At 45.0% G+C, this 144,179-nt stretch overlaps 1 pseudogene; it reads right to left on the bottom strand.

Annotated features, from left to right (window-relative positions):
* Positions 1-69,499: 69,499 nt before the first annotated feature.
* Positions 69,500-72,870, bottom strand: LOC137371605 (putative nuclease HARBI1; annotated as a pseudogene).
* Between the last annotated feature and the right edge of the window lie 71,309 nt (positions 72,871-144,179).

The raw sequence follows: 144,179 nt of genomic DNA, 5'->3' as shown, positions 1-144,179 counted from the left end.
GGGCAGAATTTTAACTTCCAAAGGAGGGAAGATTTGGGTGCAGATAGGGGGTTAAAACCCCAAAAATGCCAGCATGGCAGAAACACGACTTGGTGCCACTTACTTCCGCCTTTTATCAGGGCATTTTTAAAATTATTTCATGAGAGGTGGGCGTCGCTGGCAAGGCCAGCGTTGTTGTCCATCCCTAATTGCCCTTGAGAAGGTGGTGGTGAGCTGCCTTCTTGAACCGCTGCAGTCCATCTGGTGCAGGTACGCCAACAGTGCTGTTAGAAAAGGAATTCCAGGATTTTGATCCAGCAACAGTGAAGGAACGGCGATAAAGTTCCAAGTCAGGATGGTGTGTGGCTTGGAGGGGAACTTGCAGGTGGTGGTGTTCCCATGTGTTTGGTGCCCTTGTTCTTATAGGTAGAAGAGGTCGTGGGTTTGGAAAGTGCTATCAAAGGAGGCGTTGTGAGTTGCTGCTATGCATCTTTGTGGAAGGTACACACTGCTGCTCCTGTGCATCGGTGGTGGAGGGATTGAATGGTTAAGGTGGTGGATGGGATGCTGATCAAGGGGATTGCTGGAGCTGCACTCATCCATGCAAGTGGAGAGTAGGAAAGTATTCCATCACACTCCTGATGAATGCCTTGTAAATGGTGGACGGGCTTTGGGGAGTCAGGAGGTGCGTTACTTGCTGCAGAATTCCCTGCTTCTGACCTGCTCTTTTAGCCACAGTATTTATGTGGCTGCTCCCATTCAATTTCTGATCAATGATAACCCCCCAGGATGTTGTGAGATTCAGCGATGGTAATGCCATTGAACATCAAGGGGAGATGTTCAGATTCTCTCTTGTTGGAGATCGCCATTGCCTGGCACTTGGGTGGCATGAATGTCATTTTTCAGCCCATACTTTAATGTTGTCCAGGTCTTGCTGCATATGGACACTGACTGCTTCAGCATCTGAAGAATTGCGGATGGTACTGAGCGTCATACAATCATCAGCGAACATCCCCACTTCTGACCTTATGATGGCGGGAAGGTCTTTGATGAAGCAGATGAAGATGGTTGGGCATGGGACATTACCCTGAGGAACTCGTGCAGTATTGTCCTGGGGCTGAAATGATTGGCCTCCAACAAGCACAATCATCTTCCTTTGTGCTAGGTATGACTTCAACCAGCGCAGGGTTTCCCGTCTGATTCCTATTAATTTCAATTTGGCTAGGGCTCCTTGATACCACACTCGGTCAAATGCTGCCTTGGGCAATCTCTCTCACCTCACATCTTGTGTTCAGCTTTTTTGTCCGTGCTTGGACCAAGGTTGCAATGAGGTCAGGAGCTGAGTGGCCCTGGCAGAAAATCATCGGTGAGCAGGTTATTTCTGTTTAAATGATGCTTAATAGCACTGTCAATGACACCTTCCATTACTTTACTGATCATTGAAAGTAGCTTGATGGGGCAGTAATTGGCGAGATTGGATTTGTCCATTTTGTGGATAGGATATACCTGGGCAATTTTCCTCATTGTCAGGTAGATGCCAGTGTTGTAGCTGTACTGGAACAGCTTAGTTGGGGGCGTGGCCAGTTCTGCAGCATAAGTCTTCAGTACTACAGCTGGGATGTTGTCAGCACCCATAGCCTTTGCAGTATCCATTGTCTTCAGCCATTTCTTGATATCACGTGGAGCAAATTGGATTGGCTGAAGACTGGCATCTGGAGACCTCAGGAGGAGGCCGAGATGGATCATCCACTTGACATATCTGGCTGAAGATGGATGCAAATGCTTCAGTCTTGTCTTCTGCACTGATGTGTTGGTCTCCCTGATCATTGAGGATGGGTACATTTGTGGAGCCTCCTCCTCCTGTTCTTTGTTTAATTGTCCACCACCATTCACAACTGGATGTGGGAGGAATGCAGAGTTTAGATCTGATCTGTTGGTTGTGGGAGGAGTGCTCATGAAGCTGGCCAGTCTGTATTTTAAATTAGTAAAGAGCCAATTAATGCAGACTTTAACCCAGCATTCAGGCTTTGAAAACCAATGCACGGGTTTCCCAAGCTTTGTGAAACTTGCCAGGGTCAACAATATTGAGAGCACAGCTGGGATTCATTGCTCAGTGAAACTAACAGGCTGGAAAGCCTTTAAAGAATGAAACTGCAAAGCTGCTTCCCCACCTAAATTGTCCTCCTCTGAGAGAGTGCTTTCACTACTTTACAGGTGATTTCCAGCATCTTAAACATCATTTCACCTGTTTGGACTTCACTCACCTTGATCTGCACACCCCTGCAGTCAGCTTTCACTGCAGCATAGGAGCATTTTCTGCAATTGTACTTCGGACCTCTGGTGCAGAACAAGAGAAGCAGCAACACCAACACCAGAAGTATCAGGAGCAACATCAGAAACAGTAGCAGTCACCTTCTCCTCAGCCACATGCCGTTCCCCAGTACAGAGGGAATGGAAACAGCTCCAGCTCCTGTCTCACAACTGATGGGCCTGTATGAGATGAAAGACATGAATTAGAACTAACGTGGGGAATGGGGAAAATGCCACCCTTGGACAGTTTGTGGTAACAGCAAATCAGCATTAATCATTGTTTGTTGCCTTGTCGCAGTGTGATTTCTCATTCTGTCACCAGGGGCTGGATTTTTATTATGGAGGCAGGAAACAAGAGCTGGATCTGGTGCTGGGTCAGAAACCTACCTCCGGTGGAAAACAGATTCAGATTGAGATTTCCAAATGGTGAGCCCTTAATTGGTACGGAGACGGGTTTCTTGTCCACTGGGGGCCAGGATTGGAGGTGAGTCAGATCATGTGTGGAACATATGGGTTGGGATTTTACTTCAATGCTTTTTCATTGCAGCAGCTTTTTCGGGAGCAGAGAGTGCGAGCGAGTGAGCAGCTGGGAAGGTCAGTTCAAAGTAAACTTAATTTCCTTTTGTTTTCGGCGGAGACCAGGGGGCTGCTGGGTAAGTAAAACCCTATATATTTGGGCCGTTTAAAATAACTTGCCTTTCATTGCAGCAGCTTTTTCGGGAGCAGAGAGTGCGAGCGAGTGAGCAGCTGGGAAGGTCAGTTTAAAGTAAACTTAATTTCCTTTTGTTTTCGGCGGAGACCAGGGGGCTGCTGGGTAAGTAAAACCCTATATATTTGGGCCGTTTCTGAACCCGAGACACTACACCTGTAGTGTCTCCCACCCGCCCTCCTCCTCTAACCAAAAAAAAAGGACTTGGTGGTGTGTAGATAAGGTAAGGCTTTTTCTATTTCTCTTTTTTTTTATTGTGTGATTGTTTAAAAACTTTTCGTTCCTTTTTCATTTAACTAAGTTTAAGCTTAAGATTAAAAATGGCAGGAGATCTCAGACCCGTGACATGCTCCTCTTGCTCAATGTGGGAGCTCAGGGACATGGCTGATGTCTCTGACTCCTTCACGTGCAGGAAATGTGTCCAGCTGCAGCTCTTGTTAGACCGCATGACGGCTCTGGAGCTGCGGATGGACTCACTTTGGAGCATCCGCGATGCTGAGGAGATTGTGGATAGCACGTTTAGCGAATTGGTCACACCGCAGATTAGGATTGCTGAGGGAGAAAGGGAATGGGTGACCAAAAGGCAGAGAAAGAGCAGGAAGGCAGCGCAGGTGTCCCCTGTGGTCATCTCCCTCCACAACAGGTATACCGTTTTGGATACTGTTGAGGGAGATGGCTCACCAGGGGAAGGCAGCAGTAGCCAGGTTCATGGCACCGTGGCTGGCTCTGCTGTTCAGAAGGGTGGGAAAAAGAGTGGAAGGGCTATAGTCATAGGGGATTTGATTGTAAGGGGAGTAGATAGGCGGTTCTGTGGTCGAAAACGAGACTCCCGAATGGTATGTAGCCTCCCAGGTGCATGGGTCAGGGATGTCTCAGATCGGCTGCAGAACATTCTGAAGGGGGAGGGTGAACAGCCAGTCAGGGATGTCTCAGATCGGCTGCAGAACATTCTGAAGGGGAAGGGTGAACAGCCAGTTGTCGTTGTGCACATAGGCACCAATGATATAGGTAAAAAACGGGATGAGGTCCTACAAGCAGAATTTAGGGAGTTAGGAGCCAAGTTAAAAAGTAGGACCTCAGAGGTAGTAATCTCAGGATTGCTAGCAGTGCCACGTGATAGAGTAGAAATGAAAGAATAGTCAGGATGAATGCATGGCTTGAGAGATGGTGCAGGAGGGAGGGGTTCAGATTTTTGGGACATTGGGACCGGTTCTGGGGGAGGTGGGACTATTACAAATTGGACGGTCTACACCTGGGCCGGACTGGAACCAATGTCCTTGGGGGTGCTTTTGCTAACGCTGTTGGGGAGGGTTTAAACTAATGTGGCAGGGGGATGGGAACCAAATGAGGTCAGTGGAGAGTAAGGATGTAGTAACAAAAGCCTGTAAGGAACTAGATAATGAAGTCAGCGTGACTAAGGGAAAGAGTAGGCAGGGAGCAGATGATGAAAGCAAAGGGACTGGTGGTCTGAGGTGTATTTGTTTTAATGCAAGAAGTGTAGTAGGTAAGGCAGATGAACTTAGGGCTTGGATTAGTACCTGGGAGTATGATGTTATTGCTATTACTGAGACTTGGTTAAGGGAAGGGCATGATTGGCAACTAAATATCCCAGGATACTGATGCTTCAGGCGGGATAGAGAGGGAGGTAAAAGGGGTGGAGGAGTTGCATTACTGGTCAAAGAGGATATCACAGCTGTGCTGAAGGAAGGCACTATGGAGGACTCGAGCTGTGAGGCAATATGGGCAGAACTCAGAAATAGGAAGGGTGCGGAACAATGTTGGGGCTGCACTACAGGCCTCCCAACAGCGAGTGTGAGATAGAGGTACAAATATGTAAACAGATCATGGAAAGCTGTAGGAGCAACAGGGTGGTGGTGATAGGAGATTTTAATTTTCCCAACATTGACTGGGATTCACTTAGTGTTAGAGGTCTAGATGGAGCAGAATTTGTAAGGAGCATCCAGGAGGGTTTTCTAGAGCAGTATGTAAATAGTCCAACTCGGGAAGGGGCCATACTGGACCTGGTGTTGGGGAATGAGCCGGGCCAGGTGGTTGACGTTTCAGTAGGGGACTACTTTGGGAATAGTGATCACAATTCCGTAAGTTTTAGAATACTCATGGACAAAGACGAGAGTGGTCCTAAAGGAAGAGTGCTAAATTGGTGGAAGGCCAACTATACCAAAATTCGGCAGGAGCTGTGGAATGTAGATTGGGAGCAGCTGTTTGAAGGTAAATCCACATTTGATATGTGGGAGGCTTTTAAAGAGAGGTTGATTAGCGTGCAGGAGAGACATGTTCCTGTGAAAATGAGGGATAGGAATGGCAAGATTAGGGAACCATGGATGACAGGTGAAATTGTGAGACTAGCTAAGAGGAAAAAGGAAGCATACATAAGGTCTAGGCGGCTGAAGAAAGACGAAGCTTTGAAAGAATATCGGGATTGTAGGCGCAATCTGAAACGAGGAATTAAGAAGGCTAAAAGGGGTCATGAAATATCTTTAGCAAACAGGGTTAAGGAAAATCCCAAAGCCTTTTATTCATATATAAGGAGCAAGAGGGTAACTAGAGAAAGGATTGGCCCACTCAAGGACAAAGGAGGAAAGTTATGCGTGGAGTCAGAGAAAATGGGTGAGATTCTAAACGAGTACTTTGCATCGGTATTCACCGAGGAGAGGGACATGACGGATGTTGAGGTTAGGGACAGATGTTTGATTACTCTAGGTCAAGTCGGCATAAGGAGGGAGGATGTGTTGGGTATTCTAAAAGGCATTAAGGTGGACAGGTCCCCAGGTCCGGATGGGATCTATCCCAGGTTACTGTGGGAAGCGAGAGAGGAAATAGTTGGGGCCTTAACAGATATCTTTGCAACATCCTTAAACACAGGTGAGGTCCCGGAGGACTGGAGAATTGCTATTGTTGTCCCCTTGTTTAAGAAGGGTAGCAGGGATAATCCAGGTAATTATAGACCGATGAGCCTGACGTCAGTGGTAGGGAAGCTGCTGGAGAAGATACTGAGGGATAGGATCTATTCCCATCTGGAAGAAAATGGGCTTAACAGTGATAGGCAACATGGTTTTGTGCAGGGAAGGTCATGTCTTACCAACTTAATAGAATTCTTTGAGGAAGTGACAAAGTTGATTGATGAGGGAAGGGCTGTAGATGTCGTATACATGGACTTCAGTAAGGTGTTTGATAAGGTTCCCCACGGTAGGCTGATGGAGAAAGTGAAGGCGCATGGGGTCCAAGGTGTACTAGCTAGATGGATAAAGAACTGGCTGGGCAACAGGAGACAGAGAGTAGCAGTGGAAGGGAGTTTCTCAAAATGGAGACGTGTAACCAGTGGTGTTCCACAGGGATCCGTGCTGGGACCACTGTTGTTTGTGATATACATAAATGATTTGGAGGAAAGTATAGGAGGTCTGATTAGCAAGTTTGCACATGACACTAAAATTGGTGGAGTAGCAGATAGTGAAGGGGACTGTCAGAGAATACAGCAGAATATAGATAGACTGGAGAGTTGGGCAGAGAAATGGCAGATGGAGTTCAATCAGGGCAAATGCGAGGTGATGCATTTTGGAAGATCCAATTCAAGAATGAACTATACAGTAAATGGAAAAGCCCTGGGGAAAATTGATGTACAGAGAGATTTGGGTGTTCAGGTCCATTGTTCCCTGAAGGTGGCAACGCAGGTCAATAGAGTGGTCAAGAAGGCATACGGCATGCTTTCCTTCATCGGACGGGGTATTGAGTACAAGAGTTGGCAGGTCATGTTACAGTTGTATAGGACTTTGGTTCGGCCACATTTGGAATACTGCGTGCAGTTCTGGTCGCCACATTACCAAAAGGATGTGGATGCTTTGGAGAGGGTGCAGAGTAGGTTCACCAGGATGTTGCCTGGTATGGAGGGCGCTAGCTATGAAGAGAGGTTGAGTAGATTAGGATTATTTTCATTAGAAAGACGGAGGTTGAGGGGGGACCTGATTGAGGTGTACAAAATCATGAGAGGTATAGACAGGGTGGATAGCAAGAAGCTTTTTCCCAGAGTGGGGGATTCAATTACAAGGGGACATGAGTTCAAAGTGAAAGGGGAAAAGTTTAGGGGGGATATGCGTGGAAAGTTCTTTACGCAGAGGGTGTTGGGTGCATGGAACGCATTGCCAGCGGAGGTGGTAGACGCGGGCAAGATAGCGTCTTTTAAGATGTATCTAGACAGATACATGAATGGGCAGGAAGTAAAGAGATACAGACCCTTAGAAAATAGGCGACAGGTTTAGATAGAGGATTTGGATCGGCGTAGGCTTGGAGGGCCGAAGGGCCTGTTCCTGCGCTGTAATTTTCTTTGTTCTTTGTTGAGGGTGGAGGCCCCACCTACCATCTTATAAGTTGGGGCTCAGTCTGCATCCAGTGGGCTGGAGAGGCAAGCAAATATTTTACATTACCCTGGCCCTTAATTAGCCTTGGGCAGGACTTCCACCCCTCTGAGGCAGGACGTCCTATCCCCAGGAGCTACCAGCCAATCAGGGGGCCAGGAGCTCCTCAGTTCCAGCAGCACCACCAGGAGCCGTGGCCAGTGCTGAGCCTGTACCTTGCTTCAGGAGGATCGTTGACACGGGCTCCGATAAAAGGTAAGTGGTGTTTTGGGCCTTGCAGGGGACAATCAGCTGGTCCCTGGCGAGGGGAATAGCAGTAAATTAGAAGGGCAGTGGGAGGTGCACTAGCAGGGGTGGCAGGAGCTACTGAGGGTGCCATTGCTGGGGCACAGGGTGCCCAATTAGGAGGGCCCCCCCTCGGATCTGCAAGCAGGCCGCCTGGTATTTCTGGGTGGCCTCCACAGGTGGCAAAGTGCCCTCCCTTCACTGGTAATATACCAGTGGTGGTAGGAGAAGGCCCTTAAGTGGCAATTAATTGACCTGGGGGGACAGGCCATTTGTCACCTCTCCCTCCGCTCGTAAAATTGCAACGGGGGTGAGTAGGTGACAGGAACAGCACTCCTCCTGTCTCCCACACAATTTTATGCACCCACCCCCCCCCACCCCCACCACCACCTGCCTCCAGCCTGCTCCAATGGGGGAATGAAATTTCATCCATGTAGACTCCCATAGCAGCCATCACTGAGACTGCTGGTTGTCCTGAGGGAGCGATCTGCCTTCCACAGTACCAGAGGGAAGTGAGATGTCACAGGAGAGTTGGAGGCCCGGCACTAGGGCAGGGCAGATAGTTGCTTTATCTATGCCCACCTGGATCTAATGCTGGAGGCTGTGAGGAAGAGGAGGGAGATCATCTTCCCAGAGGACGGCAGGAAGAGGCCACCTCATTGTGCAGCAGGGCTACCTCACTGTTCAGTGTTATCTCCCTCCTCCTCCTCCTCTTTTACCTCCTGCTCCTCCCCTGAGGAGCTGTCTCCTTTCAGGACTTCACTGTTCTCAAAGTTCATGCCTCTCTGGAGGGCCATGTTATGGAGAGCGTAGCAGACCATCACAATGACCGAAACTATTCCGGGGGGTATTGAAGGGCACCACCTAACTAGGCACCTGAATTGCATCTTCAGAAACCCAATGGCCTGCTCAATGGTTGGCTTGCTGAGCAGGTGGCATTGGTTGCATTGCTTTGGCGCCTCAGTCTGGGCCTTCTGTAGACGGATCAGTTGCCATCTCTTCAAGGGATTTCCACATCTCCTTGGATCCATCCACGCACTTTGGGGGATGTAGTCAAGATCCAAGGCAGCCTGGACTGATGGAGAATGAAGGCGTCATGGCAGCTGCCAGGAAAGTGAGCGCACAGATGGGGAAGATCTTGTCATGGTCGCAGACCAGTTGGATGTTGAGGGAGTGGCAGCCCTTGCTGTTGATGAGTCTCACTGACCAGTCACTGGGTTCCTTGATGGGTGCAACTGATGATGCCCTGCACTTGGGGGAATCCAGCGATGGAGGCTGAACCCACTGCCTTCTATGCCTGCGCAGGCCCATCTGTGTCAAAGTGGGTGTAGTCCCCTACCCTTCGAATATGGCATCCGTAGTCTTCCTTGTTGGCACGATGAGCTGCAGACTGTAAGATGACATCCAGGTCTGCAGATGATCCCTGAAACAACACTGTTGCATAAAAATTCAGCGTGACAGAAATCTTGACAGCTGCAGTTAAGGGACTACCATTGGGGCTGTGTGGCATCAGATCAGAGTGGATCAGAGCACAAAGGTCTGAGCCCATATGCATGGATAGGTGCAGCCTCCTATGGCACTGGCACTCCGTCATGTGCAGGTGGCTTACTCTTGGGCGATATCTTGGGTAGCGCCTTCCTCTCCTTGCAGCCCCCCGCTGTGCTCCTCTGGCTTCCTGCTGACAAGGAGGCTGCATCTTGTGAAGCCCATCCTGGCTGCTTTGTTTACTGTTTTGTCAGTGTAGCCTGTTTCCATCTGAACTCCCTTAGCTAGGCTTTGTGCCAGGCCTTCCTATATCAACCGCAGGTGCCAAGTAATGCCAGCAGGCTCATGTCTCTCTGCGATTGCACTCACCACTGAGGAAAGCAAATCCTCCAGATCCAGCAACAACTACACTGTGGCTCTTTTGGTGCAGCTGCACTTTATTTTGTGTCTCTGCATTACTTTAGTCAGCCTTTCTCATAACCCTCATGTTCCCCTGCAGTGTTCATATCTTGTACACCCTGCAGTGTTCCTCAGATGGCATTCTCCCCATTCCCTACCTTAAAAATTCCAAATGGCTGCTAACAAGCTTGTTAATGAGTTCCATAATGCACTTAACAGACAATTAATTAGAGCTGCTGTTCCCTGCCTCCTGGTGTCCTTTAAAAATTGCTTTGTGTTCTGGAGGCGGCAGGACCGAGTGCCGACCTCCAAGAATGCGATCTTGAAATCAAGCTCGCCCCCGCACCTACCCTTAGCAGGCTTTAAATATCCAGCCCAGAGAGTTTAGAATTAAACAGAAAAAGGAGGATTATGATAAATGTCAGGTTCAGAATTCATTGGGGAAACAAGTTGGATTCAAAAAGAATTGGGGTCTACTGAAGAAAGGAAATAGGAGAGGCAAAGAGAGTGTATGGGAATAAGTTAGCAGTAACACACAAGGGAACCCAAAAGTTTTTTTTACATAAACATATAAATAGTAAAAGGGCAGAGAAAGGAAGGATGGGACCAATTAGAGACCTGAAATAAGATCTGCTTGTGGAGTCAGAGGGCATAGCTGTGGTACTAAATGAATACTTTGTATCTGTCTTCATAAAGAAGAGAATGCTGCAAATGTCACGGTAAAAGAGGAAGTAGTAGAGAAATTGGATAGAACAAAATAGATAAAACTTAAAAGGGTGCAGCATTTAGAGTCCAGTCCAGAGGGGATGCATCCTAGGTTGCTAAAGGGAAGTAAGGGTGGAAATTGCAGAGGCTCTGGCCAGAACTCTCCAATCTTCCTTGGATGCTGAAGGACTGGAGCATTGCAAAATATTACATCACTGTTCAAAAAAGGGGAGAGGAATAAACTCAGCAATTACAAACCAGTCAGCCCAAAGTCAGTGGTAAGGAAATGTTTGGAGATATTAATCTGGGATAAAATTGGGTGGCACTTGGAAAAATATGATTTAACGAATGAAAGCCAGCATGGATTTATAAAAGGCAAATCATGTTTGACTAACTTGATTGGTCAAAATTTTACGGCTCACCCAAAGGAGCGGGCAGGTGGCAGGGGTGCCATAAAAATGAGAGGGAGGAGGGGCGGCCGTTCCTGACACAGCCCCCGCTACAATTTTACAAGGGACGGCAGTGGCGAGAAACGGCTCGCCCATCCTAGGCCCATCAAGGCTCTTAAGTGGCCAATTGTAAGGACATCTTCCCAGTGGTGCTGCTGGGATTGAGAACTGCCAGCCCGCTGATTGGTCAGCAGCTCCATTAGGTGGGACTTCCTGGTTCAGAGAGGTGGAAGTCCTGCCCAAGGTCAATTAAGGGCCTGGGGAGTGTAAAATCCTGGCATGACTCTCCAGGCCTGGCGGAGGTGGGCTCATGCTTGACGTTTTGGCCGGTGGGCGGGGCCTCCTGTCCAATGTAAAATTCCGGCCATTGAGTACTTTGATGAAGTAACAGAAGAGTGAATGAGGGTCACAAATGAGGAACAAGTTGGGAAGGCTGTTAAAAAATCATATGAAATCCTTGGCTTTATAAATAGAAGCATAATATCCAAGGATGCTCTGCTAAATATTTACAAAAACAAGGCAGCACATTTTAGGAAGGATGTCCAAGCCTTAGAGAGTTTGCAGAGGAGGTTTACTGAAATGATGCCAGTGAAAAAAGACTTCTGTTACACAGAGAGACTGGAGAAACTGGGGTTGTTCTCTTTAGGGCAGAGCATGTGAAACAGAGATTTGATAGAGGTATTCAAAATCTTGAGAAGATTTGATTGAGTAAATAAAGAGAAACTATTCCAACAGCAGAAGAATCAGTAACCAGAGGATATAGCTTTAAGGTAATTGGTAAAAGAACCAAGGTGACACAAGGTAAACAATGGTTATACATTGATTTGTTATGATCTGCAATGCACTGTTGGAAAGGGTGATGGAAGCAGATTCAAGAATAACTTTCAAAATGGAATAAAATAAATACTTGAAAAGGAAAAAAGTTGCAGGGCACCGGGGAAAGAGCAGGGCAATGGATAGCTCTTTCAAAGCGGCAGGGGATCAAACGACCAAATTGCCTCCTTCTGTACTGTATCATGCTACAAAACTATGATTTCTGGGGCAATCTTAGAAAAGGAGACAATCAGTGAGGAGCACTCTGCTGTGCACACATATAAGGGATGATGTGTGTGCATTGAAGAAAATTACCTGGCTTCCTGGAGTAAACTGCTGGCATAGGTCAAACAGTACAAAAAGTATTGATTTTTAAAAATTCTTTCATGGGATATGGGTGTCGTTGGCCAGGCCAACATTTGTTGTTTATCCCTAACTGACAATGAGAAGGTGGTGGTGAGCCACCTTCTTGAACCACTGCAATCTATCTGGTGTAGGGTCACCCACAGTGATGTTAGGAAGGGAGTTCCATCTTTTTGACCCAGCAACAGTGAAGGAATGGCAATATAATTCCAAGTCAGAGTGGTGTGTGGCTTGGAGGGGAACTTGCAGGTGGTGGTGCTCCCCTGCTGCCCTTGTCTTTCGAGCTGGTAGAGGTCGCCGCTTTGGAAGATGCTGTCGAAGGAGGCTGGAGAGTTGCCACAGTGCACCAGTGGACAGAATGAATGTTTAAGTGATGGGTGGAGTGCTGATCAAGCGGACTTTTTTGTCTTGGATGGTGCAAACTTCTTGAGTGTTGTTAGAGCTGCACTCATCCATGCAAGTGGAGGGTATTCCATTACACTTCTAACATGTGCCTTGTAGATGATGGACAGGCTTTAGAGAGTCAGGAGATAGGTCACTTGCCACAGAGTTCCTAGCCTCTTACCTGTTCTTGTAGTCACAGTACTAACATGGCTGGTCCAGTTCAGTTTCTGGTCAATGGTGACCTCCAGGATGTTGATAGTGGGGGATTCAGCAATGATAATGTCATTGAATGTCAAGGGGAAATGGTTAGATTCTCTCTTGTTGGAGATGGTCATTATCTGGCATATGTGTGGCATAAATGTTACTTGCTACTTATCAGCCCAAGCCTGGATGTTGTCCAGGTCTTGCTGCATATGGACGCGGACTGCTTCAGGATCTGAGGAGTTTCAAATGGTACTGAAAACTGCAACATCAGCAAACATCTCCAATTCTGACCTAATGATGGAGGGAAGGTCATTGGTGAAGCAGTTGAAGTTAGTTAGGCCTAGGACACTATCCTGAAGAACTCCTGCAGCAATGTTCCGGGGCTGAGATGACTGGCTTCCAACAACCACAACCATCTTCCTTTGTGCTAGGTATGACTCCAATGAGCGGAGAGTTTTCCCCCCGATTCCCATTAACTCCAATTTTGCTGTGGGTCCTTGATGCCACACTCGGTCAAATGTTGAGTTGATGTCAAGGGCAAGCACTCTCACCTCACCTTATTTAATAAACAAAGCCTCGTAGACATAACTCTGCGAACACAAACTATCAGCTTGCATGTAGATTGTTCACATATTCTTTAGATAGCCTGTACTTATTCGGAGTCTTTCTATTGACCTATCTCTCATTTGTTCTATGAAAAATATAAACATGGGTCACTCAAGCTTTGGCCATCTCACCAGTGTGATGCAACCAGCTTGACTGTCAATATTAATATTTTTCTTGGGATTTGCAAGAACTATTAGTATACAAGTATTGGCAAACTATTTTGGAGAAGTGTACAGCCCCTACACCAAAATTCATACACAGGTGACTTGCCTGCAACATAAATACCACCTTTTCCTTTACATCCAACTCAGACCGAAGAGGGATGTATTCTACTCTGTCTGCGGTTGCCAGATTTTACCTGAATATTTTTTGGGAATATCAGTGTCTAAAAAAATGGGAAGACCTTCCTAGTTTTAGTATAATTGTTGCAGTAAATACTCCATCAGGTACAGATTTTAGCAGTTGCAAAATAAAACTCCTTTTAGTCTGGCCAATAATGTGCCTTAACTATCAAATAAACTCTCTCCCTATTGTACCAGCATAGATTTTTCACAGGCTGCCTACAATCTTCATGTATGAATTAAGGAAATCAAGACACAAAGGATAAAGCACAGCAACAAGTGCTGAAACTCTCCAGAAATACGAGGGGCAGTGTTGTCGAAGTGGGTGGGGTGGAGGGGGGGAGGTGGGGGGGCAGGTTCAGGTGCAGAAAGCCACCATGATCCCACATTTCCAGATTTTATCAGAGCACCTTCCTTGGCAAGCGGGAAACACCCATGGAGCTGTCGGGTCAGTGAGTTAAATATGTAAACAAGGAATTAATTCTGGCTTTGATTCAGGATTCAGGATTTAATAGCCAGCTCATGGGGTTCCAGACCTATGAGGGCCTTGCTAGGGTCAACAAAGTGAAAGCATAAAGGGGAGTGCTTTGTCAATGAAACTGACAGGCTTGAAAGCCTCTAAACAATGAAACTGCATAGATGCGGACCTGCCTATGTAAAAGGCCTGTGCTCACAGCACTTGTGCTGAGAGCCTGATTTCACTGCTTCACAGGTGATTTCCAACTTTTTGGAAGTCATTTCACTTACCTTGGACTTTACTCACCTTGATCTGATCTGCTGTCAACCTTCACTGAAATATGGGAGAAGCTTTCTAGCTCTACTTTGGACTTTTGATGAGGAACAAGAGGAGCAGCAGCAGGTACACCAACAGCACCAGGAGCAGCAGGAACAACACCATCATCTACCTTCTCCCCAACCACATGCCACTCCACAGGGCAGAGGGGATGGACACAGAGATCAAACTTGAAGGAGTGAGACCTTCAACATAGGGTCTACAGGCAGAAGACAGCTTGCTTGGTGTGTCTGAACACCTATGCCTCATAGGTCTCAGGCTTTCACAGCAGGTCATTGTTGACATCTGCAGCCTCCTGGATCAAGTCTGCTTTCACAGTGGACCAGGTGGACATGCACTTTCAGTGGCAATCAACATGGCGATTGTAATATTACTTGTTCCTGTGATATCTGAGCGATTGTAAAACTCACAGGACTCCAAGTAATATCCAAAGAAAACATGTGTTTTATTATAACTTAATGAGAACATATTTATACAAAGAGTTACTGCACAAGCCACATCTAAACACATCTCACTCTGTCGTGCTACACCCCCAACTCCCTGGTCATGTGTGACATGACACCACTTCCTCTGGTGATCTTCACTTACAGTTTCTTAAAGTGGTGCTCTCTTTAGGCCGTCCCACAACAGCTATGTCAAGGGGATCCATTTCGGGCCAGTTGCTTCACCAGGCTACAGGACAGAATGCAGTGAGTTGTGGTGAATCATTGATTCTCACTGCAGGAAAGTGAGCAGTCATGTCCCTCAAGGCTCAGTGTCATGACCACTCATCTTTTTTGAGATATTTTGGGTAAACAGGGCATAATTTCTAAATATGCAGACGGCACACAATTCAGAAGCGTATTAAACAGTGAGGAGGATAGTATCAGGAGGACATAGGCTGATTAAATGGACTACACATGGAAGATGGAATTTAAAATAGAGAAGTGTGAAATAATTAATTGTAATAGGAAGAAAGAGGAGAGGCAATATAAACTAAATGGTACAATTTTAAGGGGGGTGTAGGAACAGAGGCGCTTGGCGGTGTATGTACACAAGTCTTTGGAAATGTGAAAACAAGTTGAGAATGCTATTTAAAAATAGCATTTGGGATTATTGGCTTTATAAATAGAGGCATAGAGTATAAAAGCAAGAAAATTATGCTAAAGCATTATAAAACACTGGTTAGACTCCAGCTGAAGAATTGTGGTCAATTCTTAGCACCACACTTTAGGAAGACAGTCAAGGACTTGGAGAGTGTGCAGAGGTGATTTACTGATATGGTACCAGGGATGAAAGACTTCAGTTATGTGGAGAGATTAGAGAAAATGGGGTTGTTCTCCTTAGGGCAGAGAAGGTTAAGTGTCAATAATCAGAAGGTACAGATTTCAATTAATTGGCAAAAGAACCGGAGGTAACATGAGGAAAAAAATATGCAGCAAGTTTTTATGATCTGGAATGCACTGCCTAAAGGGTAGTGAAAGTAGGTTCAGTAATAATTTTCAAAAAGGAAATGGATAAATACTTGAAAAGGAAAAACAAAATTACAGGGCTATGGGCAAAGAGCAGGGGAATAGAAATAATTGGATAGCTTCTTCAAATAGCCAGCACAGGCACAATAGCGAAATGCCTCCATCTGTGCTGGATCATTATATCATTCTATCATTCTACCCTATTAAATCCTTTTGTCATTTTTAGCACAACAATCATCAATCATGAATTATTTGGTGGCATTATTGCCTCAGAGTTAGAAAGTTGGGTTCATGCTGCACTCCAGAGACTCGATCCAGGCTGACATTCCAGTGCAGTAGTGAGGGAGTGCTGCATTCTTAGCTGTGCTGCCTTTTCAGAGGAAATGTTAAACCGAGGCCCTGTCCACTCTCTAAGGTGGATGCAAAAAATCCTGTGGCATTATTCTGAAGAAGAGCAGAAGAGTTATACCTGTTGTTATAAGAGTTCTTATCAATATTTAACCCTCAATTAACATCACACCAACAGATCATCTGTTCATTAGTACATTGCTGTTTGTGGGAGCTTGCTGTGTGCAAATTGGCTGCTGTATTTCCTACATTACAGCAGTGACTACGTTTCAGGAAAAAATAACACTTTATTGGCGAAAAAGCACTTTGGGGCATTCTGAGGTTGTGAAAGGGGTTATATAAATGCAATGTTTTTTTTTTCAATCTTCTTACTCAAGGGATCAAAGGTCAGGTTTATGTGACCTGTCTTCATAATTTAATCCTTTAACCCTGGTATTATTCTGTTGAATCTACGTTATTCCCTCACCAAGGCGACTTTATCCTTCCAGAGGTTTGATGCGCATAAATGAATGCGATAGTGCAGATGGGGTCTGACCCAGGCTCAATACAATTGAAAAATAACTTTCTCTTGAGAGTAAAACCAAACATTCCATTAGCCTTTTTGATAACTGATCACACCTTTTCACTAGCTTTCTGTGATTTGTGTACAGAGATACTCTAATCTATTCATTCCTCCACAGTTCCTAGTTTGTCACCATTGAGACAGTATTTTTCTTTCTTGAATCCAAAGTGGATGACTTCACACTTCCCCACATTGAACTCCATTTTATCACCATTTTGCCCCCTCACTCAATTTGCTCCTATCCCTTTGTGACTTCTTGCTCCCATCTGCCTTCCAACTTCGCAAATGTCAACCCAAAATGCAAATACATGAACCTGCTTCCCAGCATTTACTCTGCTGGACCAAGTGCTCTTTATTCAATGATACACTTTTTGGGCGAATGAAGCCTTTGGGTTCCTTGCAATTTTATTGAGGAGTGCAGTCAACAACAGGAGAATTGCTCTTCTGCAGTTAGCTGCATTCCTGTAACAGAAAAGTACCTTTGCAGCAAAATGGAGATGGTGGTGTGATGTTGTATTAAGTTATACTATAGGTACTGCATCATGTTCTGGGAAGGTAAGCAAAGTTCATTGCATGTATCTGCACGTCTCTTCATACATATGTAGATCACTGCAGCATACAAATGCTATTTCAGTTTTTTTATGTTAGTAAAGACCAGTGTATGATTTTTGGTAAAATTATGCTAAAAGCTCATTTTGCATTTATTGCAGCTGGTGTGAAACCAAAGTGATGTGGGACTATGACCTGAAGTGGTCACCCATTAGTGTGAAAATGAGATGCTCTGACAGTGTGGGAACTTCATTCCCTAGGCATATTAATGCTTTTGCACAAATGTATACAACATGTTTTTATGAGAGGAAGTTATTGACTCAACTGTGACCATATAGCATCAATAATAACTACAATAACTTGCATTTATATAGCACCTTTAACATAGAATAGTTCTATGAACAGACCAGTTCTATGAACAACTCCATAACATCATTAGCAGCATCCCCAACACCGAACACCTATTCCTGCTGGGGGACTTTAATGCCAGGGTTGGGGCCGACCATGACTCATGGCCCTCCTGCCTTGGGCGCTATGGCGTTGGAAGGATGAATGAGAACGGGCAGAGACTGCTTGAGTTGTGTACCTATCATAACCTCTGCATCACCAACTCGTTCTTTCACACTAAACCCTGTCACCAGGTTTCATGGAGGCACCCAAGATCACGTCGTTGGCACCAGCTAGACCTCATTGTCACAAGGCGAGCCGCCTTAAACAGTGTTCAAATCACACGCAGCTTCCACAGTGCGGACTGCGACACCGACCACTCCCTGGTGTGCAGCAAGGTTAGACTCAGACCAAAGAAGTTGCATCATTCCAAGCAGAAGGGCCACCCGCGCATCAACACGAGCAGAATTTCTCACCCACAGCTGTTACAAAAATTTCTAAATTCACTTGTAACAGCCCTTCAAAACACTCCCACAGGGGATGCTGAGACCAAGTGGGCCCACATCAGAGACGCCATCTATGAGTCAGCTTTGACCACCTACGGCAAAAGTGCGAAGAGAAATGCAGACTGGTTTCAATCTCATAATGAAGAGCTGGAACCTGTCATAGCCGCTAAGCGCATTGCACTTTTGAACTACAAGAAAGCCCCCAGCGATTTAACATCCGCAGCACTTAAAGCAGCCAGAAGTACTGCACAAAGAACAGCTAGGCGTTGCGCAAACGACTACTGGCAACACCTATGCAGTCATATTCAGCTGGCCTCAGACACCGGAAACATCAGAGGAATGTATGATGGCATGAAGAGAGCTCTTGGGCCAACCATCAAGAAGATCACCCCCCTCAAATCTAAATCGGGGGACATAATCACTGACCAACGCAAACAGATGGACCGCTGGGTTGAGCACTACCTAGAACTGTACTCCAGGGAGAATGCTGTCACTGAGACTGCCCTCAATGCAGCCCAGCCTCTACCAGTCATGGATGAGCTGGACATACAGCCAACCAAATCGGAACTCAGTGATGCCATTGATTCCCTAGCCAGCGGAAAAGCCCCTGGAAAGGACAGCATTACCCCTGAAATAATCAAGAGTGCCAAGCCTGCTATACTCTCAGCACTACATGAACTGCTATGCCTGTGCTGGGACGAGGGAGCAGTACCCCAGGACATGCGCGATGCCAACATCATCACCCTCTATAAAAACAAAGGTGACCGCGGTGACTGCAACAACTACCGTGGAATCTCCCTGCTCAGCATAGTGGGGAAAGTCTTTGCTCGAGTCGCTCTGAACAGGCTCCAGAAGCTGGCCGAGCGCGTCTACCCTGAGGCACAGTGTGGCTTTCGTGCAGAGAGATCGACTATTGACATGCTGTTCTCCCTTCGTCAGATACAGGAGAAATGCCGTGAACAACAGATGCCCCTCTACATTGCTTTCATTGATCTCACCAAAGCCTTTGACCTCGTCAGCAGACGTGGTCTCTTCAGACTACTAGAAAAGATCGGATGTCCACCAAAGCTACTAAGTATCATCACCTCATTCCATGACAATATGAAAGGCACAATTCAACATGGTGGCTCCTCATCAGAGCCCTTTCCTATCCTGAGTGGTGTGAAACAGGGCTGTGTTCTCGCACCCACACTTTTTGGGATTTTCTTCTCCCTGCTGCTTTCACATGCGTTCAAATCCTCTGAAGAAGGAATTTTCCTCCACACAAGATCAGGGGGCAGGTTGTTCAACCTTGCCCGTCTAAGAGCGAAGTCCAAAGTACGGAAAGTCCTCATCAGAGAACTCCTCTTTGCTGACGATGCTGCTTTAACATCTCACACTGAAGAATGCCTGCAGAGTCTCATCGACAGGTTTGCGTCTGCCTGCAATGAATTTGGCCTAACCATCAGCCTCAAGAAAACGAACATCATGGGGCAGGATGTCAGAAATGCTCCATCCATCAATATTGGCGACCACGCTCTGGAAGTGGTTCAAGAGTTCACCTACCTAGGCTCAACTATCACCAGTAACCTGTCTCTAGATGCAGAAATCAACAAGCGCATGGGTAAGGCTTCCACTGCTATGTTCAGACTGGCCAAGAGAGTGTGGGAAAATGGCGCACTGACACGGAACACAAAAGTCCGAGTGTATCAGGCCTGTGTCCTCAGTACCTTGCTCTACGGCAGCGAGGCCTGGACAACGTATGCCAGCCAAGAGCGACGTCTCAATTCATTCCATCTTCGCTGCCTTCGGAGAATACTTGGCATCAGGTGGCAGGACTATATCTCCAACACAGAAGTCCTTGAAGCGGCCAACATCCCCAGCTTATACACACTACTGAGTCAGCGGCGCTTGAGATGGCTTGGCCATGTGAGCCGCATGGAAGATGGCAGGATCCCCAAAGACACATTGTACAGCGAGCTCGCCACTGGTATCAGACCCACCGGCCGTCCATGTCTCCGTTATAAAGACGTCTGCAAACGCGACATGAAATCATGTGACATTGATCACAAGTCGTGGGAGTCAGTTGCCAGCATTCGCCAGAGCTGGCGGGCAGCCATAAAGACAGGGCTAAATTGCGGCGAGTCGAAGAGACTTAGTAGTTGGCAGGAAAAAAGACAGAGGCGCAAGGGGAGAGCCAACTGTGCAACAGCCCCAACAAACAAATTTCTCTGCAGCACCTGTGGAAGAGCCTGTCACTCCAGAATTGGCCTTTATAGCCACTCCAGGCGCTGCTTCACAAACCACTGACCACCTCCAGGCGCGTATCCATTGTCTCTCGAGATAAGGAGGCCCAAAAGAAAGAAGTATCCAAGGCACTTCACAAAAACACACTCAGACAAAAAGCAATGTTGAGACAAAGAATTATGATGGGTGTCGAAAAGTGTTGAAAATGGTCAGGCAATGACCATCTCCAACAAGACAGAATCTAACCATGTACCCTTGACATTCAATGGCATTACCATCGCTGAATCCCCCACTATCAACATCCTAGAGACTATCATTGACCAGAATCTGAACTGGAGTAGCCATATAAATACCATGGCTACAAGAGCAGGTCAGAGGCTAGGAATCCTGCGGTGAGTAACTCATCTCCTGACTCCCCAAAGCCTGTCCATCATCTACAAGGCACAAGTCAGGAGTGTGATGGAATACTCTCCACTTGCCTGGATGGGTGCAGCTCCAACAACACTCAAGAAGCTCGACACCATCCAGGACAAAGCAGCCTGCTTGATTGCCACCCCATTCACAAACATTCACTCCCTCCACCACCGACGCACAGTGCCAGCAGTGTGTACCATCTACATGATGCACTGCAGCAATGCACCAAGTCTCTTTAGACAGCACCTTCCAAATTCGCGACCTCTACCAACTGGAAGGACAAAGGCAGCAAATGCTGCCTCAGGAGGTAAAAGTCCCACCCAAGACCAATTAAGGGCCTGGGGAGTGAAAAATCCCAGCCTGGCTCCCCAGGCCCAGCAGAGGTGGGCTCGCTCCCAACTTTTCAGCCGGTGGGTGGGGCCTCCGGCCCAAAGTAAAATTCAGGCCAATTTTTTTACTTTACCTTTAAAACTAATGGGCCACATTTCTCATGTCAAAATATATATACATTTTCTTAGGCCACACATATCTAATCTTCCTAACCAAAATGTAGATGATGATGATTTAAGCTGGTTCTTGACCTCAGAGGGATTAATTGTTTTTATTCAGTTATCATGTTTTTTGTTCTTGTGCATTCATTTAAGAGTAAAATTACTTGCTGGTCCAGAATAACTTTTAAAAATGCTATATTTTGAAGAGAGAAAACAGAAGGTGTACTGTATTAGGTATCTATCCATCTACATTATACAATTATTGATTATAGTTGAGGGCTACAGTGGTAATTTACTATCCTGAGGATTTCAGCAATGAACAAGACTGCATTGCATTGTATTGTTCAAACCTGAAGCCTGAAGTTATTACTGTGCATTCAATGGCACATCTGTAGACCAAAGGACAATAGTTTGCCTTGTAGCTTGGAAAACCTTAGTCAATATTTATTTTATTGTACCCTTGGACTTAAATTTATTTTTTTATTATTAATGAAACGGAAAACAAGAACTGACAAGGGTGGAGATGACATTGACATTTTGTAGCTCCTGACTCCTGCACACAATACAGTCCAAAAAGGAACAATTACAGCATCAGTATCTCTCCCACGTTCACTACTTCCAATGTTTTTTTAAATTAAAGCTTGGACTGGAACTGATCTATATACAGTAAAACTTATTTTTTGTCCTTTGTCATCACCAGTCTATTTAAATAATGCCTCTTTAAGGAAGAAAAACTGTTTGAATGGCCAACTTTCAAACCAGAAACACTACCTTTTTTACAAAGAGACTGAATTGTAAACTACTTTTAGTGAATCAGAGCTGTCGGTGCCAGCATTACATTTGCATTTGCATTTATATAACGTCATCATGACCTCATGTCCCAAAGCACTTGCCAGCTAATGAAGTACTTTTGAAGTCTAATGACTGCTGTCAGAAACACAGGCAGCTAATTTTCACACATCAAGATCCCACAAACAGCAATGTGATAATAACCATAAAATGTGTTGTTCCTGATGTTGGCTGAAGGATAATTGCTGACTGAAACACTAAGAAGAACTCCATTGTTCTTCATAAAAATAATGCCATGGACATTAAGCATCCACTTGAGAAGGCATATAGGGCCTCAATTTAATGCCTTTTCTGAAAGACAACAGTCTAGCATCACCTGGTGAGTCGCACTTCACAAGTGAGCAACAGCAGATGGTGGAGACAGGGACAGCAGGGGAGAATCCATACTGGTAGGCCTTCTCCAAGCTCTGTTCAACTGAACACAGATGCTGCATCCCAGGGGCCATCAATGAAGAGGAGAATCATTGAGCAGCAGTATACACTAACAGACTTTAAAGTAGACTCACCACGATTGTACAGAGATTTAAACAGCCCACCTCAAGCATGAGGGAATTAATGCCGCAGGCCACTGAGATGATGTCTTCTTCCATGGATAGAGTGACCAGCATCATGGAATATCAAACATTCCAATCAAATGAAGCCATGCAAGCCTTGAACACCACCATGCAGACCCTGGATGCCACCATGTCTGCCACCTTAAATAGGTTGATACTTTAAACTTGGCATTACAGAGCCCCACTGATCTGCAACAAAATGTTTTTTAGCACACAATGATAACACTGAAATGTGGCTTGGCAATCAGGGGGATGATGCTGAAATGGGTCATGGAAGTGGGAACTCCACTCAATGCGCTTTCACTTCTTACCCATAGCCCACCTCTTGGTCAGTAGCCCAAACGTTGCTTCATCTCCAGATAGCGGAGTCTGCCCCTGCACAGCCTTTGGCAGAGTTCACATGGGCGCCAAAACACAAAGATCTTCAGTCAAGAGTACCTCAGCAGTCAGAGCAGGCATCCAAGCAGCCTGCCTCTACATCTGAAGCCACACAGGTTGTGCAACATAAGAGTAGCAAAAAAGGAAGAGTAGAACTTTGTACTTGTATAATGGCATGCACATCGGTCTCTGAAAAAAATGTTCTTTTGATACGTTTTTAGTCTTCATTTAGCTCAAGTACATATTTTTTCTTTTTCACCACTTTCCCATCTAGTGCATTATTGTACACTAGGTGATAAGTGCCTTCTAACTTGTTTAATGATGAATTGATGAAGACATGAATTGATGAGGTTCAATAGAAGAATGTTCAAGGGATCCTTGGTTGGTTGCAGAAGATTTTTGTGTTAATGAAATTAGTGGGTGGGGAGGAGGAAGAGTAACTATTGTATTTTCTGATGACATGAGTGCAACCTAAGTGCAACTTGCATTAATAGGGGCATCCCTGGCAGCAATGTGAACAGCTGAGGTGCATCACCCTCCTCTCCCCTCCAAATCATCCAAGGAGGAACTGAGCTGTTTTTCTTGGCCCTTCGGCAGGTCCAAGCTTTTCAGTTGTGCAATGTTATGTAGCACACAGCAAGCTATGACCATTGTGGAGACCATGGCTGGTGAGTATTGAAGGGTGTGGTCAGATCTATAACATCTGAAGCACAGCTTCATCGTACTAATGGCCTGTTCAATCACACATTCAGTGATAAAATGCTAGCGCTAATGGTTTCGGTTGTTGGGTTTCTGACTGGTGTTATGAACAAAGTTTGCAGTGGGTATCCTTTGTCTCCTAGCAGCCACCCCTTAAATCTGCTTCCAGGTCCAAAGAGACCAGGAGCTTGGACTGCCACAGATCAAATCATCGTAGCAACTGCTTGGGAATCTGGCCCATGCCTGTACTTTTTGTGGTTGAGTACCAGCTGTACATTGATGAAGTGGAAGAGCTTATGGTTGGCAAATACTCCTAGTTGTTCTGGTGTGCCTGGACTGCCACGTGTGTGCAGTCAATGACACCCTGCAGCTTTGGCAATCCAGCCAGAGCCACAAAGCTTAGCGTCCGCTCATTCTGACTGGTATCATCGCCAGCCCTGGTGAACAACCCATCAGTGACCTGTCTTATGCAGCTAGCTGGGGAATTCTGGATATGTCTGTGGCAGAGCCCTGGAAAGATCCAGTGGCAAAAAAGTTAAAGGCTGTGGTGACTTTGCCAGCCACTGGCAACACGTAGCCATGAGGTCTGGCAGGCCGCAGGCCTTCTTCTAGGAGGCTGCCAATATCTGCCACCACCTGACATGACATCCCAAGCCTCCTGAGACACAGGTGTTCAGATATATTAAGGAAACTGAGCCTCTGCCTGTAAACCTTGTTTCATGAAAAGAGTTTTGTGTGAGCTGCTAATCGCCTCTCTCCTGTGGAGCTAAATGTCTGTGAGGAGCAGGTTGCTGTGGGTGCTGTTGCAGGTCATTTAGGTCTTCATTTGAAGTCCAATCCAAGGCAGTGTAAACAGCACCCATCTGATGTGATAGAGTAAACTGTCAGCAAAAGTATTCTGAACAAACACTTGCCCAGGTAAGAAACCAGCTGTGAGCATTAAATTCTAATTGGCATATTTCTGTGAGATTGCTTCAGCCCCTCAATTAGCTTCCTTTCATTGGCGAGATTCAGGAACCCCTGGGCTGGAAAGGAAACTCAAGAGTGTGTGTCAATATTGCTCTAATTGAATGATTAACATATGTTAATTGGTAACCCACCTCTCCTGATTTTTTTTTCTCTTTGTTCATTCTTGGCATGTGTGTGTCACTGGCAATGCCAGCATTTCTTGCCTGGCCCTAATTGCCCTCAAGGAGTGTTGCATGCATGCAGACTAACTCACTGAACTGAAATGCAGAAGTCAGCGAGTTAGAACCGGCTTCGCGAAGTGCTGTCAATTTTGTCAGTTTTGATCACCCACCCACGACCAAACCCACATGCTTCTGCAGATTAAAAATCAGCTCAAAATAGTCTCTGTTGGACTGAAGAGGAGGTGCACTAGACTGGCTGCAGATCTGCTCACAGCCCCAATATGGAATTTCCTGGCCTATCCAAAGGGCAAAATCTCATGCCCAGCAGCAGTGCTTGGTGTATGCCCAGCTCACAGGTGGAACTTCTGGCCTAGAGTTGCACCATGCTAATGTCTAATCTCCCAAAAAAATCAATTGACTTTTGAAGCTAGCTAATCATCTTTCTTATATTTTTACTATTGGTAAGAAAAGATCACTGTCTTCATTACTGTTTGAGAGAGGGAGAGCGAGAGAGAGACATGGATGAAAAGTGGAATAGAATCAGAGACAAAGGTTGAACTTTCATTTCTGGGATCAGGACCCCGAAATTGCGTTCATTTCCGGGTCCCGATCCCACATCGCATGAGCAACGAGCAAGCACTGCGATTTCAATTGAAAAATCACTTAATTGGTCCAGAGTCGCATTCGCCGTCCAATAAGTGGTGGCACAGGTGGGAAGTAGGTGGGACACAGGAAGATGTGGGCCTGATTTAAAGGTTAGCAGCAGCTATTACTGTGGTTGCCATTCACCTTAATAATGGAAGGAGGAGCTGAGCAGAGGAAAGTGGGTAGTGAAGGCCTCCATGCCAGGGTAACACCCCGTTTCTCTGACGCCTCATTTGAGGTGCTGCTGGAGGCGGTGATAGCATGGAGACATATCCTATTCCCTGCCAGCAGCACAAGAAAGCATGCAAGGCAGACCAAGAAGGCATGGGTGGAGGTGGCTCATGAGGTCAGCAGCAGAGAAATGGTGATAACGAACTGGATGCAGTGCAGGTAACGTTTCAATTTCTTGCTTTGGTTTGGAAAAGTGAGTCCAAAGATGGACCGGGGTGGTATGTCTCCTGGTGAGCAGTCACCAGAATGCAAAAGAGAGGAGCATCCTGAGGGGACATAGAGTTCTCCTGACTATAGGAGAGATGTGTGCTCAGAAACATTGATGACCCATAAGCATAGCAAATATCCCTAGTTTTTTTTATTCATTCATGGGATGTGAGCATCCCTAATTTATTGCCCATCCCTAATTGCCCTTGAGAAGGTGGTGGGGAGCTGCCTTCTTGAACCACTGCAGTCCATGTGAGGTAGGTACACCCACAGTGCTGTTAAGAAGGGAATTCCAGGATTTTGACCCAGCGACAGTGAAGGAACGGTGATATAGTTCCAAGTCAGGATGGTGTGTGACTTGGATGGGAGCTTGCAGGTGGTGATGCATCTGCTGTCCTTGTCCTTTGAGGTGGTAGAGGTTGCGGGTTTGGAAGGTGCTGTCTAAGGAGCCTTGGTGCGTTGCTAGTGTTAGTGGACAGTAGGCTACAGTGAAGACTGCAATATCTTAGGTGAATGAAAGGCTGAAAATGGTGAGGGAGAGAGGCATTGTCTTTATGGCATCTTTCTTCACCTCACAGGCCAAATGGGAGAACAATGTCAGGGAGAGCGAGAGGGTATTTTTTGGCAGTGGGGTTCCCCAGCTCACGTCACTGATGCATTTCGAGGAGCTGGCCCTTGATGTGGCCAGCGTGACAAGCTGCCGGGACGTTGGAAATGGATTAAACAGGAGACCAACGTAGACAGGGTGAAAGATCTCAGCATATCCAGGTTCAGGGGATGCATGACAATCCTCCCAGTGCAATGAGCTGTCATTGTATATGCTGTCATCTCATTATTTTAAGCAGCAGAAGTATATGTTGATCATGCCGAATTCTCATAACCATCTTCTCTTCTATCTCTCACAGGGCCAGCTGCAGAGGGGAAGGAGTTGAAAAACCAGCAACATATTCTAGAGGAGTCAGAGGAGAAAAACACATTGGAGCCAGCACTGTCACATCTTTCTTGTGCAAGCTCCACCAGTGCAGACACTCACACCTCAATGAGACATCGCACAGTATTAGAAATGGCACGGGGTGAAGCGCATATCATTTCACAGAAGAAGAGACTGTGGTGAGGGGGAGGGTGGGGGGGGGTGGGTGCAGCAGAGTCAGCTTTGGGCAGTCCCCCTTGGAGGATGGAGGACTGGCACAACCCTGCTCAGCAGGGTGGAGATGCAGAACCTCAGGAGTCACAAAACAGGTGACTCTACCTGAAGAACCAGCATGAGATGTGTGCTCACATATCGGTGTTAGCTGAGACACTGTGGAGTCATGCGATGAGAATATCTCATGGCTTTGAACGCATGAGCTCCTCCATTGAGAGAGTGGCCAACCTCATGGGGTGCCATATGCGGCATCACTCAGGGTAGCATACTGACATGCACGGAATGCATGCCACAATCTGTAGCAGTGACCTGTCAGTGGCACAAATGGGGCAAAGAAGTATGGAGTGGATTGCCAGCTGGTGGTTCTCTCTAGTGATCAAGGATGCCATGAAAGGGCTGAGGAAGTGACAGATGGTGATGAGGCGGCCACCCTTCACATGGGTCTGTCATCGTCATCATCAACCTCCATGGCCTCTCTGATGGACAAAGCATCTGTAGAGTTATGCCCTGTGACGGAGGCTGCCCCTTCGGTAATGCTGGTGCAGCAGCCTTTGGAGGCAAAGCAAATCATAGGAGTGGTCGTGAGCAGAGGCCACTGCATTGGTGATGTCTCTATGTGGGTCACTTGGGTGCTTCAGTTGTAAATGATAAAAAAAGTTATGTGACAAAGCACTGGGCATGTTGTTGCAGTAAGGCAGACTTGTGTGTTTCCATTTCATCACGGCAATAGGCAGGAGGATGGAAAATAAGGGTTAGCAAAACAAAGGAGTGTGTTGGGGAAGAGTGTATCAGATAGAGAATCTGGAGTCTTGCAGTGTTTGTGCCATTGGAAGTTTGCTGACTTTTCCTCCTAGTGGATGCCTATTCTCACTCATCTCCAAATGTCCTGCAACTTTAGTCTCACTCAGGTCAAACATGTTTGGATCAGAGTGGCCCTAGCATCCTTGTCATCCTGATAGGCGTTCTGCCTCCTGAGCCTATCATGGCATCATCCCTGCAAGCGTAGGAACCGTTCTCCCTCAGCCTCTTCCTCCTCTTCTTCCTCCTCTGAGGAGTTGTGCCATTCCAGCGCTTCTCCCTTTTCAAGCTCCACATTTCTCTGACTGTCCATGTTATGGAGAGTGCAGCAGACCACCACAATGCGCGAGACCCTTGAGGGAATGTACTGAAGGGCGTCAAGGGACCTGAACCTCACCATCAGGAGGTTGATGGCCTGCTCAATGATAATCCTTATGCACTCAGGTGGCATCAGTTGTAGCACTTCTCATCCGCTGTGGCAGGGTTATGCATCGGTGTCATCAGCCATCTCTTCAAGGGATAAGCCTCATCCGTTAACAGCCATCTATGGATTTCAGATGGCTCCATGAACAGTTACTGCACCTGTGATTGCTGGAGAATGAAGGCATCAATGCAGCTTCCAGGACATTGTGCACACACCTGCATAAAGCACTTTCTGTGGTCGCATACAAGCTGAACGTTTAGAGAGTGGAATCCCTTCCTATTGAGGAATCTCCTTGGCTGGTCAGTCAGTGCCTTGATGGTCCCCTGCACCTGAAGAAATCCAGCGAAGAAGGCACATCCCACTTCCCTTTGATCTTCAGTGCTGCTATCCACCTGGAATTCAAAGTAATCACCTGCCCTCTCGAATAGAGCATCCATTACCACTGTGATGCAATGATGTGCTGCTGCTTATGAGATGCCACCAACGTTTGCTGCCGCATCTTGGAAGGAACCGGTTGCAAAACAGTGCAAGGCCACTGTGACTTTAAGAGCCATGGGAAGGCCATGGCAATGGTTCCTGCTAACCCTCGGATGACCCTCTCATCACTATTCGATTCAATCTCAGAGTAGCTTAATCCCATTTCCTGTGATGTCCTGCCTTCCTTTCAATTGGAATGTGGAGTCTTCCTGAAAACCCCTCTCATGAATGCGTAAGGCCTGTATGCTGAAGGACCTGTCCATTCCCCAAAGTCATCCCCCCCCAAATGCCCTTGTCCAGAGTAAAGAGATATTACAGATAATTCTCCTGATGATGTACAGCTGGTTGCCTGTGAATAGGGCCTTCTCTGAGCTTTCCCTCCTTAAGGTGTCTTTTGCCACTGTGCTGTCATCCTGACTCGCTCCCCGCTGTGTTATCGCCTCCTCCTTGTCATGATTGTGACCCTGCGCAGATCGCCTGCTGTTTCTTAACAATCTGTTAACAACTTTGACCAGGCTTTTATCATTTTGGGCGGGTTGCCTCTTCCTGCTCTCCTCAGAGCCTTTTAAACTTTCAGCAATTCGGTTTCACGTCAGGAAACCAGCACGCTGACCCGAGGGGTGACTTTAAATGACTGCTCGCTTCCGTTCCCACCCTCGCATTTAAATAAAATTCCATGCCAGAGAAAGAGAGAGAGACACATATAAAAAGACAGGAGTTTGAAATTTGCCTGGGGCGTTTCTGCAAAATGGATGGCATTGCATCAGTTTCCCATTATACACTTAACTGATATTCTGTTCCCTTGACTTTAATATCAAGTGGGCATATAACAAATGGCTGATGTGATACCACCCAGTTTACACGAACAGCCAAGATGAAACTTTCTACATCAGGTAGTCTTTCCTGATTATAATTTGATTTTTCTAAAGTGAATTTTGAAAACAAACAAAGCATTTTTGAAGGGTGAGCAGAGGTGTCGGCTGAGGGTAAAGGAGCCGCCCTCCAAACACTCTTTTAGGATTTGTGCAAGAGTATGGGGAGTGGATAGAAGGTTCATGATAAGGTTAATGATAGTACAGCAAAGGGAGGAGCAAGTGCAAGGGTTGAGCAAGTAGTTCAAATGAAAAGAGCTCTGCATGGTATTTGGAATGAAGGGGTGTTAACAGAGCAGTAGCGAGAAGGTATAGGTTAGAGGATGTTATTGAAGCAATGGTGTGGGAGAAAGCATGAGCAATGGGGAGAAGTGAAGGGAAGGGAGTTTCTGCGGGCCATAATTTCCCCGCAGCCTCCTCCCAAATATAGCTTGCAGTCATCCGTGGCTGCTTACCCACTGTACCCCATCTCACATAACCACACCTCACCTCACCATATCTCACCCCATATCATCCCATGAACCATTATTTCCCATCTAAAAGAAGTAAAAAGAAATAAGACGAAGAAGTGAAAAATAGAGTTCGGGAGACAAAGAGAATAAAACACGTAGGATAAATCATATTCACTGAGTGGCCATGTCCAACACCATGGGAATCAACTTCCTGTTATTTTGTTTGACTTCTCAAAATGAATGTTTTTTAAATGTGTTTTTTTGGGTTGGGCATGAAGTTCAAATTCTATAAATAAGAAGAAATCGGTTTTGAATCCAGTGTAAAATTAGGTGAAGCCTTCGAATGCAATACTAAAAGCAGTTATCAATTTTCTTGTCAGGAGTAAGTACTACCCAATTTTCAACTGCAGCCAACAGAGGCCAGTAATTGATAACTAAATCAAATGCAATGATGCAGGGCTATGAAATTACAATCATCAGTTGATATACTTTTGTTTCAAGACCTTGCTGCTAAGGACAACTAGATATTTTCCAAACACTGGGCTGACAAGTTCTTTTTTTAAAAATGGCCCATATACTCTTTCATGAACCTTTGAAAGAACAAAATTAAGCCAACAACAACAGTAAGAGGAGAAGCATTAGAAACTGGATGGTTATAGGGGTAAATTTTGACTTTTGCGTAGCTGATAGGTGGAGTGCACTGAATATCTACTACCAAGCATGAAATTTTGCTCTGTGGATAGAAAGTCTGGAAATTCCATAGTGGGGGGCTGTGGGTAGATTTAGAACAAGTCCTTTCCACAGGACATTCACTGAAATGTAATTCATAATTTCTATTAAGAAAAGGTCAGGATAGGATGTCAAATACAGGACCCATTATTGATTGGTTCCAGCAATGATGTCAGCCAGAAATATTAAAGTCACATAGCCTGTTTTTGAAGTTGCTCAGAATCAAATTTGATTAGGTTGTAAATAAGGTAACCAAGAACCGATCGCTCTTATTGCTGTGCTGACTGGCAGTCTCTTCAGAATTGCTTTATCAATCATTGAATAAGCTTGCATTTATAATCAATATCATGACTCAGTTTTCTGAGCTGCAAAACTAGGACTAACATCAATGGCATTTTAATAAATAAAATTATTAGTTATCAATCCAAGCCGAGAGAAAAAAACTAAATAAGCAGACAAAATTGTGTACCCCATTAAATTCAGTTCAGGTCAACACACCTAGCCCATAAAGAAAATTATTTTACTATCACTCTTCAAAATAAAGTTAAAAAATACAGTGTTTGTATGCATATTTCAACCAATATTATTTAATCACGTCACTTTGTAAATGTTACAGCTTAGTGTAATTTTCTATACAACATTTGCATGAATTTTTGACATTGCCATCATCTAGCAAAGTCTTAAGGCAGGTTTATCTTAGGAAGACCTGTTCATAGATTTTACTCGCAATGTATTTTATATATATATTTTAATCTGCACTTTAAAAGTATGAAATATAACATTGTAGCAATAAGCATAACATTTCTAAGAGTATTAACAGTACAAAAGAAATGTCAACAATATTGCTCTACACCTTCTGCACCCTCTGTTGCAGTGGTGCAACATTTTGCCTCTTTAATGTTTAATTAACTGTAAACAAGAATGAAGGCAAGGATAAATTTTCCAATATAATCCAATATCTTCCTCTAAAATGTGGAATCATTTAGCTGATTGAATTTAATGCTCAGATTATCTGCTCTTTCAGACTACTGGTCAAACTAATTAGCTGTGATAAAGCAACGGCATTATTTAAATGTCAGCCTTGAAGTTAAAAGATCCCATGACACAATTTAAACAATGACAGAGGAATTTTCTCAGTATTATGGACAATATTTATCAACCAAACAAAATTATTAAAAACAGAAACTGGTCATTAATCTCATTCTGTTTATAGGACCTTGCTGCGTGCAAAGTGGCTGCGACTTTTCCTTAGAAGAGTGATTACATTTTCAATGCACTTAATTGGCTGTGAAGCACTTTGGGATAGGCTGAAGTCATGAAAGACGCTATATAAAAGTAAGTTATTTCTTTATATCATCAAGTTTAGAGGTGCTCAGCATGCCAAACTGGTCAGCACATCGAGCAGTGGAAGCCTTTGCGTAAATCTCATTTACACCTCAAAATATTAAAATTGAGGCTCTCACTATTATGCTCCTGGAGCTCCTAAGCAGCATCTGGTGCCTCTTGCACCACATTCCACTTCCTCTTCTGTCCCTTCTGTACCCCAGGAAAAATGTTCAATGTACAGCAAATGATCCTTTCATAGTTGCCTGTATCCAAATTCCAGTCCCTGCCTCCCTTTTCCTTCCCAAGCACTCTCAGTGCGCTTTGAGCTGGATAGTCAGAAAATTACTTAAAGGGACTGACCTTGCAGTATCGCACAAGGCGAGCACTTTGAAACAGCTAGCACAGGCACAATGGGCCAAGTAGCCTCCTTCTGTGTTCTATGATTCTATGATTCAATGATTCTTCAGTTGTGTATTCAATAAGTAGAGAATGAGCTGAGTTATAATCCTGGAATTGACACTCTGCAATATCGTATAAGCACTTATCATGCTTATATTACATTTCATTATCTATTATTTTAATGAGGTACTAAAATAAATGAATGAGTTACCATCTCTGTTCATATCAGGTGAAATTTCATATGAATGTGCTAAATGTTTGTACAATAATACTGCACACCGTAATTTACAGTTTCTAGCCATTGGAGGGTCGGATTAACCTTTCTGACAAAATAACATGATTTCCTCCCTTCACATTTTGAAAGTTTCTACATTCATCCTGTACTCTGGTTCAACCTGTGCCTAAGGAGCACATGTTTCCAACATGACTATTTGGGTTAAGACACAGGAGAGAATAGAAAGATACATAACATGAAACTATATGTATTTCATGCAATCCCTTTTCGGCTTGTAAATTGCGTCCTACACATTTATTTTGTATGAGGAGCATTCCATTATACATACAGTGTCTTGCAATACAAAATGGCACAAATTTAATTGGATATATATTTATTAACATTACTTTTGTGCTGAGGCACACAAATATTTGTGAATTGAAAAGCTAGAATATAGAATTTAAAATGTAAAATATTCAACTGAAATGTAACTTTTGGATTTTATAAAGTAATAATTATGTTGTAAAATGTAAGTCAAGAGTAACAAGATCCACAACAATAATTGGCATAAAGAAAAGCATTCATCAGAATTCCTTACAAGAAAAGGAAATTACAGTGGTAATACTCTCCCACTGACTATTCAAAAGATATACTTTGATAAACATATAGGCCACATTTATTACTGGAGGTGGCGACCCAACCCATCGGCTGGAAAGCCAGCCCTGGAAGTCACGACCGTACTTTACAGTCCTCAGGCAATTAATTGCCTGCAGTCATGGGTTCCCCCTCACCAAGGCAGGATGTTCCACCTCCAAGAGCCACCAGCCAATCAGAGGGCCGGCAGCTCTTTAATCCCAGCAGCTCAACTGGGAGCAGTGGTTACTGCTGGGACTTCAGCAGTCCCCGGAGCAGCAGCCACTGAGGAGGCCCAGAGTGCAGCTGAGTGAGGTTAGGGATTGCCGGGACCAAACCAGCAGGCCCTAGCGAGAGGGGAGGAGTCAATCGTGAGGGCAGTGGAGGTCTTCCAGTGGGAGCCCAATCACGAGTGACTTCCCCACAAGGCCGCATGGAGGCTGCCAAGTTTCACTGGACGGCCTCCCCAGGTGGCAAAGTGCCCATCTGCCGCTGGTTAATTAATGCCCACTTAAGGACAGCAGGCCATTTGCCACCTCCTCCGCCACCGGTAATTTGGCGACGGTCACGGCACCCTCCTCCATCCCACCTGATTTTACATTCCCCCCTCACCCCCCCATGTCCCAGCCCACTCTTGGCGGGGTAGTGGCGCCGGGGGCGGGTGCGGGTGCGTGTAAGATCCCGACCATGGCTTCACAATTTTTAGCACATTTTTTATCCTCACAAAGAACTACTATTACGTCATAGTGTAAACACATTTGGCTAAAAATGCGAGTGGGGATAATGATGTGCAATTCACCCATGCCCATTCAATGTTATGCAGGCAGCATGCAAACTTCATGTTGTCTGCTAATTTAAATGATAGTGGTGTGCAGCCCAGTGCTAAATTTTCTGTAGATTGGCTGCTTGCTTCAGCAGGGGGCCCAAGTTCATGTGAAGCTAGCACTACTTAAAGCTAACCTGCACTAAAAAGACAAGGCCCATTCTGGCTGCAGCAGGTACTGGAAGTCACTGTGGAAGTGTGTTGGAGCTACAGGAAGACTGAAGATGGCGCAACATGGCAGAGTGCAGGCTCCCAGATTTTTTGATGTAACAGTTGAGGCCCTGGTGGAGGAGGTGAACAAGAGAAAAGATGTCATTTTCCCACAGGGGGACAGGAGGACCTCCATACAAGCACTTAGAAGGGACTGGGAGCAGATTGTCATGGAGGGCAATGCAAACAGTGGTGACCTGAGGACTTAGATGTAGTGCCGCAAGAAGTTCAATGACCTGACACGAGTGGTCCAGGTCTGTGAATTCATTTTCAAATACCATATCCTTACAACTGAACCACTAGCCTCACACATTGCTCAATTCACCACACCCCCATCATTCAACTATCAACTTTCTCTGTTAAGCACATCCCATAACTCACATTCATAATATAATGCTGTACAACTTGTGTTGTGTTTTTGAGATGGTCCCTGATTAGGGGCTGGGGGTTTCCAGGTTGGAAGTCAAACCCAGGTTTGAAAAACAAACAGTGCTGTGATTGAAAACAAACAGCTTGCTGTTCTTTTTTTTTAACAAGGACATGTGACTGTAAGTTTTTAATTTTAGTTTCAGTTTGTCAAGAAAAGAGTGTTAGGCCAGCTAAAATAGATGAGTGTGTTTTTAGAAGAAGGCTTTCAGCGTTGTGAATTTCTGTTCAGAGTTGAAGTAGACTACAATGCAACAGTTTGGCAACAGGTAAAGAAGCCTTTACTGAGGGCTGACCATTGATTATCTGGGGTACCACGCCATCAGGATGGTAGTGTGAAGGCTGAGGTGTTTCGAGAGGTGACAAGACAGAATCATTAAAGGTAAGATTGCATCACATGCTATTGATGGGGCATCATTCCTTCCATATCTGCATTCTGGAGGACAAACTTGAAAAAACTAACTGAGGAAGATCTTGATTTTGTTGTGCTGTGAGACTGTGCAACACCATCTTGCTGACAAGCCAGTTCAGAAGACTAGTAATGACTACCTTTGCTGCATCTGATTATTAACATGTAACATTTAAGATCGACTGTGATTTAACCATTAGTTCATGTTTAATTTATGTTGGTTTTGGTTTGAGTGCTAAAGTAAAATTTATAAAAGTGAAATCTTGCCCATTGTTTTTTAGTTTCCTAAAATGGGTTCAGTTGGTGGATTTGATTATTTTTGTTTGTTGGTGGTCTCCATGGGGATCATAACAAAATCTTCACCTCACCATCACACAATTAGCACTGCTACAAGCCTCAAACCCACATCTTACAGTTTGCAAACTTTGCCAACTATTCAACATCACAGTCACATCACTCAACCACACTGCCCACACTCACTGGCATATTTCCCCCTCTCTTGCAGGATAAGGTGGAGCAAAATGGGAGGCAGCAGCAGCTAACTGGTAGGGTACAGGCATGGCTGCATGTTCTCACCCTTATAGAGATGTTAGTCACCACTAATTGGACCAGCAGTCACTGAGGACGTGGCCAGCGGTGGAGCTGAGACTATAGAAGATGACGGCATTCAGAGTTGCATGGAAAATTCTTGTGGAGCTGTTGAGTTTCCACTTTAAATATGCTAAGAGGAAATTAATTCAGACATTATTGCTGCATTCTGACTTTATCAGCCAGTGCATGGGTTTCCCAAGCTGTCTGAAACGCAACAGGGTCAACAAGACAAGAGCACAGTGGGGATTCATTGCTCAGAGAAATTAACAAGCTGGAAAGCCTTGAAACTGCATAGCTACTTCCCTGTTATGGGAAAGGCTTGTGCTCACAGCACTTATTCTGAGAATGCACTTTCACTGCTTTACAAGTGATTTCCAACATTTTGGACATAATTTCTGCTATCTCAGAGTTTACTCACCTTGATCTGCACTTTCCTTCTGTCAGCTTTCACTGCAGCATGGGAGCTAAAGGCCTGCTCAAGTCTGCAAATGAGACTCAACCCGAGCTCGACAGAAGCCCATCCGACCCGACCCAACTCCACCATCAGTTAACCTACCTTCCGTTTTTCACTTTGTTCCTCACCTGCACAAGCTTAAAATAACTGTAGCAAAACCACCTTTAAAGTCCAAAAAGTAAATTAACATTAAAGTCACTTACCCGAGGTGGTGATAGAGCATGTCCGATCCGGCCCGCCTTGAACCAAGCCCGAATGCCTGACCCGGAGACGGAAGTGCGACCCGGACCCGACCCGAACCCGACACCTGTCATTGGGTCCCGTTGGGTTTGGGTTGGGTAACAGGCCTTTAATGGGAGCAGCTTATGCCTCCAATGAGGAACACGAGAAACAGCAGGAGCAACACCAACAGCACCAGCAGCTGCCTTCTTCTCAGCCATATGCTGCTCTACAAGACAGAAGGGATGGACAGAGAGTTCCAGCTCAAAGGAGGTGATACCCCCAGCACAGGGTATACAGACAGAGGATCAATTTTCTCAACATGACTGAGAAACATTGCCTCAGGAGGTTCAGAGCTTCATGACCGAATTCTCCTCATCTCTGTCTTAAATGGGCGGCCCCTTATTTTTAAACAGTGACGCCTAGTTCTAGATTCTCCAACAAGAGGAAACATTCTTTCCACATCCACCCTGTCAAGACTCCTCTGAATCTTATATGTTTCAATCAAGTTGCCTCTTACTCTTCTAAACTCCAGCGGAACAAGCCTAGCCTGCCCAATCTTTCCTCATCAGCCAACCTCCCCATTCCAGGTATTAGTCTAGTAAACCTTCCCTGAATTGCTTCCAACACATTTACATCCTTTCTTAAATAAGGAGACCAATACTGAACGCAGTAGTCCAGATGTGGTCTCACCAATGCCCTGTATAGATGAAGCATAACCTCCCTACTTTTGTATTCAATTCCCCTTGCAATAAATGATAACATACTATAAGCTTTCCTAATTACTTGCTGTACTTGCATACTAACCTTTAGCAATTCATGCACTAGGACACCCAGATCCCTCTGCATCTCAGAGCTCTGCAATCTCTCACCATTTAGATTAATATACTTCTTTTTTATTCTTCCTGCCAAAATGGACAATTTTACATTTTCCCACAATATACTCCATTTGCCAGGTCTTTGCCCACTCACTTAACCCATTTGTAAGCTCCTTATGTCCTCTTCACAACTTACTTTCTTACCTATCTTTGTGTCATCAGCAAATTTAGCAACCATATCTTCGGTCCCTTCATCCAGGTCATTTATGTAAGTTGTAAAAAGTTGAGGTCCCAGCACAGATCCTTGTGGCACATCACTCGTTACATCTTGCCAACCAGAAAATGACCCATTTATGCCTACTCTCTATTTCCTGTTAGCTAGCCAATCTTCTATCCATGCCAAAATGTTCCTGTAAGCTTGTATTTTCTGCAATAACCTTTGATGTGGCACCTTATCAAATGCCTTTTGGAAACCGAAATAGTACATGCACCAGTTCCCCTTTATCCACAGCACATGTTACTTCTTCAAAGAGCTTCAATAAATTGGTTAAACATGATTTCCTTTTCACAAAACTATGTTGACTCTGCCTGATTACCTTGAATTTTATAATCCTGCTATAACGTTACTAGTAATAGCTTCCAACATTTTCCTTATCACAGATGTTAAGCTAACTGGCCTGTAGTTTCCTGCTTTCTGTCTCCCTCCCTTTTTGAATAAAGGTTTTGGCTATTTTCCAATCTGATGGAACCTTCCCCGAATCTAGGGAATTTTGGAAAATTAAAACCAACGCATCAACTATCTCAATAGCCACTTCTTTTAAGACCTTAGACCATCAGCACCCGAGGACTTGTCTGCCCACAGCACCAACATTTGTTCAGTACCACTTCCCTGTTGATTGTAATTTGCTTGATTTCCTCCCTCCTTTCCATTTCCTGATTTACAGCTATTTTTGGGATGTTACTTGTATTGTGTATGGTGAAGACTGTGCAAAATACCTGTTCAATTCATCTGCCATCTCCTTGTTTTCCATTATTAATTCCCCAGACTCACTTTCTATAGGACCAATGCTTACTTTGTTAACTCTTTTCTTTTTTTTACTATCTATCGAACCTCTTACTATCTGTCTTTATATTTCTCACCAGTACTCTAATTTTTCCCTCCTTATTGTGTGGAGTGGAGGAAATGACCAAATTTGTGGACTGTGACTGTGAGCGCTGGCTGTGAGATGGCAATAAGCTGAAGGAATGGAAATCAATGCAAATCAGGGGAAAAATTCTCCACGTGTTGGAGTCATACCTCATACAAAGGATGATGGTTGTGGTTGTTGGAGGCCAATCATCTCAGCCCCAAGACATTGTTGCAGGAGTTCCTCAGGGTAGTGTCCTAGGCCCATCCATGTACAGCTACTTCATCAATGACCTTCCCTCCATCAGAAGGTCAGGAGTGGGAATGTTCACTGATGATTGCAAAATGTTCAGCACCATTCACGACACCTCAAATATTGAAGCAGCCTATGTCCATATACAACAAGACCTGGACAACGTCCAGGCTTGTGCTGATAAGTGGCAAGTAATATTCACACCACACAAGTGTCAGGCAATGATCATTTCAAACAAAAGAGAATCTAACCACCTCCCCTTGATGTTCAATGGCATTACCATCACTGAATCCCCCACTATCAACATCCCGGGGGCCACCGTTGACCAGAAACTGAACTGGACCAGCCACATAAATGCTGTGGCTACAAGAGCAGGTCAGATGTTGGGAATTCCATGGCAAGTAACTCACCTCTTGACTCCCCAATGCCTGTCCACCATCTTCAAGGTACAAGTCAGGAGTGTGATGGAATACTCTCCATTTGCCTGGATATGTGCAGCTGCAACACTCAAGAAGCTCGACACCATCCAGAGCAAAACAACCTGCTTGATTGGCATCCCATCCACCACCTTCAACATTCACTGCCTCCACCACCGATGCACAGTGACAACAGTGTGCACCATATACAAGATGCACTGTAACAGATCACCAATGCTCCTATGACAGCACCTTCCAAACCCATGACCTCTACCACCTAGAAAGACAAGGACAGCAGATACATGGGAACACAACCACCTGCAAGTTATCCTCCAAGCCACACCATCCTGACTTGGAACTATATCGCTGTACCTTCACTGTCGTGGGGTCAAAATCCTGGAACTCCCTTCCTAACAGCACTTTTGGTGTATCTACACCACATGGACTGCAGCGGTTCAAGAAGGCAGCTCACCACCACCTTCTCAAGGGCAATTAGTGATGGGTAATAAATGCTGGCCTAGCCAGCGATGCTCACATCCCCCGAACGAATAAAAAAACATTGCGTTTCCGTTCTTGACTTGCAGAAGCCTGAGAAATCAGTATGGAATATTACCTTTCTGACCCCTACCATGTCCCTTTAAGTAGAAATACTTCCAGTTGACTTCATTACACCCACACTCTGTGATTGGTTGGGAAAAGCAGGAAGCGGAATGCTAATATCATGAGTTGAACAGCCACAGCAAAGCCCGCTTCTCTCACAAACAGGTTCCTGACCTGTTACTGGCGTCCCTGCTGTGTGTGGTTCGGTTTGGTTAAAATTCTGCCCAAGTGTTCAAATACTATGGAATAAGAGGAGGTCCATGGAAATAAAAAGGCAGATATATGAGCTGATCTCCAAAAAGAGAGATTTTTTTTGCAACAATTGGACTTTTTGTTCAACATTTCAATAACCCTATGTTGCTAGCTTTTCATTATATATATATTACTTGTAGAATTTAATATAGCAAAAGAATTCCATTTGTCAAAAGAAGAAATCCAGTGATTCTCTATAAATACATACCAACATACTAATTAGGAACAGGAGTAGGCCACCTCTCGAGCCTGCTCCGCCATTAAATACGTCCATGGCTAAACTGATTACTCCACATTACCACCTCCCCCCGATACAGATCAATGAATCAACAATGCAAGTTTCTCAGGGGAGAGGTTCAGCTTTAACTTAAAAATTTAAATACAGCGATAGACAGGCTTGAGTAAAAGTAAGAGCAACTGGAAGCATAAATACACATTGCCGGATAGAAACTTAACTTTGTACATAAAATTAAGACAATTTAAAGTATTTTATATGTTGTGCAACACATACTAGTATAACTAGACACTATGATACAAAATCATGAAAGCCTTGCACCATCATTTACAGTTAATAGTTAGTAGCACAAAGAGAGAGAAAGAGAGAAATAGACTAAAAAACAAGAACGAAGAGAAAGAGATCATGATAAAACTGCCAAATAAGTAGCCTTTTTAAATCTTTGCATTGCAGCTAGGAGATTTCAATTTTTTAGTCGATGCCTTCAGCTGCATGCTTTGGCATTTCCATTGACTCAACACCTCTCTTTCATCTCTTGAGATACTCCGTAAGTCAGTGGTGCCTGCTGCATTTGGGTTAGCCCATCAGGAACAGGTCCTGAAAAATACATTATACCCACAAAAGGTATAATGCTTCTGGCATGGGCCTGGGTAATTATATCGCATTTACCAATATGGTGGGTGGTGCACTAGAAAAATATAGAGCTCATTGATCACAAAGAAACATATTCAAAGACAGAAACTTTGCAAGAAAATGCTCTGTAAACACTTTGGACAGCATCCAGGCACAGACTGCTGTCACCATGGATGTGGATATCAGTGCTTAACAGGGCATGCAGGCTCTCTTAGCAGTCCAGCAACTCGTGCTCCAGCAGATTACTAGGAATGCTGAGGTGCCACCCCATGGGAGTGGCAGTGGCTCTGTGGAGCACGAACCTGCTGTCCTTTCTTAGGATGACCGGATGCCTCTTTGTCAGTGCTTCCTGTTGCCTCTCAGCCAGCCAGCCCAGACTGCTGCTACCCATACCAAGGTGGTACTGTCCAAAGCCAGGCCCTCAAGGCCCAGAGTTGCTCGAGGGCATCCTGCAAGGCTATCTGCAGTCTCCTCCAGTGAAATTCAGCAGCCTTCCACCAGCCATGCTGCACCCACTGGGTCAGCATTGTGTCGGAACTCGAGGCCAGGCAAGGCACTTAGAACACTGGTGCTGAGGGGATGGACAAGAGTGGTTAGATTTTTTTTGCATTATTGTGTTGCTGGATAAAGTTGTTGAGTGAAGGTATTTGCTGTTGGCCTTTATTGAATGATGTTGGCCAAGGGGACTTTGTGATGGGGAGTCTGAAATCACAGAATCAGAGAATTGTTACAGTGCAGAAGAAGGCCATTCGGCTCATCGTGTCTGCACTGGCTCTCTGAAAGAGCAATTCCCTCAGTCCCATTCCCCTGCCTTCTCCCCATAACCCTGCACATTCTTGTACTGTTGGGGAGCGGTGGGTCCCTGTTGTGTTGGAGAAATTCCTTTTAACTGAAAAAAAGCCTCACAAATGTAGTCCCTTTCTCTCCGTCCGGTTTCACATGGATACGGTCTCCTCCCTGTCTCCTCCTACTCCCGAGGTGCCCTCTGGATCCCAGGAGGTAGTGACTGGACCCTCAGAATTGCAAGGTTGTGGAGGACGTAGAACACTACCACAAACACGCAGACTCTTTCAGATGTGTACTGTAGAGATTTCCCCCAAGCAATCGAAGCAGCGAAACCGATGCTTGAGGAGGCCAATGGCTTACTCCACGGTGTTGCAGGTGAATCCATGTCTCTCACTGAAGACCCTCTGACTTCACATGATGGGACAGTGGAAGGAGACATTAGCCAGGTGGGTAGCTCTTGTCACCCAGCAACCACCCTGTGGTGCATCTTGGAGACCCGAAGATGGTAGATATTGCGGACAGGTGCAGGATAAAAGCATCATGGGTGCTGTCAGGATAGCAGGCATTCACCGAGATGAATTTCTTGGTATGGTTTCCCACAACTGCACACTTAGGGAGTGGGAATACTTGTGTGCGCTGCCCGCTGAGCCAAGTATGTGTAGTCAATGGCATGCTACACCATTGGGAAGCCCACTGTCCTGGTAAATCCACACATCCTTTCATCCAATTGTTCCCTCCTCAGTGAGGAAAGGATGGGTTAGGGTTAGGGCTAATGTCCCCCTTCCACCGTCCCATTATGTGAGGTCAGAGGGCCTTCAGTGAGAGCCATGGAGCCACCCACAACACTGTGGAGCAAACCTGATGCTCCCACTAGCAGCAGCTGGCAGCTTACCTGCTGCCTGCTCAACTGGACGCCAAGCCTGTCATTCAAGCTGACTTCAGACGGACAACATATCAAAGTAAGAATATCAGAATTTCCAGGCTCCCTGACAGATGATCCACCCCATTCCCACGCCCCGCCCCACCTACCCAGCCTGCCCCTGTCAAGATTCATCTCATTCTTTCCATTTACTCTATCAAATCCCTACATAATTTTGAATATTTCTATTAAATTTCTCCTTAATTTTTTCTGCTCCAAGGAGAACAATCAAAATTGTATTATTTTTATTATTGCAATGTCTGAACAATTGAAATTTTCCACCTCTATTTTATGTAGAGCATTGTACACAAGCCCCAACATTGTTAATGCAAATTGACATTGGACATTGAAGTGAGCCTGAATTATTTGTCCCAGCTGGTTCCCATTCATACCTTTATTAGAATTATACCATTTCATAAATATTCAAATTATTTGCCACAATCATCAATTTTCATAAAACAAAATAGTTTGCATGCAGAATCCTTTCACATTGACAAAGAATTATATATTTTAAAATTTCAGCATCAGCCGAATATAAAAGATTTATTGATTTACAGTACTCGTACTTCCGTAGGGGAAAAGGTTGTACAATACATATAAATATGACAGCATGTTTCCAAAAAGGTTTTACTTTCTGACCGAAGATTGCAGTCGACCTAAATTATATATTGTTGATGAATGTACTGACTTGAAAGGTGATTTGATAGATGCAATAAAAAAGGTTCATTTGGTAAATTTTGATACACTGGAGAAACCTTTTGTTTTTTCCTAAAATAAACATTTAACTAGTGGAAATATCCTTCGGATATAATTTTCACCCAAATCCCAAATTAATTACCAATGTCTGAAAGATTTAAGTTAAACACAACTCGGAAGGTATGAAAAAAACTTCCTTTAAGTGTTTGTAATAAGTTTAATTTTTTTTTGTAAAGTTGCGATACTCCTGCAGGAAATTGCATGCAAGGGTACGATAAAAGTTTGTGAGAGCTATGGTGACAGTCAACTAAGTAGATGATGCTAAAGTGTTTTTAGTTGGCTCATTTTTGCAGAAACCAATTAAAAGAGCAAAACATTTTTGCGCCAAGGACAAATTTAAAATATGACGCAAACTTTCTGCAAGATTTTTAATTATATGGATTCATTAACAATTTAATACAAATAATTAAATTCACTACTTCCTAATTGCTTATTATTCTTGTATATGATGTAGTTTATTCTTAATGGGCAGACAGTAAATTAGAATGTATGTATCCTAGATAGAATCTGTTTTGGAAGGACAATAGTACAGATGAAGATGATGGTGATGAAATTACCTTCTTTTCTAATGACTAGCAGATGTCCTGTGGTGTTTCTCACAAGGATGCTTTTACTCCGATGTAATATCAGGGTTACTGATTTCCATAGATTTAAATAGTGAAATTGTTTTTTTTATTACATAATGTTTTGTATGATTTGTTTGGGTTATATTGTTACTCTTGTCTGTGTAATTGAAGATGTGATGTTGAATGGATTATTGTGAGGCGATTAATCCGTCTCATGCATCATAGTGATAGTTCTGTCAAATTGAGGATGGCTCAGAGATCCCTGTACTAGTTGCTCGGGCTAAGGTTTACAATCAGATCAACTTTGTAGCAACAGAAAAATTACTGGAAGAGATTCATTGCAGTGCTGTCTATCTAATGGTTGATTTGTTTCCAAATCAATCTTTCCTACCTTCTTGAATGCATCATCATCAATGTCATCAACATCATCCTATTCCTCACCCACTTCTTGTTCAAACCTCTAGCGTACATCCTGCCCAGAGAACTAAAAGTCCCCTCGGCAAAGGACTCATCATTCTCAGCTTTTCCATCTCCTTCAGTGCTGTTGATCACTTGATCTGCCACAATTGTCTCTTCTCTATGGCTCACCTCCATTGCACTGCCTTTTAAGCTGGAATTCCTACCTCTACAAATGTAGTCAGCGCATCTCCAATGGCATCCCTTTTCCCACAGTCTGCCACTGCATTGCCCAAAATTTCAGCTTGGGCCCCTTCTATTCCTTATCTGTCCTCTGCCACTCAGCAATGTTATCTATATACTGGGCTAACATGTATGTATACAAGCACATTATTTTAAATTCCACACTATTGTCTATAAATCTCTCATCGTTGTTGCTCCTCTGAAATCTATTCCAGGCCTACATCCCAGCTCACACCCTCTGTTCTGAGTTTATCATGTCCTTCTCCCCCACTCTACCACTGATAGCAAGGCTTTCAGCCATCATAAACCAATAATCAGGATATCCTTTCCTAAACCGGTCCTCCTTATGGCATTTCTCTCCACCTTCAAAATCCTCCTCAGTATCTGTTCATTCTCTCTTAACCATTACCAATTCCTGCTCATGGTCAATCTGCCCCTTTTCTGAAGCATTTTGGCCTGGTTGCTGTTCTCCTTTGTTATAGATGTGGTGCTCATAGCTTTTCCTTTCATTGGAATATGATGATCAAAACAAATCATTTGGGCTATTTCTAATTTGAATGGGAGAGCAATTGACTAACCCTCAACAGGGGTGTGGGGTCACAGTATGCAATTAACCCAGGTCCATTCATTTTGTTGGAGGCAGCACATTAAGTGCAATTGGTGTTGTCTGATGCTTCACATGATTGCTGCATGCAGGCAGTGCTACCAGCGATGTTCATTGACTGCAGACATCAGCAACGGGCCCAGTTAGTGGCTAATGCTAATCAAGAATCAGAATCAGAATCACCAGCATAAATACAAACTGAAATGGGAGAAGGCTAACTCGAGACATAGATCCAGAACTAAAAAGTTAAGAGGTTGAGTTACAGAAGATATCCTAAAGATGTTGAAACTGAAATTTAACGTCCCGCATGGGTCCTAGTTATGCCTGTCTTTTTGTGGGATATGTCGAGCATTCTTTGTTCCAGTCCTACTCAGGCCCCCTCCCCCAACTCTTTTTCCAGTACATTGATGACTGTATCGGTGCCGTTTCCTGCTCCCGCCCCGAACTGGAAAACTTTATCAACTTTGCTTCCAATTTCCACCCTTCTCTCACCTTTACATGGTCCATCTCTGACACTTCCCTTCCCTTCCTCGACTTCTCTGTCTCCATCTCTGGGGATAGGTTGTCTACCAATATCCATTATAAGCCCACTGACTCCCACAGCTACCTCGACTACACTTCTTCACACCCTACCTCCTGTAAGGACTCCATTCCATTCTCCCAGTTTCTCCGTCTCCGACGCATCTGCTCTGATGATGCAACCTTCCATGATGGTGCTTCTGATATGACCTCCTTTTTCCTCAACCGAGGATTTCCCCCCACTGTGGTTGACAGGACCCTCAACCGTGTCCGGCCCATTCCCCGCACCTCTACCCTCACCCCTTCCCCTCCCTCCCAGAACCGTGACAGGGTTCCCCTTGTCCTCACTTTTCACGCCACTAGCCTCCATATCCAAAGGATCATCCTCCGCCATTTCCGCCACCTCCAGCGTGATGCCACTACCAGTCGCATCTTCCTCTCCCTTCCCCTGTCAGCATTCCGAAGGGATCGTTCCCTCCGCGACACCCTGGTCCACTCCTCCATTACTCCCACCACCTCATCCCCGTCCCATGGCACCTTCCCCTGCAATCGCAGGAGGTGTAATACCTGCCCATTTACCTCCTCTCTCCTCACTATCCCAGGCCCCAAACACTCCTTTCAGGTGAAGCGGCGATTTACTTGTACTTCTTTCAATGTAGTATACTGTATTCGTTGCTCACAGTGTGGTCTCCTCTACATTGGGGAGACCAAGCGCAGACTGGGTGACCGCTTTACGGAACGTCTCCGCTCAGTCCGCAAGCAGGACCCTGAGCTTCCGGTTACTTGCCATTTCAACACTCCCCCCTGCTCTCATGCTCACATCTCTGTCCTGGGATTGCTGCGGTGTTCCAGTGAACATCAACGCAAGCTCGAGGAACAGCATCTCATCTACCGATTAGGCACACTACAGCCTGCCGGACTGAACATTGAAGTTCAATAATTTCAGAGCATGACAGCCCCCCATTTTACTTTCATTTTTAGTTATTTTTTTTCTTCCTTTTTTTGTTACATTCTTTTTTACATTTTTTACAATTTTTTTTTGCATTTAGTTCATTTCATCTTAGTTTGTTCAGTTTGCTTACCCACTGTTTTTTTTCAGGTTTGCACTTGCTGCTGTTCAATATTCAGTGTATTAACAGCTAATCTGTACTAATGCTTTGTCTTTCAACACACCATTAACATATTGTTTGCCTTTGCTCCATGACCTTTTGGTCAGCTATGTGGCCTGGTCCAATCTAGACCTCCTTTGTTATCTCTTGCCCCACCCCCACCTCACTTGCTTATAACCTGTGACTTTTCTAATATTTGTCAGTTCCGATGAAGGGTCACTGACCCGAAACGTTAACTCTGCTTCTCTTTCCACAGATGCTGCCAGACCTGCTGTGTGGTTCCAGCATTTCTTGTTTTTATTTCAGATTTCCAGCATCCGCAGTATTTTGCTTTTATTTAACTTCCTTACCTGAAATGATCAGCACAAGCAGGTGGGGGCTCAAATGAGTGGCAAAATTCCCTAAATTCAGCAGTGTGAAGACTTGGTAATTTTAGATTCCAGGCCTTAGTTACATATCCAAGGAATGGTCACTGGTGCCCAACACTCACGAAAGTCATAGGGAGTAGGTATTGGCCATGCCTCGCATTTAAGAAGAAGGGAGTGGAGCGTGGAGCTGGAGTTAGGAGGGGCCCTAAGCTTTCCATTGGGGCCTGAAGGATCACTTATGCTCTTGCAAGTCCCAAAAATTGTTTTTTTTTAATTTATTGCCTGTTTGGACACCTTCTGACCCTGACTTCTTTTCCTGCTGTCTTCATCTGGCAGGATAGTCACAATGGCTTCCCTGCTCAGGCCTCTGGATGAAATAGCAGGCGGGGCTCAATTATATTATATATTATATATATATACACACACACAAATACAAATATATATATATATAAATATATTCTTTTGTTTCCAGAGAAACAAAGGCCAGAATTTTTTGTTCGGTCATGGGCCCCGTCCACTGGCCAAAAAGTCGGTGGCGAGCCTGACTCTGCCAGGCCTAGGGAGCCAGATTGGCATTTTTCACTCTCCAGGGCATTAATTGGTCTTGGGCAGGACTTCCACCTGCATGAAGCAGCAAATCCCACCTACTGGAGCTGCCGGACAATCAGCAGGCCGGCAGCTCAATGCCCCAGCAGCGCCACCTGGAGCAGTGGCCACTGCTGGGACTACACACAGCCATCACAAGTAGATGAAGGACAACCCCGGGAAAAAGGTAAGATTTTAGGACCTTGCCGGGGACAATCGGTCGGGCCCTGGCAAGACAAGGGGGAGTTGGTTAAGGGGGCGGGGGCAGCGTTGTGTATTGAGGGTGGTTGGTGCTTCGGGGGCAGCCCTCCGTGGGGCACAGAGTGCCTGATCAAGTGGGATCCCTGAGCCCACAAGAAGGCCACCTGGTTTCACCAGGTTTTTGAGATTTTTGAGGCCTCAATTACCCACCAGCCAAGGGTAAAATACCCACGGTGGCGGACAGAGGCCCTTAAGTGGCCAATTAATTGGTGGTCTGGGGCGGGCAGGCCATTTCTCGCCGCTGCTGTCCCATGTAAAGTTGCAGCCGGGGCGTGAGGGGTCGGGAAGGGCCCCCCACCTCCCACCCAATTTTACGCCCCCATCCCACCCCACCACCAGCCCGCTTGTTTGGGGGGCATAAAATTCTGGCCAAAATGTCTCTCAATATCCAGTTTAGTTTAGTTTCCTGCATGAATGGTGGACAACCTGAAATTGGACATAACAATGACTTACCATTACAAGTTTACCTTTCCTTCCCAAATTAAAATTTTCACATTCATCCCATTGGATTTATGGCTTATTGGTAATATCATGCTAAAATTATTTTTTGCTCAGTACAGGAACATGTTAAATTCAAACCAACTCTGGGCTGAATTGCACCCGTCGCGGAGCTGCCTTGATATTTAGTGCAGTGGTTCATTAAAATAGACACGATGCGCCGGCCCCCACAAATGAATTGGAGGGGGCGGGACATCAGGTCAGGTGAGTATCAGTTGCTAGGGCCCTATTTAAAGGGCAGCCAGCACATCAGTGATGCCTCCACTGCTAGAACAGAGCTACTGAGAGAACTCCTTGTCTGCAGAAGACTGATCTCTGTGTGGACATCCCAAAAGTTTGAAGATGGCATCAGAGTGGCTTTCCAGGTTGGCCCCATGGTTCAGTGATGCCTCCATGCTCACTGTCCTCCAAGGCTGGACGTCCTCTTCCCCAGCGATGGCAAGAAGAGGCCCTCCCGCCTGAACAAGGTAGCCTGGCCTGAGGTGGCAGAGGAGGTCAGTAGCCTTTGGGGCCATGAAGCTTGATTGGGTCCAGCTCCGAAAGAGGATGAACGATCTGCTGTGCTCTGCAAAAGTAAGTGGTACTTAAGATCAGGGCTCTACTGAAGCTGGGTGTGCACACACAGAGTGGCACATGTGTGCCACTGCCATGCCAAAGACATGGAGGTTCGGCAAGGAGGAATGAGGTGTCAAGAATGTAACAATGTATGATCGAATTTATCCTTGTCTGCTGCTCAAAGCATGGCACCTACATGAGTGACTCACTCAGTAGTGAACACCGAGCATCCCCCACCTTTTCTTCCCAGCACCCCTCTTGTGACATGTGTCGTGCTGTTGAGTTGCCATGCTTAACATCTGCCTCTGTGCTCCTCTCGGCGAAGAGGGCCCACAATGCAAGGGAGGCCAGTCGAACCAGTGGAGGAGTGCCAGACATCAGAAGGCTAACAGAAGCTGAGGAGGAGGGCCTGGAGATATCTTCTAGCCATGTGGAATGCTCATTCAGTGACGTAGACCTCGGGGACTTGGGTAAACATATGTCCACTTGATATAAATCATGATCACTGTGAAATTGTTGTGTGATACAATGCTTTATTATTGTGACAAGCACAACATCAAGACTAACTGTGTGCTCTTCCTATTTTATCTTCCAGGTCAATCTTCTGAATCGACCCCGGTGGCCCACGACACCTCCCACACCTCAGAGGAAAAGACATTCTCCGCGGAAGCATTATCCCATGACACTGATGCACCTTCTACCAGCGCAGGTACAGTCACCTCGGTGGGTATCCATTCGGCCTTAGAGTCTGGGTCACAAGCTGTTGAGAGCACTGCACAGACACCCAAGCAGCTGACTGAGGCTGAGACAGCCGAGGCCCCTGACAGTCGGAGGGCTGTGAGCGGCCAGGCCCATGCTGATGACCCTCTGCTGTTGAAAGCACAGGGCAGGCCGGAGCTGCTGCAGCAGTCCTGGCAACATCAGGCAGAGATGCCACAGGCGTGTGCAACCTTGAGCGGACGATGGGGGAGTCCATCCAGGCCATGACAGCTGCCATGTCCCAGGCATACGAGTGCCTAGTGTCATCCATTGAGACGGTGGCAGCCCTCTTAGTGAACCAGATTACATTAATATGTGCTGACCCGCAATCCCTCTCCGCGGCCATGACATCCAATCAGTGGTGGCAGGGCGAGAGACGGACCATGGCATAGAGACTGTCACTACCCCTGGTCCTTCCCGGGAGAGCAGAGGGGTTCCACAGAACCCTGAGATGAAGGAGGCAAGACTGTGCGCCACATCTGGGGTCTCCCCTCAAGGTGATTCTAATGTAGACACCGGTCCCTCCGCCCTTCTGCTGGTGAGTGAAGCTCCAACAGCCACGACGTCTGAAGAGAGTTTTGCACTAACGCAGGATCCCCCCCAGCCAGCCGGGCCCCTCCAGGCCTTGTGCGCGCAGAAGACAACCACTGAAGTAATCCACAGCCAAAGGGCAATCAGATCAGCAGCCTCCCTACAGTCAGGCTGCTAGCGCAGAGGTGGCGCCATGAAGCACAGCCGCAAACGTTTCCAAAAAACACCGTGACACAAATGGGAATGCACGGGTGACACTACAATGTAAATACGTATGTCACTAAATGTTCTTCACTAACGTGTGTCGTTTTTACTGTGTGAGTGACATGTGCCAGCAGGCACCGCTCATGTCTCATCCCTTTACATCACTGGCCTTTCGGAACTGCCAATGTAGGCATAACATCATTGCCTTGCCAGCATTACTCATGTGCGTATCCACGGATGTGCCAACATGGACAACGACTCAGTCTACTGCTGCCTCTAATGGTTGAGAGAAAGATGGTGCCGATGCGGACTGCTGCATAGCAGGTGAGCGAGGTGCTGTGTGGCTTTCAGAGCTCCTGTGCTTTCTATGGAGTGGAGAACCTTTGATCAATAAGGTTCTGCCATGCATCCCTAGCGAACTGCTTGCCCCGCATGCAGCGCCTGGGTGCTCTATGCCCTCCCATGCGTAATTCCTGCTGTAAATTCTCATCGTCCGAGGAGGAGTCCTGCTGGCGTCTCTCCTCATCCTGCAAGGCCTCCCCCATATTGAGTATGTAGTTGTGCAGAGCACAGCAAACAGCAACAATACGAGCTACCCTTTCCAGCTCGTACTGCAGCACCACCCGATCTATCCAGGCAGCAGAAGCACATTTTCAGCATGCCGATCACCTGCTCAATGGTTGCTCTTGTAGCTGCGTGGCTGGCGTTGTATCTCTCCTCTGCAGCAATGGTGGAGTGTCTCACTGGTGTCAGGAGCCATATCTGCAAGGGGTAGCCCTTGTCTCCAAGAAGCCACCCCTCCATTTGAGTCAGTTCAGTGAACAGCAAGGGCACCTAGGACTGGCGAGGATGAAGGCGTCATGGCAGCTGCCTGGAAAGCGGGCACAGATTTGCATGATGCGCTTACGGTGGTCACAAACCAGCTGAACGTTGATTGAGTGGAATCCCTTACGGTTTACGTATTCAGGTGGTCGCCCGGTGAGAACTTGATGGCCACATGGGTGCAGTGTATGACCCCTTGCACTTGTGGGAATCCTGCCATGGAGCCAAAACCGATGACCCTCTGAATCTGGCTCCCAGGGTCCGCCGTGAAGCAGACATAGCCACCGACCCTCTGGTACAGGGCATCGATGACCTCCCTGATGCAGCGGTGCACGGCTTACTGTGTGACCCTACAAAGGTCTCCGGTGGGCCCCCAAAATGATGCAGAGGCGTAGAAGTTAAGAACTGCTGTCACTTTGAGGGCCATGGAATCCCATGGGCTGCAGGTCATCGTTGAGCAGGGCACAGAGATGTGTCATTGCCTCTCTCGACATCCGCAGTCGCCTCTGACATTGGTGTTCTGACATCTGCAGGTATGTCATGTGGGACCTGTAGATGTGCGGCGTTCTATAGTGGCGAGCTCTCCTTGGGGGCTGCTGCTGCTCATGACCATGGGCCTCTATGTGGGCTGCATCTGCCTGTTGGTTTTGCCTGCGGCGCATATGGATCCTCATGACAAGCAGAACAACGAATATAGGGTGAAAAATCTTCATCTGCAAGTTGCAATTACACTCAGTTCCTTCACTTCTTCAAAGGTACCTAACAGGGCAGGCACTGATGTTGACTGGTACAGCAGGTGCTTTCATGCAGCAACTATGTGGCGTGGCATAGCATTGACTATCTTAGCTCCCACTAAGAGTGGCACAGCATGACCACATTCAGATTGTAAAAGCTGTATCGATTGGCCCGCCAGCCAGATAACCTTTACACGCCTACCGTTTCTGGCACTCTCCCCACATATGAGGTGACTGGAGCATCACTGCTCCTTCACTCACACAAACAATCAATGTCACAGAGCGGACAACCTTTACAGATGGTGAGTACACAATACCTCCCTACACGTCTGCAGAGCTGTGCCCCCAGTAATACCACCCCCCCTCCTGCCTCCTTTCATGATTGCAGAGTTGTGCCCCTAGTAATACAAGCCCCCCTCCCACCTCCCTTCATGATTGCAGAGTTGTGCCCCCAGTAATACCATCCCCCCGGCACAGTGGCGCAGTGGTTAGCACCGCAGCCTCACAGCTCCAGGGACCCGGGTTCGATTCTGGGTACTGCCTGTGTAGAGTTTGCAAGTTCTCCCTGTGTCTGCGTGGGTTTTCTCCGGGTGCTCCGGTTTCCTCCCACAAGCCAAAAGACTTGCAGGTTGATAGGTAAATTGGCCATTATAAATTGACACCAGTATAGGTGGGTGGTAGGGAAATATAGGGACAGGTGGGGATGTTTGGTAGGAATATGGGATTAGTGTAGGATTAGTATAAATGGGTGGTTGATGGTCGGCACAGACTTGGTGGGCCGAAGGGCCTGTTTCAGTGCTGTATCTCTAATCTAATCTAATCCCCCCTCCCACCTCTGTGATAACGCTTGCAGAGTTGAGACCCATCTCGCAAGACTTAACTGCAAAGGCTCCGATGACTGCAGCTGCTGTCCCACTGGCTTTTATCAGTTGTGAATGGGATGGCACGTGAGAGACGTCCGCTCACCAGAAGATGCTGAATGAAGACATTAGAGGATGCGGGATGCATAATGAGGTAAGATAAGTAGCGCTTTGCCTATTTAAATTGGTGTGCCGCCGCTGAGCGACAGGGAGGGGCTGCTCTGATGTCCCGCCACCGACAGTAAAATGGGGAGGCCTTCCCAGCACCGAGGAGCGTGGTGGGCCTCTCCCGGAGGTATTTTCCAGTCCCCCCTGCCACGACCCCCTGTAATGGTATATAGGTATAATAAGCTTAATTAGGCAGAATTTAGATATAGTTAATATATTATACCTTTTAGAATTAGAGATTGAATAAATGGTCAGTTTTCAAGAATCACTGCAATTTCCTTTAAGGAGGTAGAGTTAGAAATTTCAAGGTCTTTCAAGCTCCCTGTTACAATAGAATGTGAACCAGAAACACCTTTTAAGTTGGGAATCCATTTCAGTGTCTCTGTTGCCAGGGACTTGGAGGATAAACACACATTGAAATATCCAGTGTGACCTCAGTAAGAGGTAGCAATAAACCTAATTGATAGTGTTGGTTGGTGATGAAGACAGATTGACTCAAAAGGTTATTACAAGGGACAATAAAAAACATAATTCTCGCACCCACACTTTTTGGGATTTTCTTCTCCCTGCTGCTTTCACATGCGTTCAAATCCTCTGAAGAAGGAATTTTCCTCCACACAAGATCAGGGGGCAGGTTGTTCAACCTTGCCCGTCTAAGAGCGAAGTCCAAAGTACGGAAAGTCCTCATCAGAGAACTCCTCTTTGCTGACGATGCTGCTTTAACATCTCACACTGAAGAATGCCTGCAGAGTCTCATCGACAGGTTTGCGTCTGCCTGCAATGAATTTGGCCTAACCATCAGCCTCAAGAAAACGAACATCATGGGGCAGGATGTCAGAAATGCTCCATCCATCAATATTGGCGACCACGCTCTGGAAGTGGTTCAAGAGTTCACCTACCTAGGCTCAACTATCACCAGTAACCTGTCTCTAGATGCAGAAATCAACAAGCGCATGGGTAAGGCTTCCACTGCTATGTTCAGACTGGCCAAGAGAGTGTGGGAAAATGGCGCACTGACACGGAACACAAAAGTCCGAGTGTATCAGGCCTGTGTCCTCAGTACCTTGCTCTACGGCAGCGAGGCCTGGACAACGTATGCCAGCCAAGAGCGACGTCTCAATTCATTCCATCTTCGCTGCCTTCGGAGAATACTTGGCATCAGGTGGCAGGACTATATCTCCAACACAGAAGTCCTTGAAGCGGCCAACATCCCCAGCTTATACACACTACTGAGTCAGCGGCGCTTGAGATGGCTTGGCCATGTGAGCCGCATGGAAGATGGCAGGATCCCCAAAGACACATTGTACAGCGAGCTCGCCACTGGTATCAGACCCACCGGCCGTCCATGTCTCCGTTATAAAGACGTCTGCAAACGCGACATGAAATCGTGTGACATTGATCACAAGTCGTGGGAGTCAGTTGCCAGCATTCGCCAGAGCTGGCGGGCAGCCATAAAGACAGGGCTAAATTGTGGCGAGTCGAAGAGACTTAGTAGTTGGCAGGAAAAAAGACAGAGGCGCAAGGGGAGAGCCAACTGTGCAACAGCCCCAACAAACAAATTTCTCTGCAGCACCTGTGGAAGAGCCTGTCACTCCAGAATTGGCCTTTATAGCCACTCCAGGCGCTGCTTCACAAACCACTGACCACCTCCAGGCGCGTATCCATTGTCTCTCGAGATAAGGAGGCCCAAAAAGAAAAGAAAAAAAAAAAAGAGATATAAAATAATAAATGGAATAGTCCTTACAGGAACAAAAGGTCAAGTAAACACAATTATAAATATTTTGACCAGATAAATACTCACAACTTCAAGAGCAGGGAGTTTCCAGCAAAACATTAAGTGGAGATGTTAGATAATGATGCTACCAAATATGGATTTTAAAAGCAAGAAAAACACACACAGAAAAGTAACACCTATATGCTAAAAGTTCAGATGGTACCTTAGAAACAGTATAAACATAAGAGTTTCTGAAGCAAAAAATTAGAAGTGTTGAATTCCTCAACAATACTTCTCACCCTATGGCTTACTCGGGGAATTTAAGGTAAAATTCTACTTTAAATTTTATTTTAGAGACACAGCACTGAAACAGGCCCTTCGGCCCACCGAGTCTGTGCTGACCATCAACCACCCATTTCTACTAATACTACATTAATCCCATCTTCCTACCACATCCCCACCTTCCTTTAATTCCCCTACCACCTACCTATACTAGGGGCAATTTATAATGGTCAATGTACCTACCAACCTGCAAGTCTTTTGGCTGTGGGAGGAAACTGGAGCACCCAGCGAAAACCCACGCGGTCACAGGGAGAACTTGCAAACTCCGCACAGGCAGTACCCAGAATCGAACCCGGGTCGCTGGAGCTGTGAGGCTGCGGTGCTAACCACTGTGCCACCCTTTTTTTTTTTAAACTAGGCCTCTCTGGTTCTATTTATTTATTTGAGATACAGCACTGAAACAGGCCCTTCGGCCCATCAAGTCTGTGCAGACCAACAACCACCCATTTATACTAATCCTACATCAATCCCATATTTTTTACCAGATCCCCACCATCCTCCTACCTACATCAGGGGCAATTTACAATGGTGAATTTACCTATCAACCTGCAAGTGTCAGACTGTGGGAGGAAACCGGAGCACCCACGGAAACCCACACGGTCACAGGAAGAACTTGCAAACTCCGCACAGGCAGGACCCTGAACTGAACCCAGGTTGCTGGAGCTGTGAGGCTGCGGTGCTAACCACTGCGCCACTGATATTATTTAATAAATAATTTTGATGGATATTCTAAGATATTTTGCTGTAACATCAGCAAGGTTAAACTTTTGGATTCTATGTTAGAAATAACATTATGTGTCACATCTCTTAGTAATATTTGATATTGTGATATACTTATCCACTTAAAAGTATATTGCATGTTCAATTCTTTAATAAATATATAAAAGTTAATAAATCATCTCATGTAGCATTCTGTATACAACTACAAGAACCCTCTCTCTGTGTCTCTTTAGGTGGAGAGATACATATTGAAGAGAGTTTCCCAGACCCTATAATATCTGGGATATTTATGGCTTAGCCATAATTATTTTTTTAAATAGGCTAGCCGAAAGATGGTAATATTCTCTGTTATTTTTCTTTCTTTGAGGGAAAACGAGTTCAATTCCTTGGACCCAAAAAAGTGTCTATAGGAATTTGTCTAGTTTGAACCTAATAAAAGGAGATTCATAATGATGTACGCCTGATTTGGTTTAGTCCCTATAAGGGGTTAAAGTCTTAAATCACTTCACCCCAATGTCAGGGGGCTGGTAAAATTCAGCCCAGAGGATCTGAATGCTCAATGCTTGAAACCCAAATCTGAATTTCAGATATATTGGAAAGTTCATTAGTAAGGTCTGTGACAGTAACTGCAAACAGCTTCAGAAAATGAGATCACTAAGTGTGCCTGTAGCTGTGAAGGTGACAACATCATTTGCCTTCAATGCTGCTAACACCTTTCAAATACCTCTGGGTGATTTACTATAAATCAGTTCACTGAGTCTAATTATACAAGTTGGGTCTCAAAGGTCTAGTTTAAGGTCACAGGCCATACCTTCTGCTTCCCATGGTATTATGAGCAGCTAGAGCAAACAGTTGCAATATTTTATTTGATTACTGGCTTCCTAGGGGTCCTGTGAGACAAAGAGGAACATGTATTGGATGAACTGTCCCTTCCCTAAATTAAGTAATGTACCATAAAAGGAAGAACTATCACTGATTAAGCAGGGAGATTGTGATGTTTGAAGTGTCATCAGGACCTTAGTAGTTAGTTTCATTCATTCTTCATCAATTACTTCTTTTAACTGCATCTGAATCTACTCACTTCATGGATAATGAGTCAAATCCCAAACCCTCATATTTCTTTTGAAGAACATTACAGTCAATTATACTAATCTGTTAAATGTGTGATCAAACTAAAATGTGACATAAAAGCAAAAAATGTTGTCTTTTTATGCAGTACATTATAGTTCTCACAATATTTTTACCTGTCGGTTGATTGGTAACAGTGATTGACCTACCTAAGAGGAGACTAATTGTTATTTTGTACATGCCAAGAAGAATGACAACATGATCTTGGGGAGAGGAAGAGTGGCAGTAAGAACTGTGAAGGGGGTTGAGGGGAAAGAATCAGTTTGAACTGAGAGAGCAGAGTGCCAGTTTTAACAGCAGGAGATTGAGTGCCAGGTTTAATGGAAGGGAAAGAATAATGTCAACTTCAATCAGGGGAGGAAGAAAAGTACTAGCAAAAACAGTGTTGAAGAGAATGAATAAGATCAGGATGAAAGAAGTGTATCAAATGGGATTGAGGAGAGAGAGGGAGAAGAGTGCCAGTATAACTGGGAAAAAAACTGGGTGTAGGGGAAGGCAGTGAGGCCAATTCTCCAATGTCATGCTTGGAGAGCGAACACTTGCATCAGTATGCACAAAATACAGAACTTAGCATGAACACATGACACGAATGATTCCACAGAAGAATAATTTAGATGATTTCTTTGAGAAGGTCACAAAACCATGTGTAGGCCTCATTATAGACTATATTTGAATACATGTGAACACTATATGTAGGCCAGCTAAAAAGAAATAATTCCTTTCTTTCCTTGCTGGTCTACTTTTAATGCATTGTTTACCAATTAACACAGACACTTCTAGGTTTCAACATTGTTTGCTATGGAGCATCTGGCTCAATGGCTGTATGACTCTATCCATTCTTAAAGCTAACTGACTCATTCTGGGAAATTTGCTTTCTTTGACTTGTCATGATGCTGTTTCTGCATTATTGCTGGTGCAATAGTTTTGCTTTTCCCCAGTACTTGTTCCTGATTTTCTGCAATACTGACTCTCAATCACATCTTTGTTGTTGCTGCCAGTTGCCAACCTCAATTCCAAATACAATGCTCAGCTCAGACATTGTATCGTGAGCATCCTGCATTAAAAGCAGGAAGGAGTTCTGGCAGAGAGAAGAAAGGTAGGTGGATTTTCCCCACAGGCCTCTGGCACCCACCCACCATTGCCCAGGAAACATTTTCTGATCCAGAAAGTCCCAACTGGCCATATCTGAGAGAAACTGTAACTGAATTGTAATATCGCATGAAGTCTGGCCGATATAGAAGATAGAGTCATAGAGTCGGACAGCATAGAAACAGGCCCTTCGGCCCACCGCGTCCATGCCGACCATAATGCCTATCTATACTATTCCCACCTGCCTGCATTAATTCCATATCCCTCTATGCCTTGTTCATTCAAGTAACTGTCCAAATGCCTCTTAAATGTTGCTACTGTTCCTGCCTCCACCACCTCCTCTGGCAGCTCATTCCAGATACCCACTATTCTTTGTGTGAAAAATTTACCCCTTTGATTCCCATTAAACCTCCTCCCTCTCACCTTAAATCTATACCCTCTAGTTTTAGTCACCCCTACCATGGGAAACAGACTCTGGCTATCTACCCTAGCTATGCTTCTCATAATTTTATGTACCTCTATCATGTCCCCTCTCAGTCTCCTTCACTCCAGGGAAAACAGACCCAGCCTATCCAATCTTTCTTTATAACTCAAGCCCTCCAAACCAGGCAACATCCTTGTGAATCTTTTCTGCACCCTCTCTAGCTTAATCACATCTTTCCTGTAGTGCGGCGACCAGAACTGCACAGAGTACTCCAAATGCAGCCTAACCAACGTTATGTACAACTGTAACATGACGTCCCAACTCTTGTACTCAATGTCTCGGCCGATGAAGGCAAGCATGCCATATGCCTTCTTCACCACCCTGTCTACCTGTGTTGCCACTTTCAGGGAACTATGTACTTGCACCCCAAGGTCTCTCTGCTCAACAACACTCCCCAGGGCCCTGCCATTCACTGTATATGTCCTGGCCTGGTTTAACTTCCCAAAATGCATCACTTCACACTTGTCTGCGTTAAATTCCATTTGCCACTCCCTTGCCCACTTTTCCAGTTGATCTATATCCTGTTGTAACCTTAGACAACCTTCTTCACTGTCCACTATACCACCAGTTTTGGTGTCATCTGCAAACTTCCTAATCATGCCCCTTACATTCACATCCAAGTCATTAATATATATGACAAACAACAGAGGGCCCAACACCGATCACTGCGGCACACCACTGGTCACCGGCCTCCAATCTGAAAAACAACCCTCCACTACCACCCTCTGCCTCCTATCACCAAGCCAATTTTGTATCCAATTTGCTAGCTCACCCTGGATCCCATGTGTTCGAACCATCTGGACCAGCCTACCATGCGGGACCTTGTCAAAGGCCTTGCTAAAGGCCATGTAGACAATGTCCATCGCCCTGCCCTCGTCAATCCTCTTGGTCACCTCCTCGAAAAACTTAATCAAATTTGTGAGACATGATGTCCCACGCACAAAGCCATGCTGACTATCCCTAATCAGACCATGCCTTTCCAGATGCATATAAATCCTGTCTCCCAGAATCCCTTCCAATAACTTTCCCACCACTGATGTAAGGCTCACCAGCCTGTAGTTCCCTGGCTTATCCCTGCTGCCCTTCTTAAATAAAGGCACAACATTAGCTATCCTCCTGTCTTCTGGTACCTCACCCGTGGCTAACGATGATACAAAAATCTCTGCCAGGGCCCCAGCAATCTCCTCCCTTGCTTCCCATAGCATCCTAGGATACACCTGGTCAGGCCCTGGGGATTTATCCATGTTAATGCACTTCAAAACATCCAACACCTCCTCCTTTGTAATGTTGATATGCTCCAGGATATTGGTGTTCCCTCCCTTGAACTCACTAGCTTCCATGACCTTCTCCACGGTAAATACGGACGAGAAATATTCATTTAAGACCTCGCCCATTTCCGGCGGCTCCACACATAGATTGCCACACTAATCCTTAAGGGGACCTACTCTCTCCCTAGCTACCCTTTTACTCTTAATATACTTATAGAATCTTTTAGGAGTTGCCTTTATCTTATCTGCCAGGGAAATCTCATGGCCCCTTTTCACCCTCCTAATTTCCTTCTTAAGTGGAGTCCTACATCCCCTATACTCCTCGAGGGACTCAATTGACCACGAGAATAGTTCTTTTAATTACTGTGAAAATAACATGGCATTGATCTTTTATGCCTCCAAATTCTTTCAAGCAAACACTTTCCCACATTCATGTCAGAAAAGCCTTATTTCCCAGGGGAAATACTTTTGTCACTTACTCCATGCAAAGACATTACAAAAGAACACAGCACTTCAGCTGGTAGTAGACTTCCCTAAAGTATAGAGCCACATGTATAGCACCATGTGGCCATCTAATTCTCTAATAACACTCCTGTTGCAGGTACAGGTATGAATAGGAAAGGCCTTCATTTATTTAATGCACGGTGTGTTGGACCACAAGAAAAGAATAGTGCAGGTGAACATTTGATGTCCCAGCAGCAGCATTCATGACTTAATCTTGTGCCAATCCGAGGACCAAGCAACATGAAAGGGGATACTCGTCAACCCTTTACTATTGTTTCTGCTCACTTGCTTTCACCTACAATAGATCTCTTTCACTTGTTCTGGGCCCCTTCGCAAATGTTACTTCCTGACTTCCTCGATCGGATTTCTTTGAAGTGTATATCTGCTGGTGCTTGTATGCTGATGACTGCTCGATAGCTGCTAACATAATGAGCCAACTTTCTGCTTCTCCCATGTCAACTTGGGAGCCCAGTGCATCAATACCATGCTCCTTCTCTTTCTACAGGCAAATCATTTTTAACTGAAACAAACCTTTAATTGGCAGCTGCAGAATCCTACGCCAGTCCTGCTTCGTGAAAACAACTTTTTCTTTAACAGATTTTAACCGTTAGGCCCCAAGGTAACAAATGCCACAGGCCTAATGCTGGTTTTAGTTGGCAGTCAGAATGCCCAAAAAATAGCCCAACAAATTTAGCAGTGGACCGAATGCCTGCAAAGATCAGGTACAATCCATCCCATTGTAAAACTGGTTAGCGTTACACCCATTTCACACACATACCAACTTCTACCCCTACCAGTTTGGTGGGTTTGATCTTTGTATTTGCCTCCACAGGTTTTTGTGTACTTCAGCTTCCTTTTTCCAATATAGATTAAGACATGCTGCTAGCACCAACAATTTGAGTTCCAACCTCCACATAACTATGTTTCTCAAGTTCGAGACTTATAATCAGGGCCCTTGTTGAGTTTTAAGCTGTTGGAGAGTTGAGGGAGGGGTGGTGCTCTATCAGAGCAGTTGGTCAGCTCTTGTCAGTATTCTAGGTTAACATATATGTGTTTTAATAGACTGTCACACTACACTGGCTTGTTATTGTTTGAAGCCTATTTCCACAGAACTTCTGTTAAAATTACAACAGAGCAAGAAATTTCCTGGCAAATTTCATTGAACGAATTATATCACATAATTTTAGGTGAAAGCTTACAAACTTAAAAGAAAGTAGGGCCTAGTTATACATTTTGTTTTACCTTCTCTTGCCTCCCTTTGGTTTTTCTTTCACCTGAAAAGCTTGCATATTTTGTTTCTCCAGCATGGCAGGAGGAAGGCAGAGTGGGAGCGATTGAACAGTTGAGTAAACGACAATAATGCACATTTTCTCCACACAATAGCACAAAAAAACAGATTAAATTTATTTTGTTTCATCTTAATTGCTATCTTGTCTTGTGTGTAGTTTTGTTCAGGTAAATAATTTCACAAAAAGATACATATTGGAAGTGAAATCAAACCCCACTGAATCCATTTTCCAGGTGCAGAAAGGCGAAAAAAGCATCAATTTCATGGTGCTGTCTCCTGCACCCCATGATCACCTGAAATATGTCCAATTCCAAATGGATGAAGTTATTTTCCAAGTACCACCAGATCAGGCACTCAATTCCTTACACATGAAAATGTGGGCCTAATACCTGTTTTAGGATCCTTCTCCTAAATTGGACAGCACTGAGTTGAGCAGGCAGAGGGCAGCTGCACTCAGGCATCTTTAGCGGTATCTGCATTTAAGCAGTGGCTGCCAACAAAGAAGTACATTTATTTTTGAAGCTTCATGCTCTTCCTGGTTCCATAACACTCCTGAGGGCTGCTGCGAGCCTGCGACCGGCCTTCCTCTGTGTTCTTCTTCCTTCCACTGCCTCGTGACCCCACCCGTCGAGAGATTTATCCAAGGGCCACTGCTGGCATCAAATGTCATAGAGTCATACAGCGTGGAAACAGGCCCTTCGGCCCATCGTGTCTGTGCTGGCCATCAAGCACCTAACTATTCTAATCCCATTTTCCAGCACTTGGCCCGTAGCCTTGTATGCTATGGCATTTCAAGTGCTCATCTAAATACTGACCTGAAATTATCCCCTTGTCATAGATAAGCTGCCTCTGAAGGTACTACATGTGCCAGTAGCACACCAAAGTTATTGAAATGAGCCTCAAACGAATTTAAGGCAAGCCTCAGCCTCCCAAGTTGGGCAGGTACTGTCTGTGATCCATTGGCTATGTGGCTGGAAATGACACATAACCAATTTCTACCCCACAGAATAAGGAAGGCATCGAAACACAAGTTTCACTTTTGATGGGATTTCATTTTTTAAAGTATTAAATCTGGAGTAACACTCACAATTAATTTCAAGTGTGTGGCAGCAGTGATCTTTGCTTTCAGTATAGTGATAATTCTGCCAGTGGGCAGACTAATCAGCCTGATCAAGTAAAAGTTGAAATCAAGCACTCAACTTAATTATCCACAAATTAGCTGCTTGACCTTTCCAACATCTAGTTTTTTCTGGAAAGGCTGTGCTTTGTCTGTTGTGTCTTGAGTCCCTTAATTTATACATGAAGATTGTAGGCAGCCTGTGAAAAATCCATGCTGGTACAATAGGGGGAGAGTTTCTTTGCTTGTTAAGGGACAATATTGGTCAGAGTTAAAAGGAGTTTTATTTTGCATCTGCGCCACGCTGTACCTGATGGAGTATTCAATGCAACAATCATACAAAAACCAGGAAGCTCTTTCCATTTTTTTAAGCACTGATATTCCCAAAATGTATTCAGGTAAAATTTGGAATGTTGGCCACCACAAACAGAATAGAATACATTCCTTTTGCTTCTGCTTTTGATCTAAAGAAGCTGGTATTTATGTTACAGGAAAGTCACCTGTGTAAGGGTACACTTCTCCAAAATAGTTTGACAATACTTGTATACTGACAGTTCCTTGGATATCCCACTCTGCTTACAGACCCAAGAAAAAAATACTAATGTTCACACCCAAGCTGTTTGATCACACTGGTCAGATGGCCAAAGCATGAACGTTCCGATGAAGGGTTACTGACCCGAAACTTCTGCTTCTCTTTCCACAGATGCTGCCAGACCTGCTGAGTGGTTCCAGCATTTCTTGTTTTTATTTCAGATTTCGAGCATCCGCAGTATTTTGCTTTTATGAACGTTCATATATTTGATAAATGAGAGATAGTTCAATAGAAAGACTCAGGATAAGTATGGGCTATTGAAAGAATGTGTACACAATTTATATGAAAGCTTACAGTTTGTGTTTGCAGTGTTATGTCTACATGGTGATGGTTACTGAATAAATCAGCACTTCTCATAATTTCTTGGATTATCCTTGCTACCCTTCTTAAACAAAGGAACAACATTGGCTATTCTCCAGTCCTCTGGGACCTCACCTGTAGCCAATGAGGATGCAAAGATTTCTGTCAAGGCCCCAGCAATTTCTTCCCTTGCCTCCCTCAGTATTCTGGGATAGATCCCATCAGGCCCTGGGGACTTATCTAACTTAATACTTTGCAAGACACCCAACACCTCCTCCTTTTTGATAATGAGATGACTGAGACTATCAACACTCCCTTCCCTAGGCTCATCATCCACCAAGTCCTTCTCCTTGGTGAATACTGAAGCAAAGTACTCATTTAGTACCTCGCCCATTTCCTCTGGCTCCACACATAGGTTCCCTTCTCTGTCCTTGAGTGGGCCAACCCTTTCCCTTGTTACCCTCTTGCTCTTTATATATGTATAAAAAGCCTTGGGATTTTCCTTAATCCTGTTTGCCAACGACTTTTCACGACCCCTTTTAGCCTTCCTGACTCCTTGCTTAAGTTCCTTCCGACTGTCTTTATATTCCTCAAGGGATTCATCTGTTCCTAGCCTTCCAGCCCTTATGAATGCTTCCTTTTTCTTTTTGACTCGGCTCACAATATCCCGCGTTATCCAAGGTTCCCGAAATTTGCCAAACTTATCCTTCTTCCTCACAGGAACATGCTGGTCCTGGATTCTAATCAACTGACGTTTGAAAGACTCCCACATATCAGATGTTGATTTACCCTCAAACAGCCGCCCCCAATCTAAATTCTTCAGTTCCTGCCTAATATTGTTATAATTAGCCTTCCCCCAATTTAACACCTTCACCGGAGGACTACTTATCCACAAGTACCTTAAAACTTATGGAATTTTGGTCACTGTTCCCGAAATGCTCCCCGACTGAAACCTCGACCACCTGGCCGGGCTCATTCCCCAATACCAGGTCCAGTACGGCCACATCCCTAGTTGGACTATCTACATATTGTTTCAAGAAGCCCTCCTGGATGCTCCTTACAAATTCTGCCCCATCCAAGCCCCTTGCACTAAGTGAGTCCCAGTCAATATAGGGGACGTTAAAATCACCCACCACTACAACCCTGTTACCTTTACATCTTTCCAAAATCTGTAAAGATTTAGCATAACATCTTAGCATTTAATGCTTCTATTTATACAGCCAATGATTTCATGTTTTTAACAGCCTTTTCAACTTGTCCTGCCACCTTCAAAGACCTCTATATGTACACATCCAGGTGTCCCTGTTCCTGCATCTCCTTTAAAATTGTATCATTTAGTTTGTATTGCCTCTCCTCCTGTTACTCCACCAATATGAAGCACTTCACACTTCTATATGAGATTTCACCTGTCATTTGTCTGCCCATTTCACCAGACTGTCTAATTCCTCCTGAAGTTTGTTACTATCCTCCTCGTTGTTTAACATTTCTGAATTCTGTGTCTTCTGCAACCTTTGAAATTAAGCTCTTTATATCCTAGTGCAGGTCATTAATACATACCAAAAAGAGTAGCGGTTCCAACACCAGTACCTGGAGTACACCACTGCACACTACCGTCCAGTCTGAAAAACAATGATTCGCCATTACTCTCTGCTTTCTGTCCCTTAGCCAATATTGTGTCTGTTCAGCCACTGTACCTTCAATCCCATAGGCTTCAATTTTGCTGAAAAAAATCTATTATGTGGTAATCTATTCAATACTATTTGAAAGTCCATATACACAATATCAAACATACTGCCTTCATCCATCTTTTACATTACTTCAAAGAATTCAATCATAGAATCATATAATAGCTACAACACAGAGGAGGCCATTCAGCCCATCATGTCCGTGTTGGCTGTCTGCAGCAGTAGCTCAGCTAGTCCCACTGCCCTACCCTTTCTCCGTAGCCTTGTAAATGTTTTCTCTTCAGATATTTATCCAATTCCCCTTAGTCATGCCCAAGAAAGACATATCATATTCCAACTTTTAAGAAACAAACTTTTTCAATGCAGACTCTGAAATTAACTGCTCCTTTAAAAAAATTGGACAATGTGCTCCAAAATGGCCAATAAAAGTCAGATGATTGGTGTATTCAAAAACTGTCTCACAGTCTTGAAAGAAAAAAGAATACATTCCAGATTAAGTGATGTCAATTACACCCATCCTGAAACTATCAAGAGACATTCCTGAATTGAAATGATTTCTTCTGAGACAACGGCCGGAATTTTGCCGCTCTTGGCGGCACCGGGGTGGATGCGGCGGAAGCGGATGAGGACTCCGATCCCGCTCCACACCTCCTGGCCACAAGCATCACACGCGGGGCAGCCAATTAGCAGCCCCGTGGCGTATTTGTGATTTGAAAGGGCACACGCGGGTGGGATGCTGAGCAACGTTGGGGGCGGGCCACATCCGGAAAGGCTGCTCTAAGCCCTTTAAAAAGACTTACAGCAATAAAATGGACCAGTTGATTTATGCCTGACAGAGAGGAAGACAGCTGGTACTTACTGTGGAAAGTTTAAAGGAGGATACAAGGCTCTGCACCTGCAAGGATTGAAGGGGGATTGGCAGTGCCCAGGAGCAGGAAAGAAAGAGAGAAAACATACAACCTGCAGAACCAATCACCAGTAATGGAGGGGAGAAGTCTCTGCACGGCCACCAGATTTTCTGAGGAATCACTGCAGATCCTCCTCCAGGCGGTAGAGGCGAGGCGGGAGGTCCTCTTCAATGCAGACGGCAGAAGGTGGCCCTCCCAAGTGACCAAGAGGGCCTGGCTGGAGGTCACAGAGGAGGTCAGCAGCTGCTGCGTTGTAAGGAGGACATGGCTCCAGTGCCGCAAGCGGGTCAATGACCTGCTTCGCTCTGCCCGGGTAAGGGGCATTCCTCATTCATCTCATCGTTACTGTGTCGAGGGAGGGTTATGTGTCCTCATGCTGCAAAGTGGAAGCCCTGTATGATCAATTGCTTGGCTGCTGTCTTGCATTGGGATGCAAGATGGGCAAGTCTGAGATGCACGGTGATCCAGAAAGGTTGAAGTTGGGCACTGCACTGGCATAGCAGTGAAATGCAATAACAAACCCGATGGGTGAGTGCGTGCGATGCCATCTAATATGGTCTAAACTAAGTATTTTTATTTAAATCGGAAAAGAGGGCACATAATGCCTGAGAGAGGTCCTGGACCGGTGGTTCTGTTGCCAATCAGGCATACCTTACCAGAATGGAGGAGGATGCTTTGGTGCTAGCAGGGGAGGATGGAGGATGCGCCGTTACAGATGGAAAGGCCAGTGGACCTGGCTGTCAGAGTGAGTGACCCAGTATGTGGTGTAAGAGTATGTGGGGTGGGGGGGCAGGGGGTGGGGAATGGGGGTGTGGTGATTGCCTAATGCACTGAAGTGTGCCCTCAAAAGTTGAATCACACAGATGTAACCAAAATGTAGTAAATAACATGTACTTAAGTCTGGAGTGCTGATCAAACTGATCAATATGATTTTCCCTAAAGGTTAAACATAGCAGCGGCGAAGAAGCCTCTCAGTGGCTCAACCAACCTTTTTTCTTATTCATTCATGGGATGTGGGCATCACTGGCCACGCCAGCATTTATTGCCCATCCCTAATTGCCCTTGAAAAGGTGGTGGTGAGCTGCCTTCTTGAACTGCTGCAGTCCATTTGGGGTAGGTACACCAACAGTGCTGTTAGGAAGGGAGTTCCAGGATTTTGACCCAGTGACAGGGAAGGAACGGCGATATAGTTCCAAATCAGGATGGTGTGTGACTTGGAGGAAAACTTGCAGGTGGTGGTGTTCCCAAGTATTTGCTGCCCTTGTCCTTCTTGTTGGTAGAGGTTGCGGGTTTGGAAGGTGCTGTCTAAGAAGCCTTGGTGCATTGCTGCAGTGCATCTTGTAGATCGTGCACACTGCTGCCACTGTGCGTTGGTGGTGGAGGGAGTGAATGCTTGTGGATGGGTGCCAATCAAGCGGGTTGCTTTGTCCTGGATGGTGTCGAGCTTCTTGAGTGTTATTGGAGCTGCACTCATCCAGGCAAGTGGAGAGTATTCCATCACACTCCTGACTTGTGCCTTGTAGATGGTGGACAGGCTTTGGGGGTGAGTTACTCACCTCAGGATTCCTAGCCTCTGACCAGCTCTTGTAGCCATGGTATTTATATGGCTACTCCAGTTCAGTTTCTGGTCAATGGTAGCTCCTAGGATGTTGATAGTGGGGGATTCAGCAATGGTAATGTCATTGAATGTCAAGGGGAGATGGTTAGATTCTCTCTTGCCTGGTCATTGCCTGGCACCTGTGTGGTGCGAATGTTACTTGCCACTTCTCAGTCCAAGCCTGGATATTGTCCAGGTCTTGTTGCATTTCTACACGGACTGCTTCAGTATTTGAGGAGTCACGAATGGTGATGAGCATTGTGCAATCGTCAGCGAACATCCCCACTTCTGACCTTATGATTGAAGGAAGGTCATTGATGCAGCAGCTGAAGATGGTTGTGCCTCGGACACTACCCTGAGGAACTCCTGCAGTGATGTCCTGGAGCTCAGATGATTGAGCTCCAACAACCACAACCATCTTCCTTTACGCTAGGTATGATTCCAGCCAGCGGAAGGTTTCCCCCCTGATTCCCATTGACCTCAGTTTTGCTCGGGCTCCTTGATGCCATACTCAGTCAAATGCTGCCTTGATGTCAAGGGCAGTCACTTTCACCTCACCTCTTGAGTTCAGCTCTTTTGTCCATGTTTGAACCAAGGCTGTAATGAGGTCAGGAGCTGAGTGGCCCTGGCGGAACCCAAACTTAGCGTCACTTAGCAGGTTATTGCTAAGCAAGTGCCGCTTGATGGCACTGTTGATGACACCTTCCAGCTGATGATTGAGAGTAGGCTGATGGGGTGGTAATTGGGGTTGGACTTGTCCTGCTTTTTGTGTACAGGACATACCTGGGCAATTTTCCACATTGCAGGGTAGATGCCAGTATTGTAGCTGTACTGGAACAGCTTGGCTAGGAGTGCGGCAAGTTCTGGAGCACAGGTCTTCAGTACTATTGCCGGAATATTGTCAGGACGCATAGCTTTTGCAGTATCCAGTGCCTTCAGTCATTTCTTGATATCACGCGGAATGAATTGAATTGGCTGAAGTCTGGCATCTGTAATGTTGGGGACCTCAGGAGGGGGCCGAGATGGATCATCAACTCGGTACTTCTGGCTGAAGATTGTTGCAAATGCCGGAATAGGATGAGGAGGGCGCCTCAGAGGGTGCACCGTCACATCCTTGCACCTCACCAAGCGCCAGCACAGAAACTTCCACCTCAGTTGGGATTAGTGTGTCCGCGGAGCCATGTTCACATTCAGGTGTGAGCACAACACAGTTGCCGGGCCAGCCACGAGAGGCAGAACCGGCCGATACCTCACAAACTCCGAGGAGTGTGGGAGTCCAGGCCAGTGCAGAGCCACAAGCTGATGACTTGCCTCTGATAACAGCCGTTCGGCAGGAGATGTTGCAGGAGCAGCATGTGGTGCATGGAGATCTAGCGGAGTTGCCTGAGATGCTGTTAAGTATGACTCATACTCTGGAAACGTCCATCCAGTGTTTGAGTGCTGCAAACTCTCAGGCATTTGTACATCTGGCTTCCTCCATTGAAAGATTAGCGGCTGCAGTGGAGGGGCCAGTACTGGATGCAATTCATGACCTCAGAGCGAGTGTGACCTCCCTGGACCAGGGCACCAGAGAGCAGACTCAGATGCGCAGGCGACAGGTCGAGGCTGCTCATCCCTCTGAGACCACCATTGAGGACCAGCCGAGCCTCAGGAGGGCACAGGGGCAGCAGATCGCATATGGGAGCTCCTCTCAGGGTGCCCCGATGCATCCTACAGCTCCTTACTCCCTCTGCCAGTGACATGTAAACCGCTAACTCCCAGTGTGCTAGAGGGTGCTCATGATATTTCTCATGAGAACCCTGATATTCCGCTGTCTGCACGGCCGCGAGCAGGTGGAGGAAGTCCACAAAGTCACTAAGAGTAGGGCGGCAGCCTGATCAGCCACCTGCCTCTGGTGAGTCTGGTGTCGAGGGATCACCCACACGCATGAGCACTCGCAAATGTATAAAGAAATCACAGTAACATCACTCCTGGTTCACTGGGTTACTTTTCACTAATTTATTTGATTTATCAAGGAAAAAAATGTAATAAAATTTGTGAAATGAAAATTTAACATGTCATTCCTGAAGTTACATACAACATCGTAGCTCAACACAAGTAGTTTTATATGCAAGGTCACACACTTGGGTTGGGTTGATCATGATGTGAAGATGTGCATCGTCAGATCATCTCCCCCCTGAAAGTGAGTGTATTTGCCCTCTCCGAACTTCACAATGACTCCTCTCATACCACAATGTCAATTATTTGTATGTTAAGATCCTCTCAAGAGAAACGCCTGCCTAATAGAGACTCCCTGGTCTCTCTCGCACTTAACTCCAAATTATATACAGCTTCCTCTCCCCGATCATCATGCGACTGTTGCTCATCTTCCTCATCAGAAACTCCATCCTCGTTTGATGATGCCTTGCACTGACCTTGATCATCCTCCAGGGCCTTTCCCTTCTCCATCACCAGGTTATGCCAGGCACAGCAGACGACAATAATTCTGGAAACCCGTGATGGCGTGTACTGCAGGGCTCCACCTGAGCGGTCGAGATGCCTAAATCTCATTTTGAGTAGCCAATAGTTTGTTCAATTGTCACGTTGGTGTCCGCGTGGCTCTCATTGTAACGTTCCTCAGCATGACCCTTTGGGATCCTCACCGGTGCCATCAGCCATGTCTTCAGAGGATAACCCCTGTCGCCAAGTATCCAACCCTCCAGTCTGTCAGGAGGACTGAAAAGTGCGGGCACCTGGGAGTTTCGGAGAATGAATGCATCATGACAATTCCCAGGGTAACGGGCACACACCTGCATGATTCTTTTTCGATGAGCACAGACGAGCTGGACATTCAGTGAATGGAAGCCTTTAGAGTCATAGTCATAGAGAGATACAGCACTGAAATAGGCCCTTCGACCCACTGAGTCTGTGCCAACCAACAACCACCCATTTATACTAATCCTACATTAATCCCATATACCCTACATCCCCACAATTCTCCTACCACCTACCTACACTAGGGGCAATTTACAATGGCCAATTTACCTATCAAGCTGCAAGTCTTGGGCTGATGGAGGAAACCGGAGCACCCGGCGGAAACCCACACGGTCACAGGGAGAACTTGCAAACTCTGCACAGGCAGTACCCACAACCGAACCCAGGTTTCTGGAGCTTTGAGACTGCGGTGCTAACTACTGCGCCACTATGCCCTCCCTTGCGGTTAATGAATGCCCCCGACTGACCTGCTGGTGCTCTAATGGCCACATGAGTACAGTCTATAATGCCCTGTATCATTGGGAACCCAGCTATTGTGCTGAAGCCTCCGGCTCTCTCAGCCTGACTGGTATTATCCATCTTTCATGTGATGAAATTGTTAGCACGTCGGAACAATGCATCAGTCACAACCGTTATGCAGTGATGCACTGCTGCTTGGGAGACTCCGCACAAATCTGCTGTTGAAGCCTGGAATGAGACACACGCAGAGAAGTTAAGAGCTGTTGTAACCTTCAGAGTGACCGGCATTGGATGGCCACTGAGGCAGTTTGAGGCAACATCCACTGCCAGCATCTCACAAACAGATGTGACAGCCTCCTGTGACAGCTGCAGTCTTCTTTTGCACTGACGTTCTGACAGCTGCAGATAGCTCAGAGGCGAGTGGTATACCCTGCCTGCTGGGTAGGCACATCTCCTGACCTGTGTTCGCACCCGGCTCACTTTGCCACCTGCTCTCCCTCCCACATAACGAGGATGCACTGGGCCAGCTGGTTGCACGTTCCCCTGCCTATTTGTCCTTCTGTCCTTCCTTGGGGCATAGTCCTCTCATCTGATGATCCACCTCCAGAGTGCACAACTCCCATTGTTGTACTGCAGACCAGATGCAATGATCATAGGTATTAGCTTCCAGCTGTTGGGACAGGCACATACAACTCTCTTCCTTTCACCCAATTATTCAGAGCAGCTGGGGCCCGAGCAGCACAAGCTGCAAATAACATCAATTGTTCGGACACACAAATACCATCAGAATAAATAAACAGCAAAAAACAGTACATCCAACTCCCTCATTGATTCACTGCCTGCCGCCCTTTTAAACTTGCCAGGTTCCCAAGATGCCCCATGACCTGATTTACAGCTGTAAAATCAGACAGCCCATGTAATTTGCTGGCAATTGCTTTCTCAATTACCCTAATGAGCTCTCAATTGCTTTTAGTTGGGCAGTGAGTGGAGACTCGATCTCACCCGACTTCCTCGGTTTGTGAAATGGCGTCTGTGTGTCATGACACCGGGTACCCAACCCGACATCATCACACGCCATTTTACCTCCCGGATGCCTTTGACGGGACCTGATTCCCGAAGATAAATTTCTGGCCAAAGAAGGTGTGAAGTAGACACATCATAACAGAATGATACTCATCCGGACATTAATAGATAGTCATGGATTCAACATACTGGTCCATTGTGTTGTCACACTAGGGGAGAAGGTCATGTGTCAACTAACAGAAACTCTAATTTGATGGATTTTGACCTGAAAATATAATCCTCGGGAGAGAGAGGGAGAGATCACAGCAGCATCACAGAAAAGCAGTCCAGCCAGGGGTTGTGGAAAGATCCAGCCTAAACAAGAGGAAGCCCTGTTGCTAGTTCTACTCTTCAACTTGCTGCAGCAGAAAACTGAAAGTGACTGCCACCTCCAGTCTGAAATTTTAACCACCAAAAATCTACAACACCTCAACAAGTTCAAGACAACAAACACACAGGCCTGCAACTTTAAAAGAGACTGTCTTACTTAGAAGATTCAACACCATAAACCATGAACACCTACCACACTTTGAACTCTTACCCTTTACCATCTATCTATCTTCCCTGCAGAGTGCATGTGAGAGTGAATGCATGCGTAAGTGGTGTTGCAAACAATTTAGGGAATGAATATTGTTTAATAAATAGTAAATCTTCTGTTTTAAACCTACAAGAAAACCTGCCACTGTCTGTTTGTTTGGCAAGTAAAACAGTCAGGGGCTAACTCATCATTTTAAACAAAACACCATTGCGATCAGTTGGGAGGTGAACAGTGGGAACCACCTTACCACCTGACTGTAACACTTTGAAAGCTATGATTGAACTTTCTTCCTGCATCCTTTCAGGCAGTGCAATCCAGATCATAACCGTTCACTGCATAAATTTTTTTTCCCTTATATCATGGTTCTTTTGCAATTCACCACAATTCAGTGTTCTCTAGCTCGCCACCATCCTGTCAATGGGAACAATTTCTCTCTATCTACTTAGTCTAGGCCTCTCATGATTTTGTACATCTCTATCAAACCTCCTCTCAAAGTTCTCTTCCCAAAGGAGAACATCCCCAGCTTTTCCAATCTATCCATGTAACTACAGTCCCTCATCCCTGGAACCATTCTTGTAAATCCTTTCTGCATCCTCTCTAAAGCCTTCACATCCTTCTGAAAATGTGATGCCTAGAATTGAACGCAATACTCCAGTTGAGGCCAAATCAATATTTTATAAAGGTACATTATAACTTCCTTGCTTTTGTACTCTATACCTAGCGGGAGAAAGGAGAACCCAGAGACTGGCAGCTGAGGCCATAAAAGAACGGGAGAGAGGAGGATCCAGAGACCGGCAGCCAGACAATAACAGGAGCGAGGAGGACCCAGAGACTGACGGTGGTCATTAAAGAGCTATCCAGTCCATGCCACCAGACTGCAATCCGAAACAAAAATCAGTGTGATGTCACCGGAAACCAGATAGTTCATTGGTTGGTGAGACTTTTTCTCATTTAACTTTCAAAAAACTCAGGTAATTGCAGTAATTAGGTTCAATTAATTAATAGATTGGCTGGTGAGTATTTAAAACACAATAAAGATGGCAGGGCAGGTGATATGTTGCAACTCAAGTATGTGTGAGCTCCTGGATGCCATGTGATCCAGTGTCTGCATCAGGAGAAGCTTCAGCTTAGAGTCAGTGAGCTGGGTGCATCAGCGAGGGAGAAAGTTACCTGGACACTTGGTTCCAGAAGGCAGTCACACCCCTTAGGATAAGGTCTTCTGATTTGGTCAATGGCCAGGAGTTGAAGGTCAAAGATACTGAAGTTTGGGGAAGTAAGTTCAGAATTTCATAAAGTGTACTTTTGGGGTGGTAGGTCAATTTATGTGTTTAGGACTCAGTGAGGGGGGGAGAGGTGCAGTAGGAAAGGGAATTCAACGTTAAATTAAAAGTTTATTAATTTTTTAAAGCTCACCGGCACCTTCAAATATTTAAATATATCCTCAAGGGCTTGGAGCCTTTTAAAAATGGCACCGGCGCCTGTGCGGTGGCGCCAGACGCTATTGTCGGGGACACAGCGGCCGCTCCCTCTACGTCATCGGGGGCGGTCGCTCCACTCCATCCATTTAAATCAGCCTCCGTGCGTAATATCACGGGGGCTATGCGGAGGCACTTCCATGTTGAAAGGCTGCCACCTTTGCATTGTAGCGTGCTGATAAAATTCAGCCCCTTGATTCTGTAAGATGTATAAGGTCTCAGTTGTCTTCCTTCATGCTGAAGAGTTGCATGGAGTTTGCCTTTTACTCGCAGTTGCGTCCCACCTGTTGGTTTCAGGTAATGTCTCTTCACCCAAGGCTCTTGGTCAGACAATACCATGACACTAGCCCCTGTGTCAGGCTTAAAATTCATGAGATGTCCATTCCCGTAGATGTCTGCTGTCCAGAAATCTTGGTCTCGGTTACTGATTTCTCCTGGTTCTTTCCCTTGTAGATATTGTTGTACTTGATTCACTGCTCTTTGTGTGAAGATCTTCTGCTTTGTACCTTTAAGCAAAGAAATTTTGCTGTGACACATCTTCCCATAGTGTCCCGTTTTTCCATAATTAAAACACTCAGCTTTACTTGCTGGGCATTGCTCTCATCTGTGAGTCTTCTTGGCTCTACAACATTGGCAAGGTTTTCTTATGTCATGCGCCTTCTCACCTGTATGTTTTTTCTGTTCCTCAAAGTGTTTCTCTGGCTTTGGCTTAACCAGCTGTACGGGCGTTGGACTCCTTCTCATCCACAGCTTGCCTTCCGCTCGTAGGATGTCCCTATTCTTTTGCGACCTTCAGCCTGTCTTACAATTTGAATGGCCTTTTCCAGTGTAAGGCCTTCCTTGGGTTGCAACAGGTCTGACGAGGATTCATCTGCTATGCCAACGGCTATCCTGTCTCTGATTAGTTCTGCCTTTAATTTACCCTGTTCGCAACCTTCTGCCAATCTATAAAGGTTCTTAATATAGGAGTCTACTGATTCGTCAATCATCTGCACCTGCTTATTAAATTTCTCCAAGATTTTATTGGTACAGAGATTCAAATATATATCAAAGACTTGGAGTATCTCTTCGAATTCATCAGTAGCCTCGTTAATCCCTTGTTGGACAATTACATCATCTGCAATCGCACCTACTGAATATAGAAGGGTGTTCACGTGTTCCACTTCAGATTTTGTATAGAGTTGTGAAGCAATTCTAAACCTTAGGAACCTTAGCCAGTTTTGAATCTGATTGGGTCCTTCTTGATTCTGGAAACTCTCAGGCATTCCCAATTTTGGATCCATATTGCTTTATTTAATAGGCTTTTTAAGGTATTCCCTTTCATTTAGAAATTCCGCTTGTTTGTCTTTTTTTAGGCTTGTTTGCCTAACTAGAGGTGTCCCAGTTGTTTTTGAGAGTTCCCTGTTGTTTTGATAGGTTTTTTAAAAGTATATTCTCCTTTGTTTGAGAAATTCACTTTGTTTATTTTCAGGCTTGCTTTCCTTAATGGAGGTGTCCCTGCTGCTTTTTTGCGGGGGAGGGAGGGTTCCTGCACTTGTCAGGAGTTCCCACAATTTTTGGGGGTTTTCCGCTCTTCGCCCTTGTGTTCAGCCCAAATGAAGGATTGGGTTTTTCCCTTTTTCTTATTTTCTGAAAAGGGCTTTTAAACCGATCCAAGACCGTTAGTACTGTGACTCACCCGATTGCTGTATTTCTGTGCTCTGACTCACAACAGGTGCAGAGCTCATCAAAGCCTCTTCTGCAGGTAAGTAGTTTTCTCACTGTAGTGAGCCAGTATTTATCTTTAAATTTCTCTGTTGTTCACCTGATGTTCCTTCCAAAGGTAAGATCTCCAAATTCCCCTGGTCGCTTTCACTGCTATTTAACCATTGTTTTGCCACTTCCACCAAAGTTGGTTTAGTTGTATTAGTATTAGTAGAGTTTCAGAGCATTCTAGAGAAAGCCATAGACTCCGGTAAAGGTTAACTGACAACTCTTTATTATTTGCATTTACTATATACACTTTCAGCAAGCCACCTCAGCTAGCATCCTTCATGCTGTTATATCTTCTTCTTCTCAAGCCTATCTCGTGTGAGTGTTACATCATCGCTCATACAGTGGGAGGGGTCTCTCTCACTGCCTTCAACCCTATACAACCTTATACGATAATAACCATTACAAGATAAATTATTTTTTGTCTGAAATATAGAATTACAATAGATTACAAAATGATAGTAAATTCACCAAAGAAGCATAAAGAAAAAATTAAAATTTTGAGCGGTGGGGGGCATGTCCCCAAACCTTACTTTGGCAATGTTTGCCTCCCCATTCAGAAATTTCTAAACATGAAACAGCAAAATAGCATTTTAGTTTGTCCTGTCAATGCAAGTGATGAAATATTGTGTGTGCAATTTGCAGGTTATCAGCTTCGTTGAAATTGTTCGTCAGCTGTTGCTAGGTTTTCTGGCTGTTATCAAAGGTACAACCACTCAATCTATAATGACTCTCCTCAATTAAGGTAGGATATTTGGAGAAGAGGGGCTTACCACTGCCAATTGTTCATAATGATGAAAATAAAACCAAGGCTTGCGTTAGGATTGGTCTCTTTTGCCCTGGACTAAAAACATCATAGAACTCAGAAATACATTTTAAAAAATATTTATGGTACAGTAAATATATGCTGTCTGTGGGAGAGAAGTGGCTCTCTTTCTAATGGGGAAATCAGTTTGCATTAGCATTTTAACAACCTAATCAATTCTATGTCCTTTTGAACTTCTTGAATTGATATCATTACAGCTTGAGTTTCCAGTGCTCCACTATTTATGGCCCCCATTGCCAGGTCTTGCTTTTCCCATTTTGCCAGCAATACATTTAACTACATGTACAGACAATGTAATGATATCCTCTATTAAGAGAATTTATGCACTTAATTGTATCGATGTAATAAAAACGTAAGACTTCCATATTTGAAGTTCCCTGTTCTTCTTTAAATCTGTGGCTCAGGCTGTTTGTCAGGTTTAGCCAATAAGTAGCTCAACTGCGTAGGCCAAGAGAGGCTCAGGTTTGAACCATAGTCTATGCTCAGTTAGTTAATCTTAACTGGGTTGGCAGACCACAGAAACACAAGAAATAGGAGCAGGAGTAGAGCAGATGGCCCATTGAGTCTGCTCTACCATTCAATACGATCATGGCTGATCTTAGGCTTCAACTCCACTTTCCCGTCCACTCACCATATCCCTTGAATTCCCTGAGAAACCAAACATCTGTCTATCCCAGTCTTAATTGTATTCAATGATGGAGCATCCACAACCCTCTGGGCTGGAGAATTCCAAAGATTTACAACCCTTTGAGCGAAGTAATTTCTCCTCATCTAAATGATCGGCCCTTTATCCTGAGACTGTGCCCCCGTGTTTTAGATTTCCCGACCAGCGGAAACAATCTGTCAGTGTCTACCCTATCCAGCTCCTTCAGAATCTCGTATGTTTCAATGAGATTGCCTCCCATTCTTCTAAACTCTGGAGACTACAGGCCCAACTTACTCAAATTCTCATCATAGGATAACCCCTCATTCTGGGGATCAATCTGGTGAAACTTTGTTATACCGTCTCCAATGCAAGTATATCCTTTCTTAAAGATGGAGACCAAAACTGCATACAGTACTCTGGATATGGTCTCACCAAAACCCTGTACAATTGTAGCAAGTAGTGATATTTTAATTGACCTCAGCACTCCATTAGCGAATGTGTCTGCTCTTGTTTGTAATCAAGCATTCTGTGCAGAAACCATGGACTGGATTTTGTTCTCAGCCTGACGTTGGGTTTCGCGGCAGGGGAGCCAGAGAATTGGAGCAACAGTGGCCGCCACAGAGTCCGACGCGGGGATTGTTGGTTCCGATCTTCCAGGTGATGGCAAGGCTTCATGGCGATGCCTCCGCCGCTCTGCGACAGGACTCTACTTTAAATATTTAAAATGCCTCTCTGCATAAATTTAAATTTAATTCCCCGTGATCTTACTTTCACTTCCCAATCATGAACACGTCATGCGGCACTTCACGTGCCTTCACTTTTCTGTCCAGGAGAAGCCGGCGCCACCGAGGTGGGGAAGGTATGACCTCTGCATGATTTGTATGGGGAATGGGGTCAGCTCTGCATGATTTGTATGGGGAAATGGGGGGAAGGTGTCAACTCTGCATGATTTGTATGGGGAATGGGGTCAACTCTGCATGATTTGTATGGGAAATGGGGTCAACTCTGCATGATTTGTATGGGGAATGGGGTCAACTCTGCATGATTTGTATGGGGAATGGGGTCAGTTCTGCATGATTTGGATGGGGAATGGGGTCAGCTCTGCATGATTTGTATGGGGAAATGGGGGGAAGGTGTCAAATCTGCGTGATTTGTATGGGGAATGGGGTCAACTCTGCATGATTTGTATGGGGAATGGAGTCAACTCTGCATGATTTGTATGGGGAATGGGGTCAACTCTGCATGATTTGTATGGGGAATGGAGTCAACTCTGCATGATTTGTATGGGGAATGGGGTCACTTCTGCATGATTTGTATGGGGAATGGGGTCAACTCTGCATGATTTGTATGGGGAATGGGGTCAGTTCTGCATGATTTGGATGGGGAATGGGGTCAGCTCTGCATGATTTGTATGGGGAAATGGGGGAAAGGTGTCAAATCTGCGTGATTTGTATGGGGAATGGGGTCAACTCTGCATGATTTGTATGGGGAATGGAGTCAACTCTGCATGATTTGTATGGGGAAATGGGGGGAAGGTGTAAACTCTGCATGATTTGTATGGGGAATGGGGTCAACTCTGCATGATTTGTATGGGGAATGGGGTCAACTCTGCATGATTTGTATGGGGAATGGAGTCAACTCTGCATGATTTGTATGGGGAAATGGGGGGAAGGTGTAAACTCTGCATGATTTGTATGGGGAATGGGGTCAACTCTGCATGATTTGTATGGGGAATGAGGTCAACTCTGCATGATTTGTATGGGGAATGGAGTCAACTCTGCATGATTTGTATGGAGAATGGGGTCAACTCTGCATGATTTGTATGGGGAATGGAGTCAACTCTGCATGATTTGTATGGGGAATGGAGTCAACTCTACATGATTTGTATGGAGAATGGGGTCAACTCTGCATGATTTGTATGGGGAATGGAGTCAACTCTGCATGATTTGTATGGAGAATGGGGTCAACTCTGCATGATTTGTATGGGGAATGGGGGGAAGGTGTAAACTCTGCATGATTTGTATGGGGAATGGGGTCAACTCTGCATGATTTGTATGGAGAATGGGGTCAACTCTGCATGATTTGTATGGGGAATGGGGTCAACTCTGCATGATTTGTATGGGGAATGGAGTCAACTCTGCATGATTTGTATGGGGAATGGAGTCAACTCTGCATGATTTGTATGGAGAATGGGCTCAACTCTGCATGATTTGTATGGAGAATGGGGTCAACTCTGCATGATTTGTACGGGGAATGGGGTCAACTCTGCATGATTTGTACGGGGAATGAGGTCAACTCTGCATGATTTGTACGGGGAATGGGGTCAGCTCTGCATGATTCGTTTGGGGAATGGGGTCAACTCTGCATGATTTGTATGGGGAAATGGGGGGAAGGTGTCAACTCTGCATGATTTAGTGTTTGGTGGGGGGAAGAGGTCAACTCTGCAATATGTTGAACTGTTTGCATGGCTGGCAGCCTTTTAAAAATGGCACCAGCACCTGCTCCTGCATCAGGTGACGCCATGAATGGCGTCGCCAATGCCGCCCCGCCACGTGATTGGGGGGGGTGGGGTGGCACCCATCAATATGTTAAGTGGCTACCCACCGTGTAATCGTGGTGCTGCAGGTCCCGTGCTGGGTGACCACAATTTTCTGCAACTGCCTCCTCTTCCAGTGGCAAAACAAAATCCAGCCCTACGTGTATGTGGATGTCAGCTGAAGAAAGATTTAGCTCAGTCTCATGGTCGAATAGTCTTGTAAAAGCTTTGCAGCCCTTACTGTCTGTCATAGCTCAGAGGTGAACAATGGCTACTTGGGCAAGGTGTTAGAGGGCTGCCAGTGCTTCCAACCTACCCCAGCAGGAAATTGATGTCTTCAGAAAAGGAAAGGAGGGAAATTCCAGGGAAAATTGATGAGAAAAAAACTTAAATGAATTACTCATGTTTGTAAAAATAATCCAACTATTGCTGTAGGCTTGTACAATACAAAGAACAATCCATTTAAAAGAAAATACAAAACTATACAATTAACCTTTTCCTCCCTAGTCTAATAATCCATAAATTATTTTTTAAATGCCATGTTTTGGAGATATGAGAAACATAAATATGAATATTCAGAACAAGAGCTGAGACCTGCATAAAGCTCTGTAAGTCATTGTGACTGAATGCAGTAAGTTAGCTAGAGAGCAGAGGAATTGTCAACTGAGTAAGAGTTACTTGGGACTAGTTTAATGCTTTTTAATTATTTAGCTCTGTGGCTTGCTACAATCTTGGTGGTAATTGCCTCTCTCTGGTGCTTCATCCTCCAAAAATACTGGATTTCTGAACAAAGGAAAACAGAGAACCCTGGAATAACTCAGCAATGCCCAGCGCACTGATAAAGGGTCATGGAAACATTAACCTATTTTGTTCCACAAATGCTGCCGAGTGTTTCCAGCACTTACTGTTTTAGTTTGGTTACTAGCATCTTCAGCATTTTGCTTTTCAGGTGATCAAATGAGTTGGTTTCTCCCTTGTCTACTCCTAATTTGCAGTATTCAATTTTATTTTATACTTAAGTAAGGTTCTTCCTTTTTTCCTTCCTTCTATCATACAAGATGTACTTGTTTCAGAAATGTAAAAAAATGGCATATTAATATTTTGATTAAGATCTCAAGTAGGAATTTTTGGGTGCAAATAAATACTGCTCATCGCCTCAGGTTTTTTTGCATTCTATATTTGAAAACCTCTTCAATATCAACAGAATTTGCATCTTGTGGTGTGCCCTATTTGTTAGAGCTTTTCCTCACCCTTCTGCTTGAAAAATGTTTGTGCCACAAATTCCTGGAAATGCGAGATGATAATTGCACAGTGAGAGTAAATAGCATCTGGGACCTTGGTGAATTACAAAATTAATAGTCTATCTCCTTAACCAATTAAACGTAAGGATAGAGAAAGAAACGGAATGGCAGAGAAGGAAATAGGCTGAATTAGAGTCAAATTAAAACGGAAATTAAAATAGAGGGAAAGAAAAATTGGATTAAGAGAAAGAAACACGCAGAAAGGAAAAGTAAGAAACAAATTTAAATTTCACAATGTTTTAACTTTAATAACCTCTAGGGACATTTCACTATTAGTCAGAATGTGAGCCCATAGTTTCAATTGTTTCCTTTCTGGGCCAAACAGGTTAAGCGGCATTTCAGGTAGATCCATTTTGTGATTAAAAGAGTGCTTACATTGTGAAATACCAGCTCAAACTTGCTGTGACAAGTTTATTTTATTTTAACAGTGCTAATGCAGCAGTTTCTTGAAACGCATGAGGTGGCTGATGGTGAGCTCCTGTCTCTGCAGGGTTAACAGTGGTGCAGTACAAATGATCCAACAACTCATGATATATCTCTTCCTCACCACACATTGCTGGATTATTTATATTAATAACAGTGTACTCATTAAACTCACTGTTAGTTTCCCAGCAAATTCTGCACCAAGATGTGTTAAGGCCCCTCAGCGTTCCTTTGCATTGACATTTGCTTCAAAAACATATTGGCCAGGATTTTCCCACGGGTTTCTGGATCTCGACAACGAGATTAAATGGAGGTCCCAAGCCCGCACTTGCTGGGAACAGTCAGGGGGAGCTATTTTCCCAGAGGTGGCCTCTTAATTGGCTGCCTCCAAGCTCGCCACCCTTAGGGCTCCCAAACCTCTCAGCCCAATCGCAGGGCTGCCAACTCTAGAGCATCAGCAGCTCCACTGAGAGAGGTGGCTGTTGCTGAGGCAGGTAGGAAAATGCAAGGGTCTCTCAAAATGGAGGTGACATCCGAAGGGTGGAAATAATTAGACTTTTTAGAGGGACCAAGCAGAGAGGCCCCCAGACTGCCCCAGAAAGGCTGGCTGCCTCCATTAAGCTGGCGGCCTCTGCACGTGGCGGGGTTGGTGGGGTGGGGGAGCGCTGCACCTCTGGCAAAATGCTGGCGAGCGTTCTAAATGGTCCATTGGTGCCTTAAGTATGAAGATTAGCTGCCCACAGACTTGTAGTTGGAAACTGATTCACATTCTTGCCCACCCCAGGGAATCTTCCCCAACGGCGTCAATGTGTCAGGAAGCTATCCCAACGCAGCTCCCCCTTATTTTCCTAGCCTCCGCACCACCATTCCTACCACACCAGGGCTAGGAATCTGTAGGCCAGGTAAGTACCAAGAGCCACCTAGCAGAAACCTCTGCCACTCGTCCTGCAGGAACTGGACGAGTGGCTCCCTACTTTATAAATTCCTGGCAGGCGGCAAAGCTACTACAGGACCATTCTGGGGGCCTGTTACAAAGATGGGAAAGTAGGGTGGGAAATGCAGTGTAGGCCCCAAATGGAAAAGGCCCCATTAGTCTTTAAGTTGCAGCCCATCAAAGGCAGATTTTGTCTTCAGGGAGCCAGGCCAAAAGCTCCAGTTGGACCCCACTTTCCCTGGTCAGGATTATCTCTTTTTGTCCACCATACCAACCCCCCAGTGGATCACAGACTAGGGCAAGGAGTCCACTTGGCCCAACTACACCCCATGTGCTTGAAAGGACCATGTTTGGGGTGATTGGAGGGTTTGTCCCCATAAAGACCCCATAAGAATTAGCAATGGAGATAAAAACTTTGAATTTACAAGGCAAAAGATTAAACATCACGGATCAGATGGTAATCTGGCAGAATGGATCACCACCCTTTACAGAACTCATTGAAATCAATTAAAAGAAACACCGGTTCAGCTTCTCAAACAAGTGGGTGATTCACTCCAGCAAATTACTGTCCAGATGGTAAGGAAGACAATCTAACCTCCATGTTCCCAACAGGGTCTTCCGTCAGAGGTTTTATGAAAACTGATTAGAAATGGAATACGCATTCACTTTCCTTCCATTCCTTAACAACTCCATTAGGCAAAAGCGTAATGGAGCCAAATGGACTGAATCACCCTTCTGTCCTCTGAATTGCCCTGTTCCACCCTGAATCACCCTTTCCACATGGCACATACCATATTTGCAGACCATAAGATGCTCTTGTTCTCTGGAGAAAAGTCACCTAAAATTGCCATATTTCTTACGGTCCGAAGGCTACCCCCGATCACACAGATTATTGGTACATGTTTCAGAGTTATGCACAATGATTAGTTTGTTGTGATTTTTTTTTGTAAAATCTGGTGCAAACCAAATAGGCACAAAACAAAAAAATGATTTTCTGATACCGTAGGATTCAAACCGGAAGTGGTAAGGTATGCTGAGGGGCATGGAAATAAAGCAGCTGAAAGATATTTTGGGCCTGCTCCAGCCGAGAAACTGATGTGGGATTGCAAGAAGTAAGAGGAAGAGGAAAATAGAAAAGAGCAAGCTCACGTTTCGTGGACCTGCTGCAAAATGGCCATAGCTAGAAGAAGAGGTGAAAAATTGGATAATCGACCACAGGAAAAATGGAATTTCTGTATCTACTAAAATGATTGTTTGTGAAGCAACAAGAGTAGCGGAAGTAAGCAGCATTACTGATTTTTCCGGGACAACATCTTGGTGCTACAGATTTATGAGAAAGCATAGATTAAGCGTGTGTACTAGAACCAGGATCGCACTGAAGATGCCTGTCGAATATAAAGCAAAGATTTTCACAGGTTTCTACTAATTCAAGGAAAAAATGCATTTTGAACTTGGACAGATTGGCAATATGGGCAGTGTGCCCCTAATTTTTGATGTTCCATTGAATAAGACTGAGGACATTATAGGTGCTAAAACAATACCAATAAAAATTTCTGGCCATGAGAAGACCGACTACACTGTTGTTTTGTTGTGTTGTTCTGACAGCAAAAAAACTGCCGCCATTACTGATCTTTAAGAGAAAAACTATACCAAAAGATTAAACTCCACATGGAAGTTTTGTTCATATTCATCCTAAGGGATGGATGAATGAAGAAGGGATGAGATTGTGGCTGGAGAAAGTGTGGTTGAAGCATCTGGTTAGCATTCAAAAGAAACCAGCCCTATTAGTGTGTGGCCAGTTCTGGGCACATGTAGCTGAGGCCACGAAAAGGACGGTTGTGGAATTGAAGACATAGCTAACTGAGATTCCAAGTGGTCTTACTAGTGAATGTTTTGATAACAAACCATTTAAACCATTTATACATGAGGAGTGAATAGATGGAGGCTCCAAATCATGACTTGACATGAACAGGGAAATTGAAGAGGCCCACCATTTGGCAGATGTGTGAGTGAGTGAGAAATTCGTGGTAATTAGTGAAACACAAGACAATTTTGAAGTCATTCAAGCAATGTGGGATTGAATTTTAGGCTACCCCAAAGAACGGGATGGTGGCGGGGGGGAAGGCGTAAAATGGAGCAGGAGGGTCCGGGAGCCCTTCCCAACCCACTCCCGCCTCCACCTGCCCCAGGCCAATCAAGGCCCTTAAGTGGCCACTTAATGGTCACTTAAGGGCCTTCGCCGGCCTCTATGTGGATTTTATGCACGGCAAGCGGGCGTCCTAGACCAGAGAGAAGCCACCTGACAAAAACAGGCAGCTCTTGAATGTCCTGGGGGAGGGGGGCGCTCATGATTGGGCACCTGTGCCCGATGGAGTGCCGCCCCCGCGACCCCAACCACCCCCAACGCACCTCCCGTCCCCTCAACCGACCATCCTTGCCTCGCCAGGGCCCAACCAATTACCCTTGGTGAGTCAACCAAAACCTACCTGTCTTCCAGGATCCCCAGCATCTTTACTTCTAGTTGGGCTGTCGTCCCACAGTGGCCACTGCTCCCGGTGGCGCTGATGGGTCTAGGAGCTGCCGGCCTGCTGATTGGCTGGAAGCTCCATTAGGTAGGACATCAAGTGGGTGAAAGTCTCGCCTCAGAACAATTGAAGCCCGGGGACCCGCAAAATATGGGTTGGATCTCCAGGTGAGGCGAAAGCGTGTTCGCCACCGACTTTTCAGTTGGTGACCAGCTCCCGTCCACCTATGGCTAAATCCTGGCTGTGGTATCAGCAATGCCCTAGATGGCAATGAAGATAATGTACTATTTGAAGAAAGCGACAGTTCACATAACACCAGTGATGAGGACTTTTTGGACTTCTACAATTAGTAAAACTGCATGCTGCAAATGTTATTTGTGGAAATGTAAGTATTAAATAACTATCTGCACTGACTTTTTTCACCTAAGCATTTTCTTGAAAAATCCTGATGTGTCTCATGGTCCGGCAAAAATGGTACCTAGATTGATTGATCTACTTATTAGGGTATGTAAGGGGAACAAATGTATTTATTTATTTACCTGCAGGGAAAAAGGAATCTATAATTTAATTATTTATGCATAAAAGATTTATCACCAAATCTGGACATATCTGTTATAAACCAACTGGGCCATATTTTTCTGTCAAAATAACTGTGATGGTGCTTGCTATTATTTATGCAAAATGGCTCAGCAACTTCAGACAAGGGACAAATGTACAATTAAAGGTGACTATCCAAAAGTTGCTCCTGAGTTACATCACTTTGCTGTTAGCTTCCTGAAACTGGCATCTTGTTGTCTGACTCATTATTGAAATGCAATAAGTGGCTGTATTTGCATGGTAGAAATAAACTAAACTTGTCATAGAGTTATGTCAAATCATTTCAACTCTAAGTACAGTTTCAATGACGTGATAAATGTTAATTACTGCCAGTCAGCCTCTGGCATTGAAGATTAACTATTCCAAGTATGGAGTCTCATTCCTTCAGTTTTAATTATTGTTGCAGATTGAAAACATCTAAGAGTTTTTTTACTTTTCCTTTCCGTCTCTTCTTTCTCTCACTTAATCCAATCTTTCTTTGCCTTTATTTTTCTTTCTGTACCTAATTTGACATTTAATTCACCTATTTTCATTTATGCTTCCTTCTCAGTCCTTGTGCTATTTATTTCACAATCCTTTAATCTGATAGGCTAAGGAATTATAGATGCCTGGTTTCCCTCGCTGCGCTGTTACCAGTTCACACTTTCTGCAACTTGTCAAACAAAATAATTTAAAAGCTGAAACATGCAAGGGCAACTCTAACTAATGACAGATGCCATTAAATGCCCTGCCACAGCACAACTTGGCCCATTCACAATTTCTTTCAATAGAAATCTGCAGAATCTTGCCAATCCAGCAACACCATCTTACAGCCGTGTAGTGTCCAACTTAATATGATCAATGGCACAGGTGAGCTGCTAGTTTTATATGTCTTGTTTACCTCCATCACATTGCAAAGATACACTTTATTAAACCTGCAAAACAACCTTCCAAGCGAAAGAAAGCCAGTCATTTCATGATGGGTTCTTCTAACCTGGAGAATAAAATTTACAAGCAATTAAAATTGCAATTATATGACTTCGGGGTAGGTGGCCCTAGGCCAGCCTGAAATTGAGCCTTGAGCCTCATTAACATTATTTTCATGAGCTGCCTGTCCCACTTCTACAAGCAGCTCATATATTTAAAGGCAACAAATGTTGGGTTGCACTGTCATTCTCAGTTTTATTCCTTTTAAAACAATGCATGATAATTGTTCAAAGGGTTTCATTGAGAAATCTACTCCAGCTTGTTAATACCATTAAGAATGGTAGAAACTTGTGCTGTTTTCTGTTACTAGTTATGAAAATGACCAGGTCTCACTGAGGGCATCTCCTGTTTAAAGAAGCAAGCCCCTAAACTATATGATGGAGTATCTGCTTAATATAGATTTTGGTGTGATTGCTGCATTGCTGGTTCAGTGTATACATTTGTGGAATAGGGCTGACCAGGAAAAAGAGTGTTGGCCAGGAAATCAGGGTCAGAGACTCACCAGTTTATAGTCACCTGCTCATGAGTACTTTAAACAGATGAGAAGTAAGCAATTTAAAAATCCCCCTTCACTGCTCAGTCTCAAATTGCCATGCAATGAAATGTTGTATATTTCATTCTGTCTCAAGAGATTTTGAAAATATCAAGGGTTTTTTCTTGATTAAATAAATCATCACAGATACAAAGCACTGCCAGAAATAATCTAAGTGAATAATTTAAGTGAATTTTTCATTACAAGCTTTATAAACTGATGATTATTTTTCAAACTTGAATTTTAATTTAATTTAATAAATTAATTTTGTTTCTGTTTTCCAAATTCAGAGACCTATTACGCACATAAGAGCAATTACTTTGGTTTTTATGCCCTTGGATGTATAAATCAGTCCATCAAAATCTGAAAATGCTTGTGCCATTAACCTAGTTGTGTAGAATTGCTGCTTTGCTTAATTGTGTATATTACTGACTTTCCAAAGCTGCATTAATTTTCTTATCCATTACTTGAAAAGTTAAATTACTTTTACATGCAAAATGTGCATGATTACCCTTTAGGACACCCGTATTCAAGAAAGGGTGTAAGGACAGTTTAGCAACTACAGGCATTTAGTTGAACATCAGTGGTTGGAAAAGTTTTAGAAACAGTAATCAGGGAAAATATCAATGAACACTAAGAGAGGTTTGAGTTAATTAAGGAGATTTGTGTGGATTTGTAATAGGCAGATCATGCTTGACTAATCTAATTTAATTTTTTGAAGAAGAAACAGAGAAGGTTGATGAAGGGAATGCAATGGATGTTGTTTATATGGATTTTAAAAAAGCATTTAATAAGGTACCACATAAAAGGCTGGTTAACAAAACTGAGGCTCATGGAATAGAAGGGTCAGTGTCCAATTGAATAAAAAATTGTCTTAAGGACAGAAAACAGCGAGTCATAGTAAACGGTTGTTTTTCAGACTGGAGGATGGGAGACAGTGGTGTTCCCCAAGGGTCAATGCTGGCACCACTGCTTTTATTTCTATTTATAAATGACTTGGATCTTGGAATGGACAGTAGAATCTCAAAATTTGCTGATGGCACCAAACTTGGAGCTACAGCAAACAGTGAAGATGTTATGAACCGCCTGCAACAGGACATCACAGAATGGGCAGACAGGTGGCAGATGGAATTTAAAACTGACAAGTATGTCAATTTTGGCAGAAGGAATAGGGAGTAGCAATATATACTTAATGGCACAGATCTAAAGAAACAGGAACAGAGGGACCTGGGGTGCATGTGCATAGATTTTGAAGGTGGCAGGACATATTGAGAGAGTGGTTAGTAAATCATTTGGGATCTTCGGCTTCATAAATAGAGTCATTGAGAACAGTTGTACTGAACCTATATAAAGCTCTGGTTAGGCGCAAACTGGAGTATTGCTTTCAGTTCTGGTCACCCCACTTCAGGAAGGATGGGAGGGTCTTTGAGAGGGTGCAGAGGAGATTTCCCAGAATGGTCCCAGGTGGAGAATTTTAGTTACAAGGTTAGATTGGAAAAACTGGGTTTTGTTCTCCTTGGAACAAAGGAGATTGAGGGGAGATTTAATATAAGTGTACAAGGTTATGATAGGCTTAGATAAGTTAGACAAGGAAAAACTGTTCCCATTAATAAATGTTACAAGGACTAGGGGACACAGATTGAACATTTGGGCAAAAGATGCAGGGGAATATGAAGAAGTACTTTTTTACGCAGCAGCTGGTAATGACTTGGAAGTCACTGCCTAGGAAGTTGGATGGCCACCTGGGAGAAATAGACTTGCAGGGCCACGGGGATTGAGCCAGGGAGTGGGATTGACTGCATAGCTCCATGGAGAGCTGACATGGACTTGATGGGCAGAATGGCCCCCTTCTGTGTCGTAAATGAATCTATGACTCTCTGATTGCAGGGTTACTCATGATTAGCTAAATTTCTTGCAGTAGGTTTAGCAAAAATCTTATTGAACAAACTTTCCCTGTGCAAAATATAAGGAACTAGAATTGCCATGAAAATTTTAAAAATGAGATTAACACCTCATTTTTGAAAATGAAAAATGATAACCAAATGTTGTTCATCTCTCCTTGAAATTTTGAAACATTTTGGGTTCCTACAAGTAAGGATCTACAAAACATTGTACTGTTCAACAAGATTATAATCCAGTTTCAACAGACATATTGATTTTTCTTCAGGGCAGCTACCTATTGATTATGTCAATATAAAAACATGGCCAATTTTATCTATTGGTCATTAATTAATGAATCTGTGATCAGTGCATTGATTGACCATATAACAGCATGGCGTTTACAACAGTTCACATTGCATTATAGGATCTGTGGCAGTTCATTCAACAACAACAGATTTTGTGTCAGTTTAGTTTATCTTATTCCTATTGTTTTGGCATAAAAAATAGCCCAGCATGCCTTCATCTTTGTATCATGCTGGAGAGTTATTTGAGATTGTAGCAGCAACATTTGAGATCCATGTTTTTTTCTTGAAAAATGCAAGTAATATCTGACTTCCTTTATAACACAATCACAGGGGATATGTAGCTTAGAAACACACAGTTCCCAAAAATCCAATTTCATTAACACTCATGAAAAGCTGTCAACTAATCAGGGCATACTTGCAACGATGTATTTTAACACTTCACGAGCAGCTGATCAGAGCAAGGTGAAGGTCACAAAGTTGACTAATCTAGATGTGGAATCCACAAATTTTGTACAAAATGGCTCAATGCCAATTACTGAAGGCCTGCTTTACTGATGTGCACGTAGCTTCTGATAAGGAAAAACATGGTAATATTTTTGGTCCAGGGTTATGCCACCAAATATGGTGATCTGGCTCTGAAAAAAAAAAACCATCTCAACAACTCAGAGGATCTGGCTGGAGGGCTGGAAAATGTTGTGCAAGTAAGACAAAAAATGGGTCTAAAGTAGGAAATATATGAACAAAGCACAACAGCATATGTGCACCTGAACGGCATTACTCATCTTAGCACCAATTGACTCCACTCTGGCTTGAGGCAGACACCAGTAAAGGTACATAGACTAAGGGAGAAGGATATGATGATGTTGAGGAGGGAGCATAGAGTGAGGCACTAAGCAATGGTGAGATAGATGTAGCAGTGTTGGTGCAAAGTAGCATGCGAATTGTTATGCTTATGCTGGGTTGCAGCATTTAGTTTGTAATATCTGATTTAACACAGAGCAATGCAGATATCACGCTTGTGTTAAATAACCAACTGGTTTATTTACAACACTTAACTGTAAAAGTTCTTGCACAATTTTGGCACATGTCTTCCAGAGCAGCCAGTGTGTGTGTTCTGTGGAAGCTTCTAGCTGTGTGTCTTAGTTTCACTTTTGACTCTGCAGCCTCGCCCATAAGCTTAAGCAATCAAACACAGTGAACATAGTAAGTGGATAGTCTGATATGATCAAACCTGATCAATCAAACACAGCATTTTTTCCCCTTTTGACTAAAGACATTATATTTAAATTAAAGTATTCTAAACAACAAACATATATACATTAAATTATTTCTTCGTCTTCAACTTGCCTGCTTTCTCTAAGTACCAACGTAGTTTTTGAAATGGGAAGGTCCATGGTTAGATTTATAAATTTAAGGTTGTGGATCTGTTTGATCAGCTTGATGAGGCGGATTATCAATTTCTTTCATAGAAAAAGGAAATGTATCCTCATAACCACTATCCTCAAAATATCCTGGCCTGAAATATACGAGGACTGGTGGAGATGCTATCTTCGTCTTTAACGTTTCAAATGCTGATTGCTGTGCAATAGTCCATTCCCATTGAGCCTCTTTATGAAGTAGCTTCTGAAGAGGCTCTGTGATCTCTGCGTAATTAGGAACAAATTTATGATAAAAGTTGGTGATGGCTAGAAACAATGCCAACCCTTTCACATTAGATGGTGTTGTAAGTGCATGAAGGGCTTTGACATTGTCATGTGTAGGCTTTACTCCAGCTGCTGTCACTCGGTAGCCTAGAAAGCCAATCTCAGGTGGCACAAATACACATTTGTCCTTGTTGAGCGTCAAATTGTGTTTTGCAAGTCGAGTGAGCACCACTGATAATTATTGTTCATGTTCAGCTTTGTCCTATCTGTGGACAACGACATCGTCAAGTAGGTTAAGCGTCCCCTCAATGTCCGACAAGACTGAAGAAACTATCTTCTGGAATGAGCTAGGTGCTGAACTTAGTCCATAGGGTATTCTGCGGTACTGAAACACACCTTCATGAGTAACAAAAGGTGTAAGATATTGGCTCTGTTCTGCTAGAGGTATCTGAAGATAACTCTGTCCCATATTGAGCTTTGTGAAGATTGAGGAGTCATGAAATGCTGCTGACAGTTCTTGAATTGTAGGAAGTCGATACTTGTCGGGTATGATAGCTTTGTTGACTTCCTTTAGGTCCAAGCATAGTCTAATTTCACCAGTTTTTCATCGTGCAATGACGAGATTTGATATCCACGGTGATGAGTCGTTTCATTCAATGATACCGTCTGCTTCTAGTCGTTACATCTCCTGTGACAATTCAGCATGGATTGCAAATGAGACCGTTTCAAATTCTGTGAAACTGGTCGAATTGATGTGTTGACACGAGGAGCATGACAGTACCCTTTGATCTCCGCAAATCCAGTAAATAAGGAATGATACTGGCGTGTATAATCTGCATTATCAATCCGATTAATGTGTGCTCTGGTGGGGTCAACAAGTTTGAATCCAAGCCGATCGAAAAGGTTTACCCCCATAAGGCTTCAGCCTTTAGCTACATAGTGAAGCTGCCTAGGGTGATATCTTTGTAGTGTACTGGAACTGTGATAATTCCCAAAACTGGAATGATAGAGTCGTCATAAGCTTGAAGAGTATCTGTTGCAGGAGTGAGAGAGAACTGCGAAAAATACCGATGGTAGAGTTTGTCACTCAAAATAGATATTTTCGCGCCGACATTGAAAAGAGTTGACACTGAGATGCCTGTGATCTCGACTGAGCATTCCTTAAAGTGACCTGATGCATTACTTTATGCAATGGAATATACATGTTTTGCCTCACTCTCAGGAAGAGACTCTTCCACATGTCGAACCGATGAGGTCTCTTTCTTTGACGACCTGTACATCTTTGCAAAATGGTTCCATTTTAAACATGAGTTACACTTTTTCCCTCGAGCTGGACATGGCATTGTGACTTGATAAGTATTTACACAATTTGGGCAAGGTAACTGACCTTGATGGGGCCCATTTTGATGAGGTTGCTGAGGTCTTCTTGTACTTAACCCTTGCACTGAAGCTGGTTGGGCAAGCTGTGTCTGCAGCCCTGAGTCTAAGGGTGCATGTGCATGTAACCTCTTCAGATCTAACATGGCAGATTCTGTCTGGACTGCTAAGGTGTGGCTTTTTCTGAGGTTAAATCATCATCCTCTATGAGAAGACATTCCCTAATTCGTGTAGTTGAAGTCTTTTCAATTAATTGGTCACAAATTAGTTTGTTGGTTAGTGTGCCAAATTTACATGTAACCACCAATTGCTGTTGTTTAATGGACTCACCATGTCCCTGGGATCTCTGGCGGAATGCGTATTGCTCTATCAACACATTTTTCTTTGGCCCTGGAGAGCATTCACCGCCTCATCAAGTGTAGACGTATCTTCTGTGAGCTGCTCGAAGAAACGCTGTCCTTCTGCTCCTAAACAATGTACAAGTCTTGCTTTCTTACGGTTGTATGCTATATCTGGGCTCTCCATCCCCGTAGCGAGCAAATAGGTCTTGAACCCCGAAATTCAAAGCTCCCAACACAAAATAGGATTTCCTGCTTTCGGAAGAAAATGTTCTGGAACTGGAAACATTAGATTGTGTTGAATCATCTGTGTCACCATGTTTTTGTTATGTTTACATTGGGTTGCAGGCTTTAGTTTGTAATATCTGATTTCACTCAGAGCAATGCAGATATCACACTTGTGTTAAATAACCAATTGGTTTATTGATAACACTTACCTATAAAGGTCCTTACACAATTTCAGTACATGTCTTCCAGAGCAGCCAGTGTGTGTGTTCTATAGAAGGACCTATCCACAGCAGAGAGTGTACCAGACCCACGTCGACTACCTGCCAATGTCTGAGCGGTACTATCAGCGAAGACTACGGCTCTCCAGGGAGGCCATCACAGACTTACACACCATGCTGCACGAGGAGCTCCGACCTGTAATCCTCAGCGGACAGTCAACATCCGTGGCCCTGAAGATCACTGTGACACCCAACTTTTATGCTTCCGGATCTTTCCAGGGATCCACTGGGGACATGTGTGGGATCTCCCAGGCAGCAGCCCACCGCTGCATCAAGGACGTGACCAATGCTTTGTTGAAGAGGGCTAGCGAATATATGTGTGACTGAACTGACCCAGATAGTCAGGCAAAGTGGGCCATTGGCTGCGGATCCACTGCTGGATTCCCCAGGTGCAAGGTGTCATCGACGGCACGCATGTGGCCATCAAGATTCCCATGGACCAGCCAGTGGGCTTCATCAACAGGAAGGGCTTCCATTCCATCAACGTTCAACTGGTCTGCGACCACTGAAAGAGCATCCTGCTGGTTTTTGCCCACTTTCCAGGAAGCAGCCATACCACTTACATACTTCGACTGTCCCAGGTGCCACAGCGTTTCAGGCCCCTGATGTACCTTCAGGAATGGATTCATGGGTACAAGGGCTACTCAAGCCTCTGAGGAATTGCAGCAGAGGTGAGCTACAACATCTGCCACGGGTCCATCCGAGTGATCATTGAGCAGGCCATTGAGCAGCTGAAAATGAGATTCTGGTGTCTCGATCAATATAATGGAATCCTGAAGTAAGCTCCAGTGAAGGTCTCACGTATTATGGGTAGTCTGCTGTGCTCTGCACAATCAGAGGCAGTGGCCTTGCATCAACAGGTCATGATTGATCACCAGTTCTCATCTGACGAGGAGGATGTGGAGGAGGATGCTGAGCAGGCACCATTGGATGATGAAGCCCTTGTACCAAAGCCGAGGGGCATTGTGAGATGCATAAGGGAGGCTCAGGACAATCTCATACATACCTGGTTCCTGTCACCATGATGCCCTCACAAAGTCAATGCACCAAAGACTCACCTCAATGTAGTCTGCCTATCGCCTTATATCTATTGCACTCCAGACCTTAGCGCCCAGGTTCATCATGCAGACTCACACATCGGAGATGCTGACCAAACACGACTACCCTTACATTTTGGAGCAAGGGTGAAGGTGACAACAGACAAGGCAGCAATCAAAACATGAACGATTGACAACAATGACTTTGACATTGATTTATTTTCACTATTCGAGCAACCAACAACAAAGCCAAATTTTTAACACCTGTGAAATCACAAATGTACTCTTCTTTATGTGATCCCTGTGCCAGCAGCTGAAGGAGAGGCAGGCTGCTGAACAAGCTGTCCCTGGGCCTGGGATGATTTTGGTGGATGCCCTTTGGCTGCCTGAGCCTGGAGCACCCCGATTGGCTGAGGGGTTCCAGCACAGATTCAGGAGCCTCCTTGGTCATCGTGGCTACTGGAGCTTTGAATCACTGGCAGAGGGGCTTGGAAGACAATGTCCACACTTGAAGCACCCTGAGGGGAGCTCCCAGATTTGGAGAGCAGCCTCTCTCCATTCCTTTTAAGACTCTCTTGAACAAGAGAAGGACAAGGACCTGGAGAAGACTCCAGGCACCCTGTCCGTGTTTCACCTTGCCACTGCTGAATTGAGCTCATGGCCAAAGCGAGGGTATGTAGGTCAGCATGCATCTGTGGGATCTGGTTCTCCATGAGGGTTGCCAGCCTCTCGATGGAAGAAGTCATGCACTCACATGCCTGAGACATGGCAGCACTCCTGGCATGGATAGACTCCTCCATCAACAGTTTATGGCTGTGCATTGCCTCTGGCAGCTCCACCAGATGTTCCCTTACCTCTCTCTCCAACTCCAGCATGTTCTGTGCTGCTAACACCAGAGGCTCATCATCAGCCGGGGACTCAACATGGGCCTGGCCACTCATACAACTCTGACTGTCAGTGACCTTGACAGTCACAGTCTCTGTCAGCTGCTCGGGCTCCTGTGTGGCTGTCTCACCAGCTTGTGACACTAATTCTAAGCGCCAAGTGTGTATCCACCAAAGTGAAAGTATCTGTGCTGATGGAGGGTGCAGGGGAATAATGTGAGAGTGCATCATCAGACTGTTCCTCCTCTTCCTCAGAGATCGACTGCAGGTCCCCTATCCCAGCAGCTGAGCTTGCTTCCAATGTGCCATGACCTGCATGAGAGAACACAAACATTTGCAGATTAGGTTGCTCAGATCTCCTCATGCCAACCATGCGTGATGTGGATCTCCAGAAGTTTGATGGAAGACACAACACAGTGTCTTCTCATTCTCTTGTGCAGATACTATAGTCTCATCGTCCGTGATTGCAAGGCTGCCTGAGCTCCCACTAGCTCCACAGCCTCCTCCTCCTCTTCCGGTATCAGAGAACGCACATCAGGGATCCCATTGCCAGTCCTTGCACTCTCCCTGGTGTTATAGGCCCGTTTCTGCTGCAAGCAAAAAGAGGGACTTCATTGGACCTCTCACAGAGAACAACAGGACTCTTATGCTAGTGGTAGCCCCTCGTCCCCTGATGTGGTCTCCCAAAGGGCTCCTCTCAACATCTGCTTTCAGGAGACATAGTGGGGGTTAGCTCGAAAGAAAGTGGCCTGTCGCTGATATGCAGTCATGCATCTGTCAGGATGTGCTGACAACTTCCCCCTTGCCTCCGCCTTTGTGGTCACTCCCTCCTCATGTAGCACTCCCTCCCACGTAACCACATGCAAGTACCAAAGAGGAGACAGGTATGGAGGACTCACCTAGTGGAAAGGAGGACGTCATTGACCCTCTTGCGGTACTGGACCCAGTTGTGGGAGGTAACCCCATGGCTGCTGACCTTCGCTGAAATCTCTGTCCAGGCTTGCTTGATCAGGCAGCAGTGCCTTTTCTTGTCATCCCTTGGGAAGAGGACCTTTCCTTTGCTGCCTGGAAGAGAATCTGCGGGGAGACATTGCTAAATCATGGGACCACACGGTACCTTGCCTCAGACATGGTCCAAGTTGGCCCCTAGTACGGCCGTTAGGTTCTCAGTGTTGGTGCAGCGGCGCGGGGGGTCCAGCTGCAACAGGAGCAAGGAGGGTCCAGCAGAAACAGCAGCAAGGGGGGGTCCATCAGCAACAGCAGCAAGGTGGGTCCAGCAGTGATAGCAGCAAGGGGGGGTCCATCAACAACAGGAGCAAGGTGGGTCCAGCAGAAACAGCAGCAAGGGGGGGTCCATCAGCAACAGCAGCAAGGTGGGTCCAGCAGTGATAGCAGCAAGGGGGGGTCCATCAACAACAGGAGCAAGGTGGGTCCAGCAGTGATAGCAGCAAGGGGGGGTCCATCAGCAACAGCAGCAAGGTGGGGGGGTGTCCAGCAGTGACAGCAGCAAGCTGGGTGCAGCAGTGACAGCAGCAAGGGGGGGGGGTCCAGCAGTGACAGCAGCAAGGGGGGTCCAGCAGCAATAGTAGCAAGGTGCTGACCAGCAGCAACAGCAGCAAGGGGGGTCCAGCAGCAACAGCAGCAGTAGGACGGTCCAGGAACACTCCAGCTTCCCTGCATCAGTGAAAAGCAACAGTATAAGCAGGGCTGGCAGCGCTTTATAGATGACGCCTGCACCTGCATTTTCATCAGCTGACACCACCATCAGCACCTTGTAGCCTGCCCCCATACTCCAATAGGATGCACCCCATGCCTCAGTAATGTTAATTGGCCAGCTGACGCGTGATTGCGGTCAGCCGGCCACACACGTGACATGCAGTGATGGCACCCATTTCCGGTGACACTGCCAGGAGCCACTGACAAAATTCAGCAGTTTGAGCGTGGTGCAATTTTTTTGGGTTATGTGGCTGTTGTGGTTGAATAGCTCACAGTATGTGCATGCTGTGTGCAGTGGGTGTGCGGTATGCAACAGTTCGAAGTGTGTGAGGGTGAGGTAAGGCATATCAATAAAAGCAAAATACTGCGGATGCTGGAAATATGAAATAAAAACAAGAAATGCTGGAACCACTCAGCAGGTCTGGCAGCATCTGTGAAAAGAGAAGCAGAGTTAACGTTTCGGGTCAGTGACCCTTCTTCCGAAGACCCGAACCGTTAACTCTACTTCTCTTTTCACAGATGCTGCCAGACCTGCTGAGTGGTTCCAGCATTTCTTGTTTTTAAGGCATATCAATGTTAGGTTTGAGATGTGATTGATAGAGATTGTTAGTAAGTGAGTGATGGGGTGTGGTGTGTGAGGCTCGAGGGGCAGTCGGTGGGATATTGCATTTGAAGATGCATTTACTGGTCTTGACCACTCATGTGAGGTCATTGAACTTTTTGCGGCACTGCATGCAGATCCTCGGGGCTACATTCCTGACATTGACCGCCGCAGCTCTCTGCTCTCACTACCTTCTGAGATGTTGTCTGGAGGGCCTCCTGGCCCCCTGCTGATAAATGCAACTTCCCTTCCCCTGCCTCTCCTCACCAGTGCAGTGTTGAAAAATTTTCGAGTCTGTTCCCTGCTATGTTGTGCCATCATTCAGTGTTCCACCTCACACTCTCTTTTGCAACCCGTTCCAGCGCTGGCTTCAGCCACAATGCACCTTCCCTTGAAGGGGGCAGGCTCTCTTTAGGTTCAACAGGCTTGCTTTCGGTGGTGCTCATCTCTCATGATTTTACACCCCCTGTTCAGGTGTGCAGCTACTCAGCAGTGTGCTTTGCGTTGGCTGAGTGGCTGCAGAAATCATTTAAATGAGCAGACAGCACAAAGTCTTTGTGCTGTCTGTATCGGAAGTAATGGGCATGGATTAATCACATCATTGCGATCCCCGCACCTGTTTTCGGGACTTTTGAATTTCACAGTCTCAGAGTTGTCCTTCCATCGCAGAGCAATGGTTGTTCACCCTGTAGTCTGTTACAGAGCATGTGAAGACAGGTATGTAGAGTTAAGTCATGGATGAACCATGATCTCATTGAATGGTGGAACAGATTTACAACCATAGCACAGTAGAAGCATCTCCCATGAATGCTTCTGCTTCTTATTCTGCTTTGAGGACCTTCCAAGGTCAAAGTTCCAAGAAACAATCATGGCCATCTTCAACTTGCTTGAAAGAACAGTCACAGGTAATCATGAGAAAAGGTTTCAGATACTTCATAGATGGCCACAGTTCTATGCTCAGACCAGTGGGGTTGGGAAAGAACATTTATATTTATCCAGTGCTGTCCACAGGGTGCCAGATTTAACTCAGTCTGCGTCATTCAATAAAAATTCTTATCAGTTTAAAATATCAAACTCCATTCCATGATGAACAGGAACATAGCTTGAGGTATTATTTAACAGAGCTACTGCAAAGTTATGAACAGCTGCACAGTCACGACGGCATATTAAAAAAAGTGCATTTTCATTTAATAACTACTAGCAAGGTCATATCACTATTCATGTAATCCTTACAACAAAACAACAGTTCAGCTCAAGATTCCAACAGCATTAGGCTCCCTTGGTTCAATTCAACATGGCATTACATTCTTAATTAGAGTGCCATTGTAAATACTGCAGAAGCCATTTTGATTGAAAGTAAGATGTTAATCATTTCATTTTTCTAGTGGGAATTTAATCTCAATAGCTTTGAATTTACTTGTGGCAATATTAACAGACGGACGCTTGACACATTCTTCTGTCTGTGTTTTTACTGGAACTATTAATTTCTTTATTTTAAATGTTGAAATAGAAGAAAATGGAACATTATATAAACATGTTAAGGGTGATTTTCCAAATACTTGTTCCAGGCACAGAGTCTTGTACACTGTGACCACATACTGGGAAATTGAAGACATGCTCTAAGTGAATGTATATCCATTAATTCACAGAAAAGTATACCTGTGATTTTCCAAATATGCACTCACAGGCAGCAAATCTATAAACCAGGACCATGTTTTTGGGAAAATCAGCCCTTTTAGGTGTCTGTTCACAAACAGTTGCCACATTAATTTCAAGACGAAAATGTGAAGACTTCTTTGACAGTTATGATTCCACCTTGGATCGACCTCATCAATGATTTGTTTCAATTTTCTTCAAGTTTGTTATTAGAAGTCTTCTCTTCTTACTGTATAGCTTATGCATTGAGAACTCGTTGAAATAATTCTCCTTTCTCTCCACTTCTGCTTTTCTTTAATATTCTTTGCTCTTTTCTGCTATTCAAGGTCCTTTCATATTCCCACATTCTTCTTAGTTCTTGTTTACTTCTAAAGTTTTGTCCTCAGTGCTCCCAATGCAATTTTCGCATGCAGGGTATGCAAAAGGGGAATTCAGATATATAACCCAAAGATTTCCTGTCGATGAAAATTAATGGATGGAAAACCATGGGGCACTCAGCTGAATTTCTGATATGTACTACTGATGTGCGAAGCAGTGCACCAGGAGCAGTGAAGTCGAAAATTAACCCTGTCATTCTATAATCCTATTGTTCAAAACGAACTTCAACAATGCTAGTAAAATGTAAAAATCCAACTGCTAAACAAATCAACCACTTTAGTAGTATAGAAACCCTCCCTATACTGTTTAAAGCCATGGACTCTTTTTCTTTGTTTGAGTAATCTGGCTGTCACATCCTTACTTCTGACTAATTGACTCACATGACAGGTGGGTTGGGAGGGGGAAGGTTAAAGACTTGAATATGGGGAATATGTCCCCAACAAGTCGAGCAAGCAAAAGGGTGAGGACATTCGGCTGTCCAAGAGTCCTGCGTGAAGAGGTAAACACTTCATTTAAATATTTAAATCGGGCTCAGACAGTGTAATTGGGAGCTCAATTGAAAATTCACTGCTGCTTTATGAGTTTCCCAGATTTTGGGAAATCCAGCAGTGAAATGAAAAGGAAGTGAGAGCTGCCTTTATCAGCAGTCCTATTGGGCAAACAGCAGCAGGAATGCTCCTCCCGGCCCCTCAAGGAAATCTATGGCATGCACCCTGCGGATCACCATCTCGATCTCCCGCCTGCTGTGATTGCTAATCAGCTTCCCCCACCACCAGCCCCGATGCCCGATCTGCAGCCTTCCCTCCATGATGATCGATGTTCACAATGCACAAATTGCAATGACCAACATTCTCCCCTCCTGATTACCTGCAACTGTCCCCAAGGGTAGCATAAGAGGTGAAATCTGCATCTGGTAAGACAATTGCACAATTGCGTTGAAGCCAGGGCAGGAGGCAAGGATAGCATAGGTGCCAGCTAAGTGCTGTGGTAGAAGCTCAGACTGGCTCTGGACACCAGTGTGCAAAGAAGCTTCCAGGGCATCACAGCAATCTAACAATGTGTTCTCCAACAGAGTACTAGGATTGTTGAAGCGCTGCCCCTGAGAATGGCAGTGGTTCCATGGGATGGAAACCTGCTGTCCTTGCTCAGGATGACAGCATTCATGCTGCCACCCCTGTCATTCCGTCAGGTCCCTTGCTGTTGTCCGCCAGCCAGCCCAAACTGCTGCAGCCCAGGCCACGATTGTGTAGTCTCCAGCTGGGCCTTTTAGGCCCAAAGCTGCCGAGTTCACCCTCTAAGGTCATCTGCAGTCTTCGCCACAAAAAAATCTAAAGACTTCCACCAGCCATGCAGTAGCCACTGGGGAGAGACGTCATAGGAGTAATAGGACAGGCGAAGGCACACAGAAGGAGAGCTAGGTGATGCACAAGGGAGTTTAGTCTCATTCTATATGCATTATGGTATGATTTAATTTATACATTTGGACTGGAATGTTTGGCACTCCAGTTATGTGAAGAAGGACGGGGTCTGGTTATCTCAGGTCCAGGTCTACAATCAACATTGACAATGACCAGTCATGTGGGTGATTGTAGGTTTTTCAGTCAAGTCTTGAAGCAGTTTGTACTGTGAGGGCTGCAGTTAGAAGAAGGGTCAAAGTTGGTCATCTTGACTCAGGACCTACAATCAACACTGGGACCAACCGGTTGTGTGAGTGATTGTAAGTGTTTTCAGCCAAATCGTCGTGATCTTGGGCTGAAGGTTTTGGGACAAAAGCGTAGTGTTTTTACCAAGTCGTCGTGACTGAGTGTTGGGTAACTGGGAACAGTGGTCAAATCGCTGAAGGGTTCAGCTGGGAATTGGTGTATCAATTTTAAGTTACTGCAGGAGGCTTTGTACTGAAGACAGTTTTGTTTTATTTCTGTTTCAGCTAACCCCGTAGATGTCTGTATTAGGGATATTATTGGATTTAATAACACAACAATTCATGGTTAAGCCAAACCCTGTGTCGTGTGCAATTTTGTTCTTGTAATTCCTAAAGTCCAAGAACTATAGTAAGGGGTACGGGAACGGAACTTCTTACAATTGAGACCATCCGATTTTTATTTTTATTAGTTCATGGGCTGTGGGTGGGCATTGCTGGCAAAGCCAGCTTTTATTGTCCATTCCTAATTGCCCATGAGAAGGTGTTCCCAAGGATATATCCTTGGCTTCCTCCTGTTACTTTCAGGGACATCATCTGAAAACACAGCATCAGTTTCCACTTGTGCACTGACGATACCCAGCTTTGCCGAACCATCACCTTTTTTAACTACTCCACTGTCTCTAAATTATCAGACTGCTTGGCAGACATCCAGTACTGGATGAGCAGAAACTTCCTCCAACTGAGTATTTGACAGATCAAAGCCATTGCCTTCAGTCCCCATCACAAACTCCACTTACTAGCCACTGACCATCATTCTCCCTGGCAACTGTCTGAGGCTGACCTAGACTCTTTGCACCCTTGGTGTCATATTTGACCACAAGATGACCTTCCGACCACCCATCCGTGCCATCACTAAGACTGCCTATTTACACCTCCATAACATCACCTGACATCTGCCCTGCCTCAGCTCTTCTGTTGCTGAAACTCTCATCCACGCCTTTATTACCTCTGGACTTGACTATTCCAATGCACTGATATCTGGCCTCCCATGTGTTACCTTCCGTAAACTTAAGATCATCCAAAGCTCTGCTGCCTATCTTCTAACTTGCATCAAGTCCCATTTATTCTTCACCCCTGTGCCTGCTGGCTTCCATTTAAGCAACACCTTGATTTTCAAATTCTTATCCTTGTTTTCAAATCACTCCGTGTCCTCGCTCTTCCCTATCTCTGCAATCTCCTCCAGCCACACAACACTGCAAGTTATGTCTAAGCTTGTCTAATTCTGGGCTCTTTAGCTCCACAATTGGTAGCCATGCCTTCTGCTGCCTAGGCCAGAAAGTCTGGAATTCCCTCCCTAAACCTCTCTGCATCTCTACCTCTCTTTCGTCCTTTAAGATGATACTTAAAACCTACCTCTTTGACCAAGTGTTTGGTCATCTGGTCAAACCTTTTTCATATCACTCCTGTAAAACACCTTACAATATTTTACTACATAGAAGATGCTATATAAATGCAAGTTGTTGTTGATGCATTGCCCGTTCCTTTCTCAGATAAAGGTAGTCTTGGTGCCAAGTCAAAATAGAGTTATAAAAGTTGTTTTGATTAATGCAAACATATACTGCATTGAGAAATAAAGTTTGAATTAGGGCATCAAAAGATGGCTTGTGTGTTTCAATGGGAGGCTGGAACATACTCATAAACTCTGGTTAAGAAGATCTTCAACTTTTACCAGAAAAGCTTCCAACTTGACTGTATATGTGAAACAGGGCATTGTACAATAAGCAGTACCAATGACACAAGTCAGCAATAAGATTACATGAAGTTGCAAGTTTACAAAAGTGGGCCTTAAGAGATATAAAACATAAGTTAAAAATACACATACTGTTAAAAATGTAAAAAAAAATCATGTAATGCATTTAAAATTATGGAGGGTTTTGATGGAGTCTCTCTTTGGCCTCCTTATCTCGAGAGACAATGGGTAAGCGCCTGGAGGTGGTCAGTGGTTTGTGAAGCAGCGCCTGGAGTGGCTATAAAGGCCAATTCTAGAGTGACAGGCTCTTCCACAGGTGCTGCAGAAAAATGTGTTTGTCAGGGCTGTTTCACAGTTGGCTCTCCCCTTGCGCTTCTGTCTTTTTTCCTGCCAACTGCTAAGTCTCTTCGACTCGCCACACTTTAGCCCCGCCTTTATGGCTGCCCGCCAGCTCTGGCGATCGCTGGCAACTGACTCCCATGACTTGTGATCAATGTCACAGGACTTCATGTCGCGTCTGCAGACGTCTTTAAAGCGGAGACATGGACGGCCGCTGGGTCTGATACCAGTGGCGAGCTCGCTGTACAATGTGTCTTTGGGGATCCTGCCATCTTCCACGCGGCTCACATGGCCAAGCCATCACAAGAGCCGCTGACTCAGTAGAGTGTATAAGCTGGGGATGTTGGCCACCTCGAGGACTTCTGTATTGGAGATACGGTCCTGCCACCTGATGCCAAGTATTCTCCGGAGGCAGCGAAGATGGAATGAATTGAGACGTCGCTCTTGGCTGACATACATTGTCCAGGCCTCGCTGCCATAGAGCAAGGTACTGAGGACACAGGCTTTAAACACTCGGACCTTTGTGTTCCATGTGAGTGCGCCATTTTCCCACACTCTCTTGGCCAGTCTGGACATAGCAGAAGAAGCCTTTCCCATGCGCTTGTTGATTTCTGCATCTAGAGATAGGTTACTGGTGATGGTTGAGCCTAGGTAGGTGAACTCTTGAACCACTTCCAGAGCGTGATCGCCACTATTGATGGATGGAGCATTTCTGACGACCTGTCCCATGATGTTCGTTTTCTTGAGGCTGATGGTTAGGCCAAATTCGTTACAGGCAGACGCAAACCTGTTGATGAGACTCTGCAGGCACTCTTCAGTGTGAGATGTTAATGCAGCATCGTCAGCAAAGAGGAGTTCCCTGATGAGGACTTTCCGTACTTTGGACTTCGCTCTTAGACGGGCAAGGTTGAACAACCTGCCCCCTGATCTTGTGTGGAGGAAAATTCCTTCTTCTGAAGACTTGAACGCATGTGAAAGCAGCAGGGAGAAAAAAATCCCAAAAAGTCTGGGTGCGAGAACACAGCCCTGTTTCACGCCATTCAGGATAGGAAAGGGGTCTGATGAGGTGTCGCTATGTTGAATTGTGCCTTTCATATTGTCGTGGAATGAGGTGATGATACTTAGTAGCTTTGATGGTCATCCAATCTTTTCTAGTGGTCTGAAGAGACCACGTCTGCTGACGAGGTCAAAGGCTTTGGTGAGATCAATGAAAGCAATGTAGAGGGGCATCTGTTGTTCGCAGCATTTCACCTGTATCTGATGAAGGGAGAACAGCATGTCAACGGTCGATCTCTCTGCTCGAAAACCACACTGTGCCTCAGGGTAGACGTGCTCGGCCAGCTTCTGGAGCCTGTTTCAAGCGACTCGAGTAAAGACTTTCCCCACAATGCTGAGCAGGGAGATTCCACGGTAGTTGTAGTCACCGCAGTCACCTTTGTTTTTATAGAGGGTCATGATATTGGCATCGCGCATGTCCTGAGGTACTGCTCCCTCGTCCCAGCACAGGCATAGCAGTTCATGTAGTGCTGAGAGTATAGCAGGCTTGGCACTCTTGATTATTTCAGGGGTAATGCTGTCCTTCCCAGGGGCTTTTCCGCTGGATAGAGAATCAATGGATTTTGATGGAGTAAGTAGGGGAAAACTGCTTCCCCTGGTAGGAAGGCCTGTAATCAGAGGATGCAGATTTAAGCTAATGTTTTAAGTATGAAGTGGCATAATCTGGAGTGCAGTGTCTAAAAAGGTGCTGGAAGCAAATTCAATAATAATTTCAAAAGATAATTGCAGGGGAAAACAATGGCAAAGCTCTGGTGAAACTGTAGAGAAGTGGGATTATTTTTTTCAAAGAACTGACACAGACACAATGGGCTAAATAGCCTCTTTCTGTGCTGTATGATTCAATGTAAAATATGTATGCTTTGAAATTTTAATTTCTTTAGTCATGCGAAGCTATTTGCTTTCCCTTCACTTCAGATCAACTGCAAAAAATATATTCGCCTCTAAATTACTTTCACTTCTTTTTATTTTATGCTAATAAAAGGCTTTATTTTTTTAAACAGCAGAAAGGGTAGTGGGGGGGATTTTATGTGGGTGTCGGCCACTGGCTGATGTGCTGGCGAGAGCCCCACGTCACCTTCTCTGGGGAAGACCCACTACATTATGTGTCAATTAGGCAATTAAGTGGAAGTGGCGGGCCTTCACCAGGATTAAAAACCCCAGCAAAGGAAGTTCTGTCTACTGACAGCTGCCGGTCAAGCAGAGGCAGAAAACAATGTTTTGCCCCTAAGGTGTTCTCTGGTTCTTGCTTTCATAATTGCAATTAATTTCTCAGAGATCAATTGGCATTAGGAAATGGCATTGTGCACCCCCCCACATCATTTACACTTGCTGCATGGCAAGTGTGCCTGCATCATGCCATCATATTGTATTCTAATTGTAACTAAGGTGGCACAGTGGCACAATGGTTAGCACTGCAGCCTCACAGCTCTAGTGATCTGGGTTCAGTTCTGGGAACTGCCTGTATGGAGTTTGTAAGTTCTCCCTGTGACTGTGTGGGTTTCCACCAGGTGTTCTGGTTTCCTCCCACAGCCAAAGACTTGCAAGCTGATAGGTAAATTGTAAATTATCCCTCGTGTAGGTAGGTGGTAGGAGAATGGTGGGGATGTGGTAGGGAATATGGGATTAATGTAGGATTAGTATAAATGGGTGGTTGTTGGTCAGCACAGACTCAGTGGCCGAAGGGCCTGTTTCAGTGCTGTATCTTTAAATCTAAACTGGCAGAGATGTCATTCCTTTAATATTGCCTTTCTCAGTGATGTCCTTCGAGAGGGAAGGACATTTGAATGGAAAGATTTCATTGCATCGCTGTTGAAATTCTGTCTTGGGGCCGAATGGGGGTGTGACTCAATAGAATTGGGCTTTGTCTGAAATTCCCCGCTCTTCTCAAATTGGGCAATTTTTGCTCCAAAACCAATGTAAAAATTCCAACCTTAAGGGCTGAATTTTATAAGGCGATGGGTGATAAAAATGGCAGCCCGCCTCTGCAGGCCGCATGCCAAAGAGCTGCCGTGATTCCAAGACGATGGCTCAATTAAATAGCCAGGGCGGGTCGCCACCCCCCCCCGCCCCCCCCCCAAGCACATGAAGCGGGCGTACACAGGCGCTGATGCCATGTTTAAAGGGCTGTTAGCCCTACCAGCATATTTAAATATTTAAAAAGGATATAATGAAATTCAATTTATCTCTTTTGCCCCTCTCCCACCGCCCCCAATAACAATTAAATTAATTATTTGCTCTTCCCCAAAACACTTACATTTACCATTTGACCTTCCCCCCCCACCCCCAAACTGCACAAACTTTAAACTATAACCCTTCCCACCATCCCCTACACCCATGACATTAATTTGATCTCGTCCCCCACCCCCCCACTGAGCCCTCCCCACCAGCGTTGCGCTTCGTTTCCCTGGACGGGGATCCGAAGGCGTGGGAGTGCCGGCCGCCAGGCCGAAGACCACAGTGGGACATCAAGATTAATGGTAAGTACATGCAAATCTATTAATTTACTTTATTCGCATATGGTGATTGTGCTCCTGTCACTGAGTGGTGGGGGGCCTGCCATGGTGCTCTACCACCGCCAGGAGGATTGGGCCAGGCCCTGCCGGTGTTAAAGTCCCTGGCGGGCCTCATCCCACCTCATAGGTGGGAGGGCATGTTGTGATGAGGACATAAGGAATCTGCAAGGGGATATAGATAGGTTGAATGAAGGGGCAAAATCTTGGCAGATGGAGTTTAATGAAGGAAAGTGTGAGGTCATGCACTTTGGTAGGAAGAATCAAAAGACAGACTATTATTTAAATGAAGAGAGACTCCAAAAAAGTGCGGCACAGAGGGATCTAGATGTTCTTGCGCATGAAACATAAAAAGTTAGCCTGCAGGTGCAGCAAGTAATTAAGAAGGCAAATGGAATTTTGGCCTTTATTTCTATGGGGTTGGAGTTTAAAAATAGGGAAGTCTTGTTAGAACTGTACAGGATGTTGGTGAGGCCACATCTGGAGAACGCTGTACAGTTTTGGTCCCCGCATTTAAGAAAGGATTTACTGGCATTGGAGGCAGTTCAAAAGAGATTCACTAGGCTGATTCCTGGGATGAAGGGGTTGACTTATTAAGAATGGCTAAACAGATTAGGCCTTTATTCATTAGCGTTTCAAAGAATGAGGGCTGATCTTATTGAAAAATACAAGATTCTGAAGGGGCTTGGCAGGGTAGATGTTGAGAAGATGTTTTCACATGTGGGGGAATCTCGAACTAGGGGACATAGTTACAGAAGCAGGGGACACTCATTTAAAACTGAGATGCGAAGGAATTTCTTCTCTCAGAGGGTAGTGAATGTCTGGAAGTCTCTACCCCAGAGAGTTGTGGAGGCTTGATCACTGAAAGTATTTAAAGAGGAGGTAGATAGATTTTTCAAATATTGGGGAGTTGAGAGATGAGCTGGCATGAACGAGTAGTTGAGGTCTGGATTAGATCAGCCATAATCTTATTGAATGGCGGGGAAGGCTTGAGGGGCCGAATGGCCTACTCCTGCTCCTGTATCTTATGTTCTTATCTTCAGGCCCCCCTGCCATGAATCCCAACGTCGAGGGCTCCTTAAAATCCAGCCCGTACATTTTTCAGTTACTGAGAAATGTTGTGCTGGAAGGATTTTCAGAAATGTTTCAGAGCATTTTGATTGTCACCCTTCTCCTTTCTCTTATTACTGCATTTTATTGACTGCTTATATCTGCATAATTGGTTTAATATGTTGACAGTATTTTCTAATTCCTGTGTTTCAATGAAATAGAATGTTGATCTGCAATGTTAATTTTATGCTTGGGTGGCAAATTGAAAGTCGACCCAATCATTTTGTTTTTTGTAAGGAAAAACTCTGGTATACTTTCCCTAAATAAAGTTTTAGAACTTTGCCATCCTCTTTTTTTTTTCCAAAAATTTAGAAAGAAAACAAACAAGTTAGAAATGAAAAAGAAGTATGGTATCAGTTGGGCTAACTAAAATCGAGTGGGAGGTGTGAGGTGCATTCCCATCATCTTCTCACCCCCACTGACATTTTATCAGCACCAGGGGAGGGTGAAAATGGCCCAGCTGTCCCTGCCCAATTAATTGCCTCTTAAAGGCCTCTTTCCGCTGCTGCGGGTATATTACCAGCAGTGGCTGGGCACTTCGCCAGTTGAGAAAGTTACCTGGTAATACTGGGCAGCCTCCTTGTGCGACGGGGGGTGACCTCCTGATTGACACCCTGTGTCCATTGGAGGGCCCCTAACGCAGTACAAGCTGCCCCTGCTGGAGCACCACCCCCCCCCCCCGCTGTCTTGATAGAGCCCCATGCTCCTCACCAGGGCTCAGCTGATTGTCCCCGGTGAGGCCCAAAACCCCACTCACCTCTTTCAGGGCCCACATCCCTCTTGCTCCTCTGGCTGGCTGCAGTCTCCCAGTGGCGTTGCTGGAACTGAGGAGCTGCCAGCCCACTGATTGGCCGGCAGCTCGTGGAGGCAGGAATTCCTTCCTCAGAGGGTATATGTCCTGACCAAGGCCAATTAAGGGCCTGGGCCACGCAAAATTGGTAGAGGCTGGTTCGCCCCTGAATTTTAAGATGGTGGGTGGGGCCTCTGCCATGAAACAAAAATCCAACCAATGAGTTTATTTAATCAGGTAATCATGGAACATGTATTTTTATACTTTTTATTTTATTTGAAACCTTATTTTGGACTTGAAATTTCAGTTACTAAGAAAAAATGTTGGATTATTCTTCTCTCAAAATATAATTCGATGTATTTAATTTTTATTTTTTTAGTTAGTTTGCTTGGCTGACTGATTATTGAGAATTGTTCTGTTTTGTGCCATTAATAGCTCTTAATTGGTAGGTTTTTAACTGATTTTTTTTTGCTTTTGATTAATGTGCTAACAACATTGTCAGTCCAGATTTACTGTTGCTTTACTTTAAGTAAATCTATAAAGCTTATCACGAAAGTTTATTGCAAAAGTGTAACAACAAAAGTCTAATTGCAAAGATGCAACAATTGGAAATAAGTGTGGCAAACAGGAAGTGTACACTAAATACGACATTTTCAACACATTAGAGAAAAGAAAACTATAAACTTGGCAACTTAGCTGAGAACTGTTATATGAGGTCTCCTCTCCATGCAACCTCGTGACTCCGGTGAATGGAAGAAACTCTAGATTGGTTTCTTTTATTTTGCTGGCTTTTGGTATCAGCCATGGCTCAGTGGTAGCACTCTCCCCTCTGATTCAGAAGGTTGATAGTTCCAGCACAACTCCAGAGATTTGAGTGCATAATTAGGCTGATGCTCCAATGCAGTATTGAGTGATGAGTGCACTGTCTGAGGTGTCATCTTTCAGATGAGAAATTAAACTGCTCTCTCAAGTGGAGGTAAAAGATTCAATGGCACTCTTCAAAGAAGAGCAACGGAGTTCTCCTGATGTCATGTCCAATGTTTATCCATCAACCAATATCACTAAAAGAATTTATCTGGTCATTTATCTCATCGCTGCATGTAGATCCTTGCCATGCATGTTTATTGCATTACAACACTTCAAGAAGATTTCCTTGGTTATAAAGTGCTTTGGGATGTTCTGAGGTCATGGAAGGTGTGAGCTAAGTGCATTGCTGTTTTTGATCAGATTGAAGGCTGATCTAGAGTCACCTGACTTTGGGGGAATATGCTACTGATTGACTGCATGACATACTCAGCATGATAGGTCACTGTCAAAATGGGAAATTTGATGACTTTCCTTCCTCTGTAAGTGTAAGATTGATTCCCTTTGGAATTGCATTGTTCAGAAGCAAGAGTAGCTATTTTGAGCAGTTTAAAACTTATTAAAATTGCTGAAAAATAAAAAATACTGTTGCAAATCTATTTATAATAAAATAGGTGAAGCTATGTCAACAAATTACATTCAAATTAAATGTTATAAGCAAGTGACCTTTAATAATTTGTGGCAATGTCATTTTGCAATAAGGTAAAAATGATGATAAGAAGATGAGAACAGAGGAATGAATTTCCTTTTCTAAATTGGTTCTGCACTTTCTTTTGCGTTCTGCTTTCCAGATTTCTCTCTTTAAATGGTTAAATCTCCAGGGTTCTATTTTATTCTAGCTACAAACTTTGAGACAACTTAACTCCAGATAAGCCATTATCAGAGCAATGTTGAGGTCTCTTTTAATCATGCTATTTTAATTTAATAAAAATGAACTGATACATCTTGATAGACCCTGACATTTTGGTGGAGTCTTTCCTCTTCCAGAATATACTGTACAAAAGCAGGCCTTTCGGCCCAACCAGGACATCCCAGCATTTATGCTCCACTCGAGCCTCTTCCCATCCTTCCTCATCTAATGCTATGTTGGATCCCATTAGTTACACAAAGAGAGACAAAGTCCGACTGCAGCTTTAAGAAACTTTATTGCAGTACTTCTTGGTTACATCATCAGCAAAGCAAACAGCAACAACACCTGGGCTCTTCTCTCCTCTCCTTTTCTCTCCCTTGTCTCCTCCTTCCCTCTCCTGCCTGAGCAGGGAAAACAAGCCTTTCCTTATAGTTAGTTTTAGTTTAGTTTTAGTTTAGAGATACAGCACTGAAACAGGCCCTTCGGCCCACCGAGTCTGTGCCGACCATCAACCACCCATTTATACTAATCCTACACTAATCCCATATTCCTACCACATCCCCACCTGTCCCTATATTTTCCCTACCACCTACCTATACTAGGGGCAATTTCTAATGGCCAATTAACCTATCAACCTGCAAGTCTTTGGCATGTGGGAGGAAACCGGAGCACCCGGAGGAAACCCACGCAGACACAGGGAGAACTTGCAAACTCCACACAGGCAGTACCCGGAATTGAACCCTGGTCTCTGGAGCTGTGAGGCTGCGGTGCTAACCACTGCGCCACTGTGCCGCCCCAGTTCTTCATACACATCAGTGACACCCCCTTTATGTTCCCAATTGGTTTACAAACTTTGCAGTTTCTTGGTGTCAGGGCCTGATTGGGGTACTGCCTTGTCACCCTCTCCTCAAGCAGTTTCTTATTCCCCTATCTCCTTGGAACATTGGGCTGATTGTTGTACAATAGGCTATTCTTCGGCAGGCTGCAGCTGTCCTGTTAGTTTTTAGCTTGTTAGTCTATTTCTACTGATAAGCTGTCTGTGCAGCCCTGAAGCTATGAAGTTATTTCTGATAAGCTGTCTGTGCAGCTCCGAGGTTAGTTTGTTAGTAATACACGATTGATTAATTATTTCATCTTAAATGTCCCCATATTATTCTGTTCTCGAAAATTCTGTTCTCACAGTTATCAGCATAATCCTGGATTCCCTTCTCCTTCAAATGCTTATCTAGCTTCCCCTTAAGTATTTCTGTACTACTCACCCCCACTACTCCATGTGATAGCGAGTTCCACATTCACACCACTCTCTGGGTCACGAGGTTTCTTCTGAATTTCCTATTTGATTTCTTGATGCTTATCTTATATTGATGGCCTGTCATTTTGCTGTTCACCATAAGTGTAAATGCTGGGCTGGATTCTATGTTGGCGCCACCAAGTACAGCAGGGGCCGTAAAAGATGGCGGCGCTCAGGGTTTACTCTGCGGAGCCGCTGCGATCTTTTACACGGCTGCTCATTATCATGGCCAGGACGGACCGCCTCCCCTGATGATGGGGAGTGGGTGGGTGAGCCATCCCTGGCAACGGCATCTGACGCCACTGCGCAAGCATCGGTGCCATTTTTAAAGGGCTTCAAGCCCTTCGAAGAAATTTTAATTTTTAAAGGGATCGGAGTGTTAAAATTTAATTTACACATTACATCTGCATCCCCCTCACCCACAACCCAAAGCAATAATTGAGTCATTAATAGCCCATTCCCCTCAAAAAAGTTTGATTCAGATCATGACCTTTCCCCCCGACCTTTAATAACTTTAATCCTCAGCCCCTTCCCACCATTCTTCTCACCAATCCAAAGACTTTGACCCTTCTCCCGCCCTCCCGCACTGAGAAATGCACCTCCTCCCTCCTCCCTACAGGAGTTACGCCTCATTTCCCCGGATGGGGGTCTGAAGGCACGGCAGCGCCGGCCACCAGGATGAAAATCACAGCGGCACTTCAGCAGGCAACGGAAACATCATTGATGCAGGTGAGTTAATTTATTTGCATATTCAAATCCGGGTGCCGTCACCGAGCAGAGGAGGAGCCACCACGAAGCCTCGCCACCACCGGCAACGTTGGGATGGGCCCTTCCGGCATTGAGGTCCATGGTGGGCCTCATCCAGGACAATCATTATCCCCCTCCCCCACCACGGATCCCGACGTCGAAGCCCCTATAAAATACAGCCTGCTGCGTCTCTGTCTACTTTATCAAAAGCTTTCATAATTTTAAAGACCTTGATTAGGTTACCCCTCCACCTTCCCCTTCCAAAAGAAAAGAAACTCAGACTTCTCATCCTTCCGTGATAGGTATAACCTCACTGTTCTTGTATAATCCTTGTAAATCATTTTTGCACCCACTTCAGTGCCTCTTATATCTTTTATATAGTATAGCGACTAGACCTGTATACAGTACTCCAAGTGCGGTCTAACCAAGGTTCAATACAAGCTGAGCATAACTTCTCTACTTTTCAATTTTATCCCTCTAGAAATAAACTCTTGTTACTGGTTTGCTTTTACTATGGCCTTGTTAACCTGCATTGGTACTTTTAGCGATTTATGTATTTGTACTCCCAGATTCCTTTGCTCCTCTCCCCTGTAACCCCTACCGCTGCCAACATGTAATGAGAAGCTTTTTATGTTGTCTGATGCAACATAAATGAAATGCGTGAATTTCAGTTGATTGAAGATCTCAAACAGGTTCATCAAACAGCTTCATCAAACAGCCAATATATACAGTATAGAGCAAGCTATTAACAGATATAAAAGCAAAATACTGCGGATGCTGGAAATCTGAAACAAAAACAAGAAATGCTGGAATCACTCAGCAGGTCTGGCAGCATCTGTGAAAAGAGAAGCAGAGTTAACGTTTCGGGTCAGTGACCCTTCTTCGGAACTGACAAATATTAGAAAAGTCACAGATTATAAACAAGTGAGGTGGGGGTGGGGCAAGAGATAACAAAGGAGAAGGTGCAGATTGGACCAGGCCACATAGCTGACCAAAAGGTCACGGAGAAAAGGCAAACAATATGTTAATGGTGTATGGCTATTAACAGAACTTGCCTCTTGGTGTTACAGTTAGAGAGTGAGACTGACATGTAGTCGCATGACTGCATCCTGGTACTCAGCTCATTAGCATACATAGATCTTAAATGTACATTACTCTTAAAGGCAATCCCCCATTTAGATTCTTATTTTTCAAGTAATATGTGATCTCCTTACTTTACATACCAAAATGTAATACCTCATACTTATCTATGCTGAAACTTATTTGCCTCACCTGCTGTAACCTATGTGGAAGAACAGCAAAATCCCAGGATAAATTACATAAATGGCAATTCATAGTAATTTGTATTGTTTCTATGGTGTTTCCACCAATCTCCTCTCAAAGAAGCACAGTGAAATTTTCCCAGGTTTCCCAGTAGGCCATTAAGTAAACTTCTTATCTTGGCCTTGCGCAATACTTTTTCATTCTTCATGAACAAGTACAACTTTCACAAGCATCTCATAGAGCTGTACCTCCACTTTAGCAGCTATGAAAAAAGGACTGAATTCTAGGCTGTAATTGGTGTTTTGAATCACTGCATAATGCACATGTGGGCAGATCTATTTGTTAAATAGAGAGGTCAGCCACCTTAGTAAACACTTGAATTAGTATTCTTCTTAGCTGCAAAGCTGTTTCTGCAGCAACATTTTCAGTGCAGTTGTCAGAGTCATCCTCTAGTGCTGATAGGCTCCTCCTCCTCCTTCAACTCCACCTTAGTTCTCATAGGTCTGTTTAGATAGCAAAATTGTGGAGCATTCACCAAACACCAATGATCTTGGAGATCCTAGCAGAAATGTATTGCACTATTTTCCTAACCTGAACAGCTACCTTAACCATTGTTTCAAGATGCCAAAAGTCTTTTTCATGAGCATCCTGGTCGACATATGAGTATTGTTGTACCTACATTCACTTTCTAACCATGGGTTTTGAAATATATCATTAGCCTAGACTGCAGAGGATACCATTTCTCTTCTTATAGCCCGCCTTCAAATATATCTTGTACATCAAATAACCTAGCCATAGAGGATTGTCTTAAAATAAAAGAATCCTGTCTGGGAAGCAAGCATTGATTTGCATGATTATTCTGCTGTTGGTCACTGACAATTTGGACATGGATTGAATGGAAGTGTTTGTAGTTCAGTAGTATTTTTGGGGTTGGTGGTCAAATAGGTGCTGTTGACTATGACCTAGTCTTTTGAGAATCCTGTTGATATTGGAAGAATTGTAGAACTCTCTCATTCTAATGTTGCATTATCCTGGGTAAAGTGATGAAGAAATGTGCCCTGACGGGAAGTAACATGCTTGCTGCATTTCTGTGTTGCAGATGAACAGATGTGTAGTGGTTCTGAGACAAGATAAGTGCAGTACATGAATTTGGCATGCGCATTACAAAATTATGTGAGTTCATTTGCATCATATTGGCTAAACTTTTTTGAGCGGTCAGAACAGAGAAAAATGGTGAAATCCCTAAAGACAAATACTTGCCCTAATGATGGCCATCCCTGACTGCAGTTACCCAATTACATTTGATGGTAATTTTTTTAGTTTATTTTACACCATCCTGCTATCAATTGTAGCAAATGTAAAAAACCAAATTGAACAATTTGAAAGAAAATATTCAGCCCTAGCTACCTAAAGTTTGGAAATTTGCTTGTTAATCCAATCGCTAAGAAGTTTGATCCCTTTACCCTTTCCAACTACTGCCCTATTACCATTATTTCCAAATTTTCTAAGCTGATGGAACCGTTGTTTACTCTTAAATCCTCTATCACCTGAAAATTCTAGCCCAATCACACGAACATACAAATTAGAAGCAGAAGTAGGCCATTCAGTCCCTCAAGCTTGCTCCGCCATTTGATTAGATCATGGCTGATCTGATTGTGGCCAGAACGTTACTTTCCCTCTTCCTGTTATAACCTTTGAATCCCTTGTCAATCAAGAATGCATCTTACTCAGCCTTTAAAATATTCAATGACCCTGCCTCCACTGCTCTCTAGGGAAGAGAATTCCACAGACTAACAACTCTCTGAGAGAAAAAAAATTCTCCTCATCTCCATCTTAAATGGGAGACGCCTAATTTTTAAACTGTGTCCCCTAGTTCTAATCTCACCGTAAGGGGAAACATTCTCTCAGCATCCACCCTGTCAAGTCCTCTCAGGATCTTATATGTTTCAATAAGATCACCTTTCATTCTTCTAACCTCCAAGCTTTCCTCATAAGATAGCCATACTTGTGAAGGAGGCATTCACCATGGTTCTGCCCTGACCTTCCCTACATTAAATCCTGCTGGAAGATGTTGGGATTCCTATTGAGCCAGGAGCCTCTTTCATCCAAAACTATCCTGAACACTAATATTAAACACAAATTAATTTGTCATTGCCTTGACATGTACAAAATCTTTTACAGCTTCTGACACTGTGCATCATGAGCTAGCTTAATTAAATCGCTATTTTTACCTTCATTTCCAAAAGAAAAGACACACAAAACTAATTTTATTGGTGGGTCATTTATATTCATGGCATTCTTAATTGAAGAAAATAATTGACTTCATTAAAAAAAATAATAGCAGATCTGCGGTATGTTGAATAAAAGGAATGCAATCCAACTAAAATTCTTCCAATGTTTATTGGAATGATTTAAATAAGTAACAGAATTGACATTTTTGAACTTGTACCAGTTTTGGAACCCTACCTTGTACAATATCTTTGGGGGATTTATGTTAATGGAGGTCAGAGAGATGTGAGAATACTTTGAGGGGCATAACGTTTCTGCAGATACCATTCCAAATGCGAGGCTCCATATGCATGCAATATTTTACCTGAAATCATAGTGGCGCAGTGGTTAGCACCGCAGCCTCACAGCTCCAGCGACCCGGGTTCAATTCTGGGTACTGCCTGTGTGGAGTTTGCAAGTTCTCCCTGTGTCTGCGTGGGTTTCCTCCGGGTGCTCCGGTTTCCTCCCACAGCCAAAAGACTTGCTGGTTGATAGGTTAATTGGCCATTATAAATTGCCCCTAGTATAGGTAGGTGGTTGGGAAATATAGGGACAGGTGGGGATGTGGTAGGAATATGGAATTAGTGTAGGATTAGTATCAATGGGTGGTTGATGGTCGGCACAGACTCGGTGGGCCGCAGGGCCTGTTTCAGTGCTGTATCTCTGTAATCTGTAACATTGGTGGCTGGTGAATGGAAATGGCTGTAAATCATGTTGAGCTATGCATTGGCAGTTTTGAACTCCTTTCTTTCCCTTCAAATGAACCTGCTCAGTTACTTTTAATGGGAATTATAAATTGGATTGTACAAAAGACATGTGAAAATTGAGGGTTGAAGGAGCTTGCAGAGGTAAGAAGGGGTGAAACCACAAAGAGACATGTAGATGAGGACAAGACTTTTAAAATTGGAGTTTTGGGGAATAGGAAGCCAATGAGAGTCAGAGAGAACAGAGGTAAAGGTAACAGGACTTAATCTGGGATAGGACATGACTGGGGTATTGCACATGAGCTGTAAGTTGTAAAGGGTGAAACTTGCGAGACCAGCAAGGAGGATGTGGAGTAATTCGTTTTCATCGGCGTGTGGTAAACAGGTGGGCAGTGGGTGGGATATGCAGCCGTCTGGAGCATTCAGTGTGGTACCCATACAGCTTCATGGTCAGATCTCAATATTGTACGGTCAGTTTGAAATATGATCCCAATAGGCAATTCTCTGATTTGGAAGCTAGAAATCTGCAATGGGGCTACTTGTCAAGGGCCTGCAGCAGCAGCTTAAAAGGGTGCTGCATTTTTCATTCACAGCAGAAAGAAACAACACTCTGGAGTAGCAGACAACATGAGTACAGAATCCATAGAAGAAATTATATAAGTTTTCAAATCGATTGCTGTGGCAAACTCACAAGCAACTGCCAGAAAAGTGTCCAAAGGTCCATTCCACCTCAGCGCAGTTAAAAATCCCTTTAAATATCTATTGGAAATGGTCTACTCTTGACTTGTACCACTGCTGATTGGTAGATGTGAACAGGGAGTGGAAATAATAAGGAGAGAAATGACAATAATAGCATTGGCATCTAAATTATGTCAATTAACTCATATTGCTGAGGCTCCCATCTGTTTGCTGACGGAGCTTTGGCTTCTCATTCATTCTCATTGGAACAGGTAACAAAGCACTAGTGAGTCAGTGTGACTAGAAGCTGCTCAAAATTAGTTCTACTGCCTCCTATTTATGAGCTCAAGCAAGGTGGTAGCAAAATAAAATTCATTGAGTCTGAAGGTTAGCAAAGACATGGGAAGAAGTTTCAGCAGCAGAAGTAAAATAGGGACAGAGGGAAGTGGCATTGTAGAAGTAGAAAATCTTGGTAGTGACTCTGATGCAGGATTTGAAACTTAGCTCAGGATTAAAAAGAAGAAGGAAAGTACAAAAAAACCCGAAGGGAGATGAGTAGAATTTTTTTTTACGTAGACGGTAGTTATGTACCAGAATTCACTGCCTGAAAAGGCGGTGGAGATAGATTCAATAGTAACTTTCAAAAGAGAATTGGATAAGTGCATGAAAAGAAAACATTTGCAGTGCTATGGGGAAAGAGGAGGTGAGTGGGAATAATTGGTTCGTTCTTTCAAAGAGCCAGCAGAAGCACGATGGGTTGAACAGCCTCCTACCAACGGCAGAGAATGTACCGGAGCACACCTCAACTACCTCCAAATGTCTGAGTGGCAATGTCAGTGAAGACTTCAGCTCTTCAGAGAGGTTATCACCAACTTATGTGCCATGCTGCAGGATGAGCTTTGATCTGATCCATTGGTTGCAGGATCGCGTAGCTCTGTTTATTGCATGTTGCTTCTGCTGTTTGGCATGCATTTAGCCATGTTGGAGCTTCACCAGGGTGATACCTCATTTTAAGGTATGCCTGGTGCTGCTCCTGGCATGCTGTCCCGCACCCTTTATTGAACAAAATGTCCTCCAACTGTCAGTGGCTTCAGCTGTCACAAACTCTGTTAGCTGCTCAGATGCATGTGCGGTGCTCACATTCGCTTGTGACCCAACGTGAGAGTATCTGCGCTGGTGGAGTGTGTGGGGGAACGGTGTGACGGTGCACCCTCTGAGGATTCTTTCTCCTCCTCCTCAGAGGATGACGGGATTCCAGCGGTGCCAGCAGATGAATTTCCCTCAAGTCCCACGACCAGCATCAGAAAACCCAAACATTTAGAGGATCTGCTGCATGGATCTGCCCGCGCCAATCATGTGTAATGTGGTTCTTTAGAAGCGGGGTGGTGGGCGCATGAACACAATACCTCCTCATTCTCTTGGTTGAACACTCCAATCTCTCTGTCTGCTATGTGACTTACTAAGTAGGTTATGGATAGTATTAGATTAAAAGAAAAGGCTTATAATGTTGCAAAGAATAGTAGTAACCCTGAGGATTGGGACCAGCAAAGGTCCATGAAAAAGTTGATAAAAAGGGAAAAAATAGAATGACAGCAAATTAGCCAGGAATATAAAAACTGATTGTAAGAGCTTTTACAAGTATATAAAAAGGAATAGAGTAGCTAAAGTAAATGTTGGTCCCTTAGAAGCAGAGATGGGAGAAATTATCATGGGGAATGGGGAATGAGGAAATGGCAAAGACGTTGAACAAATATTTTGTCTGTCTTCACAGTAGAAGGCAAAAGTTATATACCAGAAATAGAGGGTAACCTAGGGGCTGATAAAAGTGACGAAATTAAGGTAATTAATATCAGTAGAAAAAAGTACTGGAGAAACTCGAGGGACTAAAATCCAACAAATCCCCAGGACTTGATGGCCTACATATTAGGATTTTAAAAGAGATAGCTGCAGAAATAGAGGATGCGCTGGCTATGATTTTCCAAAATTGACTAGATTCTGGAATGGTCCCAGCAGATTGAAAGTTAACAACTGAGACAGCACTATTCAAGAAAGGAGGGAAAAAGAAAACAGAGAATTACAGGCCAGGTAACCTGACATCAGTAATCAGGAAAGTGATGGAATCTATTCTTAACTAAGTACTAACAATGCACTTAGAAAATCATAGTGTGATTAGAACAAGTCAACATGGTTTTACGAAAGGGAAATCCTGTTTGATAAATTTATTAGAGTTTTTGAGGATGTAACCAGTAGGGTTGATAGAGGGGAACCAATAGATGTAGTATAATTGGATTCCCAAAAGGGATTCTATAAGGTGCCACACAATAGGCTAATAGACAAGCTAAGGGCCCATGGAGTTGGGAGTAATATCCTAGCATGGATCGAGGATTGGTTAATGGACAGGAAGCAGAGAGTAGGCATAAATGGGACATTTTCAAGTTGGCAGACTGTGACTAGTGGAGTACCACAAGGATCAGTCCTCGGGCCTTAGCTATTTACCATCTATATTAATGACTTAGGTAAAGAGACTGAGAGTAATGTATCTAGGTTTGCTGATGATACAAAGCTATATGGGAATGCAAGCTGTGAGGAGGACACAAAGGGCAGCACAGTGGCGCAGTGGCTAGCGCCGCAGCCTCACAGCTCCAGGGACCCAGGTTCAATTCTGGGTACTGCCTGTGCGGAGTTTGCAAGTTCTCCCTGTGACTGCGTGGGTTTTCGTCGGGTGCTCCGGTTTCCTCCCACTGCCAAAGACTTGCAGGTGATAGGTAAATTGCCCATTGTAAATTGCTCCTAGTGTAGGTTGGGAATATGGGATTACTGTAGGGTTAGTATAAATGGGTGGTATTTGGTCGGCACAGACTCGGTGGGCTGAAGGGCCTGTTTCAGTGTTGTATCTCTAAATAAAACTTTAAAAAAAGAGATTGCAAAGAGATGCAGGCAGGTTAAGTGAATGGGCAACAAGGTGGCAGATGGAGTATAATGTAACAAAGTGTGAGGTTATTTCTTTTGGTCGTAAACATAGAAAAGCAGAATATTTTTTTAAAACGCACAAAACTAGTAAATGTTGAATTTCAGAAAGACTTGGATGTACTCGAACAGAGAACACAAAAAGTTAGCATACGGGTATAGTAAGCAATTAGGAAAGCAAATGGCATGTTGGTCTTTATTGCAAAGGAATTGGGGTACAGCAATAAAGAAGTCTTGCTACAATTGTACAGGGCTTGGGTGAGACGACACCAGGAATACGGGGCAGAATTTAATGCGACTACTAAAAGTGGGAATGGTGGCATGGGGGATGGAGAATTGCATCATAGCAGTCCACCTGAAAATCAGAAGTCGTGACATCAGTTCCAGATCTTGTCAGAGGTGGGAAAGCACCACTGATGCCCTGACATGACAGGGAGATATTTTAAATTGCTGAGCAGCTCTTTTAAATGTATTTAAATATAATTAATTACAATTTAATGATAGGCCCTCAGTTGTGTGAAGGGTGGGCAGTACTCACATGCCTTCGGCTTCACGTTCATTAAAACCTGGTGGCAGTGAGGGAGGAGGCCATATTGCTGCAATGGGGACGCAGTCCTGAGCATTGCTGGATAGTGAAAGTGGGGTTTTCGAAGGCTATTGTCGGACTGTGTTGCTGTTCGCTCTACAAGGGGATTCAGGCTCTTGGGGACTCTGCAAGGGGGTCTGGGGTCTCGGGGGCTCTGCAAGGTGGTTCGCGTTCTGAAAAGGGGCTTGGGGTCTCGGGAACTCTGCATGGGTTCACTGTGGGGGTGTGAGGGGACTGCATTGGATTAACAAACAGCTATGTGACTTAGTTGTTAGGTCACACTTCCGGAACAGAGGGTGGGTCGTCAGCAAAGTTGGACTCTGAGGTCCATCAGGGACTCCACTGAGAGACTTGTCAAAAACTCAGTTGCCATGGCAAGGTTGTCTCTGCATCAACAGCAATCTGCAGGCCTTCAGGTCACCTTACATGAGTCTCATTCACCCTTATTCCTGGTCCCCCATGGAGTCATGAGGCACCTCCAAAGGAGGCAGGGAGAAGACACAGCTGTGCCTGTCCGTGAAGCTCCACGATGAGAGCAAAAGCAGCCTGCCAGGCCAAGAAGGGCCTACGTTCACTAGAGAGTATACTGAACTAGGATCAGCTATCTCCTAATGTCTGATCGCCATTGTGAACAAAGGCGATGGTTATCCAAGAAGGCCGTCACCATTTTCTGCACCTTGCTGCAGGACGAGTTGTGACCTATAGGATTTGGGATCATCCCATGCCAGTGTCCCTGAAGATCACAGTGACCCTAAACTTCTATGTATCCGGATCTTTCCAAGAATCCATTGGAGACATGTGTGGTGTCTCACTGACAGCAGCCCACCACTGCGTCAAGGAGGTGACCAATTCCCTATTCAAGGGGGCTGTGCCCTACCGGACTGACCCTGACAATCAGGCAGAGAGGGCCATCAGATTCGGGGCCATCACTGGCTTTTTCCAGGTGCAAGGTGATAGACTGCATGCATGTGACCGTCAAGGTTCCCACGGACCAGTAGCTGCCTTCATCAACAGGAAGTGCTTCCATTCCATCAACATTCAACTGATCTGCAACCACCAAAAGTGTTTCCTGCAGGTGTGTGCCCACTTCCCAGAAAGCAGCCACAATGCCTAAATACTTTGACAGTCCTAGGTGCCACAGCTTTTCAGGCTCTTTGCTTGCCTTCAGGGATGGATTCTTGGGGACATAGGCTACCCATTGAAGGCCTGGCTACTCACGTCTGTGACGAACCCTCGCAATGCAGCGGAGGAGAGGCACAACAATTGCCTTGCCTCCACCCAAACAATCATCGAGTAGGCCATTAGGCTGTTGAAGATGAGTTCCACTGCCTCGATCAATTTGCTGGAGCCCTGCAGTATGCCCCAGTGAGGGTCTTGCATATTGTGGTGGTCTGCTGTGCTCTTGTCACACCCACGCAATCCGAACTTATGAATTCTAAAATTAATTTATGAATGAAATGGACACTTTTCTTCTAAACAAAATGGAGTAAGAGGTCAAATGACCTTTCCTGCCAATACACATAAAACTACAAGAGCCCTGAACTAATTTTCATGTCTGGACACATCCCTGATGGCTTTTTCTCTCCAACTGATTGGGCTAACAATGATGTTGCAGACTTTTTAACTCCAAACTCAAATTCCAAAGAATGGGTGTGAAAAGCTTTACTTTATCAGGACAGGATGAGGATGAATGACACCCCGACTCCATTGCCTAACAATGACCTAACCATCAAAAAACATTTATGAGTGCCATGGAAAGAGAACCTATGATCACAAGACAGAAACGGAGGGTTGGATTTTGTTATCCCGCCACCGTTCACAGTGGCGGGTGGGCATAATGGCAATGGTTCCGCCTGTGATGTTTTCAGCCTTTCCACCACAATTGCACGGTGGGTGTCCACTTAGCGTAATGATGGTGGCCGTCCCCCCAATCATGAGGCAAGGGCAGCATCGGCGACGGTGTAAACGGTGTCACCTGATGTCGGATCAGGTGCTGGCGCCATCTTTAAAAAGCTGCCAGCCCTGCATTCACTCTCTCCTTGGATTGTACAGCAGCTTAGTCATCAAAAATATCCGTATAATAGCATCAATTTCAACCTCAGCAAGCCGAACACCTGGGCATAGTGCTGAAAATGTCAGAGGTCAGAGCAGGGGTGGGGGCCCACGCTTCAGTGATGCCTCCCTACTAATTTTCCTCCAGGTTGCAAGGAAAAGGCAGCAGGTCCTCTTCCCCAGTGATGGCAAGAAGCGGTCCTCCCACCTGACCAAGCAACCCTGGACGGAGATTGCAGAGGAGGTTAGTGGTGGTGGGGGTCACCTGTTGTAACTGGGTCCAATATAGAAAGAGAGTCAATGACCTCTTATGCTCGGCCAAGGTAGATTGCGCGGTTCCACATAGCTTACTTGGATCTGCTTGCCCACAAGCGTAAAGGTGCACTTTTGAGACAGCCATTCTAATGATAGGAAGGTCATAACATAATGATAGCAGAATATTGACTGAATATGTGAGACTGGTCTCCCTCATTTCTCTTGTAGCCCACTTTAGACCCAAGGCAATTAGAGTCATTATGAGAGCAACAACATTCCCCAGGTGCAGAAGAAGGGACCATGTTAGCATTGACGTGCTGGTCAGACATTTGGAACTTAACAGTGACTGCATCCTTGATATTCCAGGAGAAGAGGGCCCACCACAGTGGGGAGATGTCCAGGACCGGAGGTGGGGTGCTTGACTTGCAACTTGTATTTCAGGCTGAAGAAGCGATGCTGGAGTTAGCCGGGAGCCAAGGACCACGTGCCGTATCGGACATCGAGCCCGGGGTCCCAGTTGAAGATAGTGATTATTGCCCAACACAGCATGAATTGAAATCACATCTCATATGCAGACGTTATGTTGTCATCATTATTACGTGTACCATACACCTAAATGTCTGTTCCTCACATTGCAGGGTGGTTCTCGCAAATGCTGGCGGACACAAGGAAATGATGACAACCTCCGAGGAAGAGCTACACTTAGAGGATGCACAATCCCATGACATTCCTGCACCTTCCACCAGCACAGATACTGTCACCTCAGTGGGTATCAAATCGGCATTAGAGTCACAGTCATAAACTGGTGAAAGCACCACACACACGTCCCAAGCAGCTGACTGAGGCTGAGACAGCCGAGGCCTCTGAGAGTCGAAGAACTGTGGGTGTCCAGGTCCATGATGAGCCCCAGGCTGATGATGAGCCTCTGCTGTCAACAGCACAGAGCATGCTGGAGAGATATGTGTGGGGTCTCTCATTCCGCAGTGTACCGCTGCATCAAGGAAGTGATTGATGCTCTTTTCAGGAGAGCTGGTGACTATATCTGCTACAGGGCTGATCCTGAGAATCAGGCCAAGAGGACCACTGGATTTGGTGCGATTGCGAGAGCAAGGGAGGCAAGGCCGAGACTGATAATTGGGAGCTTCCAGAATCCCTGAACTTCAATAAATCAAAACGCAACTCATTATCATGCATGTCATCTGAACTCCTCTGCCTCCGTAAAATCCATCTCACCAGCATGACTGCCAGCAACAAACTGAGCCATTTCCCATGTGACATCATTCGTGCAGGGAGAGCCACGGCAACATCTGGTGAAGATGCCAAAGGTCATGCGCATCAATCCATGTCATGACTGGTGCCATGTCCCAGGCATACGAGTGCATAGCTTCCTCCATCGAGACCTTGGCGACCCTCATGGAAAGCCATATTCCACAGATGTATCATGACCTGCAAACCCTTGCCTTGGCCATGCTTCAATTCAGCAGTGGCAGGGCGACAAAAGGACCAGCAGCATGGAGAGTGTTGCCGCTCCTGGTCCTTCTCCAGAGAGCAGTGAGGTTTCAATGAGTCTTGAGAGAGAGGAGGAGAGGCTGCACTCCACATCTGATGGCTCCCCTAAGGGAAATTCGAGTGTTGACGCTGGCTCCTCAGTCCCTCTGTCAGTGAGCCCAGCTCCAGCAGCCACACCAACTGAGGATAGTCCTGCACTGGTGCAGGAAGCCTTCGGGTAGCCCGGGCCCTCCAGGCCTCAGGCACCCAGATGATGACAACCAAATTCACTCCAGGCCAAGGGGCATCCTGATTAGCAGCCTGTCTCCAGTCCAGCTACTAGTGCAGAGGTAACACTGTGAAGGAGCACCTGTAAACATATTAAAAAGGCACCTTGACACATATGGGCATTCACGGGTGAGACAGATATGTCATGTGAACTTTAAATGTGTTATCCTGCCAAACATCAGCCTTTATTGTATGAAAAGCTCCTTCCGCCTTGGAGTGATTATGTGTCTGTCAATTACATCAGAAGCCTTACAGTACTGCCAATGTGACCACTGATACCATTGCCTTGCCCATATGCATGAAGTGTCACTGCACGAATGATGTCACATGGGAAATGGCTCAGTTTGTTGCTGGCAGTCATGCTGGTGAGATGGATTTTACGGAGGCAGAGGAGTTCAGATGACATGCATGATAGTGAGTTGCGTTTTGATTTATTGAAGTTCAGGGATTCTGGAAGCTCCCAATTATCAGTCTCGGCCTTGCCTCCCTTGCTCTCGCAATCACACCAAATCCAGTGGTTTTCTTGGCCTGACTCTCAGGATCAGCCCTGTAGCAGATATAGTCACCAGCTCTCCTGAAAAGAGCATCAATCACTTCCTTGATGCAGCGGTACACTGCGGATTGAGAGACCCCACACATATCGCCATTGGATCCCTGGAATGATCCAGATGTGTCGAGGTTTAGGGCCACAGTAATTTCGAGGGCCACAGGCATACCACCAAAGCCCATTTGTTCCAGATCATCATTCATCAGTGCACAGAGGTGTGTTACGGCCTCTCTGGTCATCTGCAGTCGTGTTTGACACTGGCGTGCAGACATCTAGAGATATGTCATCTGAGTCCTATAGACTCGCTGGCTTATCTGGGCTACTCTGCACCTTGGTGGCTGCTACTGCTTGCATCTGGGAACTTCTTCCTGGACCACAGCTGCCTCTTGGGCTGTCTCTGGTGGAGATGCCTCACCACAGCAAGGGGATCCAGGAACACAGGGTGAATCATACCCAACTCTATGCGCCTGGTAACTTTAGGTTAAAGCAACCTGTGTGGTTGCCCAGTTCTGTCCACCCCCAAACAGTGTATCCACTTGCAGAGTTCTCCCCTTCTTCCCCTCAATGATACACAATTGCAGAGTTGCCCCCTTCCCCCCACCCCCCCACCCTCTCTAAGCAATATACACTTACAGAGTTCCAACCTTCCCTCACTTCGAGGGATTAAACTTAGCTGCAATAAATCCAAGGATAGCAAGGCAAAACTTAACTAACCTTTGCAGGCGCCGAGGACTCTCACCTCAGAGGCGTCAACTTTTCAAGGACGGGAAAGAGAAGGCACGTGAGTCCTGCACATCAAGTGGAAGATTGCAAACAGATGGTAGGATCACAGCGAATTGCATTCTTATCAATGCAAAAAGGTGTTTAACATATTTAAATTATGGTCCTGTCACAGAGTGTTGGAGGTGCCACCACAGAATTTTGCTGCCTTTGGAAAAATTGGAATCCGGCATTATGGCATCGGGTTCCATGGTGGGCGATTCTGCTCTGATTCTCCGCCAACCCCCCCACCCTTGCCACGAAACCCACTTTCTGGCTGAGAACAAGATTCAGCCTTAAGCTTCTGATAAGGAGCTTTAATAAAGCGGGACCTGGAGAAATAAAGAGCAGGGATTGAGGCCCTCACCTACCTTAGACCAGAGCAACAGCAGTCGGCGGTGTGCTCTCTAGCTGTGTCGGCATGTGCTGGGTTTGAAAAGAGGGAGAAAACTACCAGTGACATCACGGGAAATTGGTTGGTAAGTAACAGCTGTTATTACCTGTAAATAGCTTAAAAAAGTCAGAGAAAAAAAGTTATTTTTTTTAAACCCTCAACTAGCTACCTTGTAAGTGACAATGTTAGTACTACTAAGGTTTTGTTTTAATTAGTGTAATTCATTAATAATTACTACTTAGGATAGTGCTGTTTGGACAGAGTCAGGCTATGAGTGTGTGCATGGGATTTTACTGACAAGGGGAAAGAGGTGCTCTTTGCAGTCTTTCTTTTCCTTTCTGCCTTTCGGCCTCCACGGTACAGGGGAAGAAGCTGATTGGCAAGTAACGGGTAAGTTATTCCACCTATTACATTAGCAATAATTAGTTTGTAAAGCTAAGTAATGGCAGGGCAGCTCGGACAAGCGGAATATGCCTCCTGTGGCATGTGGGAAGTCATGGACGCACCATGTGTCCTTGACGAACATATCTGCAGGAAGTGTCATCGGCTGCAGAAGCTTGAGCTCCAGGTTTCGGAACTTGAGTGGTGGCTGGAGTCACTGGTGCCTCCATGAGGCAGAGAACTACGTGCATAGCATGTTTCAGGAGGCAGTCACCCCGGAGTTTAAGAGAACACAGGCAGAGAGGGACTGGGTGGATGCCAGACAGACAAGTAGGTCAAGGTAGGTAGTGCAGGAGTCTCCGGAGAACATCCCACTTTCTAACTGGTATTCAGTTCTGAGTACTGATGGGAGAGAAAGTTCCTCTGGAGAGTGCAGTGAGCATCATGACCAGAGCAACATGTGTGGCTCAGCTGTGCAGGGAGGGAGGAGAAAGGGCAAGAGAGCAATAGTGATAGGGGATTCTATGGTTAGGGGAACAGAAAGGCATTTCTGTGGTTGCAGATGTGATTCCAGGATGGTATGTTGACTCCTTGGTGCAAGGGTCATGGATATCACTGAGCGGCTACAGGGCATTCTGGAGGGTAAGGTTGCACAGACAGATGTTGTGGTCCACATTGGTATCAACAATGTAGGAAAAAAGAGGGATGACATCCTGCAGGCTGCATTTAGGGAGTTAGGAACGAGATTAGCAAGCAGGATCTCAAAGGTAGTAATCTCTGGATTATTCCCAAGGCCACGTGCTAGTGAGTATAGAAATAGGAAAATACACCAGGTGAATGCGTGGCTGGAGAGATGGTGCAGGAGGGAGGGCTTCAGATTTCTGGGGCAATGGGACTCGTTCTTGTGGGGGGGGTGGGACCTGTACAAGCCACCTGAACAGGATTGGGACAAATATCCTTGCAGGAAGCTTTGCTAGTGCTGTTGGGGATGGTTTAAACTAACTTGGCAGGGGGATGGGAACCTGAGGGCAGTCTTAGATAGGACAATTTCAGGGCGGGGAACTGGAGGCAGAAAATTAGCGAGTGACTTGGAAAGACAGAAGAAGCAAAGGTTAAATAGTGTGCTGCACAGGAAGGTGGTAGTGTTAAAGGGTATTTATTTAAATGCGAGGAGTATAGTAAGTAAAGCCGATGAGCTGAGGGCACAGATAGACACATGGCAACACAATATAATTTCTATAACGGAAACTTGGCTTAAGGAGGGGTCAGAATGGCAACTCAAAATCCCTGGATATAAAGTTCTCAGGCGGGATAGAGAGGAGATAAAAAAGGAGAGGGTGGTAGCATTATTAGTTAAGGAATCAATAACAGCTTTGAGGAGGGGTGCTGTGCTAAATGAATCATCAAATGAGGCCATATGGGTGGAGCTCAGAAATAAAAAAGGGGCAGCTACACTACTAGGAATGTACCATAGACCTCCAAATGGTGAGAGGGAGATAGAAGAACAAATATGTAGGCAAATTTCTGAGTGCATAAACTATAGGGCAATAATAGTTGGGAATTTCAACTACCCCAATATCAACTGGGATAGAACAGCGTGAAGGGCACAGAGGGGACAAAATTCTTGCACTATGTTCAGGAGAATTTTTCTCGCCAGCGCATAACTAGCCCAACGAGAAGGGGCGCAATTCTAAATTTAGACTTCAGTAATGAAGCTGGGCAAGGGAGGAAGTTACAGTGGGTGACCATTTTGGAGATAGTGACCATAATACAGTCCGTTTTAGCATAATCATGGAAAAGGATAAAGACAAAACAGGAGCAAATGGGGGAAGGCAAATTTTAGAAACTGAGAGGTGACCTGGCGAAAGTGAACTGGATACAGCTACTTGAAGGAAAATCAGTGGCAAACCAGTGGGAGGCATTCAAAAGTGAGATACTACAGGCACAGTGTAGCATGTCCCCACAAAGATAATGGGTGGTACTATCAAATCTAGAGCCCCTTAATTATCTAGAAGCTGACAGGGTAAGTTAAAGCAGAAAAAGAAAGCTTATGACGATCACAAAAATCTTAATACTTTAGAAAGCCTAGAGAAGTATACAAAGTGCGGGGGTAAAGTAAAAAAGGAAATTAGAAAAGCAAAGAGAGGACATAAAAAATTATTGGCAGGTAAAATCAAGGAAAATCAAAAGATGTTTTATCAGTACATTAAGAGCAAGAGGATAACTAAGGAAAGGGTAGGGCCTATTAGAGATGTACAAGGGAACTTATCCATGGATGCAGAAGATGTGGGCAGGGTTCTTAATGAGTCTTTTGTCTCAGTTTTCACAAAGGAAAGGGTTGATGTAGACATTGTGGGGAAAGAGGAGATGAAATATTAGATATCACAAGCATAATGAGAGAAGAAGTACTCGAGTGCCTGACATCCTTGAAAGTGGATAAGTCGCCAGGACCGGATAGATTGCATCCCAGGTTGTTAAAGGAATCCAGGGAGGAAATAACGGATACGCTGAGGATCATCTTCAAATCCTCACTAGATACAGGAGAAGTACCGGATGATTGGAGGTCTGGGAACATTGTACCATTGTTTAAAAAGGGTGAGAGGGATAAGCCAGGTAATTATAGGCCAGTCTGACCTCAGTGGTGGGTAATTTGGTAGAATATATTCTGAGGGGGACGATGAACTGCCACTTAGAAAGGCACAGATGAATCAGGGATAGTCAGCACGAATTTGTTAAAGGAAGGTCATATCTTCCTAATTTAATTGTGTTTTTTGAGGAAGTAACAAGAAGGATTGATGAGGGTAGTGCAGTGGATGTGGTCTACATGGATTTTAGTAAGGCATTTGACAAGGTCCCACATGGCAGACTGGTCAGTAAAATGAAAGCGCGTGGGAAACAGGGGAGCATGGAAGGTTGGATCCAGAATTAGCTCAGAGACAGGAAATACAGGGTAGCAGTCGACGGATGTTTTTGTGAATGGAAAACTATTTCCAGTGGCGTTCCACAGGGTTCAGTGTTGGATCCCTTGTTGTTTGTGGTAGATATTAATGATTTGGACTTAAATGTGGGAGGCATGTTTGGGAAATTTGCTGATGACACAAAAATTGACCGTGTAGTTGATAGTGAAGAGGATCGGTGTATCCGGAATGATATCAATGGTTTGGTTGAGTGGGCGGAAAAGTGGCAAATGGAATTCAATCCAGGTAATGCGTTTGGGGAGGACAATTAAAGTGAGGGAATACACAATAGGTGGGAGGATATTGAGAGGGGTAGAAGAAATGAGAGACCTTGGAGTGCATGTCCACAGGTCCCTGAAGGTGGCAGGACAGGTAGATAGAGTGGTTAAGAAGGCATATGGATTGCTTTCCTTTTTTGGCCGAGGTATAGAATTCAAAAGCAGGGATGTAATTCTGGAACTGCATAAAACGTTGGTTAGGCCACAGCTAGAGTATAGCGTACAATTCTGGTCACCACATTACAGGAAGGACATAATTGCTCTGGAGACAGTACAGAGGGGATTTACAAGAAGGTTGCCAGGGCTCGAAAGTTGCAGCTTTATGGAAAGATTGGATAGGCTAGGGTTGTTTTCCTTAGAACAGAGAAGGCTGAGGGGGGACTTAATAGAGATGTACAAAATTATGAGGAGCCAAGATAGAGGAGACAGGAAGGACCTATTTCCTCTAGTGGAGAGGTCAATTACCAGTGGACACAGATTTAAGGTGATTGGTAGAAGGATTAGAGGGGACATGAGAAAAACCTTTTCACCCAGAGAGTGGTGGGTGTCTGGAATTCACTGCCAGGAATGATGGTGGAGGCAGAAACGCTCAATTATTTTAAAAGGTACCTGGACATGCACCTGAAGTGCTGTAACTGGCAAGGCTATGCACCAGGTGCTGGAAGGTGAGATTATATTGTGCGGCTAGTTTTTTTTTTCAGCCGGCATGGACGCGACGGGTTGAATCATCTCATTCTGTGCCGTAATGTTTCTATGGTTTCTATGGTTCTAAAGGCATATTCTGGGCACATAAAGGAGATCCATCTCGGCTGTCGAAAAGAAGGGACCCAGCCTAAGATTCCAGCTTTGAACTACATGTCCACAGGGACTGGAGTTCGACCTTGAACTCCCTACTTTAGAAATCGTACCTGGAACTTTGACTAGAATATAATAGGCTCTGTCTGTAGTAGTGCATCCATCTTCCTGAACTTCACAAGTCTTTCTTTAGTGAACAAAGGAAAAGATTACAGGCCAGCACCATTTCAAGTCTTCACCCCAGGGAAAAGAAGTTTTAACAGAGGACTGTTTAAAATCATGAGACCTAATGCACATTATCTTTGTAATCTCTATCTTCTCTTGAGTGTGTGTGTATCTGTATGAGTGTAAGAGTGGGTGTTGTTGCCTATATTTTGAGTGTCGTATAATAAACATTTATCTTTCTTTTAAACTTATGAGAAAACCTGTTATTTGTCAGTTCTTGACAATTAAAGCACTCAGGGATTAACAGAAGACCTTCTCCTTAAAAATAAACATGGCGTCTTCAGTCAATTGGGAGGTGTAAAGGAGGAACCTTGTCCTCAACCTGAGGAGAGCCTTCAGATGCAGAAGGCAGCCTCTCCTTCTCTCTTTGAAGGCTCTCTTGAGCCTCCCTGATCACCAGAGAAGGACCAGGAGCTGCAGAAGTCTCCTGGCTCCTGTTCCTTCTCTTGACATTGCTGCATATAGCTCATGGCCAAGGCCATGGTGTATGGTCTGCGTACATCTGTGGAATGTGGCTCTCCATGAGGGTCACTGATCTCTCAATGGAGGAAGCCATGCACTCATAGGTTGAGGTATGACAGTAGTTATGGCATGGATGGACTCCTCCATCATCAGCTCATGACTGTGTATGACCTCTGGCATCTCATAGAGAGATACAGCTCTGAAACAGGCCCTTCGGCCCACCAAATCTGTGCTGACCAACAACCACCCATTTATACTAATCCTACGTTAATCCCATGTTCCCTGCCACATCCCACCATTCCCTTATTACCTACCTACACTAGGGGCAATTTACAATGGCCAATTTACCTATCAACCTGCAAGTCTTTGCCTGTGGGAGGAAACCAGAGCACCCGACGGAAACCCACGTGGTCACAGGGAGAACTTGCAAACTCCGCACAGGCAGCACCCAGATGTGAACCTGGGTCGCTGGAGCTGTGAGGCTGTGGTGCTAACCACTGCGCCACTCCGAACATCTCCACCAGATGTTGTCTTACAATTCTCTGCAACTCTAGCATGCCCTGTGCTGTCAACACCAGAGGCTCGTCATCATCCTGGGGGTCAGCATGGGCCTTGCCACCCACAGTCCTCCAACTGTCAAGGAATCAACAGTGGTGGTAGAGATGTACTCCACTAATTTCCGCAAGGGCTCTCTCAGTCGTCTGTTGTTCCTGGAAATATAGTGTTAAAGGTCATTTACACCATTTCTCTGCCATCAAAATGGAGTCAGTGGTCAGTCTGAATGTTAGGAAACAAAAGTGCTACTGTTAATTAAACCACAAATGCTTCTACAAACAAAATATTCCTAGTTTTTGTAGGAGAAGGAGTAGGAGTATTTTGTCCATCATCTGTGGAAAGCTATCTCTGTAAAATCAGAATGTACAACACTGACTGAGAGAGAGGTTTCAAAGAGAACAAAGAACAAAGAAAATTACAGCACAGGAACAGGCCCTTCGGCCCTCCAAGCCTACGCCGATCCAAATCCTCTATCTAAACCTGTCGCCTATTTTCTAAGGGTCTGTATCTCTTTACTTCCTGCCCATTCATGTATCTGTCTAGATACATCTTAAAAGATGCTATCGTGCCCGCGTATACCACCTCCGCTGGCAATGCGTTCCATGCACCCACCACCCTCTGCGTAAAGAACTTTCCACGCATATCCCCCCTAAACTTTTCCCCTTTCACTTTGAACTCGTGTCCCCTTGTAATTGAATCCCCCACTCTGGGAAAAAGCTTCTTGCTATCCACCCTGTCTGTACCTCTCATGATTTTGTACACCTCAATCAGGTCCCCCCTCAACCTCCGTCTTTCTAATGAAAATAATCCTAATCTACTCAACCTCTCTTCATAGCTAGCACCCTCCATACCAGGCAACATCCTGGTGAAACTCCTCAGCACCCTCTCCAAAGCATCCACATCCTTTTGGTAATGTGGCGACCAGAACTGCACGCAGTATTCCAAATGTGGCCGAACCAAAGTCCTATACAACTGTAACATGACCTGCCAACTCTTGTACTCAATACCCCGTCCGATGAAGGAAAGCATGCCGTATGCCTTCTTGACCACTCTTCAGAAGTTAAGATGGTACAGCATACCAGCCAAATATGAGTGAGATTTAAATGTATGATTTTCCCTGAGATCAAGGAAGGCTAGATTTACGAGAGCTTGTCCAGATAAAACTGCCGCGCATAAAAGCAAAATTCTCCAGGCACGGATGATTCAGAAGGAACGAATACCACTCTTCTATACAAAGGCCCATTACTTTGACGTATCAGAAGGCTAGCACCATCCTCCTACAGAAAGGTGAAGCATACAGTTCATCCATGCCTGTTGATAAGGCTGAGTTTGTATAAATTCTAGAAATATTGATAACAACGAGCACAGAGATTTTAATCTACTCAGTAGTTTGACCTAATGAAACAAACTTGTCAGCTATCTAAGGAGGACAATCCTGAATTAATTTTACCAATTTATATTCATCTCAGAAGCTAATCTCAATTCTAAATTTATAATTAGCAAGCATTTAATAGTGAATTACTTTGTTTACCTGTTATTTATCTTGTCAATTAACCTTATTGTTTTATTTTTTCATGGGATGTGGGCATCACTGGCAAGGCCAGCATTTGTTGCCCATCTCTAACTGCCCTTGACAAGGGGATTGCTTGTGAGGCCATTTCAGAGGGCAGTTAGGAGTCAACCACATTGCTGTGGGTCTGGAGTCACATGTAGGCCAGACCAGGTAAGGACAGCAGATTTTCTTTCCTAAATGACATTAGTGGACCAGGTGGATTTTTACAACAATCAGTGATAATGTCATGGCATCATTCCTGAGACTAACTCAACTCCAGATTTTATATTTATTAATTGAATTTAAACTCCACCAGCTGCCATGGTGGGATTTGAACACATGTCCCGAGGACATTAACCTGGCTAGTAACATGACCACTCAACCACTGTCTTCCCATCAAGTTAGCGTTCATTAATTATTTGCATACTTAATGTTTAAGTTTAAGCACTACTAACTATGAATCTAAGGTTAATAAACAATTGTTACTTCATGAATTTGTTCTTTGATAATTATCCAGAAAGGCTTAATTCATTCATGCTGAACCTTATGTAGATTCTGAAGGAGTGTCGTCCTTATTCTTGTGTTCAAATTCTGTCATAGCTTCGATCTTTCCTATCTCTGCAAAATCTTACAGCCCGACGACCCTCTGAGACCTCTGCGTTCCTCCAATTCTGGCCTTTAGTGCATCCCCAATTTCTGTTGCCCTGTGATTGCAGTCATACCTTCAGCTGCCACAGCCCTAAGGTCTGGAATTATCTCCCTAAATCTCTCTACATTTCTACATTGCTCTCTTCCTTTAAGGTGCTCCTTAAAACCTGTATCTTTAACCGAGCTTTTGATCATGTGTCTTAATATCTCTTAAAATGGCTCTGTGTCAAACATTTGTTTGATAGCACTTCTGGGAAGCACATTAGGATATTTTACAATATTAAAGACATTATATAAATGCAAGTTGTTATTTTAAATGCTAATATGATCTGAATTAGTTGATATACGACAATTTGCCAAGCCAAATTTGGGCATTGTTAACTCCGAGGTATAAACTGGTTCGCAAGTTTCCTTGACAAGGAGTTAATGTATAGGGTTAAGGATTCATCTGGTGCTTTTGATAAATCTTGTCAATATATTAATGCTAGAATTCTTACTAACCCTCATAGAAATTCTAACCTATAGATGCTTCATGAAAATTGTGATTTAGTAAAAATAAGTCCATGTAAAATTAATTCCCAAAAGACAATTTTCTATTTGGTACCAATCATGCCTTGGTACTACTGCAGGCAAGACAATTTGACCTCTCAATAATGGCTGCTCCATGGCTCACGGAGGGGGTCCCCGTGGCTAAGGCAGCACCACTGGAATAGGACACCCCCATCCCCACCCCAGATCATTGGAACTCACCTACCAGTCCCTGGCCACCACAACAAAACTTACCCAGTCTCCACTGTGAGGTGCCCTCTCCTTCCTCTTGCAGCCTCAGTAGTGGCCACCGCGAGCAGTGCCACTGCCGAGGCTGCTGAGCTGCTGGCCCCCTGATTGGGCCAGCAGCTCTGGGGGGGCAGGCCGCTGACCTCAATTGGACGGTGGCCCCAACAGCGGCCCGTTAACTGGCCGGTGGCAGCAAAATGCAGCCCTGGTGTCCCACCGCCTACTGGAGTGGTGTCAATTCTCACTTTCAGCCCTCTTGGAGGGATTTGCTTCTCTTTAGAAAAATTCATCCTGATATTTTGATCTGCTATTGCCTTGGCTCAGAAAAGATGATGACAGAATTAATGCACCTTTTGAATATCTTTGGAAGAAATTGCACCTGCTCCTATATAAGTGCTTGTAAACATGGAGCCGGATTTTATTTGGAAGTCATAGGTCTTGATGTTCAGGACCGGAAGTGGGTGTGGCTTCTGTCGGGGCCATGAGCCACTGGTCAAACGCAGTCAAGCAGCAGCCAGCCAATTAAGCTTCTTGAGGAGGCAGAAACACCAGCAAGAGATAATGCCACGGCAGGTGCTGGCACCATTTTGAATATTTGCTGGCCAAGTTGGAGGAATTCCTCACGAGAGGAAGGCTGCGCAACAATGACAGAAGGAAAACCCTGGATTTGCCCCGCACTTTAGTGATGCCTCCCTTCAGGTTCTCCTTCAGTCTACCAGGGAAAGGAGGGAGAACCCCTTCCCCAAAGATGGGAGGAGGAGAGCTAGGCCCCTGACCAAGCAAGCCTGGCTTCAGATAGCAAAGGATGTCAGCAGCCGTAGGGTTATCAAGTACCTGGATCCAGTGACGAAAGCGGTACAGTGACCTTATCCAGGCAGCGAAAGTGAGTACCTCAAAAAACCTTGACATTTTGGGTCTTGCACGTGTCAGAGTAGGAGACTGCATTAGGTGGCAAGGGAGGACCCACCCAGTCATGGGCAAGGGCTCAAAGCGTGAAGGCAAGCTGCCTTAGGCATGGCTAAATAAAGTTGCAAGGATATTGTTTCTCTTTGAAAACACCCACAAGGTCCCTGGAAAAGGACCACATGCAGGAGGCATCCATGTGCCCCCATCAGTAATAGTGGGAATAGCACCATCATATGCCTTGGGCTTGTCCCCTCTGGGAGACCTACAACTTTCATCATCTTTGTGTCTGCAGGTGAAGATAACACACAATCGTGGAGAACAGGCCAAGACCGGTGGTGGGCAGGCAAATCTCCATGTCCTGAACCCGATGGAGGAAGAGACCATGGATATGGCATGGCAGCAGGATGGAGAATGTGTTGATGTAGGTACATGGGCACCATCCCAAGACAGTGAGTAAGGTTGCCATGAGTACAAAGGTGCATCTGCATTCATGGAGCCATGCTGTTCATGAGGCATCCAGTGCCTAGAGAGATCTCCAATGTAGGGATGTTTGCTAAGTCAGGAAAACCCTTCAATGTCTCTGTTCTCTCCTGCACGTCATGCAGAACATCAACAAAGGGCTGTCAGGACTCTGGAAGACCCTGCTGCTTTTGAGGGGCAGGATGCAGCTTCAGACGGTATATCATCACTTCATACCCCTGCATCCTCCACCAGCACAGATACCCTCACACCAGTGGGTATGCACTCACAATTAGGTCCTGGCACCCATCCTGCTGGACATAGCATGGATGCCCCCAAGCAGCTGACAGAGGCTGTGACAATCGGAGGACTGTGGAAGGCCGAGCCTATGCTGAGCCCTAGGCTTATGATGTGCCTCTGGTGTCGCCAGCATCACAGGAAATGCTGCAGTTTCAGCACGAGGTGTGGCAACATCTGGCAGAGATGTCAAAGGTTATATGTGCCCAAGCGGTGGAGGGGTCCATCCAGGTCTTGAGTTCTGTCCTATCTCTTATTTGTACACGAGTGGCATCCTCCATTGACAGATTGACAGCTCTGATGGATCATGCAGATCTCCATACCCTCATCTTGACCATGAGCTCGAGGCAGCAGTGGTAAGGCAAGATGGGGCAACGAGAGACCTGGAGTTACCACCAGGTCCTCTACTCCCTCAGGTCACCAGGGAGGCATGAATGTGGCTTGCAAGGGTCGAGCAGCAGCTGCCTCCCTCAGCTGGGGATCTCTCTCAGGGTGCTCCTGGTGTGGCCAGAAGTTCCTCAGCTCCTCTACCAGTGATGCCAGATCCTCCTCCATTCCTGATGACAGAGGGTGGTACTGCTTCTGTGCAGGAAGACCTGAGCATGCCAGGGCCTACAGGTCTAAGGCATCAAGAGGACAACTGCTAAGGTCATCCCTTGCCAAGAGGCAGCAAGGTCAGCAGACTACCTCCACTTCAGCTGTCAGTGCAGGGGGAGCACTGAGTAGGAACACATGCAAAAAAATAAAGAACACCTAGATGCCTGTCGGGTCTTTATTGGTCCAACCTACACTGGTAGTAAGGATCAATGGAAACAAGAATGTAGAAGGGTATCATAAACCTCCCTTGCACGTATCTCATGGTCTCCTTCCTGTTGTTCCTGTGGTCCTTCACATGGTGATGCTTAGCCAACTTCCTCCTCCACATCCTCACCATCCGAGGACACATTATGCATCTCAATATCCTCATTGCTCAACACCTCCCCACTTTGTAGCATCAGATTGTACAGAGTAAAGCAGACCACCACTATACTTGAGACCCTCACCAATTCATACTGAAGGACTCCACTGGACCTATCTAGGCACCCGAATCATATCTTGAGTAGACAAATAGCCTGCTTGATGGTCACTCACATTTTTCTGTTGCAGGTGTTGTACCCCTCCTCTGCATCTCTGCCTAGCTTCCTCACAGGCATCAGTAGCCACGTCCACATTGGGTAGCCCTCGTCTCCAAGGATCCATCCCTGAAGGTACATGGGGGCTGGAAAAACTCTGGCAGCTGGAACTGCCTTAAAATGTAAGCATCATGGCATCTTCCCGGTAAGCGTGCACATATCTGCAGGATCAGTTTACGGTGGTCAAAGACAAGTTGTACACTAAGGGAGTGGAAGCCCTTCCTGTTGATGAAGGCTGCTGGCTGAGCTGCAGGACCCTTGATGCCCTCATGCTTGCAGTCGATGGCACCCTGCATCTGGGACAATCCAGTGTTGGCCCCAAATGCAGTGGACCTTTCAGCTTGAGAGTTGAGATCCATGTGGAAGCGTACATAGTCACCTGCCCTCTTGAAAAGGGCATTGATTACCTTCTTGCTGCAATGATGGCCCACTGGCTGTGAGATCTCACACATGTCCCAAGTGGGTCCCTGGAATAATCCAGAGGCGCAGAGGTTCAATGCCACAGTGACCTTCAGCGTCACTGACATTGGATTTCCACCAAATACCCTAAGGCTCAGTTCATCCTGCATCACAGTGCAGAGGTCAGTGAGGGCCTCCCTGGAGAGGTGGAGTCTTCATTGGCTCTCTGGCATCTGTAGGTAGTTAAGCCTTGACCGGTAGACCCTCTCTGGAGGGTAGCTTTTTCTGTGCAGTGTAGGCTGTTGGCTTTCTCCTCTGCACCTTTCTCCATCAACTAGCAGCCAATGCTGACCCTCCTGTGGGCTCAGAGGTTACTGTGGTTCCGCTGCTGGTGCCTGGATCTCCCTTCCGCTTTGCTGCACCCCCTCACCAATGGAGTCCCCAAAGCCTGGATGAATGAGGCCCATTATAGGTGGCCCCCACTAAATGCAAAGTCTTCACTGCCAATGGCCCCCACCCCCACCTTCTTTCCCCCTCTTGTAACCTCTAATGAGGTGGCACTTGTCTTTTGCTCCCCTTGTATGGTTCCCCTGTAGCTCTAGAACCTTTGCCCCCCACCTCTTCAGACTATACCTGATGCTCTCCCTTCTCCACCCAGCTTGGCAGTTTATGCTGCCTCTCCCGATGGCCTCCCTTTGCAGCCAGTCATCAGCTCCTGCCTCCATGTCGCCTCCCTTATTCAGGTGAGGCTCTGAAACCCTGTTATTCCTGGGTGCCGTCAATAAGATTTAAAACTGAGAATAGAATCACTGTCACTAGGCCTCTTAACTACCTTAATTGCCTGCCCGCCACGTCGATGTCTGCTCTCTGCCCTCCATATTTGACGCCATTGATAAAATCAGGTTGGGAAGTCACGACGTTGGACTTCCTGTCTGATGTCTCCCATCCCAATTTCTTGCCACCCCCACCTCTGTTCCTGTCCCCGATGTCCACATAAAATTCTGCCCGTGATTTTCTGCAAGTTCATTACTATATTGGGTTGAAATGGTTACCTTCACAATAAACAGTTCAGGGCTAACATAATTCAAGTAAAATAGTTACACAGCTGGTACAAAATCCATCTCAATGGTGCCTATCCATTATTACCTTTGATCTTGTTTGGCTGTTACAATTTATAAGACTTGAATTACTTCAACCTGCCCTTGGCTTTCCTGGGATAATGTACCCTTTGCTTCTTAGCAGCTAACATCCATCAGTGTCGAGTTCGTACATAAATGTCTTTGTTGGTTTTTAGGTTATTTGTCACAGTCTAAGGCTCTGACCACTTACTTGTTCCAGTACTTTCAGTCCACTGCAAGTCAAAATAAAACAATTAAAAGTGGGCAAGAGAACAAGCAAGGTTCATTTTTAAATGCTGCCATAATCCTGTCAACACAGAAAATGCAGCAGAAGTTAAAAATCAAATGGAAAAAAAACTGAGAGGGATAAAGCAATAATATAATGCAAGTAAACAACCTTGGGTACTTACTATTACTGGTAAATCTTGGCTTATGTTTTATCATTGGTGACCTTTTTTATGATTATGTTCCCGAATCTGCTGTAAAAATAATAGAATTTCAGAGTATACAAGTTTTTGATTGGCATTTAATTTTCCTTTCCTTTCCTCTGTAATCTTCTCAATTAGGAGCAGGGTGAATGAATATTCTCCATGCTGTACAATTCCAGTGTAACTTTACGGCTTCATGCATATATTTCAGTTATAAAATAACGAGAATTTTGGATTTTGCCTAGGCTGCAATGCTCTCTCTGCTGAGATAATCTCAGACACATACAACAGTAATTTCTGCTGAGTTCTCTTGATTTCCCACTTTAGTTACAGTGCAGGATTGTCGAGAATTTCGGAGTAATGGCAAAATCAGTCAGCTATACCATTTCTCTGGCGTTTCTGTTGATCTTCAACCAGAGTTACAGGAGATCAGGGAATCTCCATTCTAACCCCCTAGTGTCTGGGTCAAAAGCTAACAAATGGGATTTTCATATAGAGCATTAACCCCTGGTAGTCCGTGGGTGGAGCGTGTGCTCAGTTTGGTCTGAGGATCGACATGTGGTCTGTGCCAATTTCAAGGTCGGGCCTAAATTAATTTAAATTTGGAAGCTTTCAGCACAAAAATGTGCACCCCATAGGTAGCTTGCCTGTGGAGAGGGCAAGAGGGCAAGTTGCCAATTAAATACAGCCTGCAGTATCTTAAAGGGGGAGATGTCATTTTCAATGGTAGATAGGAGACACCAATATTGTGCAGCACCAAGCAGGATCACTTCTGAGGGGCCCCCATATTCCCAGATACAATGGTGGAGGTGTTCATTGACCAAGTGAACAGGAGGACAGAAGTTGGCTTCCCCTCCGATGGGCAACAGATGTTGAGGTAAAGTAGTCGGTACGCATGATGAGAGGTGGCAGCATAAGTCATTGTCACAACCTGTCCCAAAACCTGTCATCCCATGAAACCTGCTCCCTTTCACATTTGTCTAACTCTCTGCTGTGCACCATCACCAGCACTATCCCCAGCACATTCAACCTTTCCTTTCCCTTCTTCCCACACTGTTCCTCAAGTCAGGATGGATCACTTCAATGCACCTTCTTTGCTGCTTCTTCCTCTCATTATGCACGCTAAGCTGAGGTGCCTCAGACATCTTTAAAATCCTCAAATAGGATGCAGACTAACTGACTTCCACATTTCTGCAGGACAAGCTGGCACACTACAGAAGGAAGAGTATAGGATAAGGAGAGATACTGCAACTCAACAGACACTGGTGTTACGATCAGGTGCGAAAGGTATTTAGGGGTTTGTTACTGTCTTCACCTGGTTTTATTGTAGTAGGGTTTAATTTTAAACGAATTGTGTTTTGAGCTCCCCCTTTGTGAATCCTTGTTCACAACTTTCCAATTATAAGGCAAAGAAATGAGCACAAACAGGCTTTCTTTTGTTTAAAGAAGATAGATGAAATTTATTAAACCTTAAACTTAAACTCTAATGCGGTTAACACCTACGGATATATGATGCACCCATGCTAGCATGCACATGCAATACACACATGCAGATAGGGACCGAAAAGAGCTGAAGAAAAGGTAAGTAGAACAGTTTGAGGCAATCTCTTGTTACTGTGCTTCGAGCTCGTTGTAGTCCTTGATTGAAAATATGGTCTTGCGTTTCATTGGGGCCCAGTCTTCCTTTTAAACCTTGTTCACATAGGAGACTTTTTCTCTCTTTGAGTTTATCTGTCTTCAATGGTTTCCGAAGCTGGTGAGAGTGAGATGAGGACAGACAGGACAGAGGTCTTATCAAACCAGGAGCCAGGAGCTTTCTGAGTTTGAATCCTTTGTTGGAAGTTCAAATCTCAACAGCCAGCTAGTCATGTGACTAAAGCTGGTCTGACCACTTCTGCTGTTTATTGGGGAAGCAACTACTGGGTCCCCATTGTTTCAACACCGTCTGTTACTATGCAAAAATGTCTTTCCAGTCAGGGGCCTGCACTTTTCAAGTTTTAATGTTCATGTGGCAAAATAATGTATGCCTCAGTCTTGGCAGGTGGGGGGGAGTTGCCTGGCACTGACACTCATGTTTGTTGCTGGAGAGAGGGTACAGAGCACAAGTGAATAGGAATAGGTACAGTTGGCAAGGACGGGTCAGAAAACAGCTCAATGGAGGGCAAGCTTGCACTGTAGCACTGTTTAAGAGGGCAGAGATGCATGCTTTAGAAGTCCAGATGTTTCTGTGCACTAGCAATCAGCCCAATATATTGAACCACCTGCATCCACAACATGTCTGAGAGTATGGAGACGATTACTACTAACTTCGGTGGGGTTTTCACTTCAATGAACATTACAGTAGGGATCTCCCTGCAGGAGTATGTGCAGGAGCACGAGGAACAGAAATTCAATGATGCGGCACCCATTTTACAGCAGCAAAACATTTTCCCGTGGCTTGTTGCATGCATGAGCACATTCCTTGCCAAATGTACATCATATTGGTCGAAATCAAAAGAGCACTCAAGATCCACACCTGGAGCAGCTGTTATATCTTTTGCCTATGTCTGTAGCCTCCAAGGTTTAATGCCTGTTTGATGCATCCTTTAACAAATTGGTTTGCCCTGAACAAAACTGGCACTGGGCAAGCCATGTTCATGAAAAATCAGGCCTGCATGTGGCTTACGAGTTATTTCTAAATGAGACTGCTGCAGTTTGCCACCAAAAAGGTAAGTTTAAAAAAAGACTTACCTGTCTGTGGCACCAAAACGTTTCTCCATCTGACCCCACATTTAAACCATGGACTGCTTTGGCTAGTAATCACTCCCCTGTCTCAATCAGCCCCCCCCACCCCGCCGCCCCCCCTCCTCTCCTGGTTGTACCTTCCCCTACCTAAACTCCTAACAAAGCAGTGGCCCTAAATTCAAACGTTCTTCTGTGGCAAGTATCTGGGGATACCAAGCAGGTGTCAGTTCACCAATCCAATGTTAATGAGGGCGGAGGCCCAAAATCAGATTAATTGCATTATCTCTCAGGAATGTTCATACTGAGGCCATAAAATCACTGGGCTTCACTATATCCTCCGTTTTCGGCAGATTGGGAGAACAAATGAATATGGATGTCCTACATTCACCTCTCCGACTGGTCATTAGGAGTACTGAGCCATAGTCAGATAGCAGGGCAGTCATTCAATGGGCGTGGAACATGGTGCCATCTCTCAGAATCACAGCATCTCTCCATTAACGCCTGCCCTGATGATGGAAAGCCAAATAGACTAAGCTGCCCTGGAAGCTGCTGAGTTGCTGCAATCTCCAGTCGGATCCTGTTAGATCCGAATCACTGAGGGTAGCAGACCATAAGTATCTCAGGAATTGAGATGCAGGATCCTTTCCGTGCTACAGCCACTCAGAATGCACTTGTGTAAGAGCACACTGAAGTCAGGCATGAAGGGGGATAATGATTAATATGTTATTGATATCCCCTATGGCATCTTGGAAGAAGCCAGACACAAAGAAATGTAAGGCTTTTTTTATTCATTTGTGGGATGTGAGCATTGCCAGCATGGGCAGCATTTATTGCCCATCCATGATTGCCCTTGAGCACATGGTGTTGAGTCACTTTCTTGAACCACTGCAGTCCATATGGTGTAAATACACCCACAGTGCTGTTGGGAGGGAGTTCCAGGATTTTGACCGAATGATAGTGAAGGAACGGTGATATATTTCCAAGTCAGCATGGTGTGTACCTTGGAGGGGAACTTGCAGGTGGTATTGTACCCGTGCATCTGCTGTCCTTGTCCTTTTAGGTGGTAGAGGTCACAGGTTCGGGAGGCGCTATCAAAGGCTGCTTGCCAAGTTGCTGCAGTGCATCTTGTAGATGGTACATACTGCTGCCATTGTGCACCAGTGGTAGAGGAAGTGAATGTCTAAGGTAGTGGATGGGGTGTGAAGCAAATGGGCTGCTTTGTCCTAGATGGTGTTGAGCTGTTTGAGTGTTGTTAGAGCCACACTCATCCAGGCAAATTGAGAGTATTTCATCATACTCCTTACTTTTGCCTTGTAGATGTTGGACAGGATTAGGGGAGTCAGAAGATGAGTTACTCACTGCAGAATTCCAAACCTCTGACCTACTTTTGTAGCCATAGTATTTATATGGCTGGTCCAGTTAGATTTCTGTCAATGGTGAGAAATTTGGCGATGGTAATGCCATTG

This window comes from Heterodontus francisci, chromosome 6, assembly GCF_036365525.1.
Source record: "Heterodontus francisci isolate sHetFra1 chromosome 6, sHetFra1.hap1, whole genome shotgun sequence".
In the NCBI taxonomy this organism is placed as follows: Eukaryota; Metazoa; Chordata; class Chondrichthyes; order Heterodontiformes; family Heterodontidae; genus Heterodontus; species Heterodontus francisci.
This window is presented reverse-complemented; position numbering and strand designations above follow the sequence as displayed.